Here is a 121,896-nt window from a genome sequence, read left to right on the forward strand (position 1 = left end):
CATTATTTTTTCTTTTATTTAGACATGCCATCATTTTATTTTATTTCAATTAAAGGATTTTATTGACTTCAAATATTAATATACTTTCCAAAATACTGATAAATTCATTGAAACATACATATAACTGTATATTTATAATTTGAATCCCATGGTATTTCATTTTGTCCCATGGGATATTAAAAATCTCATGGGTTAATTAAAGTCCCATGGGAAAACAAAAATCCTATGGGACTATAATTATCACATGGGACCCCAAAAAATTCAATGGGATAACGATCAATCCCATTGAATTTTGCCCTGTCCCATGGGATACTGAAAATCCCATGTGGTTTTTTAAATCAAATTGCAAATTATATATTATAATAACAGCAGAAAAGCTAAGAACTTATTGAATCCCATGTAATTCCGCATATTTTGGTTATATACATGACACTTTAGCTTTAATGAGAGGCGGCCATGGATTTGCAAATGAGTGTTTTGCAAATTAAAAGTGTCCAGTGTAAAGAATGTACAAAATGCACTTAGTTGAATGCTATAAGCATGCTAAGAATGGAGCTAGCGCTATCGACAAGAATGTACCAAATACTAAGCTTAAAATATGTATTCAGTGCTATGTTATAAGAATAAACATATTGTTCTCTACTATAAGAATGTACTAAATGGTATGCTATAATAATGTACTTAATGTTATGCTATAAGAATGGATCTAGCGCTTTGGTATCAGAATGGACCTAGCACTATGCTACAATAATGCACCTAGTGATATACTAATAGAATGTACTTCTAGTGAATGTAATAATAATTTACTTAGTACTCTGCTATGAAAATGTTTCTAGTTCCAGGCTATAATAATGCACCAAGTGCTATGATATATGAATATACCTAATACTATGTAATAAATCATGTATAGTGTAGCGATGTTTTCAGGGTCATAAGATGTAACAAGATCGAAAAAAGATGGTATCCCGTCTATGAGATACAAAAGGTAAATCGTTTTATATATGTTACAGGCATTTTCTTAATTTAGGCATTTTGTAAAATGACTAAAAATTCAGGCAATTTATAAATTGCCTTACCTTGACAGGCATTGTACAAAATTACTAAACATACCTATTCATTTTGTTAAATGAAAAAAAAATAACAAATTACCTGTTCAGTTTCAGGCAATTAGTAGAAGTAAATCATTGTGATGCATATGATAAAAGTAGATTATCATGAATATGACCTACCGAATTAGACTATTTACCGGATTTGTAATCACATAAGCAACACGACGGGTGCCACATGTGGAGCAGGATCTGCTTACCCTTCCGGAGCACCTGAGATCACCCCTAGTTTTTGGTGGGGTTCGTGTTGTTTATTCTTTAGTTTTCTATGTTGTGTAGTGTGTACTATTGTTTTTCTGTTTGTCTTTTTCATTTTTAGCCATGGAGTTGTCAGTTTGTTTTAGATTTATGAGTTTGACTGTCCCTTTGGTATCTTTCGTCCCTCTTTTAAACACAATATCTTGCAACGAAAACAACTAATGATTCGGTAGAATTATTCTTTTCTAAAAAAAAAACAGCTGGGAAGGTTTGTAAGTCATATGATATGTTCTTTATAGTGAAACTACGCTAAGAATGTACTCGTTCTGTATTTCAGATACTAGAAGTAAATTAATGATTATTTTTGTCAAAATGGCAAAAGGACAAATTGTTCTGTCAATAAACAAAATTTACAATTTATTTTTTTTAGAAAATCTAGATTCAAAACCGTAAAGTGAAAAATATGTTGCAGAGAAAAGGAAGTTTGCTTTTGATAAACCGATTGCTGTTTGTTTGCTTGCTTTGAGTAGCACATACATTTTAAGATGTGAACATATGTGTTATTTCGTCAGTGGATTGACCTGGATAAAGGCATTTGCACTGCTGCTTGTATGGAACTCAATACCTGTCTTAGGTGGCATGTTCTATTATATGCTGTTCGTGGATATTTCATTATATTAAGGTGCTTTTTTTATTATGAGAAGGTGCTTTTTTATTATGTGATAGTGCTTTTGTATTATAAGAAGGTGCTTTTGTATTATAAGAAGTTGCTTTTCTATTATGTGATGGTGCTTTTGTATTATAAGAAGGTGCTTTTTTATTATGTGATAGTGCTTTTTTATTATAAAAAGCAACTTCATAAAATGAAATATCGACAGCATATAATAGAATATGCCACATAAGACAGCTATGACGTTCCATATGCTTGCAATTGAAATGAAGGTTTTTTGGATATCCAAACAAATTCCCCTCTAAAGCATACAAGGCCGTGTTTTGTTGTGATGCAAATACGTTAGTATCTAAATTTTCACTGCCTCCAGGGAATTCATTGGTCTTTGACATCTGATGGATGAATGAGATAGTAGTGACTGTGGTAAAAATCTCGACAAAGAAATACAAAAAGTAAAATCACAAAAATACTGAAGTCCGAGGAAAATTCAATCGGAAAGTCCCTAATCACATGGCAAAATCAAATGACAAAACATATCAAATGAATTTAAGAGTGTTTTGACCAGATAAGCGTCTCCAAGTATAGATGCATCGCTCGTCATGGGCAGATCTCAAAAGTTAAGCTAATCATAATAATGTACTTTGATTTTTGTGGGAAAATATGTTAAACAAGATATTCATGTATGACGTATGTGCTTATTGCGAAACCCAATGTTTAAGCATGTTTAGTGTTTATCAGTTAAAGTAATGAAAGACCTAAATATGTGATGATTCAGATTTCACCAAATGTGGTTGAATAATGTATTTTCAAAAAATCAGGTTAAATATTGTGTCACAGTTCTGTCATCCAAACATGCCTAAATTTAGAAAATGCCTGTAACATATATATTTAAATCTTATTTACTTACCATTCAGCAACCAAATGTCTTTCTCTTATGTAAGTTTTGTTGTCTTTTTTCATTATGATCCATTCTGTTTATTTCTATTCCTTCCAAAACAGTGCTGTTTTAATTCCTACAAATAACAAAACATAATATAGATGTCAGGAAATTTTATCATTCAAATGTTCTACCTTACGATTCATTAAAACGTTTGATTGCTGGAAGGATGCTTAATTAATATCATGTAAGAGTCCTTGAAGGAAGAAAGGGGTTTCTAGCAGGCCAACGTATGGACTGATACTTAACGTAATTATTATACTAGGCCGAACCACAAAAAATAAAAAAATTGTCCAATGAACCATGAAATGAGGACAAATTCAGATAATATTGGTTTGCCAGACATGTACATGTACCCTTTACGATCATTCTATATATACACCACATAAAGTTGACCCAATGCTTATAGTATCTGAGAAACGGACAACCTAATCACGTAACTTTAACCTTGATCACTTACACTTGAAAAAAGGTCGAGGTCGGGTGAACACTGTCTGACGATACATGTAGGCATTGCAAGGAACCCATATGAAAGATATATGTAAGATAATACATTGTGTATATAGGATTTATTGTATTTAAGTGTCACATCCATTACAGTATCTATATAAATATACATAAAGTCATAAGAACCTAACATTTAGTAAAAGGATTCCAGCCAAAAACGACTTATGAGACACTATCATTAAAACAAACATCTTATACATACATAGAAGGACAATTTTTTTACACGTAAAAAGTATTTTGTATATAAAACAAAAAATACATATAATTTCTAGATAACAACAACATGTTTTCGTCGGTAAAACATAATAATTAAAGGAACATATAATTAGTATAATAGTTATCTCATTGACAATCATACCAAACTCTCCTTATGTATATCTAGAAAACTTTTAACTCATAATAAGTGAGAAATTCACATTACAAATTTTGTTTCCAAGCAGTCTCTGAACCATGAAAATGAGATTAAGGGGCAATGGACATATGACAGACATAAACTCCGTTACATAAGGCATATGCATATGAGGTATGAAGCATCCATGTTTTCTACCTTCTGAAATATAAAGCTTTGTACAAAACAGTTTACTCTGCCGCCACAGCCGCCGGATAGTAATCTCTATATATATGTCTAGCATACCGCTACAAATTACTGCGACATTTCGTCGTAGGCGAGACAAAACCAGTTCGAAAGAGCTGGACTCTACAGACCGGCACAAACCACAAAAAAATACCAATCTAAAAGACACAAAAAGAATTCATCTAAGAGACTTTGCAGTAGGGAAAGTCAATACTAAGTACAATTACATGTAGTAAAAGCTTTCGTTTGAAGTTAGAAAATAACTGAAAGCTTGTCCAAAGTCAATTGTAATTCCGATGAAAATTATAACTTTTGTTAAAAAAAAAAATATATTCTTTTTGTCTATTATTTTTTTATAAAGAATACTGCTGTATAAGATATCCGTTTTATTTCCAAATCCGATTGCTCGTGTAATCCTTTGAAATTATTTTGTCATGAAAAAGAACAGCCAAAAAAGGTTTTTTTTCTTACAAAGATGAATAACTTTAATAAACAGAATAAGGAGTTTATATATATTTTTCGTTTGTTAGACTTCAAAAATATCAAGATACTTTTTATTGCAAAGCTAATTTGACTGCAGTGACCCAGACTAAAAAAGAGAACACAAGTGCAGTTGTTCGAAAATAGGCTTAATTTTTTTTAAAATAACCTAACAGTATGTTTTTTTTACTTGATCCTTCCATTGTCTAACACTAGCCTGCTTCACGAATTTCATCAGTTGCTACTTTCGAAATTTCAAATACAAATAAATAAGTAAATCAATATTAAAGATAAATATCTCACTGATTTGACCTTGAAATTCAGAATTATTAAGTATCATTTTCCCGATAAGTCTATGTGTTGGAATCGAAAATATAACGTTGGGTAAAAATCTACCTTGTATACAAATAGACTGAGTCCTTCGAACAGTTTCATTACCTTTATGAGACTGTCGAATTAGTAGCATATTTTAAGCTTTTGTCTCACCCTCAATACGCATGAAATATTTGTCACTGGACATTTTCCATTTTTAGTTTGAGGAAAATCAGCCAGCATATTAAAACTGCCCCCTTTTTTCCCTCCTCAATCAGGATCAAAGTAATTTACCGGAACAATAAGCCTTTAATATAAAATTGGCATAATTAAATAGGATTGTATTATATAAGAACCTATTTTTTTAATTTGATTTTTGCAATATTTTAGATAAAAGACATTTTTCAATAACCAGTCTTAGACTCTCTAATTTGTAGAAATCTTTTAATCTGTTCTTGCCAAAAAAGCTACAATACAAAATATTGCTTGTAAATATAAAAAAGTAGATGTGGTATGATTGCCAATGAGACAACTCTCCACAAGAGACCAAATGACACAGAAAATCAAATTAACAACTATAGGTCACCGTACGGCCTTAAACAATGAACAAAGCCCATACCGCATAGTCAGCTATAAAGTCAGCTGTAGGCGTATTACAAGCACAATAACAAATAGGAATATGTCATAACTTCATTTGAATTAAATGTCAGAATGTCTTTATGAGAAAAGAAAAAAAGAAGGTATGGTACGATTGCCAATGAGACAACTCTCCACAAGAGACCAAATGACGCATAAATTAACAAATAAAAGTCTTGGTTTTGTTCCGCCACTTACATAAAAAGGAAAATAATCTGGGAAATATGATGGAATAAATATCTACCTTGTATGTCTTGATTTTCAAACAGTTTCAAATCCAAATCCAATCTTTTACTTCTTTTAAATATGTCCGACGACAAAATTATATAAAAAAAAAACAATGAAAACCCACAATACAAGACACACCCTCGGTTCTAAAACTACTCAGAACGTGCATTTGACCACAGACTTGTTGATCGATTAATTGTTAATCAATTAGAGTAAAATTAGCCTACGGACAAATTTATATAAAAGTGTTGTAATATCGATGACCGTGTGCTTCATAAATTTAAATTCGTGTGCTTCTGTCTACGCCCGATTTTTACATCCCAATAAAATTACAAAAAATGCAACATCCTATATTTAAGAATGTTTGCTCCTCTTGTTTTTGACTTTTTGTCAGATTTTCGGAATCCTCTGATTTTATCCATATATTGCCTTTTAAAAAATTTGCCCGCTGACACCTACTTTTCTTTTCATAATTTTATAACATATAGTTTAATAAGCCAAATTTGAAAATCTTTTAAAATCCATGTTATTTTTTTATAGGTTTTGAAACAAAAAAGCGGCCAATGTAAAAGCAAGAAGAATCTACAGAGAATCAATTCCCGCCAAATTTGCGAAGACTAATATCTTAAAAACAAGCACCCGGTCCCTTCCTTATTTCTGCTTTTAAGTTCCTTTATTTATAAACTATCGTTTTCAATAAGAACAGTTTTTTTTATAAAGCAAGTCATTTTTAAACAGAGTAGCGGACGTCCTCAGATGAAAACGGTTAGTCGTAAATTTTCAGCACATTCGAATGTATAACACAGTAAAACATGTCACACGAACTAAAATCCGCACCATACATTGATATAGAAACTGAATTCGGAAAATACATAAAGGCGATTGTAGCAAGGCTTGTACTTGATGTTGATTATCGGTTTATTTAACATCTTCTTTAGAAACAAATATGGTGAAGTTTGTTTTATATCACTCAAACAACGCGTTTAAAGAAAAAGGTACCATTGGGACATAAACTATGGATTGATTGATTGGTGTTAAACGTCACTTCCAGCACTATTATGATATTTCGTTGCCGGCAGTTTTTATTGGCGGGGGGAGCCCGTTGCTCGAAGAATAACAACTTTCGGTAGGAAAACTGACCATTCAAGTCAAAGTTGTAGTCGACCGCACTTGCCACGTATGGTGGTATTCGAACTTACAACCTCAGTATTGACTGTCTAGTGATACATAAGTTGGGCTTCTTAGACCATTCGGTCACCGATGCCCCTCATGGATAATAGAATATATATTGGTTACACTTCGTTAGATCATCAAACAATTTAGTATTTATGAATCGTTTAACCAATACACTGCAAACGTATGCGGTAGTTCAGTAACTTTATGACGTCTTTATATACACTATATCCATTGGATGTTGGATGCGTACTGGATGATAATTTAGGTCATAGAAGCAAAATTTTTCTTTGGTATTATTTGGCTTTGAACTAGCTGTCAGTAACCGCGAGTTCTCTCAGATCTATACTTAGTGTGACTGTTGTTTGGATATACAAGTACGCGGCCACGTTCACTCTGTGTTTTTGTAAGATTATTTCTATTTGTATCCATCTGAAGAGTAAGCCTTTTTCAAGTGATTTTTATAGTCCGTTTTTTTATTTTGTACTGTTACACCACTGTCGTAGGTTAGGGGATGGTTTGGATCCCGCTTACATGTTTATACCCGCCACATTCTGTATGGGTGTCCCTGTCCCAAGTCAGGATCCTGTAATTCAGTGGTTGTCGTTTGTTGCTGTATTACATACACGTAAAATTGAGAAAGGAAATGGGGAATGTGTCAAAGCGACAACAACCCGACCATAGAGCAGACAACAGTCGAAGGCCACCAATGGGTCTTAAATGTAGCGAGAATTCCCGCACCCGTAGGTGTCCTTCAGCTGGCCCCTTAAAATATGTATACTAGTACAGTGATAATGGACGTCATACTAAACTCCGAATTATACACAAGAAACTAAAATAAAAAAATCATACAAGACTAACAAAGGCCAGAGGCTCCTGACTTGGGACAGGCGCAAAATTGCGGCGGGGTTAAACATGTTTATGAGATCTCAACCCTCCCCCTATACCTCTAGCCAATGTAGAAAAGTAAACACATAACAATACGCACATTACAATTCAGTTCAAGAGAAGTCCGAGTCCGATGTCAAAAGATGTAACAAAAGAAAATAAATAAAATGACAATAATACATAAATAACAACAGACTACTAGCAGTTAACTGACATGCCAGCTCCAGACCTCAATTAAACTGATTGAAAGATTATGTCTTCATCATATGAATATCAGGCACAATCCCTCCCGTTAGGGGTTTAGTATCATACTATCATAAAATATATGAGAAGAACATAACCCGTGTCATGCCAATAACTGTTTTTAAATAAAAATAAATGTGTTTGTTCCGATGCAAAGACGTATTTGTTTTGCGTTCATTTTTATACATAAATTATAATTTAGGCCGTTAGTTTTCTCGTTTGAATTGTTTTACATTTGTCATTTCGTGGCCTTTTATAACTGACTATGCGGTATGGGCTTTGCTCGTTGTTTAAAGTCCATACAGTGACCTACAGTTGCTTAAATTTCTGTGTTATTTGGTCTCTTGTGAAGAGTTGTCTCATTGGCAATCATATCACACCTTCTTTTTTATGTTTAAAATAATATAGAAAAATAAATTTGCTCCGTGTTGAAGACCGTACCTTGACCATTAATGGTTTACTTTTATAAATTATGACTTGGATGGAGAATTGTCTCTTGGCACTCATACCACATATTCCGATATCTAATTAATCAATTTATAAGAGGCCTGGTGCTTTCATGTCAGTAACAGTTAGTAGTCCTTTTTGTTAATTAAAGTATCATAGTCATTTTGCTTATTTTCTTTAGTTACCTATTCGGACAACATACTCAGACTTCTTTTAAACTGTGTTTTACTGTGCGTATTACTGCATGTGTGTTGGGTTATTTAACATTGGCTATAGATATAGGGTGAGGGGGGACATCTCACAAAACATGTTTAATCTCGCCGCATTTTGTGCCCGTCACAAGTCTGGAGCGTCTATCCTTTTCTAGTCTTGCATTTTTTTATTATTTTTTTTTATTATTATTTATAATGTTCATTCTAGTTTATTGTGATGTCCATTTTCGATGAACCAGTACACATGTTTGTTTAGGGGTGAGCTGATGCCTGCCCGCTTCCAAATGTGGGACTTTGTCGCTTTATTGAAGACCCATTGGTGGACTACAGTGCTGTTTTCTGCTCTTTGGTCGTTTTTTTGTTTTTTTGACACATTCCCTTTTCCATGCATTCTCAGTTCTAAGAAATAAAGAATGAAGTAAATTAGGCAATCATATTGAAAGTAGAAGAAAGAATGATGGGGTGCTAAATTGTATAGAATGAAGAATAATGGGTTAAACAAGCAAAGAAAAGAGAAAAATGGTCTAAAATTAAGATTAATGGGTTAAACAACCAAAAAAATAGAGTAAAATGGTCTGAAATTAAGGGAAATGGGTTACATAAGCAAAGAATAGAGAAAAATGGTCTTTAATTAAGAATATTGGTTTCAACAACCAAAGAAAAGAGTAAAATGGTCTAAAATTAAGATTAATGGGTTAAACAACCAAACAAATATAGTAAAATGGTCTAAAATTAAGGAAAATGGGTTACATAAGTAAAGACTAGAGAAAAATGGTCAAAATTAAGAATAATGGGTTAAACAAGCAAAGAAAAGTGAAAAATGGTAAACAAAGAATCTAGCATACACCAACTCTAGTTTACACATGATAGAATGTAGCAAATATTTAGTAAGAACACTGCTTTGTTGCACACCGACACGCGAAATAGATTTTTAACATACTATAATTGATCACGTGACGACGTAATTTTATAAAACTATATATAAGCAAGTGTCAGTATAAAAACAGAATCACCAAAATATTATAGGACTAGTTGTCATCCTATCCTGGTATATTATTGTAATTCTGAGCCCACCAATATTTGCTCTTACTCATACCCCTAAATACCAATGTGTCAAGAGCAGAAAAATGACTTTTTAATCTTTAATTTGACCTTTGTTTAAGGTCGAAACCAAAGAGTCAATTGTGGTGAACAAGCTACAACGAAATAACTGAAACGTTTACATAGAAAGAATAGTTCGTGAAACTTTTATGATTATGATACATCAAAATATAACTCTTAATAACAACAATGTGCGCCAAGCTAGTACAAAATATGTATATCAGTAATTTCATTTTTAATGTTTTGAATGAACATCGACAGGTCTTCGTAGCTTTAAATTATACAGGATTGTCCATTCTATTAAGTTTTTACAGTAAGGGTTGACCTAGAACAGATATCTATTTAGGAATATGTTTTTCTTTTGAGTTATCCCCCTTAGACTTTGCAGTGCAAAGTATCTATCCCACTATTGAACCTTTATCTCTGTACGAGAAATTGAAATTAGAATCAAACATTAATTACGATTTTCAAACTCAGACAAGTTATATAATTATTTCCAGACAACATTACGTCACCTGTTTATTTTTACTTGTAACTTCTGAAACCTTGGAAATAGTATTTAACCAATATCAAAGGGGACGTGAATAATAAATTGACAGAATCAGACGAAATATCCAATGTTCGTCATTGTTGTAATGATCATCTTCTATATATCCAAATATGTCTCTAGTTTATGTAATTAAACTCTCGGACAACTTATTATGCAAAGTATTTTTCATAAAGTTTAATCAAATCAAATCAAATCAAATGTTTTATTGTCATATAAAACTTAACAGTTTGTGACCAACATATATTAACACAATAAACATATATACATACATATCAAACACAATTAAAAAAAAAACAGCATCAAAATTTATAACAACAAACAAGCTGTTAAGAGTCCCCTGCCCTCAGTTCTAATGACTTTTTCAAGCAGGATCCTAACTTATTTGTTTGTAAAGGCGTTGATGGATTTAATAAATAATGATTTTTTTTCTTCTTCATTTAAATTATTAAATTATTATTTTCGGTATATATGTGTTGAAAAAAGACATTTCTTATAGTTTTATTATAATCACAATAGAGTAAAAAATGTTGCTCATCCTCTAGTATTTTACATTTATGACAAAGTCGTTCCTCTTTTGGGATTTTGTGCAGGCAGTTTAGAAAAAATAATTGAATAGAACAGGTGAATAAATGTTTCAATGGTTCGGTGTCTTATTTTTCGAGGTGGTTTTCTTTTGGTCTTGTGGTAAGAAATTCCCGTCCTTGACAAAAACTGGACAAAAAGATGAAAAGGGTTCATAATTTACTGCTATAATGTGGTATCATTTCATGTGGGTTTTTTCACAATTACAAAATAAGTGTATTCATTGTACATGTCGTGAACAATCTGTGGATGTTTGTGGAAGTTTTACACAAGTTTTGGTTTTCTTGTTTAAATGGTTTTACACTTGTAATTTTTTGGGGCCTTTATATCTTGCTGTTCGGTGTAAGACAAAGCTCCGTGTTGAAGGTCGTACCTTGACCTATAATGGTTTACTGTTCAGTATAAATTGTTACTTGGATGGAGAGTAGTCTCATTGGCACTCATACCACATCTTCCTATATCTATTTACAGACGTTTTAGAAATATCCATATTTTGACATAAATCTTCCTTCTCTACTTGATATAAGCTCATCTTTAATAAAAATCAAGCTTTGTATTTCTTACAATTTTGCAAACTTTTACCTAACATTAAGCTCTGTCCTCTTAAGCCTAAAAGATGCAAATGAGTCTATTAGATTGAGTGATTACAAATGTTTGGCTTTTCGCTCAAATAAGATTGCAAGTTCCGAAAATAACTTCTAGTGCCCTTATATAATCTTTGTATCAGTGTTATGTATAAGACATGTAGTCGTATAAACATGGGAATGATAAGCTAAATCATAAACTACGTCCTTGTTATATGTAAATAATAGACAACATAGACGTATTTCATCTAATTTTAGAAGTGGGTTTTTAGCTATAGAGACAGGTCGTTACACCAAGCAAAAAACTCTTCTTTATGACAGAAAATGTAAATATTGAGCAGTTGGTTGTGTAGAAGACGAAAAACATGTTTTAATGCATTGTGAATTTTATTCAGATCTGCGACATGGTCTATTTTACGATTTTAATCATGACGACAAATTTATTTTTCTGATGTCACATGACTGTATACAACCCTTTTCAGCAAAATCTTTATACTTTATGTTTAATCGCAGAAAATATTGTGTATAACAGTATTTTTTATTTTATTTTTTATTTTTAATGTAATGTAAAAGTTTTATTTATTCATTTGTAAATGAATTTTAGAATAAGTTTTAAAGCAAAAGTGTCTCATAAGTCAGTCATGGCTGGATACCGATATTTTAACCTCGATTTAAATATTTATTTGTATTTTTATACTTATATTATGATGTATGATATTGGTCTGTATTGGTATGTGACACTATAATAAAATAGTCTGTCTGTCTGTCTGTCTGTCTGTCTGTCTGTCTGTCTGTCTGTCTGTCTGTCTGTCTGTCTCTTACTGTATGAAAAGGTTCAGACAAAGACTGCACTTTGACCTATAATGGTTTACTTTTTATAAGTTGTGACTTGGATCGAGAGTTGTCCCATTGGCACTCATGCCACGTCTTTTTATTTCGAACATAAACACCGATAAATTGTACCAAACTTATGTAAACATCTCATGAGATTTTGAAAAACACATTTTTAGCATTAATATTAATAAAGTTTTTGAAAAACGAGATACATAAATGAAGCTATTTACGCATAAAGAGGTCGTACGTTGTTATTTATCTTTAATCGAACTCTTCACATTCTTTTAAAGATACCATATTTTCCTAAAAACTATCCTTTTAATTCTCTACAAAAATGTATAAGTTTGTCTTAAAGCAAGTTTCTTTCCCCCAAAAAAACATAAACGTTCGTACGAGTTGAGAAAAGTTTCAAAAGTCGAAATTTGATAATCGTTAATTCTAACGATTTAATCAAAAATAATAAATATTATCTAATAATTAGAATTATATATAAATACAAATCCCTTGTAGAATCAAACAGATTTCAGATTTCCACTGTGAACACGGATCTACGTCCTCCGGTAACATATCACATTTCCAAAGAAAGTCGCCGCGATTATCATTACCCTATGAAATTATCTATAAGAATTTTGATTAGTACATATGTCCCATCTGGAAGTCATTATTCGCTGAGCATTATCCCCTACTGTGCAAAGTGTTTCACAGTTAACTACGAAAACATTGATTGTTCGACAAATTGCAGAACAAGCAGAAGTTTTTGTCACTCTATTCACGTGCAACTGTGAATTTTTGTGCACGCACTGCAATCGTCTGTATATTATACAAATTGTTAAGAAAATATTTCCGCAATTTACCAATTCTTCAAACTGATAGGTGATTATTAGATAAGTTGAATTCATTAGGCGGGAAAACAAGTGTCGTTATTTGATAAACATCGTTTTTTATGAGTGACTTTTGGAATTTACTATTCGCACTGAAGTAAATGTGATATACATATGGTAAGTTGTTATGATAAGTAGTGTTAGAGATAGGTTACTTTGATAACATACATAGTATGCATATACGCCTGTATTCGTCACATATATTTCTTTTTAAACAACATTTTGCTAAAAACGTTTGCAGGATTTCTTGTCGGATTTTAAACAACTTGGTACCCTAGAAAGAGATTTGCTACATGATGTATGCACATGTTCACATTTGGTTATTAGGTAAAAACGTTTCGTTATTTTTCTATTGGTTTTTGTCATGAAATTTGCTTTATATTTAAACGGTAAAAACTGTTAAAATAAATCACAAATTCTTGTTGACTGCCTTTCCGCTCAGCCTTTCCGTCCCCTTGTTTTTTCCCCATCACTGCTATTATTGGATCTTCAAGAGGACCTTCGATAACTAATGAACGTTTCAATAAAGGATAACCTCGAGGATAACAGAGAAACTGAAACACCCTCTCACTCACTTTCATATTTTCCGATTATTATTACATAATACATTTATTGAATTTATTTTTAGAAGACCGCATTATGAGACTGATAAAAAAAAATAAAGGTCTACACATTCACTTGACATAATCATACTAATGTAATGTTTATTAGCATTTATGTGTTTTTGTTCACAATTCATAAAGTATGTCTTAATATGATCGTGATAATGTATCAAAATTGTGACAAAACTAAATTCCATTGTAACCTTTGAGAAACGAAGGTGGTCACCGGTACATAATTTCGCAAAAGGTTAGTTACATAACTCAATAAGTCCTCGAGGATCGGATCTAGTGTTCAAAGAAAGTGGATGTGTAGAATGCTGTTTGTCAATTAAGTAATTTATAACCGAGCGTATTCCTTTACAATTAAATTTCAAAAATGACATTTTACCGATCGCGCCTCTCCTAAAATCGCCTAGCTCTGCTTTATATATAACGTCCCATTTTTTCTAAATTTTTCATATAGCTGGGTCTGATTTTACAAAATAAAGAGTAATGAGCTTGAACTACATAATCCACAAAGAATAACAAAGAAGAGTGAAAAAGGTCGCAAAACATAAAGAATAGATAAAAAGTAGGCCCATACAATGACAAATAGAGAATTATGGTGTACTAATTATAAAGAATAGATAAAAATATAGAAAATAAATGTAAAGAATAGACAAAAAAAAAGAAAAATGACATAAAAACATAAGAAATACATGAATGAAGTACCATTTCTTATACGGGCTCATATTAGAATAATATCAAATAGTTACCTTGTGACCATTCTGTTGATGTTATTATTATTTTCAACTGCTATAAAGAAAAATATTTTTTGACAAAAAAAAAAGATTATGGTATACTTAATATGATTAAAATTCTACATTGTAAATTAACAAGAGTGTACAATGATCAGAAAGAAGATGTTTCATTTGTCAAATTTTGATTTGTCAATTTACAGACACATATTTGTTGAGCTTTTCGACTGAATCGTAAAATTATCTATTTTCTCTACTCAGTGAAATGTACATACATGTATATGGGCGTCGTTTTCTATTGTTTGATTTTATTTATGTTATAAAGAAAGGGATTATTTCTACTTTTATGTTTCCTGTCACATTTGTCAAGAAATGCCCATTGGGTCCATTCAAAAAAGATACATGTAGTATGTGGTCAAAAGATCATCCTTTGAAAAAACTTTTGTCATCATTTGTGTAGTCCGGTTTGATCCATACGACATAAATACCAATGATCTAAGACTTATAAATGTACTTATATAAATAAAAATTTACTTTTAACTGACATATTCGTACATATCCAATGTATCATACGTTTTTGGTTAAAACTTTTTTTTTATTAAACTAAAAGAGATAAAAGGATATAGAAATGTATGCCATGTTATCAAGATATATCTTCCATTTCTAAGATACGATCGTTTTTCCCTTACCGGGCGACAGACGCACACACAAAGGTCCAAAGTTTTTGAAATGTCAGTTCTGATCATTTGACTGCCTAAAATTTGAAAGTCCGCGTTATAATGTCAGTCCAAATGTCTGACACAATCGAGTTATTTTTTCAATAGAACTATACGATTGGACAGGTAAAAAATAAATATTTGGACTTAAAAATTTCAATCAGATTCTATCAAAATGACCTATGAGACAAACTTATTTTTCAGGACTTAATCAGTTAAGTTAAAATATCACATTTAGTATTGAAAGTATGTCGTTCTTGACGTTAAAAGAAAAATAATGTTATAAATACAATAATCGATATGGATATGTTTATACATATTCTTTTATGTAACAGTTGTTACAATATGTCGTGGAAGTGTTTCACACGGATGTAATTATTACGAATCTAAGAACAGCAATATAATTAATATTATCCCTTGCGAGATAAATGCTGCTAGCATGCTTTATAAACTGCAAAGTCCATTAGAACCAACTCCTAAACAAATATATAATTCCCGACTTTGGACCTCTTGAAAACAGACAGACGGTAGCGTAATCGATCTGGAACTTCAATGTTGCAAACATCCAGCCGATCCGCATCACTGCATCTAATCATTTCTACGTTCATTGTGATGTGCAGTTCGATAATTTAATTACGCATCGCTGATAACATTTTTACATGTCTCATATGGTTCGATGATGTCTAAATCAATATGTTGATAGTCTGTTATTATTTTGAATTCTTTATTGATTGTTACACTTTCTCGTTTTAAAGTCACAATTCAAGGACAGGTAGTCTTTATCACAGGTAAGAAATATGTTTGTCAAGTCGCCGGTATCTTATGTAATAAACATGTCATGGCGGACGTCTAGTCTTTTTAAAAAGTGTTTAACAAGCATTTTTAATGATTAATTTTTAAAAGTTCAACCGTCAACAAAGTTTCTGTGTTTACTTTCGTATAGATTCAGAGTTCGTAACTGAAAGTAAAACATCCCGTTTCCCTTTGTCGCCGAGATGCTATTTCAAAGGCATCTGCTACCGTGCATCAAAAACATTCTGCGCGAGAAGGATACAAAACTTCTCTTTAGTTGCAAAATTCGAATTAGGGTTCCATCTAACAGGGTTCAAATCTTATATATTCAAAGACAAGTAATTTTCTATATATAGCCCCAGCATGACTAATCTTTGGTCGGTGGAGTATAAAGTATTGAGCACAGAAACTACTGGACTAAAAATGCATCAAAGTAATCATGACAGTAACCTTAGTCTATAATAAGTACATTCCTCTGCTTAAGACAGTTGTGTTAAGGTAACAAAAAAACAGGTAAGGGTGAAAATGATTATGATGAGTGATGATGAATTAGTGTTTCACGTCCATATTAATGTGATATGATATAAACCCTGTTTTGTACTAGATCGAGACCGGGGGTCGGACACTAGATTTCTCTCAGTCGATTCCAGTGAATTATGAACAACAAGACCAACGACTGTGCGTTAGCGTCTTCTAAACTGGTATGGTGTTTTTTTCATACTGTGTGTTGTCATTTCGAATTTGGAAATTATGATACCGTATTTAGGTGTAATACCATCAAACCATAGCACTTGATATGGATATTATCTCATATGCATTGAAATGATATGTGACATTTTGACTGCAGTACATGTAGTACTGGATAAGATAAAACTTTACTCATGTCAAGATTTTTTTTCTTTGAAACAAGGATAAATTCTGCACAATTTTTTGAAAAGAGAAAATTTAACAGGAAGTCAGTGATGGTATTACACCTTTAGGCCGTAAATATTTGTTCTCATTTAGTGTACAGATCTGTTTTCCCTTTTTTAATTTGGATCTTCTTCTCCATTGTCCAGAAGGGGAAGATTAAGGTGCCCCGATACATGTGTATTTTAGATTATAAAACATGTGCCAGCATAAACTAGAACAGTTTTTCATTTAAGGTCATACTTGCTGTTGATTGATGGGCCAGTGAAAGTTTATTTGAAGTTTAGAGTACATTTTAATGTTAATTATATTTATTTTACATGTGTAATCTACATAGCAAGTCATGTATAAATCCTGCTTACAAGCACAAAAATTCAAATATGCATTTATAATATAAAGCGATTACAGAATGTTTTCTCTTGACAAATGCGTTATAACTTATCATTTAATGATCAACTTTGGACAACAATCCTATTGTATTTACTTTCCAATGTCTCAGTTAATAAATATTCACCTTTTTCTACAGAATTTTGTTCTGAAGTTGTCGACTGGGATTTTTTATCAGTGTTCTCCTTCTTTGATCGAACCCTCTTTTTATACATGACTATGATTATTCCGTCAACAGAGAGAGGGGCGTAAGAAAAGTCTTAAAAAAATAGGCTTTGTGTGACTTTCTGTCTTTTCTTTTTCTGTCCCTTTGGCCAAATATTTCCTCAAGTCTTGAAATATATATAAGCCTTATTTTGCAATCTCAAGGTAAGAGCGCTCCTGTGTGGTAAAGGAAATTCTAGAAAATCGCGTCAGAAGCACAAAATTTATAAAAACGTTACCTTCTTTTTATATGAGCTTCAAGCCAAAATTTGCCTTTTTATAAAGATCTTGAATATGAATGAATGTCAAATCAAAACAAAAATATGGAGCATGATTTATAACATAAATTGACAAAAAACAATGCAATTACATAAATTTGCATAAAAGTTCAAGTTGCTTGTTGTATTTACATTGATACATGTATTTGTTAGTTATTAAATTGAATGAATAATCATACATTTTTGTAATACACCTATAATATCAATCCCAATTTCTTTATAAAATCTTTTATCGTGTCAAATCTTGTGATTTTAATAGACAACGCTGTCATCCTGCGGCGAAAATCAAAGGTTTTTTGTATTACATAAAACTCTAGACAAACAATTACCTTTCAGTGCATATGCATAATACACAACTACCGGCGTTTAGAACAAGGTAAGTCAAAAAATCTATAATTGCACTACTATACGAAATTTATGGGCATTTAAACACCATACCGTGACGGGTTTTTAAACATTTAAAGTCAACCTTCTTTACCATTGAAATTTAAATTTCTTACTGTATTTCGTAGGTTAGACTACTCAGTACAGTATTGAGGAGACGCTAGCGGAACGGAGATATTTTCATTGCTTATCAATGGAGCATAACCCAAGAGGTACGTCCGAACAGTGTTAGTGAGACCCACATTCCTGTTTTGATTGGTAAATACTGATTCATTCATACATAAACTATTGTACAGATTTATTTATTGAGAGATTTAACACTTCTCACTACTGTGTGTATTACAGCATTGTATAGCGTGGGTGACATTTACATTTTAATGTATAATAGAGGACCGGTGCATAAATTTACTTGACAGTAGCCTGGATTTATTGTGTGAAGCTGGATTCATAGGAGACCAGACTGTAGTATAAGAATTTCGGATTAATACCGTCAAGTGCAAACCAATTCAAATAAGAAACCTTGGAGTATATATGTGAAGCTAAAGTTATAGGATACCAGACTGTAGTGTAAGAATTTCGGAATAATACCGTTAAGTGCAAAACAATTCAAATAAGAAACCTTGGAGTACAGTACATATGCAAATTATCTAGTGAATTAAATCAAAGATTTTTACTACTATAAAAGGAAATAAATACTCAATTGGACAACTTGAGGTAACAAAGCCAAAACTTTTGAGATTACGTGATAAGAGAACTAGTTTATTTAATCTTTAGGCTTACACGTAAACATTTAAACTTCATTAAATTTGTTGTTTATGTAAACGATTCGATAGTCTGTAGCGATCTTTTTAATTGATCCCTTGTGAAAGTTTCGTTTGTTTTTGATTATATAATGAAATCCATTTAAATAGAGAAATCCAACAAAACTACATTAATTTTCCAAATATGGGGTTTGTTCCTCTTTATTGTTTATTAGGGACACTGCTTTTTGCAGTCCCTTCCGACTCTTTTGGCATGAACGGTCAGAAAAACTCTTATACTCGATTCCCAAAATGGAATGCGTGTGTCAATGCTTCCATTGCTTTCGAATTCAGAACGGATCAGGCTGACTCCCTTCTCATGTATACGGACGACAAAGGCGACAACGTAACAAATAATTTCTTTATGGTTGTATTAGAAGGGGGGAGTGTGGTATTAACGTACAAAATTGATGATAAGATGGACGGTAGTATCAACATCAAACTCGGACCTGGTCTGAACGACAATCGTTGGCATACTGTGAAAGTTCAGAGGAACCGTCTAGAGACCATTTTGATCGTGGATCAGAATTCCGATAGTAGGATATCTTTAGACGAAGATATTCATTTTGCTCACATTCCTGAAAACAACGATGTATTCTTTGGTGGTCTTCCGCAGGATCATTTCCGAACGAAGCTGAGATACTTGGCACTGCCATCAGTCATGTTTAAAAACGTTTTCCGAGGTGACATCCGAAACGTTCTTTATTACAACTGCACCTGTAAGCCTGTTCGAGGAGAAATGCTTGAAAGCCGAAACGTAGATAATCGTCGACCAGAAGCTTGTGAGGCCAGAAACCCGTGTGGTGAGGCTCTGTGCATTAGCTCTGATAGAGGGTCCCAGTGTAAAGTGGTAGATACCGGATGCGGAAGTGGTGAGTACTGTTTTTTGGTTAGGCGATGTCGGGAGTAGAAGCAACCAATGTCGCCTCTTTGCGAAAAAGAAGTTTTCCTTTTCTTTTCTGTTTCTATTTTTTTATTATTTTCAATATAGACAATTAGTGTTGCGTTAGGAGAAAGCTGAAAAAATTCAGGCTTCAGTAAATACATGTTAATAAACCAAAGACAAGATAGTGTTGACAAACCAAAGAATATTGAATAAAACATAGAGAATATAGGCCCATAATATGACAAATAGACACAAACAAAGAATAGAAAACAAAAGGGGGGGGCTAAAATTCAATGGAAAGAGGTCATAAAACTAAAGAATAGCAACAGAAAAATGGCCCAAAACAATTAAAGATTACAGAACTATGGATCCCACATCAAGATTCTCATAACTTACTGTGGGTACACTACCACACATTAGATTGAAAGTTACTTTGCATTTTATTTAAGACAGTATTTAAAATTGCAGATATTATACATTACTGGGTTGTGTATGAGCTTGGTCCCTCTGGGGATTGTGGTATTCAGAGGTATCAACTTCATGTGCCAGCTTATAACATTCACTTTTTTTGAACAGTTCTGACCAAAGATGTTTGATCTATTCATCTGCACCTTTCAATGATATTTTTGCTCAGATGACAAAAACAAATTTTCACTGTAAATTTATATCCCATTGAGGCTATTATATCACAAACAAGATATTATAGGTAACTGACTCCAACCTCTTAATATTGAATTAACTACTTGTTAAAAAAATTTTAAGCATTGAAATACGAACTTGTTACACAAATCAGTCGACAAAAACAAGTTTAACTGTTCTTTAAACAAGATAGAATAGGTCGGTAGGATCCGCTAATTGACCCTTTTGTAGTGCTTACAATTTGGGTGCTTTATTAAAGACAATTACGTAAGAGCTTTGGAAGTATTGTGAACACGATATCATATAGAATATACAAAATTTTCTCCTTAAAATGATTTATATAAGCCGTCAAATGGTTATACAAGAGCTCAAATATTCGTAATGCATTTTCCATACTACGTAAGGGTATACCAGTGGTGTTCCGTATTTTATTTCTCGAAACTGCACAAACTAGGATCAAACGGGTAGCAGTTCCTGTTACTACAAATACCAGTTCTGCATAATAACCCCAAAAATATACATGGTCATATTTTTTATAGCTCCTACGTGCAGAAATGGAAGATATTTTGTATAATTTGTAAAATGAGAATTTGATGTTCTAAATTTTTAAAACCTAAATGGATAAGTTTTGGGTTAGAAGTAATTCCAATCATGTATCATTCAATCAGAAGCCATACATTATTCTGAGTACCACAGAGTTACACTGATATCATTCACAAACTTCATCCAAGAAGTCATATATTTGTTGTGCTATTGACTCAGTTCCAAAATCATTAACGTCTTGACTGCCAACTGAAAACATTTAATATGTTTCGTTAACTAAACATTATATACATGTTCTTATTTAATAGTAGATAAAATTAATCAAATAAATGTGAAATGCTACATTTTCGCACGTAAATGTAATCTTTTCTGTCAAAATAAACACCTTCCGTCCTTTTTCAAAACAATAGTTAATACATTCTTACACTATGGCGTCATTTGATTCCAAGTTTGTGAATATTTCATTCTAATCCTAAAAAAAAGGTTAAAACCCCTTTTTTATTTAGATATTGAAAGTTTTCATTAGGAATAATATCAAGGTATAATTCAGATAAACCAAATCGGAATAACGTACTAGGAGTATCACTTATATCCTCCGTTCAAAGAACTTACTGTAGCATGAATGATCACTATGCATTACGATCTCTCTCAATTGAAGTGAAAATCAAGCATACTCGAAATTAAAATGAAATATCTGCCACTGGACTTCAGATGTTCAATTAATTAATCTTAAATATAATCATGATCGGTTAATTATTTGCTCATAATTATCTGGTAACGGCTGGTTGTCAATACTAGCTGCAGGTAGGAAGGCGAATAAAAGAGGGGTTAGACCCACCTTTTTTAGCTCACCTGGCCCAAAGGGCCAAGTGAGCTTTTCTCATCACTTGGCGTCCGGCGTCCGGCGTCCGGCGTCCGTCGTCCGTCGTCCGTCGTCCGTCGTCCGTCGTCGTCGTCGTCGTCGTCGTCGTCCGTCGTTAGCTTTTACAAAAATCTTCTCCTCTGAAACTACTGGGCCAATTTTTACCAAACTTGGCCACAATCATTATTAGGGTATCTAGTTTAAAAATTGTGTCCGGTGACCCGGCCAACCAACCAAGATGGCCGCCATGGCTAAAAATAGAACATAGGGGTAAAATGCAGTTTTTGGCTTATAACTCAAAAACCAAAGCATTTAGAGCAAATCTGAAATGGGGTAATATTGTTCATCAGGTCAAGATCTATCTGCCCTGAAATTTTCAAATGAATCGGACATTCCGTTGTTGGGTTACTGCCCCTGAAATGGTAATTTTAAGGAAATTTTGCTGTTTTTGGTTATTATCTTGAATATTATCATAGATAGAGGTAAACTGTAAACAGCAAAAATGTTCAGTAAAGTAAGATCTACAAATAAGTCAACAGGACCAAAATGGTCTGTTGACCCCCTTTAGGAGTTATTGCCCTTTATAGTCATTTTTAACCATTTTTCGTAAATCTTGGTCATCTTTTACAAAAATCTTCTCCTCTGAAACTACTGGGCCAAATTAAACCAAACTTGACCACAATCATCATTGGGGTATTTAGTTAAAAAAATGTGTCCGGTGAACTGGCCAGCCAACCAAGATGGCCGCCATGGCTAAAAATAGAACATAGGGGTAAAATGCAGTTTTTGGCTTATCACTCAAAAACCAAAGCATTTAGAGCAAATCTGTCACCAGGTAAAATTGTTTATCAGGTCAAGATCTATCTGCCCTGAAATTTTGAGATGAATTGGACAACCCGTTGATAGGTTGCTGCCCCTGAATTAGTAATTTTAAGGACATTTTGCTGTTTTTGGTTATTATCTTGAATATTATTATAGATAGAGATAAACTGTAAACAGCAAAAATGTTCAGCAAAGTAAGATCTACAAATAAGTCAACAGGACCAAAATGGTCTGTTGATTTCTTTAGGAGTTATTGCCCTTTATAGTCAATTTTTAACCATTTTGTAAATCTTAGTTATCTTTTACAAAAACCTTCTCCTCTGAAACTACTGGGTCAAATTAAACCAAACTTGGCCACAATCATCATTGGGGTAATTAGTTTAAAAATTGTGTCCCGTGACCTGGCCAACCAACCAAGATGGCGGCCATGGCTAAAAATAGAACATAGGGGTGAAATGTAGATTTTGGCTTATAACTCTGAAACCGCAGCCTTTAGAGCAAATTTGACAGGGGTAAAATTGTTTATCAGGTCAAGATCTATCTGCCCTGAAATTTTCAGATGAATCTGACAACCTGTTGTTGGGTTGCTGCCCCTGAATTGGTAATTTTAAGGAAATTTTGCTGTTTTTGGTTATTATCTTGAATATTATTATAGATAGATTAAACTGTAAACATCAATAATGTTAAGCAAAGTAAGATTTACAAATAAGTCAACATGACGGAAATGGTCAATTGACCCCTAAGGAGTTATTGTCCTTTATAGTCAATTTTTAACAATTTTCATAAAATTTGTAAATTTTAACTAACATTTTCCACTGAAACTACTGGGCCAAGTTCATTATAGATAGAGATAATTGTAAGTAGCAAGAATGTTCAGTAAAGTAAGATGTACAAACACATCACCATCACCAAAACACAATTGTGTCATGAATCTATCTGCTTCCTTTGTTTAATATTCACATAGACCAAGGTGAGCGACATAGGCTCTTTAGAGCCTCTAGTTTTAATGTTCAAGCATTTGAATTTGGACATATATTTAGACCCTCCCTTTATCCTGGGTTGGCCCCCTTTTAAAAATGGCTGGACCCCCCCTCTCCTGGTATTCATTGTAAATATACGAACAAAAGAAAGACGAAAGATACCACAAGGAAAGTCAAAACTCACAATTCGAAAATAACCTAAGAATGCCAAGGCAAAAAAGTTATGAAAAGAGAAAAAATACATTTAAATAGAACAATAAAAACTTAAGACTGGGCAACATAAACTCAACCAAAATTCCAGGGTGATCTGATCCTGCTCCACATCCTGAACATAGAAACACATATGTGAAATTATTATTTTGTTGCCAAAAAACAATTGAATTCGATTTGTGAAACACCAAATTGAAAATCAAGTACATATAACTAACATACGTATACTAAAGGAAACGTTTCTGATTTTAATGATTGTTTTAAACTAATAAAATATCATTTAATCATGTTTAGTGGTGATACTCATTGCATATGAATTTTCACATTTTTTGTGTACTTCCGGTTCTCAATAATAATGTGCTCGCCAAATAACTATTTACAATTAAACCTTTTTATTTTGATTTATATGAAAATTCATATAAACATATTTTAAGTCTATTTAAACCGCAGACATAATTTGTACGCTTAATTTTTCGGTTCAGAGATTATGTTATATAGGCATGATTCAGACTTGTGTAGGTTTTACATAAAATACATGTACTTTTTTACACATCATACATGTAGGTGCAGTTCCAATTGAAAACACACTTAAGAATTGCAGCATATACCTGTGTAGATTTAACATAACATACATGTACATTTTTACACATCATACATGTACAAAAATGTAGGTGTAGTTCGAAATGACAACAAAGGATCACAGCCTACACGTGTATACATGGTATATAAAGAATACTAGGGCAACACCGTTTAACTCGAAGATATTGCCAAATTATAAGTAGTTATCCAAAAAATCATAAGAAAAATTTAAACATGATAAAGGCTTCAATAAAATTGAAACCCAAATCTTCTGTCATATGTAAGCTACCAATCTGAATATATGCATGAGGTCGTGGATGGGGTTTACTGAATAGAAAATAATGGACCAAAAAAATAAGGATATTTAAAAATAATAATACAGTAACGAATCACCCACCTCATGTATTGTCTTCCAGATACAAACACATTTCAGTTCTTTTGATTGCGAAATTTTACAAAGAAAAATTGTTCAACAGTTCTGTAGATACATGTTTATAGTGTAGAACGACATTTTAATTTTTAAGTTTGATGCACCCAAAGTTGTTTTACTTCAACATGTTCAAGTTTAACATGTTTAATAAGAGTAAATACAATGTACATGTATGAGGTCGTGGATAGGGTTATCTGAATAAGGAATAATGGTCAAATACATAAAGAAAAGAAACGTATGGACAAAAACAGTTAATGCACACATTCAGAAATGAATCCCCACATATAAATATATTGCCAATCAGATATATACAAATAATTCTTTTGGATTGCAAAGTTGTACAAAAGAAAAACCTGTGATTTAGTTTTGTTCAACAGTTCAATAAAGATATATGGTATTATAGTGTAAAAAACGACATATCTTTAAGACATAGATGCAAAGTTGTTGAAAATATTTCAAGTTTAATGTAGATTTATCAGTTATCAATTTTCGCATTCGGATTTCGTTGCAAAACGAAGTTTAAGGGAAAGTATCGGGATTATAATTCTCCAAACTGTATTTATCACTTACTACTACTTTGTCAGTTCGTTGTGGCAGTCGAACATGTCAACATGCGATGTGTATCATCATAAATACATTATATTTACATGTTTTATGTATAATTAATGAAGTGTCGAACGGTCACACCTGTTTAATATCTACCTACCTGTAAAATTATCTTTACAAATATTAGGATCAACATAGATTTAGGTCTAGAGACATTAAAGGTCTTTACTTACTGGGTATTTTAAAAGTATGACAAGTAGATTTAGAATGATTAACGTTTAAGCAGTGCCCATCTTCTTTACTATGAATACGGCTTTATTATAAGATGTGTCATCGGCTTTGTTTATTGTTTTGTCATAAGGCTTTTGGTTTTCTCGTTTCACTTTTTGTCTCAAGTCTGTGCCTTTTATAGCTTATAATGCAGTATTTTTTTTTCTTCTCATTGTTGAAGACTGTACTATGACATATACTTGCTTACGTCCATGCACGTCATTTGGACTCTGGTGAATATTTGTCATATCACATCTCCTAATATTATTTTTTTTTTTTGCTTTATGGGAGATCGTCATTTTGAAACAAAATTGGAATGAAAATTATAGAACAAAAACAGCTTATAAAAATGTCCTTACATATTTCCCAAGTATATATTATATATAATGCAAATTCTTGTCTAAAATTGATGAATCAACAATATTGTGCTTCTGAATTATGCATATAAACAGCCTCATCTTTTAAACAAGTCATGCTTATCGAAATTATAAGTAGTAAAACTAGATTTAACAGTAGATCTAAAACTTTATATCACAGTTAAATCTACTGAAGCATATAACCAACAGAGATACGTTGTTATTTATCTGGTATGAAACTTTGTCCGAACTCTATTATATTAGTTAAACAGGTGTAAAATTTTCGCTAAAGTCTGTTATATAAGACCAATAGGTATCAAAAAGGTGGGATTAAAGTGTACTATCATTTTAATCATTTAAACTTGTTTGAACCTTCTTTTGGCCGTGGTCTTTTAGGGATGAAATCATTTAAAGGGGCGTATTCCTTTGCCTCAAATCTATGATTCTTACATTAACATTCGATTGCAATAAAGACCTGCCTCTTGCCTCCTGAATTTTCAAAATTGCGGCCATTAATTTAAAAAAAAAAGAAAAAAGAAAATTTACTTGTACATTTTGACTGGTCATATATTTTATTTCAAACCAGAAGCTATACAGCTTATAGGTATATCATATTAAATATAAACATGGTACGTTAAGTCAGGAATATGCATATACTGTTTGCCACTGGACACTACGCAAGTAACACTTAATAAATCCTTATATCCCTATTTCACATGTTAAGGTCTGTATGGGGTTTACAGAATTCAGAATAATAGGCAAAAGGTGCAGAAAAAAGGTAAAAGTGAAGAAAAGACCAAAAATGGACACACAAAATAAAGAATAGAAAATAATTAGGTGCTGAAATATAAAGAATAAAAGAGTTGTGGTCAAAATAAATAAAGAATATTAAAAAATGGTCTGAACAGTAAAGAAATCAATTACACTCATTCAGACTTTTGCAAGTTCCATGACTCTGTAGAATGTAGAATTCCTTATCATTCACATTTCTGCACTCGTCTTTATATATGAATATTCTGCATCGTTTTTACCTGCATCTTTTGATGATGTTATATATGAACCATGTTATTATCATTAACACTATATGATGATGTAGTAGATAGTTGTATCATAATGACTGGCTGATCTCCCTGATTCATTTGTATGTATCTACATGGTGCCAAATGTAACATGTAACATTGTATTGTACTTAACCCTTTACCACCTACATGTATTTACTTAATTGCATAAAGAAATTACCATGTAACAAAATGGTACAAAAAATGCATGAGGAAATTATGTTTTGGGTCACCTTATTTAATGTTGTTAAAATAGAATTATGTGTTATTGCGGGGTCAAAATCCTCCACTTGTCTCACAGTGTGAGTGTTTTTGTGGAATGTTTTTTATCGATCTTTTCTTATCTTTCTCGTTTCCTTCTTTGACTTATGACTTTTGATTTTACTATATATGCCCTTTGTATCAGCATATATACCAAATTAACACATCTGTGCTGTTTAAATAAGGCCGTTTAAATAATTTTACAAGGGTCAATTGGACATGGCAATACCGCTGAATAAAACAAAAATTTATAGTCAATCTAAAGTGTAATGTTTATGTGAAAAAATATCCTACAACCAGCCAACTTGATTGTACAAATTACATTTATGCAAATAAATATTAGCTTAAATTTTACTTGAAACTTGAACTTTTAATTTCTCAAAGACACACTATGGTATGTAAATATGAACAAATAAAATGCATATAACAAATAATAATGCATGGAGTGTCAAATACAATTAATTTAAGAAAATGACATTATTTATAGGATTTTTACAAAGTGCAATAGTAAAGCAAAATGTACAAAAGTCTCTTGTTATCCAGCTTCTATGTAGAGCGAACGGAAAAGTTAGTTCTCTTTACGGTCCGCATTGGTTTAAGCGATGTTGCTATTTTTTTGTCCTGTTTCTTAAGCTTGTACGAATAAATAAAACATTTCCCGACAAAGTACATGCATATATAACATGTTTACAAAAGAATAGTAGGGATGTTAGTGCATAAAGGGTTGATTGATTGATTGTTGTTACACAAATGATGTGTCGCTGCTAGATATATTAAATGTGTAATGGAATTATGTTTCTATGCCATTTCCAAGCCACATGTACAGTAGAACGAATGCAGACTGAAAACGAATAGAAGTACATTCATCTTTGATAGTTGCCTTTTTGCCAAAAGCTACAGATATTTATTTCCTACATGCAGAAGTTTTTATTACCTTAATGTTTTGTTTCAGATACAATTAGTATCCATCATATAGTACTATAACTTGTACTTTTGTTTTTGCATCTGTTTATCAACCTAATTTCAGAGGCTCAAACATAGTAAAAAGAATACAATTGAAAACTCTTCCCAAAATCACAACAAACTTGAAAGAAAATCAAGTGCTATTGTGGTTTGTGTTTTCTTAATAGGCATTTATACATATTAAAAAAAGCGTATAAAGCCACTATATTAATAAACCAAAAACCATATTTAAGAATTTTCGTTGTTTTTTTTTTTGTGGGAAATAATGAATAAAAATTGGTACAATGCCACCCTAAAGATACGGCCTTCAGAGGCGGATTCAGATAGAGCAATTGACCGGCTCCCCTTTTTGAGCTACACATTTAAAAGAATGGTTTGTTTTTTTTTTGTTTTTTTTTTTATCAAGCCCACTTCTCACGTCCAGATTAGATCTCAGCAAAATATGTAGTTCTACACTAACATTCCAAATAAATTTTATTTTTAAAAGAAAAAGAAAATCACTCAAAAATCTGAAGGTGAAAATTCTTTTTGACCCTTGATTCTAGATTATGTTTCGTCACTATACATCTAAACATTAGCCTTGTCTGAAAACAGTTTTAAGTAGACCATTGTGTCTTTGGCATAATCTCTACTTTTTACCTTGATGTTAGATCTACAAGTATACTATCATATCTTCTCTTTTCTATTAGCTTTAACGATCATTGATTATGTTCAGTGATTAACGTAGCACGCAAAGTCATCATATATTATGATGTTCAAAGTAAATACTTCACACTTTGAAGTTTTAGGTGCTTATGATTTATTCCAATGATTTTAGAAAAAAATGGCTGCCCTCTCCAGTCATGCTTCAATGATTCCCTATATACTCAACCATTTTTTTCCAGAAATAGGGGGCGAGGCTAGCCCCACCCCCTCTTAATCCGCCTCTGCCTATAAGTAAAGGATGATGATGATAATCATTATAAATGGATGACTGATAAACGTCCAGCGGCAAATTAATATGCATATTCTGGAAGAAAATATTGCTTTGTATTATGAATATATTAATTAAGAAAAAGGACATGTGGGGTTAGCGCCTATAAGATATCAATGGACTGCCAGGAATAACAGAAAAACAATGCAAATCGGAGCCTTTAAGAAGAGACAAGTACAAATATTGCCAATTCTAATTCATTTCCAAGGCCTTTAAACCTGTAAATAATGGAACTCAATAAATTACAGATCTGCATGAAATCAACGCCAAATTCTTCAAATAATATACATGCATACAACAGATCTCAGCCAATAATTTTCAGTAAAGATATGAAATAATCAACACATTTTAATCTCTTTATAAAAGATTTCAATTTAATTAAAAAGTAAACACCGATAAGAAGTGAGAAGATGAAGCTGTAATTCCTTGTTCAGACATCTTGCTTTGACTTTGTTTCTTTGATGTATAAATAGTACTAAACATTCTACAAGAAACATAATATACCATTCGTATGGATCGTTACCAGGGGCGGATCCAGCAATTTTAAAAAGGGGGGTTCCCAAATCAGAGAAAAGGGGGTCCAACTATATGCTCCCATTCAAATGCATTGATCGGCCAAAAAAAGGGGGGTTCCAACCCCCGGAACCCCCCCCCCCCCCCTGGATCCGCCAATGGTTACACTGATTGATTGATTTTTAACCTAACTTTCAAAATTATTGTGCTATTTCACGGTGATCAGTTTTTATTGGCGGATGAAGCCACAGTACCCGGAGAGATCCACTGACAAGAGATAAACAGCATGTAGATACCGATGCTCATGCAGCAAAAATGCATTACAACTTAACTACATACTATATAAAAAAAGAAGATGTGGTATGATTGCCAATGAGACAACTATCCACAAAAGACCAAAATGACACAGACATTAACAACTATAGGTCACCGTACGGCCTTCAGCAATGAGCAAAGCCCATACCGCATAGTCAGCTATAAAAGGCCCCGATAAGACAATGTAAAACAATTCAAACGAGAAAACTAACAGCCTTATTTATGTAAAAAAAATGAACGAAAAACAAATATGTAACACATAAACAAACGACAACCACTGAATTACAGGCTCCTGACTTGGGACAGGCACATTTGCTATATATTCTTAAAATATATCAGTTGGCTAATTTAAAAGGTAGTGTTTTGAAGTGTGGTTTACAGACATTGTATTGTAATAAAAATAAATGCACTTTTTTTAAAAGTGAGCAATACAAAATCTAAAGGTCAAAGGCATGACCATAGAAATTAACTTGATGAACAAGTTATTTGTGTCTTTTTGTTTAATATGACAGATGATGATCGTTCATCTCTGGAAACTTAAGTAATATTGATTTCAATGACAGCATAAAAAAACAAGAAGCGAACTAAGCTTCATTGTCCTAATAAATAATTAAAAAATATCGGTTACATAATTTGAAATCAAGACGTTGAGGTAGATTAACCGTGTTGTAAATCTGGCTAGACAGGCAAGAATGATATATATATACACTGGGTAATTGTATCAATATGTCAGAATTATATCAAATCCTTAATTTTTGTCATTTTAGAATTTCACAACGAGAGTTTAAGCTAGCTATAAACCTAGATTTAATCCATTATTTTCTGCATAAGAAGATGAGAAAATGTCCGTACTAAGTCAGGAATTAAAAATTGTTCTCCATTGGATTAATGTGTTTGAGCTTTTGATTTTGCCATTTGATTACGAATTTTCCGTTTTGGGTTTTCTTCGGGGTTCGGTATTTTTGATAATTTACTTTTCAATTTTATTTAAATTTTAAATTTTGATTTAGATCTTCTGTTGAATGTTATGAAATATAATAACAATAACTATTGTAGCTTCCTGACTATCACTTCTTTTATGTAGGTTGAACTAAACCTGAAACCTGGTTTAAGTTTACACTTTCACTTTAATACAATAGTTAGCATGAAAACTTTAAGTGGCAAAAAGCAGAAAACCATAATTTTATGCAGAATATGACGGACGGTGGGACAAAATAAATGATTTCAATATATGTGCCTGTCGTCGTTGTTTATTTGACAGAGGAAACATAAATTGTCAAGGACAAAGACAGTTGAAAATGTGTACCTATATACACTCAAATAAAACAAACCTAGTATTTCTTATATATTTGTAAAACCTTAAGTGTAACAACTACTTGTATGATAAAAACATTTCTTTTTTAGCTTTTCTTTTTGTTATTGCAATTTCCTCAAGCGAACCATTTATTCAGTGTCGTGATGAATGAATAGAAAAAAAAAACAACGTCTTAAGCTTTGTTAAAGCAACCCCAGTACTTATATCTGATATCGTTAAGAAAAGTTTTTCAGAGCGTGCACTGTGTGTGATCTTTCCACTAGGACTATGTTTATCTGCTGTTCGTACTTGATTTTTCGAATCGATAACAACTCTGGTCAATATACAAACTTGTTTTCATTCTTTCCTTTAAAAATGTGGTCTTTTTTTGGGACACACTAGGACCGAAGTGAAACAGACTTACATATACAATTAAGCTAACACTTTCACTCTTGGTTAATCTCATGTTTATAGTAAATTTTATTTATCGAAGGTTTGAGAATTATCCCCATTTATTAAAAATTCAACAACGTATTTTGTGAATTCGCTCACAGTTATTGGTCAAGTTAAAACAAAACCAATCCAATTTGTAATCCAAATGTACAAAATGAAATTGGCATGTTATGTAAACAATATACATATAAACAACTGACAAATTATCTACATATTATGACCATTTAATAACCAATATTACACTACTGTAGGTTTTGCATATTAACTATCGACATCCCGACATATAATTTTGTTTCAAACATTTAAAAGTTTCACAGACATATCTTTGTTCTGTTGTGATGTTTTTCATTTCTTTCAACGGCTTTTTACCAATTTCAATCAGTGTTGTCACGAAAACTTGAGTCAGCTTTCCCACACAGTATCAAAATCATTCACAGTGCATTGACGATTATGCACCCAACGAATCTGTATACCTTTGACGACATTCTTATGGCTAAAACACTTCATTCAATCTTGATTTATCTCAAGTATAGGAAACAACAAATAAGGACTTTATCCGAGATTGTTATTTCCCTCGCATATTTTTCTCATTTAAGAGGTTGAAGTGATTAACCTTTGAAATATTTGCCACTGTATATTAAAAAAACTGTCAATATAAGTGCGATCTGGTAATATGTAAAAGGGTTCCTTATGAAGTTCAACCTGCATGAAAAAGACGTTCCTATCAACGTTTTGTTGATTTCTACTCTATAAAAAGAAAATCGAAATAAAATGATATTCTAACCCCCTTGTAACGCCCCTCTTATAATTGCTTTAAAAATTCAAAATCCTCCATTTTGAAAAGGACCTGTTGTTTAATTCTACTACAGAAGTTTAGTTTTGACTATGTATCCGTGTTTCTAATCATGATAGAATGAAATTCAAAACAGTGTGGCTGTGGCCATTGATTGACACATTAAATTCATCCATTGACTGTGACAATTTACGTGAACTGTGTCTGTAACGACCACTGTTCACGACGTACCTACGATAGACATTTAAACTGTGGGGTCACCAAAGGTTTCTTAACGCCTTTAATTATAAAATAATTCGAAAAATTAATCAGGAATAACCTTTATGTTTTGATTTATACAATTGATATAAATCAAAACATCGTGTTATTCCTGATTAATTTTTCGAATTACTTTATTAAGGTGTTGAGGACCTTTGGTGACCCCATAGTTTAAGGGTCTTTAAAAAGTACACAGTGAGCAATGGTCGTTACATACAAACGTTCACCTAAATTGTCCCAGTCAATGGATGAATTTAATGTGTCAATCAATGGCCACAGCCACACTGTTTTGAATTTCATTCTACTTTATTGAAATAAACAATAATAATAACATAGGATCGAGTAAGACATGTTTTATCCGCTCGCTCTGTAGTTTCTTTCTTCGGAAATAAGTCGGTTGAAAGTGTTTTGGAATAAATAAATCCTGCAATTAACCGATTACATCGTCCTTGTCTACATGTCTTTCAGGTAAAAATTGAGATACATCTTTTGCTGACAGTGCAAGAAAAAAATTATTATGTACGATTTAATTGCAAACTAATGACAAACACTTGGCAGCATTTTGCTATAGACAGACAAAAAACCGTTGTATTGGTATTTAAATCACATACCTATCTGTGCAGCAATCAAGTACACACTGATAAACACGAATTACTAAGGAGATACAAGAAAATAAAACATTTGATTCTAAAATTCCTAAATTTTTCACACATATTAATGAAAAACATTTGGCTGACGTATTTATACAACATAGTTTTACATTAAACATGATTTTGCGCCAAAACTATCAGATTCTCATATTGAGATGTGTCGATTCTAATTGTATCTTGTGCAAATAGACATGATGCAAAAAAATCACTGATATTTCAGGTCCTTAAAAGATTTCTGTATATAAGGTAGCTTGCTGGGCTAAAACGGATAGCTGCGTATATGAAAAGTTTGAACCTATTTCTTCCGTCCGACCAAATGATATGAATTACAAATAGAAACGAAAGATACCAAGGCACACCAAAACTCAATATATAATTCACTACACAATCAAATGAAGTTTTTAAAGAAGGATATGCTAACCACTCGGGAGCAACTGAGATCCCAAGGATTTGATGTGGTTTGTGTTGTTGAGTCTTTAGTTTTTTATCTTTCGTCTTTTGGTACTTTCCTAATTTGGTCAAGGCGTTGTCATTTTGTTTTCAACTGCGAGTATCTTTTTATATCTTCCGTATCTCCTTAATTTTCCATATAATCACTAGCTGAACGTTATACTTCAAAGCATGTTTCTTTTTCTGATTTATATTGTCGGGAGCAAAATGATCAAAGGATGTCTGAGTGTAATTTCTCAGGCTTCGAATGGAATTACATTCTGATTACCCTCGTTACATGTAATTACAAAGTTACATGGAATTGACATGTTTTTTGTCAATTAGGGTAAAATGTTAAAAAATCGATGAACTGCACATAGACATACATGACATATAAATAAGGTATGCATACTAGTCAATTACTGCATTTCAACGATGCATATTATCGACTGCATCTTGCGATTCTAATGATTAGGAACAACAAATTGTTTGCCGATAAGCACTTGCAACTGGTTATTTATGTTCTTCAAATTCCGATGAAAACATGTAAAACACGATTTACATTACATTGTGTATTTGGAGCATAATAAATTGTCACAAACCCAAAACTACTATGTTCTTTTGTCTTCATTTTGAGGAGTTTTATATAAGTTTATTTTCTAAATAAATTGTTATAAGAGACAAACCTAAATAAAAACAATAATGCATGTTTTTTGGTTATGGGTTGTTGCAGAAAAGACTGTTCAGCTCGGAGTCTATAATAATAATGATTGCGTATAGGGTGAGAACTTCTGAAATAACACGATAAAACAAACCAAATCGTGCAGACTTAGGGGACGACCGTTTGATATTCTGGGGGGGGGGGGGGGGAGGAGGATTTTGAAAATAAATAACTCAGCCTTGATAATCACAAAAAATAAATGGTTTGTTATGTGGTAGTTTGTGGTTAACCTGACTTGCAATGTATTGAAAATAAATAACTCAGCAGGTCTAATCAAAAGTATGAGATGGCACCAGATTCTTCATAAATTCATCTTTTTTCCAAAAAAAAAATCGGGAAACACTTCCCAATTTTTTTTTAATAATAATAAAAGTATAAATATTACATGTATTATTTTAATATACTCGAAATGTCTAACAATTGGTTTCATTTAACTTGAGGTATTATACTTTTATTTAAACAGGGCCGTGACTACATTGAGGCAAATGCCAAATGCCTCATGTAGGAAATTTCAAAACCAAACGCTTGTTTCCCTATCAAATTGTGTTCACAGCGAGTGTTTGCAAGAAGCAAATTCTTGTTTACCTCAGACGTAGCCCTGATTTTACGAGATCAATGTTTCTTATTTATTTGTCTTTTGTTCATTGATTGCTCTTCTGTATTCTGTTAGTGAAAACTGTTGCATTCCTTTTGTAATCAAGTAATTTTGTTATGAACTTGATCATGAGTTTAAAAAAAAACAGTAGTCACAGACTTAACTATGTGAATTCCATTTTTACTTTATCATGTACATTGGTCTTTGTATGTTGTTCTTAGAAACTTAAGCTTACACTGAATTTATACATTTTGCTTTGAGACCAAAATATTGTCAAAAAATTATTAAAACAAAACTTGCATTCTCAGATTATAAAAGGGTCTTTGGAACACCCAGAAAGCATGATTTTGCATCATTTGTTCTATAGCTTCTTGGGCCTTCAGTGGCTCCAAGAAATATGTTTGCCAATACTTTTAAAAGAAGCTAGTTACAACCAAACTTTAATACTATGTATGTATGCAATACATGTATATGCAGTTGGTAATATAAAAGATTCATTTTCCAAGAGGAGGAGGATTTATTCTGATTAAATGGTATATAAATATAATGACTTGACTATACATGTATTATTTATAATAAGCAAATCATTTAAAAATTGTATGTTTTCGAATATCATAAATATAGTTGTGAAAATGAATAATCAGTCCCTTGCTTTAATGAAAATGAAAAATATGGCTTCAAAAGTGCAGAAAATGAATAATTTGTCCTCTTAGTTTACAAAAATAAATAACCGATCAAAAACAGTCCTCTTAGTTTACAAAAATAAATAACCGATCAAAAAGAAATCCTCCTGCCCCCCAGAATATCAAATGGTCGTCCCCTTAAGGTGGTCCAGGTGTCTTCCTCCATCTTGGATTTTGAAGATGCAGATACTTTGGTCTAGATATTTGATGAAATGTGAAAATTTTGAGAGTTGTATGTAATTTATGTAAAAGACTTTATATATAAATATATAAAATTGTGTGTTTTATCATAATTACAGCTGTTATTTCTCAAAAACACCTTGTTTGTGTTTGATTAGATTTTTTTCAACTTTACCAAATAAGAGGAGAAAACTCAGATAAAGTAATTTTTATAATAGAAAGCGTTACAAATTTATCTTTTTTGATATGTAGCAAGAAAACAAGTTCGGTGACTCCATTTTTCTTTTTCTTTAATAGTTATCCCACAAGGACTCGGTGTGTCAGTGTAAGATCACCCCGATGGCCGGAGGCCAGAGGGTGATCTAACACTGACACACCAAGTCCGAATGGGATAACTATTTTACATCCCAGCTGTTTTAGATAAGACGGAAAACCATTTACAATTCATAAAATCTAAATTAGAATGCCACACAACCATTATAATATACTTTATATATTAATATATGATGTATACCCTTAATGGCCCTCAAACACGATGAGTAGATATCAAATAATGTCAACTCGCCCCACTTGCCAATCGGCCCACACTATATCGCCACGTTATAAAAAAATCGCCCCACTCTTGTTTACCGACTCGCCCCACTTTTGAAAAAGTGTAAAATCAAATTGGACAATCAGTCACTTATTCATGTTATTAACGAAAAAGGTTTAAACCTCACTAAATAAAGGTTTGACAACTCGCCCCACTTATAAAAAGATCTGTTTTCCTTTAAGTATGTCAAATTACTATTAATTCGTATCCAGTCGTCCTGGTGTAGTGGTATGTGTCGTGGCTTGAAAATCTAAAGGTCTTGAGTTCGAATCCCAGCATATTCACTGCATTTTTTCTACGTGAATTTTGATAGATAGTCTTTTCCGTATAATTGATTATAAGTTTTATAGTGGATTTGACATTCCCGCCAAAATATTACAGAACAAAGTAAAGCATGCATAACAAAGAAACTCAAACTGGGGTGATCTGGTAGGGGTGATCCGGCTCAGATCACCCCAGTTAGAACAAAGGAGCTGGGATGTAATATCTGAAAGCATGTCATAAGAGCAATCTTCTCACATTTTATCTAAAGATCTGATACTACTTTTTCTTTTCATCACACCAAATTTGATTTTCCATGCATAATCTATACAAAATCGGACAATTTTGCGCAACCTGCAGCGTGAAAAAAGTACGGTGACCCATACTTTTTAATATATTTTTGAACAAAAACATGATAAAAACTTCACTTTTACAAGTTATCGAAAAATTCTGTCAATTTTAATTAAGACTTCCTATAGCCACCTTAAAGCGAATCTGCCGTACCATATTATAACCCTTATATCTTTGATAAAAGGGTTATTGGGCTACTGAATCCGAACAGCAATCCATCCACAGTGGCGGATCCAGCCATTTTAAAAAGGGGGGATTCCCAACCCAGAGTAAAGGGGGGGGTTCCAACTGGATCCGCCACTGCATACATATATTGCATTCTGTTAACTTTGTCATAAACCATATCAGATTTTTTTTTACAATAAAGTTTTGAGTTATTAGTAATTTGATTTCATTGTTGTAAATATATTTACATTTTTCACCATATTTCAGATTATGGAGTCTCATTTTACTATCTTCCTATGGACAGCATCAAGAACAACATTCTGCAAAATCCATCTGGTTTAGACTCAACTATCACTGGACAACCACTACTAATAAAAGGCGCCAAAAATAACGCTTTGCAGATAAATGGACAAACACAGTACCTCAAAGTCAGCGGTAGGAGACATCGTAAAGAATGTCTTGGTGACCTTGAGCTGTGCTATGAAGGTGAGAATGAATTTTTAAACGAGTTTTTAGAACCTACAATGCCATAAACACATTTCATAAAAATTCGTGACAGAGGCGGATTTAGGGGGGGGGCAGGGGGCCCGGGCCCCCCCTTTTTGGGAAAAAAATTGGTTGCTTATATAGGGAATCACTGAAGCGTGACTGGAGCGGGCCCCCTCTTAGGTCAGTCAGTGGGCCCCCACTTATGAAAATTTCTGGATCCGCCACTGCGTGAATTGTGTGTAAACTTACTACGTGACGTTTCTTCATACTAGTACCTTTAATTATTTGTTATTAAATTCAAAAATAGCAAGAATAATAACAAAATTCATTTAGATAATCAGTTATATGTTCGTTTACTGAAATTTTGCGATAAATTATCTACCACTAAAAAGGCGAACATTAGACACGTTCAAATTTAAAAAAAAGGTATTTGAAAGTACAATTAACAAAGTTTGAACATTTTTTTGTGTTGTTCATTTTTAGGTTATACCATGGGAATTTGGTTGAAGTTTTCAAACCCAGGACGCAACGAGGGAATTTATCTGTCTAATGGTGGTCATGATGCTATGTCACATGGTATTGCGATGACCTATCACAATGGACGAATCAAATTCATCTTCAGAAGTAAAAACGGAAACTATTGGACAGTATCTGATGACAATGTCTTAGCTGATAAATGGTACCACGTGACTGTGTCCTGGAAACAGAATAGGGGACTACATCTTTATATTAATGGGAATCTTGTTAACAGAATGAACTTGCCACAGAGAAGGTATTTAAACTACCCAGGGGGCTCACCCCCTTTCTGGAAAAAAAATTGTTGATTATATAGGGAATCATTGAAGAATGATCAGAGCGGGACCCCTCTAAAGCAGTCAGTGGGCCCACTACTACATGTAGCATTTTGTGTGATGGAATTTATCAGTTCATTAGTAGTCATGATGCAATGTCACATGATACTGCAAGGACCTACTACATACTTAGTTACAATTACAATATAACATAAATCTAATACCAGTATAACCTACTTTACAATGCGGCATGCTTTTTTAAATTAGATACGAATTCAGAATATATTAACAAAGGCAATGTTGGGGCAATAAAAAAGATTGATAAAAAAAGCAATCAACAGAAAATATATGAAATACATTCATCAGTCCTCAAATAACTACACAGAAAAACCACGAACCCGAACATAATTTATGTGATCTGGAAGGGTTAGCAGTTTCGTAAGACTCGTGCATTTTTCATTTTTCATGTATCTTTTTTTGTTCTCAATTAGAATAGAAATGAGGATTCCAATTCCGTACAAAAGATGGTATTACATGCGACACAATCAATATATGATCATGATTATACAGCTGGCATTAAAAATCTTTATCAAATTTCCGAGTAACAATTGCTTTATTTCAATATGTAGTATTCTCAGGTGTATGGCACTGATATAAATTGATACTCGTATATAAAATATTGTCAAAGCAACTCATCTAGGTCTGACGAATGGACTCATCGACATTATATATCATGATTAAAATTAAAAACTGTGAAAAAAAGTTAAAAAGGCAAAATAAAGTACGAAGTTGAAAAGCATTTAAGAACCACAATTTCGAAAGGTATTGTCAAATACAGTTTAGGTCATCTGTTCCTAAGGGAAAGGCCTTAGTATTTTGAAAAGTTTAAAGTTTTGTAAACCGATAAGTTATAAAAAGACCTTAATTATGGCCATACCAAAGATGATTTATGTCAACACAAAAATGGGTCGTCGGATTTAGCTTAGGTATCCAATATCTTAGTTCAAAGTCTGCTGGTTTGACTTTTTATAATATTTTCAAGTTTTATCCTAGGTATTATGTCTCTCTCATGATTGGTTAAGATATATGAGATGTTCTTTCTGTAACTGTATAGGAATGTGTTTAGGGTCCGCTTTGTCCGTATATTCCTCTGTTATGTTTGGCCCAGGTAACCGATCATGCGTCCTGGCTCTACCAGCATATGGTTTGGTATCCTACATAACCCTTCAAGATACACTCTTTTATGTTTATGTTGGCCTAGGTACCTGATGTGTTCTTTTATTGCCTCTATCTAAAAATAACTTTGATATCTTTCGTGTATTTTCACTGTCTTTACCAGGATTAGCTTTGGAGTCCATTATGTACTTTGATAATGTATATATTTGCTTGGAGTTTGGTATCCAACATGTCCTTTGACTGTCCCAATAGCGTTGGGTAAGGTTTCCGCTGTACTATAAACTCATCATAGATACCAGGATTAAAAATTTAAGCACTAAATACGCGTTTCGTCTTCAAAAGATTCTTCAGTAATGAATAACAAAAGTACGGAGTTGAAGAGCATCGATGACCACAATTTCGAAAGATATTGTCAAATACAGCTGAGGTCATCTGTTCCTAAGAAAAACGCCTTAGTATTTCGAAAAGTTCAAAGTTTTGTAAACCGATAAGTTATAAAAAGACCATAATTATGGCCATACCAAAGATGATTTATGTCAACACAAAATTGCTGACTACATATTACTAGTATTCTTTGTTTATTGAGGGAGTATTCATACTTTTTATCAACTGACTGCAGGCCGGTGTTTTATTTTCAAGTTTATCATCTTTATGTAAGATAAATAACTTTGATAACTTTAAAGGGGATGTTTTATTTTAAAGTTGATCACATTTTTGTAAGATAAATAACTTTGATAACTTTATACATATACATATTTTTGTTTCAAGCTATGTGTCAATCTATGTGAGCATTACAATGAAAATGTTGCTGCTACAAAAAAAATCAGCATTTTTCAAACGAGCAAGATTGAGCATTTTTAAAGAATAAATTGCTGAAAGCGTAAAGCGTAAAATTTACACATACGTCATTAAGCTATATGTCAGTATGGGTGAGTATTACAATGAAAAGGTTACTACCACAAATTAATAAGCATTTTTTTTAGTAATGTACGATTAAGCATTATTTAAGAATACATTGCTTAAAGCTTAAAATTTACACATCAGTCACAAGACCTGTAACATCAATGAACAAGATAATTATTATATACCAGCACCTTTCTTCAATACAATTTGCATCAAATGAAAACCTTTTACTATAGGCTACAGGCTATAAGCTACAAGTTGAATGTCTCTAAATTTCATTTATAAATGGATTAACTAAAGGTTATCGCGATGAAATAGCAATCATTGAGGTTATGGTATCTGAATCTCTTCTACAATAGCAAACAGATGATTGGTCCATGCAGATAACCTTATCATGTTCAAGTCTGGATTACTTCTGGCATCAGATTTGTCCTCGTTTTGGTCGTCGGTTTTGGCTTAGGTATCCAATATCTTAGTTCATAGTCTGCTGGTTTGACTTTTGTATCCGACATGTCCTTTTATAATGTTTCCAAGTTTAATCATAGGTATAATGTTTCTCTCAGCATTGGTTAAGATATGTTTAACTGTATAGGGATGTGTTTAGGGTCCGCTTTCTCCGTATGTTTCACCGTTATGTTTGACCTGGGTATCCGATCATGAGTCCTATCAGGACTTGGTTTGGTATTCTACGTAACCCTTACGTTTTCTTTTATTGTTTCTATCTTAAATAACTTTGGTATCTATCCTTTCTTTTCACTGGTTATCTAAAATAACCGGTATCTTTTATGTCAGTTCACTGTCTTTATCTAAAATAACCGGTATCTTTTATGTCTTTTCGCTGTCTCTATCTAAAATAACCGGTATCTTTTATGTCAGTTCACTGTCTTTATCTAAAATAACCGGTATCTTTTATGTCATTTTACTGTCTCTATCTAAAATAACCGGTATCTTTTATGTCAGTTCACTGTCTTTATCTAAAATAACCGGTATCTTTTATGTCTTTTCGCTGTCTCTATCTAAAATAACCGGTATCTTTTATGTCAGTTCACTGTCTTCATCTAAAATAACCGGTATCTTTTATGTCATTTCACTGTCTCTATCTAAAATAACCGGTATCTTTTATGTCAGTTCACTGTCTTTATCTAAAATAACCGGTATCTTTTATGTCTTTTCACCGTGTGTATCTAAAATAACCCGTATCTTTTATGTCAGTTCACTGTCTTTATCTAAAATAACCGGTATCTTTTATGTCTTTTCGCTGTCTCTATCTAAAATAACCGGTATCTTTTATGTCAGTTCACTGTCTTTATCTAAAATAACCGGTATCTTTTATGTCATTTCACTGTCTCTATCTAAAATAACCGGTATCTTTTATGTCAGTTCACTGTCTTTATCTAAAATAACCGGTATCTTTTATGTCATTTCACTGTCTCTATCTAAAATAACCGGTATCTTTTATGTCTTTTCACTGCCTCCATCTAAAATAACGGGTATCTTTTATGTCTTTTCACCGTGTGTATCTAAAATAACCCGTATCTTTTATGTCTTTTCACTGCCTCCATCTAAAATAACGGGTATCTTTTATGTCTTTTCACCGTGTGCATCTAAAATAACCCGTATCTTTTATGTCTTTTCACTGTCTCTATCTAAAATAACCGGTATCTTTTATGTCTTTTCGCTGTCTCTATCTAAAATAACCGGTATCTTTTATGTCTTTTCACTGCCTCCATCTAAAATAACCCGTATCTTTTATGTCTTTTCACTGTCTCTATCTAAAATAACCGGTATCTTTTATGTCTTTTCACTGTCTCTATCTAAAATAACCGGTATCTTTTATGTCTTTTCACTGCCTCCATCTAAAATAACGGGTATCTTTTATGTCTTTTCACCGTGTGTATCTAAAATAACCCGTATCTTTTATGTCTTTTCACTGCCTCCATCTAAAATAACGGATATCTTTTATGTCTTTTCACCGTGTGCATCTAAAATAACCCGTATCTTTTATGTCTTTTCACTGTCTCTATCTAAAATAACCGGTATCTTTAATGTCTTTTCACTGTCTCTATCTAAAATAACGAATATCTTTTATGTCTTTTCACCGTGTGTATCTAAAATAACCCGTATATTTTATGTCTTTTCACTGTCTCTATCTAAAAAAACCGGTATCTTTTATGTCTTTTTTGCTGTCTCTATCTAAAGTAACCGGTATCTTTTATGTCTTTTCATTGTCTCAAGCAATGGCGGACAAATAGCGATAAGGTGAATGATGATAACAGCTTCGATGACTACTAAGACAAACACATTTAACACATCGAAGACCTCTACGCATAATCCCTAGAGGTCTTCGATGTGTTAAATGTGTGCGTCTTAATTTGTCTATCCCTAAAAAGTAAAATAGACAAAAATACTGAACTCAGAGGAAGATTCAGAACGGATAGTCCTTTATCAAATTGCAAAATCAAAAGCCTAAACACATTAAACTAATGGTTAAAAAAGTTTTGAAAAGACATCTTTGGTTTGAACACATGACTAATTAATATTTTACAGAATTTTAAAATGCAACCATAAAGACCTATATAAGGTAGGCGTTAATTTGTGCTCTGCCACTTTAGTAAGTTAAACTAATCTAAAAAAAATATTATTGATCATATGAACACCATGCATTATTCATATAAACCACTAAAGGAGTGTTTAAATTTTAAAACTTTGAATTGTAAAGTATTAAAAACGACTTTCTATTTAACATGTACATTAAAGTTTAAATATAAGTGGGTGTATCGATAAAAAAAAGTTGAAGATCTGTCGTCTTCGTTCTTTGTAAACAAAACTCACTGCAATATAAAAATTTACAGATGTCTATCTCAAATGAAATATTTTACGATCGCTGTTATGTAACAATTTGAACTGATGTAGACATGGTAGACGAAACGGGAATATGGTGTTATTAATAAATTATAAGCCCAGTATCTAATGCAAATTTTACAACCATCGGTTCGATGCCACTGCTTGTGAACGTATTATATAGCTAGTATCACAAGCCTTTTATTTTGACATACAATATCCTTGGTAATGCCATCTTTTTTAAATTTCCTTTTCATTAAAATTTCTAAAACTACGATTTTTCATCCCCATGCAAGTATATGTGGTCAAAAGCCGTATTTACGCACATTTTTTTTTTATTTTTAGACTTTGAAAGCGCTTCAAAGAATTTGATTTTATTTTTGCTACTTTTGTCTGGTGTTAAATTATATGATTGATATCTGGTGATATTTTACAACCATCGGGTCAATGAAACTGCTGTGAACGTTTCTACCGAGTGTATCACCAGTCCACTAGTCAGCACTTTACCTTGACTTGTTGCATCATGAACGGGTACTGGTAAGATCGTTGCATATTTGGCACAACTGATCATAACTTTTCGAATCGAATGTTTGTCTTGCAATTCTCTTCATTTCATGTTTTATTTTGCATCCGACTTTTATTGCTTTCGAGCTCCTCCGATGGGTCTTGTGTAGACAAAACGCACACCTGGTGTAGCAAATTATGAACCTTGTATGTTTGATAAGTATTGATTATTAACATGTCTAAGAATTTCAAAATTGTTTTAAACCAAAAAATAACTCCGGTTACATATACTGAACAAACCTATAGAGGTTCATTGTTGCTCGTAAGGTAGCGTATGAAATAAAAAAAAAATCTGCATTCAAATTATTGCTGTGTAGTTTATTTTTGAATGATAGTTCTTGAATTTAATCTTTTCCAGAGTTGCAGTAAGGGGAACAGTCAGATATAATGACTTCATCATTGGTAGAGCAAACGACAGACAGGGATTAAGTAACCTGGGACAAATAACAGTTGATGAATTCCGCTTCTGGCCTAAGATGTTGTCACAAAAACAAATACAAGAAAATGGTAGGCTTTAGGTTTTGTATTGATTTCCAATCGATGAATATCGTAAAACAAATGTCTGATACCTTTGACTTCTGAAAACATCTTTTTTTATCAGGTTAAAAAAAAATAAAAAAAGGATTTTCAGTTAAAGCCATTTTTAGTTGCCAAATTCTGTCTTCACTTGTTAAAGTTATGAACTTACTGATTCATAGTAATTGCTTTGCGCATCCCTTTAAAACGCCATATTGTTGTATTATTTAAGGTCCTATGTACAGATACTATCTCAATATGGATGAAGTTGCTGGACAAGAGTTAATTGTAGACAATGCTGAGACCGAAATAGTGGGAGATGTTTCATTGGTTAAAGGGAAAATCGGGAAAGCTGTTGCACTCACCGGTCGTGGTGATTACATCGATATTGGAAACTTACAAGACACGTGTCTTGGGGCTCCAATACGCTGTCTCTATGGTTTTACCATATCATTTTGGATTAAACCAACTACTCTTCCAACCAAAACATACTACTTTTCAAGTAGCTCGACTGGTTTTAATATTTTCTCCGAGCAGTATACAATGTATGCAGAAGTTAGAAGTGACAAAAAAGTTTGGAGAGACAGTTTTTATGGTATGGAAGTTGGAAAATGGCATTATGTAGAATTAACATGGACTCCAGAAAAGGGTACGGAAATGTTCCTGGATTTGAAAAGAGCATCTTTTCAACGCCGTAGTACTTCTGAAAGTCTCCAATCTTCAAATGAGAGAAACTTTTTCATTGGTCGTTCCCATGGCGATAGAAAACGGGAAATAAATCCTTCAGCAGTGATAGACGAAGTAGAAATGTACTATGGAGATCGACAGACTCTCCTGGATTTAGATTTAATTCAGAGAGGTGAGAAGAGTATAAACAATTACTATAGTCTGTGATGGGAATGAGGTCATGTCGAACGAAAACGACATATATACATTACACACTATTTGGGTTTGAAATTTATCTAGAAAACTTTTGAAAAATAACTGTAAATTAAGTGTCATTTAACACTAACCAATAACATGTATAAAGATGAATATTTGCAAAACTATATTTTTTCTGGTAAAAAAATCTCAAGAAAGATACCAAGTGTATAAGAAAAATAAATTGATGATATTACATACACATTTATTTAAGCTTTTTACATATGAATCTGACTCATAAATTTGATTGAAACTTATTTTTCTGAAATAGATACAACCACAGGATCCAATTAAAGATGCATATTAAAAAGATGCTACATCTGCAAAACAAAGTAATTCCACATTATTTTTTTGTGCTTTAGTTCCATCAAATAGATACTAGATTGCATTAGACAATATGAGAGACTCTGATAACACAAAGGAATTATTCCTCTCCTTTCTGTTTTAGGTAAACCAAATAAATACCAATTTGCATTAGACAATATGAGAGGAGATATCATAGACCACCCATCTCTGTTAATCGATACATACAATAAACCTAAAATTGTCCGTGGAAAAATAGGAAAAGCACTGAAGTTAAATGGTCAGTCACAAGTAGTTGATATAGGAGAACAATCTGACAGTTGTTTAGGAAACCTTGACCTTTGTCATCATGGCGCTTTGATGGCATTATGGCTCAAACCAACAAATCTTGGGAATGACATGCACTTTTTATCCAATGGACATAATGGTATTAGTATTTCAAACCAAGGAAACGAATTTATTATAACTGCTGCCACGTCTACACAGAAATGGCAGGTCACGACTGACAAACTGCGCGTCCACAAATGGCGTTTTGTCGAGATTGACTGGGATCCTGAAATTGGATTGAAACTTTACATCGACAATAAGTTAATTGGCGATGACTTAAAATCCGATAAAAGGAATGATCAAATTCCATCAGATCTTGTTGGTAGATCAGTAGCAGATAAGTTTTATTTAGGACGTGGTAATGTTAACATGGAGCGTGGTACCTATGCGAAAGGTGTATTCGATGAACTCGAGTACTGGTATGGTCCACGTGACTATTTGGAGGCATTTGGATATTTAAGTCGAGGCAAGGCTTTAATTTTTAGCAGACATATGGTTATAAATAAAACATTGTATATAAGGGTAAAGATAAATTATTTGAGGTAAAAGAGAAAGAGAATGATATAAGGGTAAAAGGAGAATGAATTTTAAAAAGATTAACCAGGCAGAATATATCTATAGGCAGAATTCTTGTCTGTTCTGTGACTTCTTCAGTAACCATGTAAATTCTTTCCATGCATGTTTTATGCTGCACGACTTTGTGCAATTCCTAATTCTTGTAAATTTTGATGATTTACACTTGGCTCACAGTTATTTTAGGCTCCTCTTGAATATCATCCGCCCAATTTACTACACATTTATATTAATTATCAGATACAAAATGTTCCGACTCCCTCGTGAAAATTTATATCGATAATGTCGGTTCTGGATATTCTTCGTATGTTGGCTTAAATGCCTGTACCAAGTAAAAAATCTAACAGATGTTTTCCAATTGTTTCATGTGCTCGTGCTTTAGATTTGCCATTTTAAAAGGGTCTTTTCGTTTTGAATTTTCCTTGATTTTTTTTTTTTTATTTTACCTTGTTTTGGTATTAACGATTCAAAAGAGTACTAGGTATGTTTGGCCTTTATTATTTTAACAATGTCTTTAGGTATCTATTGCTAATATCTTTTTAAATAGTTTCTAAATATTCTAATACTGTATTATCTTCAGATAAGCCAAAGAGTTACATCATTCCTTTCGAATCAATGGATGGCACAACAATACCTCACTCAAGACTGACTTTAACAACATTCCGTAACCCAATATTAGTCCAGGGACGAATTGGAAATGGACTTTCCCTAAGTGGAAGAGGTCAATATTTAGATCTAGGAGAACACCCAGAGGAATGTATTGGAAACCTTGCCCTTTGTCACAATGGAATCACTGTGTCTACATGGCTGAACTTCCAAAGCCTTCAAGACAACTCGTATATTTTTTCAACTGGAAGTAATGGCATACGTATGTACATAAAAGATGACTATTTGAATGTCAAGGTAAACCAAAATAGGAAAGAATGGCATGTACGTATACCAGAGTTCGACATTTCAACTTGGAATTATGTTGAAGTGTCATGGCACCCTGATTTTGGTCTTGGTTTGTATTTGAACAACTCATTGGTTGCCAAATCCACGCATACAGAAACAACTGTAGCTCCACTGCTACACACAAGACCGCGTGTGCTACTAGGCAAGGCTAACACAGGTGATTCAACAGAATCCACCCAGGATGCAAACATGGTTGTTGACGAGATGGAAATTTGGTATGGTAGGAGGGAGGAACTTATGGCATTCAACTACATTCTCAGAGGTAAATATCAAGTATACAGAAGAAAATTTAACTTTTCAATACTGTTTCTAAAGAAATTAAAGAAAAACAAAACTAAACAGAAAAAAAAAGTCATCTTTTGTCATGCAGCAAGGGGTGCGGTTAAGTATTCTAATTTAGATAAATATGGATAGATTTACAGTGCAGCAAATGTTTACTTATCATCTGTTTTTCAAAACTAGTTTTTAAGATGGGAAAGCACACTGGTGCCAAGCATATCTAAATTATGCTCTAAACGTGGTAAAGCAACAAACAATATTTAAATTTGGCTGCAACACGCCATTACCAAAGAAAAAATCTGTAATATTCAACTTGAAAAACATAAATATTCACTGCATAATTAAGACGATGGCAATTTTCCACTGTATAGCAAAAGTTACAGTATCGTTTTCTTTTTCTTTCAAATCGATTTTGTTCAATTATATTTCTCGTATATGTTTTGAATAAGAATATGTTTTATCATATATTTGATTCTTTCATAAACGTTTCATTCGTTGTTTTTAATTTTTTATTAGTAAGAAATGTTGTTATTTAACATTTATTTTATAAGTTTGAACTTTAATTGTATTTCATAACTTCATTATATTTGCCTACTTATGTATAGATAGTGGGTTTTACGTTTTTAACAAAACTTGCACACCTCTCCAAAAGTAGATAGTAGACGCTTATAATTATTAAATCATATGGAAGCTTGTAGCATGCTTAATCAGTTCTGTGCTAATGATATAAAGGAGGAACATAATATGTTAAAACAAAATGAGTGAAAGTAAAAAATCATGAAAAGCATTTGCAAAGTTAATACTCCCATTATTAAGGCTTATTTTTAATAGTATGAGATTGGAATTACTTCATTAAATTTAACCTATAAGATCACAAGAACTCCGATGAAAATTCAAAACGGAAAGTTCCTTAACAAATGGAAAAACCAAAAGCTTAAACACATCAAACGGATGAATAACAACTGTCATATTCCTGACTTTGTAAAGGCGTTTTCTAATGCAGAGGGTGATTAAAAATGATCAAAACATTCTTTCGAATGATACGAAGTTTTTCGTTAATAAAATATTTTGTTTGTAATTTATCAAAACTTTGAATGCTTATTCATTGCTTTAGTTTTTAGAGAGAAAAAAATAACCCAACTGTTGTGTTCCTCCATACCATATGAAGGACAAAACACTACTATGCATTTATCTTGTCCTAATTATATTTCTGTTGTACCAAAGCGCATGCTTTTTATGTTTATAACTTCAAGCCAGAGATGCGAATGTACCAAGAAGGATAACTCTAACTATAAAAAAATAGTTTGCAAGTCTTTATTAACGATATCATCAGTCGATTCTTTATCGTTAGTTTGAACAGAGAAATGTTTATAATAAACGTTAGACGCATTCGTCTGCCATTAGTTTACCGCTAAATTGACAAAAAAAACCTTTCTGACTTGAACTTATTTTCTAATATACAAGATAGAACTGTTTCTTTAGTAACAAGTATTATCTACGTTGCTCACTTTGTGGTTTAGACACATGACATGCTAAAATCTTTTCTACGTTTGTTGTTTCTGTGTTTTAGTAAAATTAGTCTGTACTTTCGATTTAACAAAAGGTTGACTTTGGTCAGCGCACATGTGGTCAAGTGTTAAATCAGCATGGTCATGTCTCTCTTTTGATTTTTGTAGTCTATTAAGAGGTTATAGTTTGAGATGTTTCTACTACTTTAAAATGTATGCTTGTTTTCTTTCTACTATTTAATAAGTAAGTTTGGCAAAGGCATGTGCACTCTATATGTAGTATTTTATCTCGTAAAACAGTTGTATCTAGATGGAATCATAACTTATATAACCATATTCTAAAGTATGTTAGCTATTTATCAGAATAAGGTGTTAGTATTTAGAATGGCTGAAAATTTTAATGTCAAGATTACGTCGTATATTAAACATACTTTTCTTAAGTTTTCTCTAACACGTTCAAAGTCAAATTTATGTTATCATCGCAAGTATCAGTTTACTTTATAATTTAAGGTTGTTTGTTATATGTCGAAATCTGTAAATGATGCCCTTACATCACAATTATTAGAAAAAGGAAGAACCGTAAATTTGCGGTTTAAATAAATTTATTTGAAAAGTTATGTTATTCTCTCAAAATATAAGGTGTTCTATTTACATTTCATTGAAAGATTTAAAGAAAGGGAAAAACATCAATTGAAACAACTTGAAACTCTTTCCTGTGTAACATTGACCTGTCTGTGTGTATCTTCACGTCAGAATTAGTGTGCATGCTCCATATTCCCACAATTTGCATGCAGACTAAGAAACATATTATAATTCTGTAGATGAAGTTATCAATTATAATTTTGATTATTGTATATGTGGAACAATTTCAGACACCGTGTGAGAAAGTCTTTCAGTCGAATGTCTGTATATACACGCACATGCGTATCAGATAGCACACTTATCTACTTCCGATACATTGCTGTAACCATGGCAGGTTGCTAAGGAGGATTTCAATCAAAGGTTTTATTGTAGTCTTCAATGGATTTGTATTCGTTTTCTGGTGTTCAGATTTATTTTTGTATTTTATATTCCGCTTTTACGCTTTCCTTCATTTTTAAACAGTAATTCCAGAAAGTTCATGATTTTGTAGTATTAACGTTATCCCAAAACCAAAAATAAGCAAAATTTATTATGAGGTGGTAATTAACACTAAAGGGAGATAACTATGTAAAAATCAGCTAAATGTTTTATAACGTTGTATTGTTGAGGAAATATTAAGCTTCTCAATGATCCAAACTGGTGTTCTGTCAAACTGCTGTATAAAAAATGATTTTTTTTTCTGATAAAGTGATAAGTTAAAATTTTAGAAATTTTTATATTTTTGTCAGGGTCAAAGTAAACATTTTGTCAAAATTAATCGAGCCAAATTGATATAAGTCCATGTGTTGGGTACCACCTTAAATTATATTTCACATTGAAACGTCCTGCACATTCTTTCTGGTTTTATTGTTGTTTGGATTTGCAGTGTTTTATCCTTTTCAGCTTCTCATCCATGCTAGACAATTGCTTTCTTTTAACACCAAGGCAGATATTTAAACTTAATACTAACTATTTGATAGGCCTATACGTATATATTCTGCTACTTTGAGATGTTCATATTTTACAATGTGTATGAACATTTTCATGTATTATTTAGTTTCTAAAGTAAATTTAGAATACATTAGTGATTTACCTTCCGCAAAGGTTGTTTAAGAATTTTGTATATAACATTTTATTACATATGAATTCGATGTTCGGCTTAATGTTAATGCAAAAAAATGTTAAATAAGAAGGCTTCCAGAGTTTTCGAAATCTATTTTCCTGTTGATCCTAGAAGAAAATCCGCTAATTTTCACTATTATTTCGACTGCTAAATACCCCAATAGTGTGTCCACCACCTTTCGGTTACTCTGGCATAGGTTTCAGACATATATCAGTGTGTTTCCTGGACACCAAATACTGATGATGATATATATTTTCTGTCGAATTTAACGTCTTTTTAATATGTTTAAGTGGTAAAAAAAAGTGTTCGTGTTTTTAGGGAAACAACAGTTTGTAGTTCATAGAAATTATTTTAAGTTTGGGCATAGATGGATAAGCTGTTAACAACTATAAGATGAAATATTACAACAATGATAAGGAAATATTACCCATCAGAATTTCAGATTTCAAAGAATCTAAAAAGTAACATCAATATCACATTGTAGTATTTTAAAAGCATATGTTATGTCTAGCTTTAGTATAAATTTTATTTAGTTTATGTATATCCTACACAAATATAGTATGACTTACAATAGTATGTTATCATTCAGTTATCATTTGCCTAGAAAACATCGTATGATACTAGTAAAATCGTAAAATATACTTTCTCGAAGATGAATATATACTTTAATGTCTTTGTTAATATAACATGTGCAATAATTGCCATAATCACTTAACAGGTTTTTGCCTTCTCTTTATCTCCTTCCAGTATTCGAAGAACTTAATCTGAAATTGAATATTAAATATAACTATATGAAATGTCTGAATGTACGCTCAGTGAAGATTCTAAGCTACTTGTCTGATATTTCGTTAAAGTGCATTTGAAAATGTCTAAAATTGCTCTTGTGGTAAGACAACCTCATCTTAGTAAATTTTCGGTCAATTCTATATTATAGTGATATGCTAGCTAATCTACAAACTGGAAAATAACTGGACAGACATTTGTTGATGACGTATTTGAATATTTTTAAATATAACACTTTGATACTGTCTGAAATGTAACTGAATGACATAACCTATTATTAGACTATCATTTTAGAATATTGGTTTTCAATGCTCTTTAACTTCCTCATCGATTGTCCGTCAGCTGTTTTATTCCATCTTCACTAGCTAATAGTTACGATCCACTTCCGCTCTCTTCACCCTTCCGAAGAGAGCGGGAGTGGTGGATTGTAACCCTTGGCTAGCGAAGATGGTTTTATTCCAGCACGAATCTTGTGAAGCCGATACGTCCTTCTGACTATTAAAAAAACACCAAAGATGCCATGTGTACAATTGTTTATGCTTGACGTTTCGCTCGTAATAAGCTCATCAATGACGCTGGAATCAAAAGATTTAAAAGGCCAAATTAAATTGAGGACCAACAATTCCGTAAAAGCTTTGCCAAATACAGCAAAAATCATCTTTTCTGTGGTAGAAAATTCGTAGTATTTCAACATTTTAACTTTTAAGGAATGACTGTAATATTTTTTCTGTCTATGAAGAAATAACATAAAAAATTTGGTGCACACTGAATAACGCGCGTAGCGGGTTATTTAACTGTGTGCACAACATTTTTTATGTTATTTCGAATAGACAGAAAAAATATTACAGTCATTTCTTATAATTTAATTCTAAATTCTATTTTAAACCGTAGAAAACCACGAAAAACGTTGATGACGTCACGGTCACATGACTAAATTATGTCTATGGGCTGATAACAAAATAACGTCAGCCAATCAGAAGACGCGTTACATCCAAAATTAAAATTATTTAAAAAGAGGCTGAAGATACCACAATAACATTCAAACACATTAGTTGAAAATATTATCCTACAACATCGTGGCATCAACACAGTTAATTTATAAGTATCATAATAATCTTGGTATCTTTGATAAAGATCTTTAAACATATAGTTATTTATCCCTATTGATTGATACAGGTCAAATGGTCGTTTCAGATCAAAAGTCTATAAACATGACAACGAAAACTAAAGACACAATTTACAAGCCTTAGAAATTTGGGCTAAAATCCTTTCAAATGTTTCAAGTTAATGTATCCTTCATATATGTATAAGAAATTGATTCATTATGTGTAAACTTTCTACTACCGGCTACTGGTACTGAAATACAATAAGTAACTCATATCTGTTTTTAACGATTGCAAAACTCATTGTATCGTAATGCCACTCGGGACAGCAGACAAACATCTGCTGTTCATGATAGCAAAGACGATAATTTTGAATGGCAATCGAATACACTTTCCTATCTGCCGTAATGATAGCCGGTTAAAGAATGTAATGTATAATATTTCAAATCTATATAAGTATATCAGCCTTTGTTGTTTTCCCTTCTATCTATTTTTGACTCAAGACTTACCTCTTATTTTTATGCTCTGCTATTCTTAAGTTCTTCTTTTGCATGTGTTATATTAACTGTCCTGTAATGACAAAAGACAAGACTAGTGTATTATGGGAAAATTTATATCTGTGAAACCATTGGTCAGATTAGTTTTCCTACAATTCATATGTTTTGTCACGTCATAACGGATACATGAGATAGACCTTGCAAAGTTTATTTTTTATACATTCTAATTTTATTTAACTTCCACAAAGCATGTTTCCTTTTTGTTTGAACTCTTTTTTCTAATTTCATTGTATTGTGGTCATTAAATACAACAGCGATAATTAGTAGTGAGTTCTATTGTACCTGTTTCCAAAGGTGTCTTTTTAATTATGATTTTGTTTCTGTTTAAGGACGTACGTAGGAAACTGGTCTTTTGCCTGTTTTTGTATCGAGTACTGTTGTATTTTCTGATTTCATATGAATTGTAGTCCGTTGGTACCAATTTAATCTGTTCTCCATCATTTCTGCTGTTTTATAGGCATATTAAACAAACAATTATAATAGATGATCATGTCCTCTCAATCATACTTAAGATAAAATTCAACAAAAGAACAGTAAAAGACCTCAAATGTTTAAAAAAGTAAAATTACATTGCCGACTTGATGATTAATAACTTTTTTTTCTCTGTGGCTAAGTTCAAAGGGGATGAAATTGGTATCAACTTATACCCTATACCTTGTACCCAATGTGTACCTCATTCATGCATGACATGCCATTGAAGACTTTTATTTCATTTTTTCAATTCCAACAGACAACATTCGACACGAGATTTTCTCCATGGAAACGCAAACAAATGACATAGTTGATCATCCAAAATTTACTGTTACTCTAGAAAATGGCGCTCGTCTAGTTCAGGGAAAGATCGGAAATGCAGTTTCACTTAATGGATATGGACAGTTTGTTGATATCGGCTCCCACAATGATAAATGCTTAGCTAACCTTGAAAAGTGTAAGCACGGTCTTACAGTTTCTATGTGGCTGAAAGCCCGTCGCTTAGAAGATAATACATACTTTCTATCAACTCCATCATATTCACTCTTCTATCGTGATGGTCGCCTGCAAGGAAAATTTAATCGCGGAGGTAAGATATGGGAGGTATTTACACCTAACTTCAAACCGGATCATTGGCACAACGTTGATCTGAGTTGGACACCGGAAACTGGACTTCGTCTATATATAGACGGCAACTTGGAAGCAGTAACAAAACGATTCAGAGAGCAAATGCAAGGAGATCAGCCAGCATCCAATTCGGTAAAGATCGGGAGGTCTGACAGAGCTTCTACCACAGCTGCAGCAGACATTGACGAAGTACAGTTCTGGTATGGACCACGTGATCAAGTAATGGCTTCCGGTCAGTTGGGAGGTGTGTAAATTATTATAGTAAAAACATTATATTTTTTCATTGCTAAAACTTAAAATATGTATATGTAATTTGAAGTGATTTTAATGAAAAACGATCATTCCATTGGTCTATTTTGTTTACTTAAGGATATTCGCTAATGTGCATCAAAATAACAAGCGTTTTGAAAGACCGTTATAAATTGAAAGTTTATATGAATAAAAAAACTAAAAAAACAGAAAAAAAATCAGGGTCTTGTTCTCAAGTAGCCTTCAAAATATAGACAGGAACTGATTCTCTCTAGATTTTTCATAACATTGACATCATTTTTCTTTAAAAATCTATGAAAAATAACCAGGTATTTATAACATTTTCAAATATTGCTTTTTAAACTATATGTTATAAAAATAGAAACGAAAATTAAGGATTTGCAGGCAAAAAATTTTAATGGCACTACATTGACCAAACCATAGGATTTTGAATATCTGACAAAAATCAAAAACAAGAAAAATGAACATCCTTTAACCATAAGGTAATGGAATGTGTTAAGAATACTTGTAATACTATGCTCAGACGTCTGTCCATTCTTATATTTTCTCAAAAACCTAGTCGTATACATATTCAAATTTGACTGTCTATACAAATCATTAGTTGTTTATATTGAAACGGATGACTTTTTTATATTCTTGAAGTTAATAGGCATAGCAATATATAGCAATGGAAATGCATGGCACACGAATGAAAAAAAAGGACATGATTTATACTGGAGTTGATTTCACCATTGGACTTCAAAATTAAAACGATTCTTGTTTAACCTCTGTCTTGGTACAAATTTCATATGAAATAACATCAAACTTGTCCTTATTCGGGTTTCATTTCTTTAATTGTGATATTTTCTCTCATGCAGGATCCGTAAACCATCGACCAGTACTATTTGATCGAACTCCAAGACAATACGGCAATGGAACAGCAGCCATTGTGGGTCCATCTGGAACAATTTACCTCATCAACGGACCATCACGTGCCCAAGGTGATCAACATCCGGCCATCAGAGTCAATGGCAAATCACAGTACATCTATGTAGGTGATGATGTTATATGTACTGGTAACCTTGACAACTGTCCACAGGGATTCACACTGCGCATGGCAATGAAACCAGAAAACCTTCTGAATAATATGTACTTCCTGGATAGCTTCCCTTTGTCGATTTACTACAGAGACGGGAAGTTGTTTGCCACTGCCAGAACTCCCACTAAAGCATGGACAGTATCCACTCCTGGTATCAGACAAAACGAGTGGCAAGATATTGAAATTACCTGGCATCCACAAGCAGGTAATAATTTTTGGAGCATCATTCACCTTTGATGCCACATTTATGGCCATATTGTGTTCTGGTCTGTGTGTCCGTTCGTCTGTCCGTCCGTCCTTCTGTCCCGCTTCATGTTAAAGTTTTTGCTCAAGGTAGATTTTGTTGAAGTTGAATTCCAATCAACTTGAAACTTAGTACACATGTTCCCTGTGATATGATCTTTCTAATTTTAATGCCAAATTACAGTTTTGGCCACATTTTCACGGTCAACTGAACATAAAAAAAATGATAGTGCGAGTGGGGCATCTGTGTACGATGGACATATTCCTATTTTTCTTTATTCCATTGCACATCTATGAATCCTGTATGGTTGATGACATACAATCAACAACAAGAACGAAATACTAATAGAATGAAATCCAAAAGGATTTGGATAACATATTTTACAAACGGAATGAAACACAATATAAATCTAGAATGAAATACAATATAAATACAATGAAATACAATATATAAATGCCACAATTTCACACATGTTATAATTTTTCAACTGTGTTAATCTTTTGTTCAAATTTGTTTAAAAAACGCCAAAATTCAAGTAATTGACTTTCAGGTCTGACAATGACACTGAATGGGGCTGATGCTGCTCATCAGACGTTTGGTACACCCCAGGATGAGGTTCGTGATTGGAGCAGCAAACTGTACTTGGGGAGATCTTTATCGGATATGGTAAGGGAAAGATATGCTGATGCTGTTTTTGAACGTCTTGATATCTGGAATGCTAGAAAAGAGTATCTGGTAACTCACAAAATCATTCGCACAGTAATAAATGGTGGAGGACCCAGACCACCTGTTGTTGTACAGCCACAACCACCTGTTGTTATTCGACCACAACCACCCATTGTTATTCGGCCACAACCACCAGTTGTTATTCGGCCACAACCTCCAGTTGTTATTCGGCCACAACCACCTATTGTTATTCAGCCACAACCTTCACCACAACCTCCAGTGATTATAGATCGTGGTTCAATTAATGTTATTGGTGGGCCTAATGGATTTTACTTGGTAAATGGTTCTTTTGGAATTCTTCCTACACGACAGACGACACCAAGACCAGGTAAGTTTACGCATATGTGTAGGACTTCAATCTATGGTGAGTTCCAGATCGATGGCAAATTCCCAATCTGTGGTATATATGACATTATGCCATCCCAAATCTATGGTAAATATGACATGATGCCATGCCAAATTCATGGTAAATATGACGCTATGCCATGCCACATCTATGGTAAAGATGACGTTATGTCATCTCAAATCTATGGTAGATATGACGTTTTGGCATCTCAAATCTATGATTAATATGACGTTATGCCATTTCAGATATATGGTAAATATGACGTTATGCCATCCCAAATCTATGGAAAATTGTTTACAATCCTAATCTACAATGTATAACAAATTTTCGTTTCCTAATCTATGGCGGATTGCTAGTTTCCAAACCTATGGCAGATTTTCTGCAAATATTGTACCATTCTGTACATATCTGTCCAATGATTTTAAAGTTGACTCACAAAAGTAAAAAAATTCGAAGGTATCGAAAAAGCTGTTTTGAAGTAAAAGCCAGTAAAATAAAAATAAATAAGGAGTACAACTAAAAAGCATATCCATAACCATTTGTAAAATGAACATTGACTGAAGAAGTGTAATGATGTGCCCCAAAAGATTAAGCATCTCCTACTCTGTGATATGAGTTCTATATAGGTTACAACCAAATTTAAACATATAATATAATTCAACCACAATCAGTGAAATATGCGAGAGATGTCAGCGTATGCACTCTTGTGTTATATGGAAGTCTGTTTAGTTATTGTATCCATGTATATCCAATATTGGTAAAACCTAACGCCTGTTGAATAAAATATGATCCTGTTAGACGATACAGCCTCAAATGCTGCAAATTTTAATCCACTTTTCCGCTTTATATTATTCTCCTACAAAAATGAATAAAAGTATATTAATTGTATATCAGATGCACATGTGCAACTTATTAATACTCCACATAAGAAACATTAAACTTAGGAAAAGATCAATCGGGAAGACTTCCTTAACTTGCACTTAAAAAGAGGTTCAATATTCTCGAATGTATTTATAAGAGACCGGTAAACAAGGGAGACAATCAAAATTGGTTTTATCAAACTTGAAATGAACTGTTTTAGAACAAAACAGTCGTCATTTGAATTCTGGATCTGTTGAGGTCTCAATTAGTTACATCTTGGTGGAGATTCGTTGTTAAATCCCAGCTCCTTTGTTCTAACAGGGGTGATCTGAGCCGGATCACCCCTACCAGATCACCCCAGTTTGAGTTTCTTTGGTATGCATGCTTTCCTTTGTTCCGTAACATTTTGGAGGGAATGCCAAATCCACTATAAAACTTACAATTAATTATACGGAAAAGACTATCTATCAATATTCACGTAGAAAAAAATCCAATGCATATGCTGGGATTCGAACTCAAGACCTTTAGCATAATAAGCCACGACACTTTCCACCTCACTAGGACGACTGGATACGAACTAATAGTAATTTAACATGCTTAAATGAAGCAAGATATTTTTATAAGTGGGGCGAGTTGGCAGACCTGTATTCAGTGGAGATTAAACCCTTTTCGTTAATAAGGGAGTTGTTAGACTGATTGTTCAATTTGATTTTACACTTTTTTCAAATTTGGGGGAGTCGGTAAACAAGAGTGGGGCATTTTTTTTTTTTTAATAGTGTTGGCCGATTGGCCAGTGGGGCGAGTAAACATTATTTGATATCTACTCATCGTGTTCGGGGTCATTAAGGGTATACATCATATATTAATATATAAAGTATATTATAATGGTTGTGTGGCGTTCTAAACTAGATTTTATGAATTTTAAATGGTTTTTCGTCTTATCTAAAACAGCTGGGAGGTAAAATAGTTATCCCATTCGGACTTGGTGTGTCAGTGTTAGATCACCCTCTGGCCTCCGGTCATCGGGTTGATCTTACACTGACACACCGCGTCCTCGTGGGATAACTATTAATGATTGTCGATAGAAGACTGCATTGACAGACAAATATTCATTAAAAGTGTTCACGCGTTTCAGTTAAAACCTTAAATTGGCCGGACACCAAAAAATCTGGCGATAAAGAATTTTTATTTTCCATCACTGATATATCGTAGGTCACCCTGTATAACCCCGATACAGATGAAACCGGACGTTGACGCGTTCGAATCGAACACTCCGTGTAACACTGAGTTCAGACAGTAAGGAATTAATACTTTTAAGAAAATCCAATATCTATTCTTCGGATATTTTGCTCCAATATATTCTTTGCCATAATACTCATTAGTTACTAAAAGGTTTTTCAAATGTGTGACATTTTTATATACAAATATAAAAAAACGCACGACGATATCAATGATAAAACGTGCTTGGTATTTTTAAATATTCAAAACTTAATGTTTCTCGTACCTCATAGTTTTTAACACATACATTTTTGAATTTTTCATAGTATAAATTAACAAACTTATATGATCGTTTGTTTATGTTGTATCTAGAAACAAAAAAAAATACACGTTTTAAAGTGTCTTTATTTTTATGTTGTGTACGCTTCGTTGACACAATATTGTGTTTGTCAATGAATAATGCATGTATTAAATTATGCTTTGGTATGATTATAACCAATATGCATGTATGAAAATAATAATTTCCCACCATAACATGCAGACAGCAACCCATAATATCCGTTATATTGTCGAAACACTCTTGGATGAAATTTGTACATGTAAAAAAATCCTTATGTATACGAAAGTGTAAATTGGTAGGAATAGTTATCAAAGGTAGGAAAATACAATAACTCGACAGATGCAAATATGGCTAAGCATACAGATACACACGTCCGATTTCTAATTTGATAGCATTTTTGAAAGTTTTTACCATACAACATTTAATGTACGGTTAGGTGGTGGGTTGGGTGCCCACTAACATGTTTAATCCCGCTATATTCTGTATGTGCCTGTCCAAAGCCAGGAGCGTGTAATTCAGTGGTTATATATATTTTTTTGTTCACTGTTTTGTGCATAAATTCGGCCGGTAGTTTTCTCGTATGAATTGTTTTACATTTGTCATTTCGGTGTGTTTTATAGCTGACTATGCGGTATGGGCTTTGTTCATTGTTGAAGGCCGTACGGTGACCTATAGTTGTTCATTTTTGTTCCGTTTGGTCTCTTGCGAAGAGTTGTTTCAATACCACATTTTTTTTTATATAGACAGCAATCAAAAACAATCAATGGATTATAGGTTAAGCCTTTTGGCCTGAATCTCAGAGGCGGGTCCAAGGGGTCATAGATTACAATAGAGATACATTAAAGGGAAACTTCGCAAAAAAATCAAAAATTGATATTATGTCCATTCTGTATAAAAATGCTCAAATTTATAAATATTACAGTTTTATTCCGCTAGATAAGAGATCACCATCGATTTTAAATTTTGAGTATCAGTTCTCTGCGTTCCGCCATTTTGTTATCGTGTACGAATAAAAATCACGATATGTCTATAAACCACAAAGAAACAAAACTACAGTAACCGATGTAGTCGTAATTAGGTGTCGATATCTTGTCAATCGTACGGTTGTTTTATCTGACTAACTAACTTTAATAATACGGAAAATGTTCTTATTTTGTTTTTAATAACCATATAGTCATGGTCATGTTTATTTTTAAACTGTTGATATTGGAATTAGTTAAAAAGTCAAAGTCATAAATAAATGTTCCGTGAAAATTGTTTTCGAAAATCTAATTCGTTCATAATTCTTTAAAGTAATACACTTAATTAAAAAAAAATAGGATCTTCGCTCCACTGATCACCCGCATGGCTAAAGGTATTACTCCCAAAGGTATTGTGAGGGGTGTAAGGTGACACGTCCAGGTATTCAAGCGATTTCCTATATGGCTTGCAAGTTCATGCCGGCTCGTTCATGCATCGTTTCACTTCTGTAGGTGTTGATCAGTGTACACGGCCGATAACTTATAACTTTCCATTTTGAACTATCAGGTGCATGTGTAATATACATCTCTGTCTTGCGTGTCCGAAAGTGATATAATATACTAGTCATGTAAATGTAATATATACTCATTGTCAAAAGTGAAGGACAGATTGGAACATACCAGAAAGATTGATTTAAAAAAATGTACGCACTTGCCCACGATTCGTTTATACGACTGGATAGAAAGTTACGGAACTATAGCGCAATTTAAAATATATACATGTATACATTGAACATAAGAAAAAAACATAATTTTATATTTTGAATAAATAGGGGTAAAAGTTAAATAGACTAGTCCACGTATGCCAACAGTATGTAATCATCGAATGTCGATAGACTATTGTATACCAGAAGAAGAAGAGAACCAATTTGATTTAAATACAGGTCGATGTATAACTTTTGCTTTGGTTCATTGAAGTTGTGGACATAGTAAAATCACAGATTTATATTTCAATAAGATTGTTCTCGAACAAAGGAAGGAATTCGTCATCACAATTGTTATATATGCCACTGGACGAACATTAATTATCCCGAAGGGATGTGAATATTTTGCTGGGAAACTTTTGAGTATCAAAGTTTCAAATTAATTTCGGAATTATTTTTTTCTTTCTTGGTATTCAATAACAGAAAAAAGAATACATTACTTGTCCGCTAAATAGGGATATTCTTGTCAGATGAAAGACTTTTAGTTATATTTAAAAAATAGGGAAATATGACATTAAATTGGTTCTGCCTTTTTTTAAACATCGTTAAAAAGATGTGTGTCTAGGGTGAACACCACAAGAACCCTGTAATACTAGTACGAGAGTATAGCATGTAAACATTCCTTCTCAATAATATGGTGTTATTGGAAATCTTTTCATACAGATTGACAACTCATTGTCCGATATGCATGTAATATTTGCCACATGACGCCCATAGTTCTTTCTACCATCATTATCTTATTCTTTGATATTGCTGTCAACATCGATGGTTCACACCCAAACAAAATGGGAGTAATGGACCTTCAGAGCTTCTCCGTGTTATACACTTGTGAAATATATAGACGAAATTTCTGTATTGAAATGAATATACATCTCACAAACATGATTTTCAAATAACGATTTTGAGTAATTACATTACAAACCAATATAAACGTATGGCAAGATATAACCATGAAGGAATTTAGTTTTTGTCAGACACAAGAAGTCATCACTATCATAAACGTATACGTATATATGCATACAATTTCAAATATCAAGAACAAGCGGTCGATGTCGATAGTCCGTTTTCTAACTGTTCGAGTTAGACATGTCACTTGTTCATTCTTGAAAGCCTTCATATTCCCCGTCTAACGATGGGAACTGTTTCTGATTGTGTTGACTATAAATGCTTGTATGGTAATTCAGTCGTTTATCTGTACAAGCGGTTGCATTTCCTCTCCTTTCCCAACAAACAAACGAACGAAACGCTACTAGTCTGCTTTCTCTGGAGCTCATCCTGAATGGCTCTTATACGTCAGGAAACTTACATGTATACTAATAATGATTGTTTCAAGAACAACGATGTATGGACGAACTATTCCAAATTCGTCAATATCAGTTATGCATGACTAAAATATAACTTTTATTACAACTACTGTATGACTTATTTGGATTAATGACGGCTATCATGTTCAACATTGCACAAATATTATCATAGAATTAAAAAAAAATCCTCAAAAATCATGAAAAAAAAATAATGCCTTAGCTTAGATAGTTGGTATTTTTTCACAAAAAGTTCGTGTAAATGATTGTCAAATGAATTTAATTATGTAAGAATAAAATGTTAAAAAGAAACTAAAAAAAACCAAACATGTATGTTGTATTTTTTTGTCAATTAAAAACTTTAAAATTGCAATAGTTTTATTAGCATTTAAACACAGCCAGTTTGAATACAAGTTAAGAAGTTCAGGTAAAGTCAATGATACCAAACAGATGAACAATGGTATATCAAATAGGGTAATATTGCATTTAGTTTTTATTAAAGATTAAAACTACTATTTTTTACTTCATATTTGAATCTTTACGCCAATTGCCGCTAAAAAAAAGTAATTAAAAATTGTTTCCTTTTATTTTTATACATTTTCGGATTTACGAATCTGAATTTTATTTTCAATTAATTTACACAATTTAATTATTGAATCTTTATTCTCATCGTGTATTAAATCTTAGTGTATTAACATCGTGACATCATACTCTTTCTAATCTTTTCTGTTTATCCTTTCCAAATAACAACATTTATACCTGTGTACGCTTGAACTCACACCTGCGGCTAAATAGCTACAAGGTAAACGAATTGACCTCAAGCCGAGAAATATACAGTGACCTTTACAAAATAATATATACACTCTGCTCACACATTAGTTGCATTGAAATGATTATCAAAACAATAACGGTAAATAGAACTGAAATATTTTCAGTTCAATATCAGTAAAAATGTTCAATAAATATTTTATGAATAAAATCTCAACAATAATTAATTAAATTTATTCAAAAACATTTAATAGAGATAATTTTATAGGAGTTTAATTCAATCAATACAAAACGGTATATGCACATTCATTTTCGTTCATTATTATATTGTGGTTAATAACTACGACCATTCGTCAGCTGTGCGCTTTTAATTACGTATATTGTCGTTAAGCTATAAGAGTTAAACAGATTTTATTTTTTCCCAGAATTCAATAAATCGGGCTAATACGTCACGACCCACTCGAGAATTCAACCAAAAAAGTTACAGATACTTGATTTTCTCCGTTATTAGAAGGAATATAAATTTAAAACTTTGCAAATGTGTTTTTTATGTTAAGATGAACATAATTAGATGATAAGTAAAAAATCGCGGAATTTCCCTTTAAGGCTAAAGAATATGTGTATACAATAAACATGTAACTGATAGCCATAAATAGTAATACAGTTACTTTTATGTGAAGATATAAAGATGACGAGATAATTCTTAATTATAACTGGTTTGCTTTTTCAATTTTGTTTTTTTTGTTTGTTTAATTCTTAAGGTATAAAGATTATGCTTAATTTCCTCGAATATAACGTCTTTCTACTTTGGTGCCAAAATCTAAATGATTGGTCATTCTGGTTATTATAAGCACCTTAAAGTCTATACCCATCCATATGCATTTCATTCAAATTTTTACTTATTTCGGAGAAGACCAAAGGGACCATATTTATATTCCCCAGTAACCCTTGGCGTCATGGGTAAATTATTCATATGACCAAAGCATCAATCATCAACCTAACCTAAGACATTTGCTGTGTTTCTTCTTTCATGTCTTAATAGTTATCAATAAAAAATGAAACGTTTCGCAGTTGGTACTGAACAATTTCTGAACCCTTTTATTTGTTTATGACACGCTTACGTAATGGCTGATTGTTAGTTGCTTAACGTTCACTTGCAAATATGTCATGCATGTTCAGGAGTAGCAACACATACTACATGTAGGTCCTGGAAGAAGGCCCTCCGGAATTACGTTAGGGAAGTTTGCACTGCCACTGGATAAATTGAGGTATATTGAATAAGGACACAAATATTGCCTTTCAACAGGTCATTTATGGACCTCTCACAAAGTTTTTGCAGGGGTTCGTACAGTGTAGTTAGCGTAGTACTCTCTTTACACAAGACATTGGATCTTATATTCCCATTCGGACTGGACGTGACTGCGTACTTTTACATCCCACAACAATAAACGGGGGGCCAACTTCGGTCAGGTTTTACTGCCGGTCGGAAAAAAACCAAAGTGACCATATCTAATAGTATATTTCCCAGTCATCCTATACCAAATTCTTTCATGAATAAAAAAAATTTGGCTACAATATAGAAAGTTATGCTGTACCGGTTAATCACTTAACATTATTACAATATATGCACACTTCTGAGAACGAACTCATTATACCGTACATCCTCTCGATACTGTTTATATTTGGCATTGCACAAGTCCATGCGTTTTATTACGTCTTTACCTAAAAGCGTTGGATATATACTGATAAATACTTTAGATACATGATTTACCTCTTAGTTGTAATTCGCTTTGAAATAAATATCAGTTACTAAAATTACTCCTTTGTCGATATTGTATATATTTTTTCTGCCTTGTAACGACATTTTGAGTTGAGCCAATTGCAACTGTACAGGTTTTTTTTATCATGTTATGCTGTTACACCAGTGTCCCAGGTTAAGGAGAGGGTTTGGGGCTCACGTGTTTAATCCCGCCGCAATTTTTTTGTGTCGGTCCAACGTCAGTAGCCTGTAGTACATTGGTTATATATATCTGTCAATTTTACTTCTTCTTTGATACATAATTCATAAACTGCTTTATACACCCACTTCATTTAAATTTTGGTGGAAAGTTGTCTCACTGGCCACCACATCACATCTACAAAGCTTTATATATAAAAAAAAATAAAAAAATAAAGCAGTTGGAATGCCATCTATGGCATTCGGCAAATTAAGTTCAACGAGTTCCTATGTCTGCTTTCGTCTAGGCGAATTCGGACCAACATCGGCATTTTGAATTGTGAAAAGTAAGTCATTAAAGTTTTATTGACTGTACTATACTTTTTGAAACTTTATTTCTACTGGAATATATTTATTAACTGTTCATTTCATCTGGAATAACGTTGAAAGTCCAATTTTCAATAGAAGCATTCCTATCAGATGTCTATAGCTGGTTAAATATTGCAATTTTGGCTTTGTATGACAGATATTTTAAGTTAAACTACTTTGACTAAGTTAACAGATAAACATTTACAATAAAATACAGAAAAAGAGTCGCCGACACCATCTCGAATACCTTGACAAGAAAGTGATTTGTGACGGTTTTTGTCAACGAACTGTACAGTGATTATTTAAAAACGCACAACGAACGCGACAGTAAGAGAAAATTTATTTAGTATGATATTGCGTTTATTCTAAGTTCTAGGGAACATTTGAAGACACGTAGTAATTCAACGTATAGTTATTTATTATTGCTTAAGGTATTAATATGCAAAGGTGTATGCACGAAAAGATATTCATCATTGTTTACCTCCTAAAACGTATGAAATTGCACCATGTCTTTGCGTTTTGCATCTCGCAGTTTTATCAAACGTTCTATGCAATATCTAAAACTTACAACAACTGTATAATTGAATAAATAAACTAACATGCACATTGACATATTTATATATACTCAAATAAGTTCTAAAGATTCATTCGAAGTTGTTGTCATACCAAATGTTGTCCTGATTATCGCTTCGAACGCGTCAACGTCCGGATTCATTTGTATCGGGGCTATACGGGGTGTAGGTATTGATCCACAAATTACATCCATATAATCGGTATGTTGTGGTAAATAACAAGTGTTGTATTTCTTTAAGTTTCGAATTCACTGCATCACTTTTAACTTTTTTTGGATTCGAGCGTCAATGATGAGTCTTTGGTAGACGAAACGCGCGTCTGGCGTAATTACAAAATTTATCGTGGTATCTATGATGAGTTTATTTACTGCTTCTTCGCATATAACACGGTATTTAGGAGTTAAAGCAAAGACGGTTCGTATCATTGTCTGTTAGTAATGTGTCTAGGTATGATCACATGGCGATATCCTAATGAAATAAGTTTTAAAGGGTTTTATTATTTTATTCAGATTAAACCATTAAGATACGACCATTTGATTGAATGAACGGGAGGAGGACTTGGGTTTTTTTTTTTTTTTTTTTTTTTTTTTTTTTTTTGCAGATGCGGATCTTTATTTCCACCTGCTGCTAATACATGTTATTCATTATCACTCTTGTACACAATTATTAACCCCCTTTACCCGAAGAGCAACTAAGGAATATAGATATAGTCACTTTGATATTCTTCCACCCGATAGTTACACCCATTCCAAAATTCGACGTCCGTTCGGCTGTGCTGGATTTACAAGTACGCAGTTAGGTGTGGTCAGAATGGGGACGTTAAGTCCGATGACACGCTTTCTACAAGTGTGACCTTTTGTATGGCAAAATTTCTGTCCCTATCCAATTTACCCAAATGTCCAGTGACAGTCAATATTCCCGCCCAGACTAAAAGTTTCATCTCAGACGTCAACTTTTACCGGACCTATACCTATTGTGTATATTGTTAATTTGTACTCGTCATGAACGTTAAATATTTGCCACTGGACATTAAGCAAATCAATAGTAATAAATCACTCACAGCTATCATTTGCACTGTCCTGTATTTGGTTAGGCAGAATATTTATTTTCATCATGTTTTGTTCAAATATTTTTTTTAAATTTTCAATTGCTTATAGATCATAATATCAATTTCCTAAATATTGTACCCTCCCACTTTTAGAATATTCATTGTCCAAAATCACCCCTTCCTCTTCCCATAATTTCACATGGTCACCCCTTGGTATGCATGCCTTCATAAAACATCATATACTAGTACTTGGTTCCACTAGAACTTCTACTTTCAAGCTGCAACCTCATCGTTCAATTCAATCATCATCAGTTGTACCCCACTACGTTACAATCCCACCGGAACCTTATATTATCCGTTTTTCATCCCACCGGAGCCTTTTATATTGACTGCACCTGTTTGCTGCACAGTAATATAACTATGTGTACTACTACCTGTATAAATAACAGGTGATTCATGCTATTATCTGTAAGATTAATTTCTGAAGTCATATTCCTTTCTCCCCGGAGACACAAAAGAAACAGTTTTCCCCTCCCATGGAGCGTGTAGTATAAATGTTAATATATAAAAAGGAAAGAGGCACCTTTTTTAGTCACACACAAACGTAAATATTTTTTTTACGGATGGCATCATGCTTATTTAAAATCATTTAGCATCTTATCATTGGGGTACCTTTCAGCCATAAATCTTAAATATGTTTGCTTCAAGGTGGCTTATTTACGCCTTTTACCTACTAATCATTTGCAATGGTTTTCTGCGCTGGACATTTTTATTCATCGTTAATTTATAATGTATTAGATTTATTAGCTTCTGATCTCTTCCCTTACATGAAAAATTAACTTCAAATTATTATTTTTATTTATTCTTTCTGTGTCATCTCCTTGATTGGTGATTAATCGGTTTGTTGGTTTTCGGAGTTTAAATTTCAGCGGCAAATATTTGATGTGCAAATAGAATGGTATACAATTGGGTAATGATATTTACCTGCTATTCGAAAAATAAAGAGAGTTCGGCTTGCATCTTTAACCTTTTAAGTGGCAAGGCAACGCAGGATAAATGATATCTCATGATAACATAACTTTATCTCATGATGCTTTTACATGTGAGTGTGTCGCTTATGTTTTTTTAGACAGTATTCATCTATAGACATAAATGCATTTAAATTAAATGTGTGTATAAAGGTAGTTTGAAATTAAAAAGGAATTTGTAAATTATCAGAATTACGTATTTCCCTACAAACCAAAGTGCGAATTAAACTATGATGTCCAAATGTTCGTTCTTGATTTAAATAATTGAAAATAATTAAGCGAGTTTAGTTAAATTATTACTCTTCACGGTTCACATCTCAAAATCATTTAAAAAAAATCATCAATGATTATGATAACTTTAAATGATAAAACCTCTTTTAAAATCACCCAACTGTGGGAATAAATTACTTATAAGTTTACGACAGGTGTAAATATAAAATAGTTCTAAATTTACCTTTTTTCTTCAATTATAACTTATCAATTATAATCTTATAACTTTCTGTGTAATGAATAGGCCAATTGTTTAAATGGATATAAATATAAATAATTAAAATACAAATACATACATGGTAATTAAATTGAAATAAATCGAGAAAAAATCTTAATGTAGAAAATAATTGAAAACATATTGATCTATCCCACTTTATACCTCTGAAATCAATGAATGAATGAGCATTAAGAAATTTAACTGACTATTTTTGGCTACCAGCAATGTATTTAACAGTAGCTAAGACTTTTTCATCACCTCTAGATTGCCGGGGGCCAAAAGGAGGGGTGTCATTTTTATATACAAACCATTAATTATATACAAGTAAAATGCCTTTAAGTCAGATCGGAGTGATCGCCTTTGATTAACTAAGGGATGAAAAACATTAACCACCATACCAATGAACTTAGACACACTTTCCATAGCAACATTGGTTTAGTGTACTGGGGATGAGTATAGATAGCATCTATATCATATTTCGTTTCGTAGAGAGGCTAGCTGAGGGGAAGTGACGTCATTATACAGCTTCTGTATCTTTGGTGCAACACTTATCTTTTATATACCAAGTGGACTTATCTAAAAAGAATTTATAATTGAAGTGTAACGGAAATATTTGAAATATTAGTGACATAATTTGAGAAATAGTTTAGTGAACTGAGAGAAGTAAAGAAAAGTGTTTAAAGCGACTGAAGTATGAATGTATAACATTATAAACATGAAGATTTTAATAGAAATACTTGTTAGCGTTGCCTTACTGATAGGTAAGTGAACTTTAAATATATTTGTTGTGATATATTTTACTTTAAAAACACTGCTCGACTGTACTATTATAAAATTTTATGAATGTAAAAAAGATAGCTGAAATGTGTGCATTGTAAAGTATCTGAAAAATATTTAACGAATTTTTACAATCAACTGCAGTCAACGAAATATAACGACACCACCCTTAATCTTTTAGCCTAATTTTAGATTCTAGACACCTTAAATCCAATAAAGAACAATTTTTTTATGAAATCAAAATGTAAACAAACAGGAAAAAAACTTTCACAATCGTTTTCCCCTCCCCCTTTTTCAATGATCTATCCCATACAGAATAAGTAAGACCGCCAAAAAAGTAAATTTTCCCACTATTGTGTTGATAGAAACAAAAATTGAAAACTGTATCCATATATCCATATATCCAGCATTTGTAATATTTAAGGAGTAAAGACAGAAATATTTTCATGTCCTTTGTTTTTAAGACGTTGTGTAAACATAACCCTAGCTGTCTATATTTAAACAGCAAGCAAGACATGTATTTTTTTTAAAACATCAGTAACTGCATTTATTTACAGATTCTATTTCATTGAATTTTATTCGAACTAAGACTGTCCATGGAATTCTGCTCGCTGTGGTAGGCTCAGGTGGTAGGCCGTCTTATCTTGATTAAAACTGACCGTTACACGGATTATCTACGTAGTTTTGAGATAACAGATTAATAATTAGAAACAGACAACAATGTAATTAAAATCAACATCCTCCCCTGCATCAACCATGAGCATTAAAATAGATTGACTAAAACCAGTCCTTCCTTTTAGTCAGGATATCTGTAGCAGCCCAAGGGTTGGAATAAAGGTCAACTGGACGAATGTCTCCCCTGTAAGGCAATTGAAATAATACATGTAACATAGGCGGATCCAGGGGGGGGGGCGCTGGGGGCCCGCCCCCCCCTTTTCGTGGGAAAAATTTGGTTGATTATATAGGGAATCACTGAAGCATGACTGGAGTGGGCGCCCCCTCCCCCTTTAGGTCAGTCAGCGCCCCCCCCCCCCTTATGAAAAGTTCTGGGCCCGCCACTGATGTAATACTTGAATTTACAGTTAATCTACTGTAAGAATTTCTGAAATTATGAAGTTAACCCTTCTGGAAGTCCAGAGATTTTTCCAGTACCTTAAACTTTTAGATAATAGAGGCATGTAGACCAATCTTCCAAAATACATATTTTATGTGATTGGTTATTATAATTTTACCCGTTTTTTTTAATACATTTATATGCCTCAAAACGGATTTGAAGCAATTGAAATTATTAAACCTTGTCCTGACTATATGCTTGAAGTATTTGTCACTGGACTATAGCGACAATTACCAAACTGATTACAAGTATACACACTACAATCCCATTACAGCTGATGCGATGATGATTTCTGTTTGATCTGATACAGAATGTTTTTTAGATGAGTAATGCTTCTGACAGATAGGAGATTGGGTAATCTTCTTTCTAATAATAACAAACCGTCTGTTTTTGTCTGTATTAATTACTTCTGCACCTTTAGAGGGGGTACACAAGGAGGATACTTTTTAATGTTTGTGTGAACTAAAGATTAAAAACCTTAGAACGAAGAAATAAAAAAAAGGAAAATTTCCGGCTTGATTTATTTTTATTGAAAGCAGATTTGAAAAAGGGAAAACGTTTGCCTGGCGCCTTTTTATTTATTTTTTTGGAAAAATAATTATGAATTGGAATAATTTTTAATTTGTTCAGCCTGCTTACAAATAACACTGTGAGCGCTGACCACGGCTCCAAGGAGGGTGCCGGGATCCAGGGATCGAGAAAAAGGGGTTTTGTTTTCTAAAATGGTAAAGTTACTGCCAATTTTATTGTCGAGCCTGCAACTTTTGTTGCAGAAAGCTCGACATAGGGATAGTGATCCGGCGGCGGCGGCTACGGCGGCGGCGGCGGCGGCGGCGGCGGTGTTAGCTAACTTCTTAAAAGCTTTATATTTTAGAAGGTGGAAGAACTGGATGCTTCATACTTTGTATATAGATGCCTCATGTTACGAAGTTTCCGTCAGTCACATGTCCAATGTCCTTGACCTCATTTTCATGGTTCAGTGACCACTTGAAAAAAAAGTTCAGATTTTTTGTAATGTTGAATTCTCTCTTATTATAAGTAATAGGATAACTATATTTGATATGTGCGTACCTTGAAAGGTCCTCATGTCTGTCAGACAGTTTTCACTTGACCTCGACCTCATTTCATGGATCAGTGAACAAGGTTAAGTTTTGGTGGTCAAGTCCATATCTCAGATACTACAAGCAATAGGGCTAGTATATTTGGTTTATGGAAGGACTGTAAGGTGTACATGTCCAACTGGCAGGTGTCATCTGACCTTGACCTCATTTTCATGGTTCAGTGGTTATAGTTAAATTTTTGTGTTTTGGTCTGTTTTTCTCATACTATATGCAATAGGTCTACTATATTTGTTGTATGGAATGATTGTAAGGTGTACCTATCTAGCGGGCAGATGTCATGTGACCTTGACCTCATTTTCATGGTTCAGTGGTCAAAGTTAAGTTTTTGAGTTTTGGTCTTTTTATCTAATACTATATGCCATAGGTCATCTATATTTGGTGTATGGAAATATTTTATGATCTTTATGTCAGTCGCGCAGGTTTTATTTTACCGTGACCTCATTTTCAGGGTTCATTGCACAGTGTTAAGTTTTTGTGTTTTGGTCTATTTTTCTTAAACTATAAGTAATAGGTCAACTATATATGTTGTATAGAAGCATTGTTAGCTGTACATGTCTGCCTGGCATGGTTCATCTGACCTTGACCTCATTTTCAAGGTTCATTGGTCTTTGTTTAGTTATCTTGGACTTGGTTAATGTTAAGTTTATGTGACAGTTGTATTAAAGCTTAGCTTTATACTTAGGACTATCAACATAATATTAATGATTAATATAGAAGGCGAGACATTTCAGCGTGTGCACTCTTGTTCCAAAGAGTGGTATCTTTAAGTTTCAATCAAAAGGAGGGTATGCTTTCCACAGCCCTAAATTCACAACAGGTGAACTGCTCAAAGTATCACTCATCAGCACCGTAGTCACGCTTTGCCGGCTAGCAGGAATAAAACATTGCAACATCGTGTCACTCCCCTTCCGTGTTATGTTCTTGTGAGAGATAAGAGGATAACATGAAGAAGCACTCTCTGCAGTTGACTTTTTTTAACTGTTCGATATTTGTCCAGTTTTGATATTCTGGGTTGTTTTTATATCCCACTTAATTAGGATCATAGTGTGTTTCGGTCTGTGAGGTCCGTCCGTCTGTACCGTTTCAGGTTACAGTTTTTGGTCAATGTAGTTTTTGATGAAGTTGAGTCCAATCAACTTGTAACTTTGTACACAAGTTCCCTATGATAATTATGATCTTTCTAATGTTTCTGCAAATTCACGGTCCACTGAAACTAGAAAATATTAGTGTGATGCTGATCCGTGTATTATGGACACATTTTTATTTATGGAAGAAGAGAAAACATGTAATGTGGTGTTCGTCTTGGGAAAGACTATTTCCCCTAAAAGGACCTGACCTGGACTTTATATATTAAAGGGACTTAGGCTTAAGTACTGTAATTACCTCTTACACGGGCGTTGTAAATCTGTGTCTTCGTAAGTCACGTCTAATGTCGTTGACCATTAGCTGAAGAGGGCGCTGCAGGCGTGCGCAGGCTCCGACATCCGCTGTATCCATCCAGAGGCCCATTGGTGTCTATTGTCTACTCCTAGCAGGGAGAACCCGGGGCTTAGGGTAAAGATACAACACCTGCATGATATAAATTGAAATGTATGCAAAGTCTTATAAAAAATTATTTACATCTTAAATACATGTATTTAACCAGAATCTTATGATTCAAAGATTTTTTTTGATAAATGTAAATAGTTTTTAATCAGGTGCAAGTTTCACTCAATAAAAGACAACTAAATGATGAACATCACTAGTAGCATTGTGTCTAAATTCAAAAACCATTACCCAATGTCCTCCCTTTAGAGAAAAATTACATTGACAAGTATTTTATTGTATATCTATGGACCCACAGGGTGTGCATTTGACATCACTGACAATCTTGTTTGATCTACATATTTGTTTGTGTGTGTTAGGAACACTGTTAAGTATATATGTCACTCAGTCTGAGCATGGAAGTATTATATTGAATCAATTTAATACTTCCGTGGTCTGAGTGTGTGAATGGAATAATTCTGTTCCAGTTGACCATTTAATGAACATTAAAGTTTTTTCTTAATTTTATTTTGCTCAAATTTTACCTGAAGATAATCAGGGCCAGATCAAGGGGTTTAGGAAAAGGGGATATAATTGTTTTTAGTGGTAATAAAAGTGACAGGCAAAATAGGCTGTTGTATATTATTTCTTGATCAAAAGAGGAGCTAATACCTCTACCTAAATCTTTCTGTACATAATTAGGAACTGGAAGACTTATACGTTACCATGGTAACATTCAATACAAACAAAATACTAGTCAAAATTTGAAGATCATATGGTAGGAAAATCCTAATTCAAATATGATTAAAAAAAAATGTGGGGTATACGACTTTGAGAAAAGGACTTACATTTAGAGGTCACAATACCGACCAACTATTTTTCTCATTTTAAACCTTAAATATTTTTTTATTGACTTTTCAGCCCAGGCAACAACCCAGAGGACAGTTATTAACCCTGGAATTAATGTGGGTTCAGGATCTAGAACATACTTCAGCGGCTACGATGTCACAGACTTCGACAAGTACTTCTCAAATATTGTCCGTTTCTATGGCAATGCATATATCCATTATGATTTTGACAAAGTTGGATTCGAACAGCAGGATATCCTGGCCAGGGTCCAGAATGAGACCTTCACCTTCCAGTTTATTACCAGTGAGCAAAATGGACTGATTTGGTTGGATGATAGACAGGAGGAAGATTTGAGAATGTACTTGGCAGTTAAGGTGAGGTTATAAATAGTAGATCATATTTAAAATATCCCAACCTGAAACAAGAAGTTCAAAAAGTATGAAATTCAAGCATACATTGTTTGTATCTGATATATTCTTTTACACATGGAAAGAAGATGTTGCTTGCATTGAATCTGAAACTAAGAAATGATGAATAAGTTATCAGTCTGTGCCAAACTGCTTTAGGGTTTGTCTGACAAAAAAAAGAATTTGGAACTTTCCTGCTATATATTCAAATTATTCCAACAAATAGCCTAAAAGTTCTGTATGACCGAATAATTTTTTTGTCTGACATTTTGTCGGTCAGACAGAGTTTGGGATACACTAGATAATTAACAAATGTCTTTGTTTTTCAATTTTTTTCCCAATACTTTTTTTAATTTTATGAAATTTAGAGAACACAGAACCAAGATTGGAGAATATTTCCTGCAGCATGAAGAAGTTATTTTAATATTTGTCTGAAATATAACATATGTATGATCAAGATTATTGAAACATGTGGTTTATAGATACATTTTTATACATGCAGTACCCTTACCAAGAAGCAAGAAATTCACAAATAATCTTGATTGTAATACATCAATATAACAAAATTCTGTTTGTTTTATACTGAAAATGTTTTCATTAGTTGAGTTGAAGAAAACAGGATTAATACAGTACAATAGACCACTTTCGAGTTCATCCGTCACCCGTAAAAACTCGTCAATTATACGCGCCTTTATGACGTCATTTACCAGATTGAGGGGGTCGCCTGTATCCCTGCACTATTTACGTTCATCAAGCGTCTTGGTGATCGTCATTGTGTAGGATAAACTAGAAATAATGGTTGTTTTGTAGGTACTTAATGAAAATTCCCTAATGACAGCAGTGCCGATTTTCAATTTTGAGAATTCAATTTGCCGAATAATTTGTACAATATAAAATTATAAATTTCCAACCACTCACTCAACATTGGAATGGATGTGATGACGCCCCTAAACGCACAAATGACGTTCACTAAAACCAGAGTTTTTGACGGAAATGCATCGAACTCGAAAGTTGTCTATTGAAATGGATTTTGCTATTTCAACCTGCCAACATGGGATGCCCACTCAAATTTCAATACTTTTTTAGACCCTGATTATTGATACTTTTCCTTATTTTCCAATTTCATAATCAATTCTTAGGATTAAAAAAAGAAATGCCACTTGAACGGGAGACCATGTTATTGACAGGATGGACCAAAACTTCATACATTCCCTTATAAAAAGACTAATTTGGTAAAGAATATTGTATTATACCATTTTTCAACAATAAGGGAGGTTTGATTAAGCACTCACAAGTATGTTTTGAATCTTTTCAAATTTGATAATAAGTTTACTATATTCTATATATATCTGTTTTGCTCAATGTTGAAGGCAGGACAGTGCCCTGTAGCATTTACATCAGAGATAGATATGATTAGTATTTTAAAAATTCATAAGGGTTCCACGGAACCCAGTGTCTCGCCTACGTTTGCTGTTAATCGCAGACTCAACAAAAATGAGGAAAAACATCAATAAAAATTTCCCTCTCGATACTGTCTTTTGATTGAAAGAAGCTTCCAAGTTTGGTAAAAAATCCAGGATAGTTTATGAATCTAATAAATGTTTTATAAACTTTAACTGCAGACTGTATGTAATGTTAACTGGAAGAAAAACTAAGTCCATTTATAAGTAAAATACAGAAAAAGTGAATTTTTTTTTTACAAAATTTACTTCTGAATAATATCTTATGATCAGAAACAAGCTTTTGTCTAAGTTTGGTAGAAATCCAGGATAGTTTAAGAACATTATAAAAATTTTAAAAAACTTAAACCACAAAGTGAATGTCTTGTATCTGGCAAAAAAACTAAGTCCATTTATAAGTAAAATACGGAAAAGTGGAAATTTATTTTTACAAAATTTTCTTCTTGATACTATCTTATGATCATAAACAAGCTTCTGTCCAAGTTTGGTACAAATCAAGGATAGTTTATAAAAGTTATTAAAATTTTAAAAACTTGAACCACAGAGTGAATGTAATGTTTCCTCGCAGAAAAACTAAGTCCATTTATAAGTAAAATACGGAAAAAATGGAATTTTATTTTTACAAAATTTACTTCTGGATACTTTCTTATGATCATAAACAAGCTTCTGTTCAAGTTTGGTAGAAATTCAGTATAGTTTAAGAAAGTTATTAAAATTTCAAAAACTTTAACCACAGAGTGAATATTTGTGGACGCCGCAGACGACGGAATGTAGGATCGCTTAGTATCGCTTTTTCGACTAAAGTCGAAGGCTCGACAAAAATGAATACAAAGAACAGCTAAGTCAAAAAGACAACACCCTTAAAACAAATACCAAGAGAAATCTAGAGGGCAACATGCAATCTTCAACAATAAATGGATGCATTTATACAAAATTTCAAACCAGTTTTGGTTTTGGTTATTTTTTCATTTTTTTTAAATTATTTTTGACACTGATTTGATTTTTCCTGAGTACTCATAGTATATATATTGTTACTAATCAAGTTTTTGATTTATCAAATAGAATATAATTGACAAAAAAGAATGTGTAAGTACAAAAGTCAAGGACAAACTGAAGGTGAAGGTCAATGGGCATGATGAATATAAAAGTAGAAAATTATTTATTTTCAGTGAGGCAAAGTGACAAGCTGGATGAGGAGGCATGTTGTAATAGTTCAAACTTATATGTATATTTTTATTATAGCTGATCTGCACATAATGAATATACATGTATTATATATACATTTAAGGCCACTATTACATATGAATATGTTCTTGTTATAGTCAGAGCCTTTAAGCCATATAAATGATTTATTTTTATTTTCTTTATGGTCCAAAAGTTTGTTTGAAATTTTTTTATTTGTAAATCTGAAAAAGAATTTGTTTGTCTGCAATGGAATATTAAACTGTCTGATAATTTGATAACCTAAGAGAGATAACTCTAAAATATTTTATGGAATTTACTTTTTTTTCATAATAAAAAATAAGTCAGTTAAAAAAGAAAATATGTGTTCATATAAACCATATTTTTGTTCTTTCAATAAATTTAAGTTAATATTGATTTATCACAATTCAGACTGGGTGTATATAGGTTAATTTATGTGTATCAATAGACATGGGTAAAATATGACTTATTAATATCTACAGAATATAGATCATGGGAAGGAATGTGTAAGTCCAAACATGTATTGCATGTGTTTGTCAAAATCTGTTTCTTTTCTCATGAAATAGGGATAGAATTTACAGAAATAGAGAGAAAATTGACGAGAAGAGGTCTTCAAACACAGTTGGACAAAAATCGTAGTAAGCTTGGGAATCCACTAGATTTTTTAATAAAATTTTAACTAAAAAAATGAAACACAATCTAAATATGGTTAAGTATTGAAGCCTGCTTCTATTTAGGTTTGGCTGTTTGTGATTTAATAATTAGAACATTTGAGAAAAGAAACACCTTTTTTGACTGATATTTGTAGTGTTATGAATATTCATACTCATATACTTATCTTTTTTTCAGAATGTTAAGATTAAAACATAGAATGAAAATCTTTCTGGAAAAATCTGAAACTCAAGGGAGATAACTACAATGTATATACAAAAACTGTCTAAAATTAATGACAAACAGCATTTTTTTCTAAATCAACTATAATTGGTCTAGATGAAAATAAATATATCCACTGTCAGTGTAGAGTATTTTGCGGTCATAGATTGTGAATAACCAGTAATTAGTCCAGATTTTAACTGAATTATCAAATTTTAAACAAATCTATGAATGAATGCCAAAATGAGCATGTTTTCTAGAAAGATTTTCATGAATTTGTATTCTTCTGATTGCAGTTAGAAACAGTACATGTAGATGCTTTTGATGAATGATTCCTTTTATCACATGATCTTATCACATGACCTTGTCACATGATATGTTATCATTCATCATTGATTTCATACATGTTCCACTGCTTGAATCATATCATAGATTTTAAGTGTCATCATGGTACTGGAATGTAATCCAAAGTCTTAATAGCATCTGGTTTCACCCAGTCAGAGAGAAAACTCTTGTTCAAGGTGGGAACCAGTAGAGTGATAAAACAATGAGAGAAGGATTTACGGCTTAGCATCCTCAATGACATGCTGCTGCTGCATTGAGGGAACATATCTCATTTTTTATGAATTAATTTAAATATGATCAGTGTTCAAGTTTAACAGGCAACATTTCAGGGCCAGAAAAAAATATTTGATGTTGTCAAATATTATATGAATAGGTTGAATTTGAACACACAAAGATTTTTCTTGGTTTTATTTCTTGTAAAGTTTTTGTTTTTAATTAACTAGATTAATTATGCAACCCATTGCTTTTTTTATTTGATATTTTTCGCACATCCCATTGTCTATTTTATTCTGCCTAAAAATATACATTTTTGTTGCCTATTTTTGTTACAAGGTTTTTACATTTTTAGTTATCATACCAAATTCATTTGTATTGTTTTGTTTTGTTTTATTTATTAATTGTTCCATGTTAAATCACAGTGTCTTTCATTGCATTAGCTTGCATTGTTTGAATACATGTCCTGCTTTTGTTGTGTGCTTTTAAAAAATCCAATATCAACCTCTCTTTTTTCTTTCCTCTCTCTACAATTTTGTTTTGATATTCTTTTTGATTTGATATATTATCTGTTTAATTACTGGTAGTGAATGCATCAGTTGTATCACACAAACTAACCAAAGAAAATATTCATTTTATATGTTCATTTTATGTTTTGTTGGCCTGGAAAAAAATGTTTAAATAAGAGTTATTTCCCCTTGTCCAAAGGTTTAGGTATTTTTTGACAGAATAAAGTCGGAACCCACATCTGAGTGAATATAATTATCCTGATTTAGAGTAATTTCTCGCAATTTGATTGGCTGATATTGTCCTAATAAATTTCAGTACTATAGGGTTATTGCATGAATATTGGGGAATATTGTCCCGAGTAGAATTTTATATTGCACGAGCTTGCGAGTGCAATATATGTTCTACAAGGGACAATATTCCCCAATATTCATGCAATAACCCTTTTATTGTATAGCAATATAATATTTGAAAGTAAAAATTGGTTTAAACTAAGATTTTGTCATTGATGATGTCATAAATTTTGAAGATTTATTGCACTAGTGCAATATTAGAATTTATTGCACGCTAACTTTTGGTTACTTTCTGTTGGAAATATTATATTGCTATACAATAAAATTTTTTATTACGTCAATTGGAATTATCTCCCTTATACCACTGACCTAATAAAAAAATAAAATTTGAGTTGCTTTATAATTCTATAATTTTTCACAGTTTTAGATTCAATATCTAAAATATATTTGGTTGATTTTTTCCATATATTGAATTTGAATATAATAAGTATAGATTATAACATGCCCTTTTCCATATTGGCCCTGGTATCATCCCGAGACTCCCATATCGGCCTCGAGGCTTTAGCCGAGGGCCGATATGGGTCGAGGGATGATACCCGGGCCAATATGGAAAAGACATGTTATAATCTTTTTATCACATGTTTAAGTGCTGCAGAAAAGAGAAAAAAAGGTCAATTATAACAATTTAATGATACATAAAAGGTAAAATCTTAAGCAATTTACCACAAACGTGTCGTTAAGGAGGCAATGACGTCACGTCATTAGGAACAGGGCACAATATCAATATCTCTTTTTTGCCCCGGGCAATTTTGAGGTTATTGCATATGCAAAACCTAAGGTATTCATAACAAATATGTGATAATATGTAATATAATAAAATCAGGATAAATTCGTTACACAGTGTTCATTTGTCCTAATACAGAATTTATCGGGTCAATAAAATTCATATCGGGGTTTGGCTTCGCCTCACTCTATTTAAATTTTGTTGACCCGATAAATTTTCGTATTAGGACAATTGAACACTGTGTAACTAATAATATATTCTTCTGATTTTGGAAGCCAAATTATGGTGCAGGTATTTGTATCCAGTAAATGACTTGAATGTAAGCAGGGATGATAATCTTGACATTAAATATTTTCAATCAGTTTATTTTTGTTTTAAATCCATGTAAATTGTAATAGTCTTTCCCTGTCCACAATAGATACATTTGAAAAGTGCAACTTCTACTCGTTCATATTCATGTAATTGGCCGTTTCAGAATCTAAAGCATCATGGGTAATTTCATTGTTCATACCCCGAAATGAAAATAACGTCACGTCATTGGTTAAAATTCCATTGTTTATGACATTTTTAACCAATCGGAACGTTTTGGTGTACACTTTTGAAAAATTACCCAGCATGCATTAGATTCTTAAACGGCCAATTGATATGTTGTCATCATATTTCAAAGCTGCTTATAACATTGAGAGAAAACATATTCAGCTTGAAAAGAAAATTACGATTCTAGAAAAGTTTTGAATATATTAAGTTACAAAATATAATACGAAATATAATAATAAAATATATCTTTTATTAGAATTAGATAAAAGTTATTGCTATAAAAGCATGTATTTAATATATTACGAATCTTAGTTATTGTAGGACAATGTATATAACTATGTATATTAATTAGCCTTTGGTATTATAATATTTGATTTTTTACTGACAGTAAAATTCACTTAACAAAAGTTAATGCTTTTGTATTTGTATTGTTTATTAATAATTGTTATATGTTTTTGCTATTTGTTACTTTAACATTACATTTTTTATCTCCAGCTGAACATTATAAAAAAAAATTGGTGTTTAGTTAAAGGTGAAAAAAAAACATTTTGTGCTTAATTTTGTATGATAAGTGATTTTGGGAAAGGAGCTGGCATTTTGGTTTAGTAGGGGTTGGGGAGGGATGAGGTAAGAATTAAGGAAAGGAATTTGGACAGTCCATATGATTTGAAATCGGGAGAGATATAGGAGGTTGAGAGAAGTGGAGAAGGGATTCATAATTACTAATACCACCCTTTTGTATAACCCTTAATTTGTACAAGATAACAATTCGATGTATTTTTTATATCCGTATCCAATGTATTTAAATATTTCTTATAGTTTCAACTTCTCAGTGGTTATGGAAGATACATTGTAATATGTTGTTATAACTTAGAATAAACAATGATGTCTAAAGGTCACATGTACTTTTATCCATAGGATGGGTACCTGTTGTTCCATATTGATGAAGGAAATGGCCGTATCCAGGAAATAAAGCTGACGTCCAGAAAAATCAAAGAATTAAATGACTGGGATTGGCATACCTTTAGAGTGGACAGGGTTGGACGAGAGGTAACTGTTTGAACCATTTACATGCCATTTAATTTTGCATTATATTGATATTAATATACCTAGTTTAAAAAAAAGGGGGGGGGGTTGCCATTTGTTAAAAAATATTTTATTATTTTTGTACATGTATTCCATTGTAGCTTGTCAGAGGGAAAGTTAGCATGTGTCTAAACTACAACTATTTTCAGTTCTAACTGGGAAAAGGGGGAAAATTTGACTATAACACTGTAACACATGACATTGGACATTGTTATTTTTTCATGATAACACTCAGTATCAGAAGTTGTTCTTAATATTTCATATATATGTTATCTCAAAATTCTAAGGCTAACTGGTTCTCTTCATGTGGCATGAAATATTTGCCAATGGAAATGCAGCTCACTATCATTCAATTGATCAGATTTTGTTCATCCTTTATTTCATTCATGTACATGTTCAATTCTGTTTCAATTTCGAGATAATAGGCAAAAATACTAAATTATATCAGCATTTAATAGATCTATCATCTATAGTTAATTGTTTTTTCTCTTTTCTTTTGTTTTTATTTCAAATGCACAAAATTTATAATGTTATATCTATTTTTCAGCTGAAATTCTATATTGACGAAGAATATATTGGAACTATAACTACTGTAAGAGAGATTCAGCTGATTGGACGAGGAGATGTTTACCTCGGTGGTACACCAATAGATTATACTGATTCTGTTGTTACCCAGGGCTATAGTGGTGGAATAACAAAGGTAAGTCTTTGGAAAGTTGTAACATGTATTTCTTAAAGAGCATGGGCAGAATCAGGAGGAAAAAAATTTGTTTGATTATACAAGGAATCACTGAAGCAAGACTGAAGCGCCCCTTATGTCAGTCAGTGCCCCACCCCCCCCCCCTAAAAAATGTTCTAGATCATCCACAGCAAGTGACCACATAAGTTTATTTAGAAACAAACTGACAAGTGCTTTTTAGAGATTCTTTCCTTTTAAGACCATGAATGCAGCAGAAACAACATTGATGATAAACTAAATTTTGTAAAAAAAAAAAAAATTGTGAAATTATGAATATTATCATATAACCCTTAGATTTTTCCTACCTTATAAGATAATATAAAGGTAATTGATATACTACATGACATCTAATTAATACTTTTTCAGATATTATATGTGAAGAATTTACCAAATTTACTTCTCCGTGTCAGCTTGATGCAGTATATAACCCAAATGCATAGTGGGAATGGTGGGAATGGTCATAATGGTATTGATATCATAGTACCCGGACAAGCAATTACACCAAGACCGAGACCAAGAACTACGCCAAGACCGTATACACCAAGACCAAGACCAAGAACTACGCCAAGACCAAGACCGACCAGACCGGTTGAACCATTAAGGCCAACAACTATCACTCTTCTCAATACCATATCCTTCCTTAAATCTTTCATTTTACATATCAATGAGAACGCATATGTGGATGTAAGATCAGGCGGAACAATTACATTCAGATTTAGAACACTAGAGTCAAAAGGTGTCTTATTTTTTACTCGTCGTAAAGGTTCTTCTAATCAGTTATTTTTAGCTTTTGAGATATACGATGGTAAATTATACTTCATTTCTGACCTTGGCGCAAGAACTCGACGAATTTTGGTTTCCGATGTTATTGTCAATGACGGAACATGGCAGAACATTAAACTTGAAATTCAGGACTCAAGATTATTTATTTCACTCAACGGAATTCAGAAAACTTTGGACCTGACTACAGAAGAGAGAACACAAGCATATTTCAATGATGGTATATATATAGGTGGTTTTCCAAAAGATTTCAAGTCGTGGTATATCTGGGGTTCATCTAACAGTAAATTCCTTGGCTGTTTCAGTGATTTAAAGCTCATAAACACGAGTAAGTATTGTTTTAGAACTCACTACTGTAAATTCAGAAAATAATGCTTGCATTTATTATGGCGATATTGTCATTTTAGACTTAAATGCGATTTTAATTTTTACGATATTGAGAAAAATCCTGTTTAATTCATATAAAATAAATTAGATATCCACCAAGATGCAATTTTTCCTCAAACCACGAAAATTGGTACCCATGAAAAATAAATGAATCCACAGTAATTAAAACATCACATGAACTTCCGAATTTAAAGCACCTCACCTTTATGAATTTCTGTTTTACTTTTTCAGACACAAATATGAATGGACCTATTAGATATAATCCCCTTGATAAATTTCTGTTTTACTTTTTCAGACACCAATATGAATGGACCTGTGAGGAATATACCAAGTGATAATTTCATAAGTCTTGGCTGTATGGATATGAACAAACAGTGTACGTCTACCAACCCATGTAATAATGGAATATGCTATGATGGAGTTAGACAATATTACTGCGATTGTGCAGGCACTGGATGGGCTGGTACAAGATGTAATGAATGTAAGTTGTCACATGATTAAGTCACATGATATTGCTCAAGTGTAAGTTGTCACATGACAATATTACTGCAATTGTGCAGGCACTGGATGGGCCGGTACAAGATGTAATGAATGTAAGTTGTCACATGATTAAGTCACATGATATTGCTCAAGTGTAAGTTGTCACAGACAATATACCTGTCATTGTGCAGGCACTCAGGATGGGCTGGTACAAGATGTAATGAATGTAAGTGATTGTGCTGGCACAGGATAGGCTGGTACAAGATGTAATGAATGTAAGTGATTGTGCTGGCACAGGATAGGCTGGTACAATATGTCACATGATAATTCTCAAGTGTAAGTTGTCACATGACATTATAACTGTGATTGTGCAGGCACATGGTAGTCTGGTACAAGATATCACATGAAAATGCTCAAGTGAAACTAGTTGTCACATGACATTAGTGTGCAGGTATTGGATTGGCTGGTACAAAATATAATGATTGTAAGATGTCACATGATTATGTCACATGAAAGTGTAAGTGCAAGTTGTCACATGACATCATCAGAGTCTCAAAGGCCATTAGTTATTTACAGTATCATACCAAAAGAAATTTATTTTTAATTTATTGATATTTTTAAATACTCCAAAAATAGACACAAATTAATGGAATATATTTAAGCAGAAAAAAGAAACATTTGTCGAAAGACAAATACAGTATCACATTTAGATATCAAAGCAGTTTTTCATTTTATTAGCTAAATGTAATGTTTTCAAGGTAATGCATCTGTGATTTTTCTTTTTAGTTGCAATGATTGGTGGTTTCCAAGGAAACGACTACCTTACATACTTTTACAGCACTAGACAGGAATCTCATACTAATGATATATCTCTCCGATTCAAATCTTTCTTACGAAATGCTTTCCTCTTCCAAACAATATCCAGCATTAGTGATGATTATCTTCGTGCTGAACTTGATAATGGAAGGGTCAAGGTCACCTTCAAAGTTGAAGGTCAATCTCCTCAGGTAAGGATTCTGATAAAATGTATTTTTTATAATAAGTATTGTAGCTTTAGTTAGATTAACTTAGCAAATAGTTTCTAATATAAATGTACAGATATATACAGATATCCGGTGCTTTGCTTTTGCGCCAATTGGCATTTCATTTGCGCCACAAGTGATATTTCATTTGCGCCAAAAATAAAACCTTTCATTTGCGCCTTTTTACAGGTAAATACAGGTATATAGTCAAGGAAGCATTTATAAAGTCATTTCATGAAAAAACCCTTTGTTTAAAATATGTTTCGATGCATTACAAGGGATACACAAAGAGGACAATTGAAGATTTGTATGTGTTTGCTATAAAAATTAAAAAAAACAACATTAAAATCAATTTAAAAATATGTGGTATGATTGCCAAAAAAATTGAAACAACTCTCCACAAGAGACAAAATGGCATAGAAATTAACAAATATAGGTCATTGTATGGCCTTCAACCAATACCGCATAGTCAGATACTAAAGGCCCCGAAATGACAAATGTAAAACAATTCGAATGAGAACTTTTCCTTTATACATTACCTGTAAAATGGCGCAAATGAAGTTTTTATTTTGTGGCGCAAATGAAATATAACCTTGTGGCGCAAATGAAAGATCGAATTTTTTAAAAATTGGCGCAAATGCAATATGCCCCAGATATCAGTAGTTTATAATTTGGAAGGTAAAGTTTTTATTAGTTAAAGGGCATAAGATACAGTTTCTTCTCCCATGATGAATGTTATTTGAAAATTTGCATAAAATCTTTTTTTCACCTCAGCAATTCAAATATGTAATACCTAATCAAATATAATGTCATTTTAAAAAGAGGGGTCCATGTACTCATTTAAAAAAGAGGGGTCCATGTACTCATTTAAAAAAGAGGGGTCCATGTACTCATTTTAAAAAAGAGGGGTCCATGTACTCATTTAAAAAAGAGGGGTCCATGTACTCATTTAAAAAAGAGGGGTCCATGTACTCATTTTAAAAAAGAGGGGTCCATGTACTCATTTTAAAAAAGAGGGGTCCATGTACTCATTTTAAAAAAGAGGGGTCCATGTACTCATTTTCAAGTTAAATCTGTTTAAATCATAAAGAAACAGTTAAAAATGTGTCTTTTCCCGATATGTCATACAGTGTTTTACTTTGCGAATATAACATTGTACATTAGCAACATCTGTAACTGTATCTTATGCCCTAAACTAAGAAAATATTTTCTTAAATAGATGTACAAATATATACAAATATCAGTAGTTTATAATTTAGAAGATAAAAGCGTTGATTAGTTTAACCAAAAGTATTTTCCAATACTAATATACATATAGATACATGTTTTTTTTCTGAGACATCAAAAACAAAAATTAAATTGAAAAAGAATGTCATATATAGTGCTTCTGAAAGATATGTCAATGAAGAAAATCTGCAAAACTTAAATCAAGGGTTCAGATATGATTTAAAATGTAAAACCATACAAAAGGAAAAGATATTTAGTATCTATAAAACTTGGCCCATTTTTCACCTGCAGCTTTTATTTTTTCTTTGTTGTACAGCTGCCAATTAAGGTAAGAAAAAGTTAATCTAGGTAAAAAATATTTACATTTCAAATCTGGCGAATGTTGAACAAACACTTTTTGTTCCAAGGGGAACATGGTTTCTGATGATTATCGCATGTAAATTTAAAAAAGAAAAAAAAATGAAAAATCCCTATTATATTATATATGTGCATGATGGTGAAATGTTTAATCCATCAATTATATAAATTTCTAAATATAGACTGAAAAAGTTTATGCCTTTTGTATTTCAGATTTTATCGTATACATGCAACATTATAGCTTTATTTACTATCTTTTTGAATCCTTTTTCACATATCTTTTTTTTAAATACTAGATAACTCTTTTGGAGAGTAGTGCTTTTATTTAATTTGATCAATTTAAAAAAATATTTTATAAGAGATTTTTTTACATATTTGGTTGAGGTTTTTTCAGTCTTAGAATCATAATATTCTTAGATATATATGTTAAATTATTAAGAAATTGTACTTTAAAGGCATTTGCTGTCAAATTCATATTCACTGACTTTTTTCATATTTTTTTTATATTTTGTAGCTAATGCCCCTTTAATAATGACATTTATAGCTTCATATCATATAATCTGTATTATAAAATATTTTATATTTCTTATTAATGCAATCAGAGGATTATTAAGAGGGCAGAACCTCTTTATTACATGTATTACATTAGTGTGAGTATACCAATCTCTGAAAGTTTATAACCATGACCAGGGGAGATAATTCTTAACATTCATCTCATGAATATTCATGTATTACAGTTGTTTGTCACTAATGAGATAAATTTCTAGTATTGATGTATATATATATATAATTACCCAGTTTACCCATGGCCAGGGGAGATAACTATCTCTAAAGAATTTGATCTCATGAATATTACCGTAATTTGCCAATAAAGGGATGAGTTTTTTGTATTGATTTGAAATCAAAACAAGAATTTGGAGCCCTAAATTACAGCTTGCTGTTAGGTGTGAACCACGGGCCATATGGAAGACCGTACTTTGACCTATAATGGTTTACTATTACTAATTGTGACTTGGATGGAGAGTTGTTTCCATTGGCACTCATACCACATCTTCCTATATCTATGTATCTATCCATCACCAGAAAGATAATGTCTCTTAATGATTTTATCTCATGAATATTCAAGTATTATGGTAATTTTCTACTAAAGAGATAAACTTTCTAGTATTAATTTTGAAATGTAAAATTGACAGTTGACAGTTGTGAACAAAATTTACAAGATTGGCACATTAAAGAAAATGGCTTCCAAGGTATTGAATTGAATACAGCAAAAATGGTGTGTAATAGAATACAGCAAAAATGGTGTGTAATATATTTAACAATCATTATTTGGTTTTTTTTTTCTCAATATGCCACCTTTTATACTTTCTGGTATAATTTCAGGTATTTTATGTTGGATCTAACTTGGATGACAATAGATGGCATAATTTGTTTATCAAACGACGAGGCAGCTATCTTGAATTATTTGTGGATTCAGAACAACCAGTCATGAGTGAGTATAAACAATGTTGACTGGCAGCTTATTGATCAATAGAATGTCACATAGAATTAAGTTGATATACTGGAGGTATAGGGGGAGTGTTGAGATCTCACAAAACATGTTTATACCTGCACATTTTTTGGCCTGTCCCAAGTCAGGACTTTGTTATCTTTGTATGATTTTTAGTTTTAGTGCATTTATATGTTTTATAGTTTAGTGTGACGTCCATTTTCACTGAACTAGTACACAATTTTATTTAGGGGCCAGCTGAGGACCACCTCCGGATTTTCTTGCTGCATTTGAATGAAATCAGCCAAGCACCTCCACCGCCTTCTTAAGATGAAACTTTAACTTAGTGATGCCTTTCAATTATAGTGAAATGCATCGAATTTTCATGAATTTGCCGCTTTTCCAGATTTTGCAATTCAAGATTTTTCTCCCCCTTCTTAAAATGAAAAAAAAGAGTGCTATAGAATATAAAAATAGGAAATCGGATTTTAGTATGACTATGAAATTATTGTTTAATTTGTTTGCTTATTTCAAGAATTGGGTTTTGAACTTTTCGTTTTAAATGGAAAAGGTTAGTGATGCCTTTCATTTGTATTAAAATCCATTGAAATTTCATGAATTCGCTGCTTTTCCAGAATTTGCCATTTTTGCCACTCGATATATTCCTATCAGCAATTCTAAATTTTTCCCTGATTTTGGCACATTCCATACTTTCACCAATGTATTGATCATGTTGATCCGTATATTTAAAAAAAGATTCCGTACTTTTACTTATAAAGTATAAAAATTGACAGAAATATATGTATCCTCATAATCAACTAGACATTATATTTTTTTGTAGAAACCATCCAGGGTGAAAATTTCTATCTACGATACGACAAGATTTACTTTGGTGGAGTTGGCGACTCCGGAGTTTCTGTAGAAAACCATCCAAATTATCTGGGTCTGATGCAGAATGTTTACTGGGATAGGTTAGACTTGTTCAGTGAACTTAGGGGCAGGTTACCAGATTCCGCTTTCAAAATTGTATGGATCTCAAACGAAGGACAATTGAATAAATTTATATATCGTCCAATCACATTCGCCACCCGAGAAGTCCATTCTGTGCTTGACCAAATGCATATGGGTCTTAGCTTTAGAATGATGTTTAATTTCAAAACAAAAGACGATTCCGGTGTCATCTTATACAGCCAGGGACCCCAAGGTCGATTTGTTGCTGTTGAATTAGTCGATGGATTTTTAAACTTCCACTTTAATAACGGTTTGTCCAAACAGTCAGTTGTCATCCGAACTCCGGAAAAAGTTAACAACAACCAGTGGCACATGTTTGAAGTAAGACAATTCGTCCAAGGCGGACAGCAATACTACAGAGTGACCGTGGACGGGACGACTCGGGACATACAAATTCCAGGGAACCAGAATCTTCAGCTAACTGGTAACATGTATATCGGTGGATTACCAACGACCTACTTTAAGGATAGCGCTATAACGTCTAGTATTGTTTCTCGTCATGGATTTATGGGATGTCTGTCCTCAGTAGATCTAAATGGATTTTCACCGAACTTGTTTAATTTTGCAAGTGATAAAGCAGCAGTTATGTCTGCATGTACAGGTATGTATATTAATGTTGAAGATGATGAGCAAATTCATACCTACCAACACACCAGTTCTAGTAAGGGGACTCCCCTTTTTTTTCTTTAAAAGTTTGAAATCTTACATTTGAACCAGCCCTTAAGGGAGATAAAAAAGATCCCCCTAATTTTACCCTTGCTCATCATTTGAGTTGTTTAGTGTATTTTCTGTGATTGATGTCTCTGTTAAGGTAAAGGAAAAAATTAAGTGCATTGAATTTCTTTTAAATCCATATTTTGCAAACAAACCTCATAGATAAATTACTGACAACTTATATTATACTCCTTAGGAATTTAAAATCTGAGTTGAAAACACAAAACTTCTGGTACATTTTTCTCAATTATTAAAATTTCCCTATATAATTTCTTGATTGACAGTACCTAATCAATAATACAGTTCTATTTAATGAATTTCAGATATAAAAGCCTGTGCTGCTGATTACTGTTCTAATGGTGGAATATGTATTCCTGGTATTGCTTCCTCACGTTGTATGTGTGATCTGACAGGATATTATGGACCTACATGTCAGGATTGTAAGTAACCAACCAATCAGAAACAAAAATAGTACATGACACACCCACTTTTGTTTAACAAACTTTTAATAGAACATACTGACACTTTTTTTATTTGGAGCAAGTTTTAAGAACTTTGGATAGGTTATTAAAACATAAAAATAATTTGGGTCAAGACCAGATAACATCAACATGAAAATTTCTATCTCTAAAATAACAATAGACTTGACAAATGTTTTTTAATACAAGACCATTTTTTTATTTTATATTTTACTTTCGAATATTATGGCTTAACCTTCAGATATTTTTTATCAGAATTTAAATATATATATATTGTGCACAAGGGACATTATACTTATAAAAAGAATCACATTTAATTCCAGACCCAGTTGGTGTTTATTTCAACAAATACCTTGAAAATAAACAATATGGTGTAATTAAATTTGACCTAATTAATCCACAAAATTCACGAGAAGACAAACTTGCATTTGGGTTCATGACGGAAGAAAAAGACGGCATTATTATGAGGATTGATAGTGGCGGTGCAAACGAGTACATTGAACTCAGACTGGAAAATGGTTACTTGGTTGCCCAGTACAATACAGGAAATGGCGAGCAGACAATAACCTTTGATCAGAATAGATTGAATGATGGGAAATATCATGTGGTACAGTTTACACGTACTGCTGACGGTGGATTTTTAATTGTTGATAATGTGCAAAAAACTCTTGCACATCAAGGTATGAATTTTAACTTATTCAAAATATTATTTCATGACAAAACTTATTTCAGATCGAATGTTTTACTGTTGTGAAAAAGTGATTGGCCTATAATTCTCTAATATGAAATATTTAAAAACCTTAATAACAAATGAAAAGAAAGGATTCCAGCAGATGTATCAAGAAACCTTACTAAATTTGCAGTTAAAACATACCCTGTGTTTAAGAAATAATACAAAATTAAATTATTCTTATACAATGACCTGGATGGGGTTTATAAAATAATAATAGACCAAAAAAAATAAAGGAACTGATATAGAAAATAGAGGAATCAAATACAAAGAAAATTTGTTTAAAGTTAAGATAAAAAAGAAATATAGAGAAGTTGCCTAGAAAATAAAGGAATGGAGTCTCCACCCATCAAGATCTTCCTATTTTGTTCTGTGATTAACATTCTTAATTATGAAGTATTCTTTGTTACTGTTCCATTGGATAGTTCACTTTACTGGAGGTAAGGTTATACAAATCTACTGAAGTTGAAGGTCATTGGGATTTTTTTTATTTGTGATGAGCACTGGTGAAATTTCAAAATTGATAAATGTTCAATTGTATTTAAATCTATGTGACTGTTGTGTATTTCTATATGTTGCCAATTTCTAGCTTGGATTATTGGTAAGTGGGTATTGGTGGTATATTTTGCCAGATACTGTTTCGTGTTCAAAAAAAGAACTGAAAAAATTTCTCAACAATTTCTCACAAATATATGTCAATTAAGCATAAGTAATCTTAAGCAATGATAGAAAAGGTGAAATTTGTTTACTTATTTATATATTTTCTTCACAATATTTTAGTCGAATAGTTATTATTAAAGAAAAAGTTGAAAAGCAACATGCTCCATATATTTTCACCAGGGGCGGATCCAGCCATTTTAAAAAGGGGGGGTTTCAACTATATGTCCCCATTCAAATGCATTGAGCGGCCCAAAAAAAGGGGGGTTCCAACCCCCGAAACCCCCCTGGATCCGCCAATGTTCACAATAACTTAGTTGAATAGTTACAGAAAAAGAAAGAAAAACTGTTCAAACAAGTTTCTTTTATTGTTTTGGTTTTAGTCAATTTTACATTGCAAGAATAAGAAGTTTTTCAGTTCTTTTTATGTACAATATCATATCTTGATCTATACAACTGAATTGTAATGTCATGATTTGCTTTATTACTTCATATTTCATTAAATTATCTCCCCTGACACAATTTATAATAAATTTGGCCAAATTAGTATCTAAAATAATGATAAACAAAATGAAAATTTGATTTTATAGAAAATATTGGATAAACTTGAATTTACTTTAAAACAAAGCTAATCATCATTGAATTAGTGTATTAAAAAACATTACTCAATGTATTATAAGGGGAGATAACTTAACTTTACTGAATGTTTTATAAGGGGAGATAACTGATGACTACAAAGGTTAAGCTATGTATTACAGGAAGATGTATTCTTAAGTCTTTCATCTTATATGTATCAGACATTCATTTTCATAATCAAGAATGTCCAAGGCTGATCAGTTTTATGATGAACTTTGCCTTTCTATAAACATTTATAGCATTATATGCAGACAAACTTAAGTTATTGAAATACAATGCATGCCTAGCATAAATATTTTCATAAATATGATTAAATGTAGAATGAGGGATGAGTTGATTAAAATTTCTTCGATAGTATGTAAATAGCATTTCTTCAATAGTATGTAAATAGCATGAATGCAACTATTATTTTTCGATTTTTATGACACTGAACAAATATACCAAAAAAGAGCATTGTTGGTGAGCTAGGTGTATGGTTTCAAAACAACAAAATCAATACCAATACTTCCTAAAGGAGGATTTATTTTCTTATTTTGAAATTTCGAAAAGTTGAATTGGAAGAACTTTGATCGAAGGAAATTATTTTCACATTTCGTTTATAAATAAACATATTTAATTTTGAAATAGATTATATTAGTTGTACATGTACAAGAAATGATTATTAATCTCCGAACTTTAATGATTATTTTTTTTTTAAATGGACCACAAGGCAGACCTTGAGTAGATAAGGGGAGGTCTTTCATACTAAATAGTGTTTCTATTTAGCCCAAACTGTGTTTATATTTCAGTGTGTTACTTTAAAGATAATTGACTGAGTACATTACAATGTATTTTGAGTCGTGAGTAAGTCTATGTATTTTGAGTCGTGTATTCATATCTTGATTGAGTAAGTCTATGTATTTTGAGTCGTGAGTAAGTCTATGTATCTTGAGTCGTGTATTCATGTCTTGATTGAGTAAGTCTATGTATTTTGAGTCGTGTATTCATGTCTTGATTGAGTAAGTCTATGTATTTTGAGTCGTGTATTCATGTCTTGATTGAGTAAGTCTATGTATCTTGAGTCGTGTATTCATGTCTTGATTGAGTAAGTCTATGTATTTTGAGTCGTGTATTCATGTCTTGATTGAGTAAGTCTATGTATTTTGAGTCATGTATTCATGTCTTGATTGAGTAAGTCTATGTATTTTGAGCCGTGTATTCATATCTTGATTGTGTAAGTCTATGTATTTTGAGTCGTATATTTGTATTTTCAGTGAGCCACTCTGTATTTGATGAAGTAAAGTATGTCTATATTGGAGGCAGATTGGACGCTAGCGGTAATGTGATGAATCCATTTACTGGTATCATTGGAGGTATGAAAGAGTTCTGTTTTCTCAGATAAAAGTTGCATGCACACTATTGTTACAATCTTGATAGCCTGATCTTATGTACCTTTAAATGCACATACAACCAATAAGAGCAGTGAAGTGAACATAATTTAGATCCTTGACATTTCAAACAATTTATAAATGATGTGTTTATGGACAAACTATACTAGACAAGAGAACTATTTTATGGAAACTATTTCATAACTTGTGCATGATTTAAAGATCTATCTGTTCTAAAAACATTTTCAACTACAAACTATATTTATGGATAAAGAAAGATAATTAAAAAAAAAAATGTCTAACCTTTACAAATATGAAACTGGAAAAAATAAGTTGCCATAAAAAGAGGCAGAACATATACCAAAGGAACAATCAAAAGCAAAAACTGGACAGCTGTGGTCAAATTGACAGCGAATAAAAGACTAAATCAACAGTCCACAAAATACTACATAGAAATGTAAAGACAGAACAACATGAATTCCTCAAACTATGACTATCTTGTGTTAGTGCCAAATGTTATGTGGCTTGTGGTGTGGCGAGTAAAAATTCAGAGAAAGTTTAATTAATTTTAAATCGAGGAAGAGATGACGGGATTGTATCAATAAAGGGACATCATAATGTTACTAAAAGAGGCAAAACACAAATATAAAGTTTTGGTAAAAACAGTGTTTACGGTATTTCAAAATTTGCAGTGGGAATTATGTGATACTGTGGATTCATTATTATTCGTTGGATACCAATTTTCGTAGTTTTCGTGGGTACAGGTGAACCACGAATTCAAATGTTCAACGAATACACTTATTAAATAGGTTTTGTATACAGAGATTGGCAAAACCACGAAATTAAATAGCCACGAATATGCAAAATTTCAGCAATCCACGAAAATTGATACCCACGAAAATAAATGAATCCACAGTATAATATTTTTCTTTTTTTCGTAGGTGCTTTTTACAAGAACTACAGGTTTATAGATCTTGGTGAATCAGCAACTGGTGCCAACTGGAAGGGTACTTATTATGTCATCACCAATGGAAGACCAGGATACGTTCTTGTCAGCACACCGTAAGTTTTGGTGCGAGGTACAGGATGAAATGTCCTGTCATTGTATGTACTGTCTATTCATTGTTTTCTGTGGGTACCCCAATTCATAAGATGATATGATTCAACTAACCAACATACATGTATGAAATACATTTTAAGATAAATTCATTTCATGGGTTGAATTTCAAGGTGTTTATACTGCAATTTTTAATAATTGAGTTGTGAGAATCTGTAATATTTAAGATGACAAAAACAGACTTCTAAAATTCAACAATTCCTGAAATTGCAAAAATTAATCTAACATTGTGTCAAATTTTAAACCATCTTAATAATAAATGCATTTACAAATTTTTGAATTTAAAGTAAATAGTCAATTAAATAAACAAATGTTATTTACAGGAGACCTACAGCTCCCCCAAGAGTCCCACTTCCTCCTAAAACTGGACCGTACCCAATTCCAGGAGATCTAGGAGGAGGAGGAGTTGTTGCACCAGGAGCCTCAGGTGGTGGTCCTGGAGGAGGAGGTAATGTTGGTGTTGGTAATCCAGGATCTATTTCTGTCGGAGGTGGTTCAGGAGGTGTGGGTCCATCAGGAAGTGGAGGACCTATAACTGGTGCCCTGACAGGAGGTGGTGCTGGTCCCGTACCACTTTCAGGAGGTGGAGCTGCAGGTGGAGCTAGAGCTGGTGCTGTTATGGGAGCAATTTTAGGAACTATGGCATTTTTGGCTAGTCTGATGTGGGCTTTCTGGGGTTTGAAACCAGGAGTGATTCCATTAGGAGGAGGAGGAGGTGGTGGAGGGGGACCACCCTCAATGTCAATTTCACCACCTACTGCAACCAATCTACCAGTTGCCCAAGCTTTAGGAGGAGGAGCCGGAGGTGGCGGAGCAGGAGGAGCCAAGGTAATTACTAACTGTTATATGGTTTACATTTGATGATAGCATTTTAATACCTTAAAAAGCTGTATATAGTACACAGTTGTGTATGATACACACCTGATTATAAATTAAAAGTAGCTGTAAGACTGCCACAAAAAAGTGACGAGGAAAAAGGTTATTTAGTTAAAGTATAAGACAAATAAAATTTAAAAAAAGAAAAAAATGTATCACTTTGAACTTTAATTTGTATGAATTTTTTTTTTCTGAATTGTTGAATGTATGTTGTATGCATAGTTGCTAATAAGATTTTGTTATAATTAATACCAATCATTTTATTTTTCCCTGCTGCTTAATTAGCTCGATGAAGAAGTAAGTCATTTTTGTGGTTTATTTATCATTTAAATCATTTTTATACATTTTAATTTTTGTATAATTTGGAATTTTTATTATGTTTTCTGTTGGATGCTAAAATATTGCAGATTTTGCTTGTGAATTTGACATTTTATTGATATTATTGTTTTGAGAAGTTTGTTTGAGTGATTACATATGTAAAGATTCTACCACTGCACTTGCCAAAATTTCATGAAATTTAAAAGTTCAATGAAGTACATATTTTATTATCTCTTTTATTAGTATGCAGACATTGGCAAAACCACAAATCAATTATCCATTAAAAATACAATGTTTCCTTTATCAATGAAATTAGTGTAGACGAAAATAAATGAATCCACCGTATACATGTTCTTTAGGATCAAACCACAACTTTCAATTTTAAGATTGTATTGTAAATACTGAAATGAGTGTAATTGAAAAGAAGGCATGTGGTGTATTTCACCAAATCCCTGCCGGCAAATCAAAATACATTTTTTTTCATTTACCATTAAGGCTATTTATCATGATTGATGTTTTAATTAATGAGATAAAATGTGACAGTTGTTTTTTAACCTTTTATTAATTCTATTAAATATCAATATTTTCATATCATTTTCAAATTCTGGCATGAAAAGATGCATGCATAATTTTTATTTACATTATTCATACATTTATTTTGGACTTTTGTTTTATGAATTTTTATCCAAAATCTTTTAATTTTGATGCATGTTATGTTCGGCTTTTTTTTCACTAGTCATTCAACTTCTTTCAATACCCAGAGGTATGTGTTTTCTGTACTCTTTGTACTAGAATTTCAAGGAACACTGCATACACTAATGGAACAAACAAATTTTGCTGCTTTGTAACACTAACAGGAAGTAATATTTACACATAATTTCACATTTGTCGTTACGGGTAAAGCAACTATCAACATGATCATGTTATCGGTCATATTTAGTTCCAGCATTTTTACACAACTTGTTGATTTTAAGGCCTATTAAAGGTTATTTGAAGATTTTCATTGGCAAATGAGGATATTATTCATTTTTGCATTTTTTTTATAAAAATTCGCATTTCTCAGTCAATTTTGGCACATACACATTTTTTCAAGTACGGGATTGGTAATTCTTTTATATTGCCTGGGATGGATATTGTTGATTTCATTATGACCCAGAATCATTGTGTGCATTTAGTTCAGCCATTCAATCCCTATCAGTGGTGGCAATAACACTTTTGGGAGTTTGGTCGTGTGGTATCTCTGTAGTCTAAACTGATTGTGAAATTAAATTGATTGAAGGATAAGACCTGCCAACTTTCCACATTTATGACCCGAGCATTGAAATATTCAGTCATAGAAACTAGATACATAAAAAAGGCATTCAAAGGAGTTAAAAATATATTTGAGGCATATATACACATGCAATACAATTCTCAATTTTGTTCAAAACCATAGAATATTAGATTTAAAACTAGGTTTTGGTTTTTGCTCTAAATGTTAATTAAGTACAAAGTTGATGAAAGATGAATTATAATTTTATATTAATGTACTCTATTATTCAGTTTAGCATTTTGAAATAAGTCTGGCCCCTTAATTAACAGAAAGCTTCTTACTGATATTCTGTTCTTCTAAATAATCACTCGGCTAATGTTGGTATTTGTACTTAAAACATATCTTACATGGGGCTTTGAACTTATTTTGTAGTTTGTGGCCTAACTAAAATTACTGTATGAAACCTTGCTGGCCCTATTTTAATAACTAAACACATTTAACACTTATGTAACCAAGGTAAAATTACAGGGTTCAAATAAGCGTAATTATTGACTTGTAAGTCAATAATACATCAGTAATGTTTTTAAGCTATTTTTGAAAAAATTGTGACAGCCAATGGCAAAATATTATTCAAAATGCCACTTTTATAAATTTTTTGCGCTTCTGTGAGTGGGGAAGGATTAAATTGCAGTTTGTTACGTTATGGCAAATATTTTCAGCTTTTCTTTATTTTTCGTTTGTTTTGGGGTTTTTTATGTTAAAGAATGACTGAGTAGCACCATATTCCTATGCAGTGAAATTTGTCCACAAGACTGATCAAATGCATATAATGCCTCAAATGAACATTTGACTCATACCATGAGAACCACTAACGTCACATAATGACAGATTTTATATTTTTTAAAATTTAAGAAATTGATTAATTAAAAAAACTGTTGGTTCTGAAAAAGGAAAGAACACCAAGATGAAAACTGGAAATTTAACATGTTTACAGATCAGAATTTCGCTGAAAAAACAATACTAGAAAATTAAGATATTTATCTTATCCTTGGAAACTATCTGATAAAAAGGATGACATTTCTTAATACATGTACACGTACTGTTTTTCTTTTTCTCTATAGGTAACAGTCGTGAATGGGGGTGGTGGCGGAGCTGGCGGGGGTATGGGAGGAGGTGCAGGCGGAGGATCAGCATTCTCATCATATTATACAAGTAACGCAGCAACAGCAGGTGGCGGTGGCGGAGCTGGAGGCGGTTATGGTGTGGCTGGCGGTGAAGGATATGGAGGAGGAGGAGGTTATGGCGGTGCCGGTGGTGGTGGTTATGGCGTGACGACCGGCGAATACTCAACCACAACTACACGAACCATTGGCGGCAGCGGTGGTGGTGGCGGTTACGGAACAGGAACTCTTACTGGCGGTGGTGGAAGTGCAGGATATGGTACTGGAGCTAGCAGCTACTCAGCATCTAAAATGTACAGTTCTAACACAATGGGTGGTCAGTCTCTTGGTGGTCACTCAACTATGGATGCTGGTGAATCTACGACAGCTGATTATGACTTAGCCTCTGGAACAGGAACAATGATGGGTGGTGGCGGCGGTGGTGGCTCTAATACTATGAACAAATACAGCACTATGCAGTCTTCTTATCAGGTAATGTGGTGGGGGATGTAATACAATGAAAAAATACAGCAGGATGCAGTCTTCTGGTGGAGAATCAGATGAATTATATAATAACTGATCTAAATATAAAAACGTTGCAGAAATATTTGAATGACTTATTCAGAACATTGACAGTGTTAATTAATCAAAAATTGGCAATGGTGCTGAAAATAGCATTAAATACCAAACAAAATATATATCAACTGATCAAAAGTTGAATATTTGTTACAATTACTTGTAATGTTAAGTAGAAAAAGAAGGAACTTAATCATTTCTATGTTTTCTCACTTTGTTTTGATGCAATGTCATTGACCATGGCCAATATCATGTATTATCATTGTATGATGCAATGTCATTGACCATGGCCAATATCATGTATTATCATTGTATGATGCAATGTCATTGACCATGGCCAATATCATGTATTATCATTGTATGATGCAATGTCATTGACCATGGCCAATATCATGTATTATCATTGTATGATGCAATGTCATTGACCATGGCCAATATCATGTATTATCATTGTATGATGCAATGTCATTGACCATGGCCAATATCATGTATTATCATTGTATGATGCAATGTCATTGACCATGGCCAATATCATGTATTATCATTGTATGATGCAATGTCATTGACCATGGCCAATATCATGTATTATCATTGTATGATGCAATGTCATTGACCATGGCCAATATCATGTATTATCATTGTATGATGCAATGTCATTGACCATGGCCAATATCATGTATTATCATTGTATGATGCAATGTCATTGACCATGGCCAATATCATGTATTATCATTGTATGATACAATGTCATTGACCATGGCCAATATCATGTATCATCATTGTATGATGCAATGTCATTGACCATGGCCAATATCATGTATCATCGTTGTATGATGCAATGTCATTGACCATGGCCAATATCATGTATCATCGTTGTATGATGCAATGTCATTGACCATGGCCAATATCATGTATCATCGTTGTATGATGCAATGTCATTGACCATGGCCAATATCATGTATCATCATTGTATGATGCAATGTCATTGACCATGGCCAATATCATGTATCATCGTTGTATGATGCAATGTCATTGACCATGGCCAATATCATGTATTATCATTGTATGATGCAATGTCATTGACCATGGCCAATATCATGTATCATCATTGTTTGATGCAATGTCATTGACCATGGCCAATATCATGTATCATCATTGTATGATGCAATGTCATTGACCATGGCCAATATCATGTATCATCATTGTATGATACAGTTATTACATCAAATGTGAAATACATGTGAAATAAAGTTTTTTGATTGACTTGAAAGTATTTCAATGCAACAGATGTAATCATAGAAGTTTTAGTGTAGCGGTATTCTGTGAAACTATAAACATGTCATTCCATTTTAAAATCAATATTTTCATTTATTTTTTTTAAGGTTCAGAATGTGAGAACAGTACTGATCAACAACCAAGGAACACAACAACTAGTAACATATCATTCTGCCAGTGGTGCCGTGACCCCAGGAGCTGCTGGTGATGAAGTACGTGTAGACTGTTGTCTGATGAATGAAGATGGCCGTACAGTAGTAACAGGATCAACACTAGGACCACCACAAGTGTGGAACATGCAGGTAGGTCTCAATATGCCATGAGTATGAAATGTAGGCGTGTCTTTATACTGACACTGGGTATTTAAGATTCATTGACTTTTCTCCTATACTATTTGTTTCACCAAAGATAGTATAGAATAACTATATATATAAATATATATATATTTATACAGATAAGATGTATGATCCACAAGAGCCCAAACGACAAAGATGTTACAAACTAAAGGTCACCTAATGGCCTTCTACCATGTTACAAACCCATATTACATAGTCTTTTTTAAAAGATCTCAAAATGTCAAATGTAAAACAATTCAAACAAGAAAACTAAAGTCCTGATTCATGTAATAAAAAGCAGAAATTTTCGTGAAGGATTTAATTTCCTTTATTTCGTGGAAAGAATATATCAACGAAATTAAAAAAAACCACGGAAATTTAATTTTCATATAATATCACTTCCATTTATTAGAAACCACGAAAATAATTCCCAATGTAATCTTATATAAACAAAACGTGACTAAATGTTAACCCCAAGAAAATAAATGTTTCTACAGTATATATATATATTGTCGAAATCCGGATCTGGTGTACTAAAAAAATATTTACACCGTATGTTTGTGGCATAACATCGTGGCCACAAGTTAATTTTTTTTTCTGTTTAGTATTAAATTTATATTAAGATCCATTTTGTTACATCTTGTGATCAATTTTATTTGGCAATCGCCAATGGCAGTCAGCAGGGTTAAAGAACATCAGTTGTTCGACCAGTTAGTCAAATGCGTTTTGTTTAAATATACTTTTTCAATTTTTGGTCTTTTGGAAAATGTTGTTTGTGCTGTTTTTAGACCCTTCTACAAAGAAATTTTTTTTACATGCACACGTATAAAAATTGTGGTTTTTATCCAACATAGGTTTGAAGTTCAAACCTTTAACGTAGTTTTCAATTTAGACTCATATATATATATATATATATATATATATATGAATGCTATATAAATCTTTGGTTGCACTGAACTTGAAATATTTAAAAGCATAAAAAATGTTTTCATTGTGTATATGTACTTTTTTATCTTTAGACAGGAGAGTTACTCAGAATAATGAAAGGAGACACCGTGGGATCAACCAATTTACATCTGGCTTGTAATGAGCGTTTGTTAGTGGGAGCAGTCCATGCTGATTTAGAAATTAATGAATTTTCTGCAAGAAAAGGTGTAACAGTTAAAAAATTACAGGTATGTTTCTGGCTTCAATTTAAAAAAGGAAGGGAAAAGGAGTAGATTAAGTTTTTGGCATGAAGTATATCTGGAGTATGCACAGAATATATTTTGAAATCAAATTATGCAGATCTCTAAATGTTTCAGGAGGTCCTTAATAATTTATAGATATCCTGAATTTGAGTGATGGAGATCCTGAAATATTTCAGTAGCTCCTTGAATACTAAATTTTGACTTAATCTGTGCCTCATTGAATGTTAATATTAGGGTACAGCCTATCAACAAAATCTTTAATATACTGCATGAAAAATCTCTTAATTTGATAAAAAAAAAAACTGTAACTTTTTTTTAATAATTATTCAAGAGTTCCAATTAATATACAAATATGTTTTATGGTATATTTATAATTGAATATTCAAATACTTTCAAGATAAACATAACCTGCAACATTAACAGTAATTTTGTATAAGCTATTGGTAGTAATGCACCAAAATTACATAACCGAGACAGTTTCTTACTTTAATTGTATAAATTCCATATTATGAATTTGTTGCGCGAGTTACTCAGTGATATTAATGTAATTTTCTAATTTCAGATCTGGGACTTTGTAACAGGAAAGCCATTAGATATGGGAGTAGAAGAAACATGCTCTGCTTTATGTGTAATGTCAGACCCTGACAAAGTCGTATTTGGACGTTCAGACAAATTCGGCAACGCTTCAAGTATTGTAGTGTGGGACTTATTAGGTAATCAACCAATCAAAGAAATGCGATATGATGCTCCTGTAGGAAACAATGACTATATAAATTTCTTAGCTTTATCACAGAATGACCGCTACTGTGTGGCGGGATTCACAAACTCTTTCGACAATTACGCAGAATTCGTAGTGTTTGATATGACATTGACAAGTTATAATATAAACGATGCTAGTATTTTACGATTAGATGCTAATCCTGAGTGTACCGCCATATTACCACACGAAGAAGCATGTACAGGGTTACGTAATGGTGATCTCGTTATTTGGAAATTACGTTCAGGTCAAGCTGATCGTCAGTTGTTATCATCTGGCGGCCATGCCCACAGTAAAGAGGTTAAAGCCGTTTCATTATCACAGGACAATAAATTCTTAGTCTCTTGTTCAGCTGACAACACAATGAAATTATGGGATTTGACAACAGAAAAGCCAGTACAGACAATGTCAGGACATACAGATGAGGTTAGTTTATAACTTATAATGTAACATTTTTTACCAAAACCACTAGCACATTTTATCTGCATTCCACTCCATTGAACCCCAGATTTTGTAAAAATTATACAAATGCTCAACATATTTCATGTTTTGGTTTTGCCAGATGAGTGGAAAGGTCAAAATTTACCTGAGCAGCAAGTTGCAAGAATTAATAATAAACTTTGATGCTTGCCATTTTGTCAATGATTATCTCTCCTGGTTTTTAAAAAAAAAAATGAAAATCAGATTTCATTAAAATAAATGCATTATTAAATTGAAGATAATTTGAAGAGTATAGGAAATTATGAAATAAAATTAAGTTTATGCATATTGATATTAAATAGAAAGTGCCTTCAAAGTAATTTGGTTATCTATTTGAATTTTTAGTGGTAACTAAACAAAAATATTATCTCCCCTTGGTATCTATACTATTAAACAAGAAGACCTCATTTTGTGTGTTGCTTCTCTTCCTTCCACAATAAATCGATCATCATGCCTCTGTGTCCTATAGGTAACATGCATAGTTGCATTTGTCATCCATTCTTATGATTATTCAGATTGAGTTATTTTGGGAGAAAAACGACAAAAAAAGGAGTCCGGATATGATTCCTTCATCAGACTAAATTTTAGTCATAGATAAGACTTCCGGTTTGAAAAATGCACAAATATAACCAATCGTATGATAGATAACAACAATGAAATATAAATAAGCCAATCAGAGCATTCTCAATATCATGGTGTTTAGATCGCAAGAACCACAACTATTATACCTCCTTATAGAGGACAATTATTTTTGGCGTTTATCTACATGTAAACTACAATTATACTACTACAATATATAGAGACTCTCTGTATTCTGTCTACTGTTTGTTTTCTTTGAAATGTTAACGTTTACTATCTAAGGGGTCATACCCAGTTGCATATATATTAAAATAAGTAAAACATGTGACACAAGTACAACCAATTGTATGATAGATAACAAAAATGAAAAATAAATAAGCCATTCAGAGCGTTCTCCATATCATGGTGTTTAAATCGCAAAACTCACAACTATTATACCTCCTTGGAGAGGACAATTATTTTTCGCGTTTCATATATGATATCATGGTGTTTAGATTGCAAGAACCACAATTATTATACCTCCTTAGAGAGGAGAATTATTTTCCGCGTTTATCTACATGTAAAGTACGATTATACTACTTTAATATATAGAGACTCTGTATTCTGTCAGGGACTTTCTATGTTAGTATAGAAAGTCCCTGATTCTGTCTACTGTTTTCTTTGAAATATTTACTATGTAAGGGGTCATACCACTTGCATACATATTAATAAGTAAAACATGCTCAACTTCATCTAAAAATACCTCGACCAAAAACTTTAACCTGAGGCGGGACAGATGGACGGACAGACGGATGACCGAACGAACGAACGCAGGGATGCACAGACTAGAAAACATAATGCCCATAAATGGGGCATAAAAAATTATGGTTGAAAGCGAAAATAGTGATTTGGCAAAAATGAAAGTAAGGTAAAGATTAGAGGGAGGCAGGACCTTTTTCAAGGGGTCGGGATCAGGTGTTTTTAAGCTCGGGATTTGGGGATTGATCCTTACGGAATCCGGGAATATATTTTTCAATTTCGGGATTTCGGGATATGAATCTCTTTAAATTCTGCATCTCGGTATTTCATGATTTTAAGCCCGGGATTTCGGGATCAGGACCCCTCTGACCACCCCTCAAATTAGCCTAAGTCGGTCTTAGTCATTTATACATGATTCATATCCTACCATTGGTATGTTAATAAGGCTCTCAAAAGAAAATGGCACTGATGGATTGTCCTAGAAGCATATTTTATTAGACTAAGAATGGTCTATATGTAAGCAGTTACATTTATTTCAGGTTTGAAACGGTGCAAATTTTTAATTTGATTTGACTTTTACCAAAAGAAGCATTGTAGCAAAAAAGAAGAATAATTGTGGTCTGAGGCCAGAAACTCGAAAATAATTGAATTTAACAGAAAGGAAACAAATATCGGGCTTTTGATACCTTTTATGAAATTCTCCATTCATAATATCTTTTACAAAAAATCATCCTACAACAGTTCACAAGCTGTATATGCCCCCGATTTCGCGGGTGTGTTCTAGTAAGTTAATAAAATAGAAGATAGAACACATGATTTTATAAGTTGAATTATCATCTTGAAGAAAGCCTCATGGCATGAGTAAAGGAAAAAATGTAAAGGATCAAGTTTTATGGAGAATGAGATTTGATAAAGTTATATTTACAATGAGACATTTTAGTGGTAACAAAGAAAAATGATGATTATTTCCCCTGGTTTGTATTCTGTAAAAAAAAAAAGGAACCCAAAATTCAATTAGTTGAGTTTCATTTTGGAGAAAGGATCAAGGGAAACAATATATGACATAGAATTTTATGCAGATTGTGATTTAATAAAAATTGCTTTGCAAGTTCAAACCATCCATCCCACAGTATAATTCACTTTTAAAGCATATTCATCTTAAATTGGTTTGTTTTCTAACTATCTTTTCTTTTCTATTTTTAGGTTTGGTGTTCTGCCATATCTGTTGATAACGAGATCATTGTATCAGGTTCTAAAGACGGTACCATTCGTCTCTGGCGTACCAAAAATGGAAGTGAGATTTGTGCCTTCAATACCGGTGTCGATGTCTTTAATGTAACCATGAGTCAGGACAAAGGAACAATTGTTGCCCTGGGAGACAAGTTTGGAGCTCGTAAACTTATTATGTTACAAGTTGTTAGAACCAAGATCCGTCGGCAGACAACATCGTAATTCTTCAAAAACCTACGCCATTTCAAAGAACAATGCATACAACACTTCTCTCAAATTAGTTTATTAGCAAAGTCTGCCTGACTATGAATTTTTTTTAAAATTTTGTTTGCTTTATGATATATTTTTTTTTATACAAGCTGATGTTTTGGTCAATGTTCATTTTGATATAATTTAGCTTTAAATATTTTGTTGCTTTAAAAAGAGCTTTACCTGTAATGAATGGTGTTTTTTTTTTTTTACATATTTCTGTCACAAATTTCTAACCAATGTTTAAGAAAACACAAAATTATAAAAATATGATGTCTTGCCAGATCACAAATTCTTATATATTTTTTCACATATCTTATATATAACAAGTTAAATTTATTATCTCCAAATATTTTTATATATATGCCCTATGATTTTTTTCTTTTTTAGAAAATATCTTCTAAAACAACGAAAATAGAAAGAAATTTAATAATGTTTTTTATTTGCTCTGAAATTAATATGGAATTAGAACCTATAAACTTTTTTATAACTATGGCCTTTTGCTATATAAGAAGAACTTTTAGAAAAGAAACCATGAAATAAATTTCCTTTAAATGTGAGGACTAAATTTTTTTTGATTAGAAATGTTAAAACATTGAAATAAAATGAATAATTGTTTTACTTCTTTGAGGTAGTATTGGGGACTTCAACCATCTTGAATGATGATGGATCACAAAGTAGCAAGAAAACTAATTCTCTAGAACTTTAATTATATAAGGAAATATAAGCACAATGAAAACTACATTTTAGCTAAGTATGAAAAAGCATATGATATTTTTGTATACCCAAATACTACCATAATATTTGTTTTTCATGATGTTGCATGATTTTCATGTAATTAAATAATGTTTAGATGTCTTCCAGACATACAGCTGTTTGTAATGTCAGTATGTATGCAGTTGTACATGACCTAATACGGTAACACAACAGGGTTGTCAGTTTATATTTATAACAAATGTTGAAGAATACTCTTTTGTTTAAGATTTGATAAGATTTTTATGAATTATTTATTGAATATTATTGCTTTAATAAATGTTTATGCCTACATGTTCTTTTTTTTCTCTGAATTTCATTTATTTGCCTACCACAGAGCCATGGATGAGATGAAAAGCAGTGGCGGATCCAGCCATTTCAAAAAGGGGGGTTCCCAACCCAGAGTAAAGGTGGGGTTCCAACTATATGCTCCCATTCAAATGCATTGATCGGCCCAAAAAAAGGGGGGTTCCAACCACTGGAGCCCCCCCCCTGGATCCGCCAATGAAAAGTAACAATCAAACAAAACCTTGTAAACAATAAGGAAATGAAATTCAAGATATTCAGACTCAGAGGTTCAGAAAAACAGAAATCTTAAACGAATTTTATCAAGTCACATAATGCCAAAATCCTTTCATCTGATACTTCGAGGCATCATTGAGATCTAGTCTTGCATCCAAACTTCATAAGATCCTATCCATTGCTTGTCAATATATGTGCTTAGTATTTAATATTTAAGTCACGGTGTACATTGATGTAGTTGATTAAAGCTTCTAAGCCTAGCATCCAGTTTCATTGAATATCATGTAGTTAAAAAAAAAGGAACAGAAGATAGATCTACCAAATGGAGTAATTGGCTTAAATTGTCAGTTTTTGGAAAGATTGGAACTTGTTCTAAATCTTTCCTTAGGCACTGGCCTCCCCAACAACACAACAGGTTAGCTACTATTACTGCATGTATTCACACTGAAATATAGTTCCCTGTAGTTCTCATGTGTGTGCACATAATACACATATAAACTGTGAAAAATGAGTATATTTTTGAAGCAGTTCATTCAAGAATGTATGTAATTAAGGTGTGTTGATGTGCAGGCTTTTTTAAAAGCATTTTGATTAGGTAATTGAGTATAGATACAATAATAGTATGATTGACAACTGTCATTATCACCAAACAATCAGGGACCTTAAATCAAAATGCCCCACCTCCTAAACTGTCAATCAAATTGACCACATTACTTATCAACATCAGTGTTACATAATTATACAGACCCACTATACATTTCAATGCACAAATATTTGACCTCATAATTGAATACACAAATGTACATATTAGATGTTTGATATATAAGGATGATAGATTTATTTATTGCCTATTACTTTTGATCTACATTACATAAATTGATTCTATAAATTATGTCTGAAAGATAAATGATTAATTAAGGATTAACACCATCTTTAAAAGAAAATGAATTATAAATATGAATACTGTGGAATCATTATTATCCGTTGGATACCAATTTTCGTGGATTTCGTGGGTAAAGCTGAACCACGAAATTAAATGTTTAACGAATGACAAATTTTCTATAGGCGTGTATGCAGACTTTTGCAAAACCACGCAATCAGATATCCACGAACATAAATGAATCCATAGTATATAAAAGGTATTCAAGTAAGGCCTATATTATATATAGTATAATTTACTTGATAAATTTCCAATAATTCAACAATTTATGATGGTTCACTTTTTTTATTATCAGAAATTGGCTTGAAACAGTTTTTAAATTTTAAAACTTTTAATTATAATCAACCATTTTTTATTAATTATTCCCCATCAATCATCATGTCTATTTCAGTCCTTTGAATTTTTATAAGAAGTGAATATATATGTTTGCTATCAAGAAAAATCTGCATTTCAATAAAATAAGTTTTTTAATTTGTTTACCATGAAAAAGTAAATTTTCAATGCCCTGTGCTGAATAAATACTTTATAACTTGATCAAAATGCACTCTACAACTCTTAATTTTCAATGTCATATATTATAACCTATGTTTCAACTAACAAAATGCCCCAAAACAACAGTTTTAGATTATTTTTGTTGACACTTTAAAGTTCTTAGCTGTTTCTCTAGAACTTATGTCTTACAAGGAATTGGTAACATTTACTAGAAGAATTTTTGATTTGCAATTTTTTTTTTTTATTTTTTTAAACGTGTTCAATGCAGGCAACAATATTTGGATAAGATATAAGCTGCAGTTTGAATAAAATTGTGAAAATTAAGAGACCCATATTATTTAATTTGAGCTCATTTTATCTTCATACTGGAAAAGCACTTTTATTCCTGCTAGAGACCTGCTGTTTATGCAATTTTCAGCAATACTGTTTTTTTAATGTTCTTTTGTCTCCACCATACCTTAATATGAAATTATTCAAACTGCTCTTCCAATCTTTCTACAGGTGCTATCCAGCACTTTGATTCTATCAAAGGGTTGTGGTTCCATCTGGGGACTCTGGATTCCTCCACCAGTAAAAACTAACAGCCACCAAAAAGCTCAATAGTGCTGATTGTGGCATTAAGCACCAATCAATTACGGAATAAGAGCAGAGAATAGCCAGTCTTGACCAAGAAAAATTGTTCAGTTAGGGTTACTTATATACCAGCAGATTGTAAATTTCTTACCTTGTTAACCACTGTTTTAAATTTGGATCAGCTTGGTAGTGTATTAAAAAGTTGATTTTAAACTCAACTAATATGCATGTAATATTCGCCATTGGTCGTTGAAAAAACAAGTCAGGCTAGCATGCATTTTTAAGTTTTCGCTTGCTATATATCTATAATACTTAAATAACGAGGTCCAATTTGTCAGCCGTTATCGGGTAAAAACGACAAATCAAAGAATCAGAATCAGAATTCGTTAGCCGGCATGACGTAAAACAGCGAATCAAAGAATTCAACTTTATTTATAACTAATATAGAACGTTTACACATTAAAATTGTGACTTTGATGGAGAGTTGTCTTTGGCAATCATACTGCATCTTATATTTATGTAATTATGCTAGCCTATTCCTCTTTAGAGACAAAAGTTACATGTCCAACTCCACCACTGGCTATTTCTACGTGTTCAAAGCCAAGAGCCTGCATGTGTCATGCTAATAGTTGTCGTTGTCGGGTTGCTGTGTGCCACTTTGTTTTACTTGAGTTATGTCTTGTAGCATAAATTGTTTTCTCTATTTGATTGTTTCATAAGTTGGTTTCATTACAAATATAGAAATATATTATGTAATTATGATTCTATACTGCAAGCAATGCGTGTTATACATTTACAAATCAATAGTTACAGTATAATCAATTTTCCAAAACAAATATAATCATTCACAAAACAAATATTACTTCATTCACAAAACATACGATGTCAATATAATACAGAAAGTAAAATTGAGAATGGAAATTGTGAATGTTTAAAAAAGGCAGTGGCTATTTTGCCGGCTCTGATTAAATTGTATCTCACTGGAATATAAATGTAAGAATAATAATTAAATATCAGTTTTTTTTAATTTAGAATCTTTTGTTACTGTTGCTCACATAAACACTTCTTATCAATAAATATGAAAAAAACTATGTTGCGTACACATTGAAAATTTGACAAAATTAAAAATATGGTGAATCTATTAAGAATAGAAGTGAAGTAATAAGATAAATTAAAAAGTAAAATACAAATATGACTTTGTAGCTATACTACATTCCGGAAACTATATAGTATACTCTTTTCATTTACGGAATTAGCATTGTGATAGTGTTGCCGATGCAATGGCAGAATGGTCTCTCAGTACCACGAGAAAACTTGAGAGATGTACAATTATAATCAACCGATTATCTGGCTTGGTCTTTTGAACACAAACCGTGAAAAAATAAAAATTTCATCAAACACATTTTTTGTTCAGTTTAAGAAAGGAAAGGAAATGGTCCTTGCTTTTTAGAATTATATTTGAGAATTAAAAGTTGAAAAAAGTCTAAAACATAGAGAAATGTAATTGTATTTATTTCACATCATTTTGGCATAGCTACACCCCTGGCTATTTAGAGCGTATATAAAGAGAAGAAAGGGAACCCTATCTACATATCGTCGCTGGGCTTCTAAAATGTTGTAAATTACAAATTTTTCAAAAAAAAAATTTCTCACAAACAGGCTTTGAAAATTTTGGCAAAATGCATGCTTCCAAAATGTCGTACTGTGAACTTGAACATTTTTGTAAATAGCAGTGAAATAAGAACGTTGATATTTCTGGATTATCCAAGAACTTAAATTATTTTCACAGAAATAAAGAAATGTACAATTATTTTTTCCCCAAAGCCATTCTACAACGATTTTCAAGTTTTCATACAACATTTTGGAAGCAAACTTTACAAACAACTGACATTGGCAATTTTGTAATATGTCCTATTTCACACATTTTGATTGGTCTAACTGTATGCTATTTTGTGATACCAAAGATTTCCTCCCGCCCAGACCATTGGTGTCAAAAAGTATTTTTAGCCCAAAAAGTCATATACGACATTTTAGAAGCCCAGCGACGATATGTAACATATGCACAAATAATGTAGATTCAAAGGAAGCCAGGGTAATGAGTATTTCCTGGAGTTGAAGTGGCAACATTTATCTTGTGCTAGACTAAGACAACTTCCAAAGGCAAAGAATTGGTTTTGTAACAATTGGCTTGCAAAATTAATGTTAAATCATGTGTTCATAGCAAAGAACTATTAATATTGTCTGGCATGTCTGTTTTATGATATAGTTTTGCATAACACTATTTTTATCACTGGCAGGATATTTAAACCATAGATTTTACACTGATTTGAAAATCAACTTTTTAGCTCACGTGGCCCGAAGGGTCAAAGTGAGCTTATGCCATCACTTGGCGTCCGTCGTCGTCCGTCGTCTGTCGTCGTCTGTCGTCGTCTGTCGTCATAACACTATTTTTATCACTGGCAGGATATTTAAACCATAGATTTTACACTGATTTGAAAATCAACTTTTTAGCTCACGTGGCCCGAAGGGTCAAAGTGAGCTTATGCCATCACTTGGCGTCCGTCGTCGTCCGTCGTCTGTCGTCGTCTGTCGTCGTAAACTATTTCAAGAATCTTCTCCTCTGAAACTACTAGGCCAAATACTTCCAAACTTTAACTGAATGTTCCTTAGGGTATCTAGTTTATAAATTGTATCCGAAGTTTTGATCTATCAACAAACATGGTCGCCGTTGCTAAAAATAGAACATAGGGGTCAATTGCTAAAAATAGAACATAGGTGTCAAATGCAGTTTTTGGCTTATAACTCAAAAACCGAAGCATTTAGAGCAAATCTGATATGGGGGTAAAATTGATAATCAGGTCAAGATCTATCTGCCCTGAAATTTTCAGATGAATCGGACAACCCGTTGTTGGGTTGCTGCACCTGAATTGGAAATTTTAAGGAAATTTTGCTGTTTTTGGTTATTATCATGAATATTATTATAGGTAGAGATAAACTGTAAACAGCAAAAATGATCAGCAAAGTGAGACCTAAAAATAAGTCAACATGACTGAAATGGTCAGTTGACCCCTTTAGGAGTTATTGCCCTTTATAGTCAATTTTTAACCATTTTTCATAAATCTTAGTTATCTTTTACAAAAATCTTCTCCTCTGAAACTACTGGGCCAAATTGAACTAAACTTGGCCACAACCATCATTGGGGTATCTAGTTTGAAAATTGTGTCCGGTGACCTGGCCAACCAACCAAAATGGCCGCCATGGCTAAAAATAGAACTTAGGGGTAAAATGCAGTTTTTGGCTTATAACTCAAAAACCAAAGCATTTAGAGCAAAATCTGACAGGGGTAAATTGTTTATCAGGTCAAGATCTATCTGCCCTGAACTTTTCAGATGACTTGGACAACCCATTGTTGGGTTGCTGCCCCTGAATTGGTAATTTTAAGGAAATTGCTGTTTTGGTTATTATCTTGAATATTATTATAGATAGAGATAAACTGTAAACAGCAATAATGTTCAGCAAAGTTAGATTTACAAATAAGTTAACATGACCGGAATGGTCAGTTGACCCCTTTAGGAGTTATTGCCCTTTATGTTCAATTTTTAACCATTTTTCGTAAATCTTAGTAATCTTTTACAAAAATCTTCTCCTCTGAAACTACTGGGCCAAATTAATCCAAACTTGGCCACAATCATCTTTTCGGTATCTAGTTTAAAAAATGTGTCGGATGACCCGGCCATCCAAACAAGATGGCTGCCACAGCTAAAAGTAGAACATAGGGGTAAAATGTCAAAAACCAAAGCATTTATTACACTTGTATTATATGTCTCTGAATAAACACTGCATAAAAAAAACACAAATAGACCAAAGAGCAAAAAATATGGGTTTTCAGAAAGAAACTCAAGAATAGACGAATAGTCTAAAATCAGTACAAAAATATTTTATTTTAGATTATACAGTCGAGCATACAATACAGATGTACGATTTTTTTATTACCGGGAAACTTTTACTGCATGGTATATGCTAATCTACATCGGATGACTTCCAAAACAAAGCTGTACTTGAATGAAATGGAATGCTTTACTTGAAAATTCCAACAGTTGCTCAATAGACTTGTGCAAAAACATCGCTTATAGATACTACTAAGTAACTTAATATCAGACCATTAATCTGACTTTTCAGGGGACGACTCTGAGGGACGACTGAATCCAAATGGATAACATGCACTCTCTTGCATGACACTTTTATGTACTAACTTATATAATATTATGAATAAAGGAAGATCTTTTATTGGCCTAAAAAGAACCATGCGATCGACGCAAACAATACCCAGATCTGATGAATAAACACATCATAGGTACTAAACGATTATAAATTTTGTATTTGCGCCAGACACGCGTTTCGTCTACAAAGACTCATCCGTGACGCTCGAATCAAAATAAAGTTAAAAGGCCAAATAAAGTACGAAGTTGAAGAGCATTGGGAACCAAACTTTCCTTAAAGTTTCCCAAATACAGCTTGTATAATTTTGTCCGATTTAACAATGTACGTTAGCTTTTCAAAGGTAGTATATAATTCACGAAAAAGTAAAAAATAGCCAACTGGCATTGCTTTTTTCTTCAGATACGCGCATACAATTGTGTTTTATAGTCCCAGATATTATGTATACCATGGCAACAGTTGTGAAAAAAATGCAAGTTCATTGAACAAATGAAGTGAAAATGGTAAAATCTTATAAATACTCATTGTAGCGAAAGAAAGGGTGTTCTCATGTATATATAAACGGGCGTTTTCCGTGTTATAATGATTCAAAGACGGAATACCAATACTTTAAACTTTATAAGCAAGGTCCGGACAGTGCCAGACATAAGACCTAACCTGACTACAAAATAACATACAAAAGCATATATAAAAAACAGTTATCGTATAGAAAAGGATTAGTGTCCAACGGATTAACTTGTCATGGTCAGAGTGATTTCCATCACGACAAACATATATTGAACAATAGAACTAATTAGACACAAAAAAATGTTTTAAGGTTTGATAAACGGATTAATAAATTGTTTCTATAGCACTTAAAATATATTGTCTGCCGGAGCTGGATTTATTTCTAATCGCAAATAGTCCAAATCTTCCTGGTTATATATATATAATGCTTATCGCTTGCCAATTTGTTATGTCATGCAAAATTAAAAATCTGATTTGTTTTTTTTCATTCTGACAATGGATAATTATAACAATACGTATATACATTGTTTTCAAAATTATATATGTTTAAAGTTTCCCAACCTATCAATACCCCGTTTATTGGTTTTTGGGTCAATTATTCCAATTTTCCCGATTTTTTTGTGAGAATAAAATAAGATGACCTAGCTATACCTTTAATTTACTAAGAGTATAAGCGTTTGTATTCATTAAATCGATTTAAGGGTAAACACTGATTTATTGATAAATTATGCAACATTGGCCCATTTATTTACACAATTTAATATAAAGTGACGTTAAAATCTACTTCATGACTTAAGGGCATCATATAATCATCGGGTATTAAAGGGGGAATGGATCATTAATATAATTTCATGTGATTTTAAAACGTTGAAAGTGACCCCCCAAAAAAATTTAAGTTTTAATTTATAAAAGGCAAAAACTTATTTCTTCTTTTTTGGGCGAACTGGAGACAGCAAGCCTTATCAAAATATACACTGACTACACCGTTTGAACTTTAATCAGAAAATAGCAGACTGCACACTTCATGAAAATAGGTCAACAACATTTAAACTTGACTTACTTATCTTAACCTTAATCATTAAAACAATTGCAGTGCTATACTTTTATGAGTATACATGCACCTACTCAAAGCAAATATTAACATTCAGGTCTCAAATCTATCTTGACTAGCATTTTTGTCTATATAATAAGCATAAGCCATATTTGTGTTAAAAAGAAAAAGAAAACTTTGTTTTTATGGAATTTTCAATTTCAAAAAGCTCGTTATTTGAAAGTTTCTTAATTATGCCATAGTGGTATATATTTGCTGTTTCTTAGATGGTTAAAAATGTGGTATATATAAGAGTAAAACTAATGTCTATTAGAGCAAAGATAAGTTTGTTTGGAGCAAAAATCAAATTTTCGGGTAGTCTAAACATGCTAAATGTGGCGTGTTACCTTGAGAACTATATAGCATGCTTGAACTATACTGCTCAGTGTGTCGGGCTAGTACAAAACATGTTGTCTGCTCTTTGGTTGGGTTGTTGTCTCTTTGACATATTCCCCATGCATTTCTATTCTCAATTTTACTCATAATCATATAATTTGACGTTTTCTATAGTCCCGATATGTATGTATTATTTGCAACTGAACGTAAAACATCTCTCCTTTATTTTCATCATGCTCTTTTTTTCTGTTGAAACCCCTTAATGAAACATATGCTGACTGTTTTATTTATTTGTTTTGTATTTAACTTTGATAAATAAAAAAGAAGATGGTGTTTGATTGCCAATGAGACAACTCTCCATAAGAGACCAAATGACAGAAATAAACAGCTCAGTATTTGCCACCGTACGGCCTTCGGCAGCAATGAGCAAAGCCCATACCATATTTTCAGCTATAAAAGGCCCGGGCCGAAATCAATTGAGTTGGTTAACCTTCTATCGCTGAATGTATAAGCTATGGAAGAAGTCTGCAGTTTTATATAGGCCTATACTTTAGGCCTATACTTGTATATGAACAATCAAGTTGTCAAAACTTATGTAGATGTAAATGTCACTCAAGCATATATATAACCAGAAAAAAAGTGACTTTAGGAACTTTTACAATAATTAGCAAAGTGCTTATATGAACACCCATTTTAGATTGAATATTTATATGAACTCTCGTTTAAGATTGCAGTGGCGGATCCGGGGGGGGGGGGTTCCGGGGGTTGGAACCCCCTTTTTTTGGCCGATCAATGCATTTGAATGGGAGCATATAGTTGGAACCCCCTTTTTTTGGCCGATCAATGCATTTGAATGGGAGCATATAGTTGGAACCCCCCCTTTACTCTGGGTTGGGAACCCCCTTTTTAAAATGGCTGGATCCGCCACTGGATTGGATATTTCAATGAACTCTCCTTTTTGTTTTAAATTGAATATTTCTATTTTAGTTTTAGCTGAATATTTCTTGTTTTATTCTTAAATATAATGTTTCTTATTTCAAATACCCAAAGAGATTTTACAACTTAATCCGATGGCTGTCAAAAGTGCGAGATAATACATGTATCTAACACTCGAACTACAAACGCAGTTATCGCTATTTTGCAAAGTTTAGCCGGAGCTAGGACAATAATCCTATTATTATTATTACATAACATTGGACAATTATATTTATATTTTATAAGAACCTTTTGTAATGTTTTAATACCCTTATCTTTGAATTAATTTGTGTTTTGTAAACTGTTGCTGAGAGCGTCTTTCTTTCTTTCTTTCTTGTGTATGAGCTTCCTATCTAAGGAACACCCCGTACTGGGTAATCAGGAGTATTTACAGGAGTGGGTAAATCAAAGATTTATTTTATATTTTTAAAAGTTAATTAAAGTATGGGTTAAAAAAAAAAAAAAAAAAGACAAAGATAAAAATAATAAAATAGTGTAAAAAAAGGTCCAGTAGACGTGCTCTGTACATATGGTGGAAAGGTTCGAACTCTAAACTTGTGTTAATAAATTTATATATATTTTTATACGGTCTTGCGTTTAAAGCAGCCATAGTGTCAATTATAGACCTACCGACTTAAATGTAACCCGTGCCGTAATTCACGGAGTGATACCGGAAATTCAGGGTTATATATATATATATATATTTCTCCAATTTTTATGGCGTATATATCTTGTTTTATCGATCATTTTAACAATTTTACACTTTTTACCTTGCTACTCTAGGTTTGTGGTGCTAGTCATGAATTTAGGCACCAACTTCTGCATGATTTGTTAGTGACATATAGATTAATTTTACTTCAGGTCAGGCCATTTAAAAGATTTTTAGACCAATCTCTAATTGATATAAACAGCTGTTATGTACCCAATTCTGAATTCATAAAATAGCTTAGAGCTGTAGCTTCCAGTCTTGCCCATTTATGAAATGAGTAAAATATATATATCAGGATCCTCTCAATTTTATTTTTGTTGTTATCTTGTTACCCTCATTGATAAAATTGGGAGTGGAAATTAATGTATTATATACCCTATAACTTATGACCATATCTACTATCTGCACAATAAACTTTTGCAGTCACAGGCAACTCAGCTTTTGGAAAATTGTGTATGGATTCTTTTGGTCCGTAAAGGCCTCGGGTCCACATGCATGTTTATATACCACAATGTTGAAGATGTACCACAATCTGGAAGATAATTTTCTTCCAAGTTTACACTTCAAACTTTCTTAAAATCTGCCCAAAGAACCAATTATTAGACTACTTTATTTGATTCTTATAATGAATGACAACAACTTTCATGTCCACTGACTCCAATCTAAAAGCATGATTACAGGAACCATCTGGACCTTTTGCCAACTTTCATCAAGAACAAAACAATGCCCATTGAAGTGTACTTTCCATTATATGCTGTATTATATAGTAAGATAATACAATGAACAATTGATTGTTGGTGGTTTAACATCCAGTGACCAATATTTCACGCATATTCAGGATTTTTTTTCCCCCAAGTCTTGAAGCCCCTTGATAGTTAGATTTACATGTTGTTTATAGAAACATGCACACTTCTCTATTGTTGAAGAGTCTACGTTTTCCACAAAGTTTTGATTGATTGATTGACTTTTTGCGGTACAACACCACTTTCAGCACTATTTAGTATTGGATATTTCATTGCAGCCAATTATCTTGGTGGAGGAAGTTGGAATGCCCAGAGAGAACCACAACCTTTGAAAACTGACAATCCTAGTAGTAATAGACAACTTTCGAGTTTGCCCTTCACCGAAAAAAACTTGTCAATTATGTGCGCCTTTATGACGTCATTTACCAGATTGAGGGGATTGCCTGTATCCCTGTACATTCATCAAGTGTCTTAGTGCAGGATAAACTAGAAATTATGTTTGTTTTGTATGTACTTAAATCACAATTCCTCAATGACAGCAGTGCTGATTGTCAATTATGAGAATTTGATTTAAACTTGAAACCTTTTAAACTATTGAATGTTCATTGTGAGCCAAGGCTCTGTGTTTGACCTAAAATGGTTTTACTTTTACAAACTGCAACTTGGATAGAGAGTTGTCACATTGGCACTCATATCTATTAAGATATCTTGGGCACAAAACCTGTTTGTTTCTCACAAGATGTTTTTTTTTTATTTTGTCAATTTTTCTCAAGTTGTACCCCACACAACCTTTTATTGGTATACATGTAACTTTGTCTAGGTATCTGATTTCTGACCTTAGACTTCATTACCAAATCTTTTTAAGATCTTAGATGTTTCTATCATAAATGTGTGACAATTGTTTTTTTTTACAAACAGTTTACATTAAAATATTGGCCATTGATTGGAAAACTAAAAATAATCCTTTTGTACATGATGAAGACTGTGCTTAGTTTGATATAATGAATCCAACCTGGAAATTGTTAACATCTGTTGACCTTCAGTACTATAAAGAAACAAACTTGCTGTTCAACAATATACCAAATATATTAACAAAGTTTCAACTTCATTGATGAGAAACTTTGTAAGAATGAATTGATCATTCAATGTGAGATTAAGACACATTTTTAACAACTAACTTGGGTCAAGGTGTTTCATCCCTGTGAAATTTACAATACCAACATTAAACAAGATGTAGCAAGCTGTTACTACTATTGTTGTCAATTCAATATTAGGATCAATTTACAACAAAGTGGGAAATCAAGTGTCAGTCTTAATAATGGGCTTTGACAAAAATATATTTTACATGAATGCAACAGGAAACTTTTTCTATACTGTGAAAAGATCGATGGATGAAAAAAGGTTTTAGAAACCATTTAAAAATTTATTAGCTGACAGTAGTTTTACCAACCATTTATCAGTAACAATAACATGGACATTTCCACATGTACATGTATTTATGCAATTTAAAAAATTTAAAAATAAACTCCGATTAATGTATTATATATTTTAATTTCATCAACAGTTTTTTACTTTAATATATATATATATATATATACACACGAGTAAACACTAGACTAGAATTGCTATTAAAATTCATGCTAAACTTTTATATAACTATTTTTTATTTTTGTAGACTTTAAAAATAATTTTCTATTTCTGATACATTGAACATGTATGTAGCTTAAAAATGAAGGCAAGGTAAAGAGATCTTTAAATTAAGAAAATATTTTGATTCGTAAAATGAACAATATTAGCATTATTTATTCATGCAGTTTAGTTTGGCACAGACATAAATAAGGTCATTTAAAGCACCATACACAAAATTATAAGCATTTATCAATTTTACTTCACACATTATTTAAAATGTTCTTTCATGCATAAAAAGTATCTAACTGAAAATACACTAAAAACAAAAAATAATATGCTGTTTGAAAAAGCTAACATTAAAAATATAAAATAAGCAATTAAAAGTGATTTTTTTTTTTTTTTTTTAGCAAACTACTATAAACACGATCTTTGATGGTAATAAATGTGTGTCTTATAAAATTTAAAATGACAAGAGTTACTGTAAAAACAAGTGCTTCAACAAAGTGAATTCTCTAGACAGCAAGTATGTTAAAATATACATTAAAATGGCGGTTTTTTGGCAAGAAACACAAAATAACTTTTAAAACAAATTGACATGTAAAAAACACAATACAACCTTTTCTTAACAAAAATATTACAACCAACAAAAGTTCACAGGCTGAAAATGATGAAGAAATGTTAGGCACAGTTTTAAAATGATAATGCTGCTGAACAAAGATAATGTCAAGCTGTAGTATACACAAGATGTTTCCCCAAGGCAATACACAGTTCATTTTCCACACAACGCATCATTCATGACGATCCGCCATTGATGGAACGCAACAGGTCGTCTGCTAAAGTAGAATACTTGGTCAATACGCTATCTCCTGGTCGATAATCATAAACTAACGGGAAAGTTATATGTTACAAATTATTTAAATTTAAAATGTAATAAAGTTTCCAACATTTTTTCTAACTAAGAATATTTATTCCCGCTCGATTGCCATCCCGCCGACGCGGATATCCTGAACTTCTTGAGCCTCTTGGACCAATGCACAAATTCCACAAAAACACCAAGTTAGTAAGTCACCAACACAGCCTCCTTCTATTCCCTTTGAATCTCTAATCTTTCCTCTCAGTGTAATTGCAAGATAAATGTCCAACAAGGGAACAAACAGCCCAATTCCATAAAGTAAACAGCTCTCTCCCATTGCTTCGGCATTTTTTCCAAACTGGTAGCAAGGCACAAAATAGGAGATAATGCATAATCCTAAGTTATCAAAGCATCCAAAAAGTCCATGTTGCCATTGTCCTCCTGCCATTTTGACGATAAAATTACTGGGTTAACAAACTTTACGCTCAAAAACTGCAAAAAATATTACGATTATCTGCCACGCCTTTCTACCTCCACACATAAGCAGCCGATGATGCTCCTAGGTCATGCGCAAACTGTCAGTGATATAGTGGGCACCCTAAGGGGCAAAATATGACACGCAATCAGATAGACGTTACACAATAGAGAACGAAATACTATCGTGGCCGGATCGAATTGTTCTCGTTAACCCTAGGGCTTGTTAATAGATAAAGGAAGAAAGAGATAAGCAATGATCAAATAACATTGAGTGTGTAATTAAGTTCTTAAATGAACAATTATTACTTATCAGTTGACTATTGTAGCAAGTGTCAGAAGTTCCTGGAGCGAGAAATAAAAATCAATGTTTGTATTTTTGCAATTGCTCATTCGTTTTTATTACTGTCGCTATAAATGCATTTAATTATTTGGAATTTACAAATTTGAAATA

At 32.5% G+C, this 121,896-nt stretch overlaps 1 protein-coding gene across 8 annotated transcripts; it reads left to right on the forward strand.

Moving 5' to 3' along the window:
• The first annotated feature begins 18,280 nt into the window (after positions 1-18,280).
• LOC143059690 (uncharacterized) lies at positions 18,281-107,673 on the forward strand. Of its 8 annotated transcripts, none has more exons than XM_076233230.1 (32): positions 18,281-19,824; positions 37,851-38,069; positions 38,556-38,844; positions 44,706-44,854; positions 45,096-45,722; positions 46,233-46,880; positions 47,568-48,203; positions 54,646-55,257; positions 56,141-56,566; positions 57,156-57,659; positions 74,786-75,087; positions 77,643-77,666; positions 82,254-82,385; positions 82,969-83,121; positions 83,527-84,268; positions 84,623-84,808; positions 85,594-85,814; positions 87,373-87,384; positions 88,797-88,905; positions 89,744-90,514; positions 90,951-91,067; positions 91,430-91,786; positions 92,262-92,276; positions 94,383-94,481; positions 95,438-95,558; positions 95,937-96,441; positions 96,775-96,786; positions 99,181-99,711; positions 101,178-101,372; positions 102,425-102,580; positions 103,158-103,778; positions 106,353-107,673. In XM_076233230.1, exons 1-32 carry the CDS (start codon positions 19,098-19,100, stop codon positions 106,599-106,601), a joined length of 10,467 nt encoding a protein of 3,488 aa, XP_076089345.1. In that variant the 5' UTR covers positions 18,281-19,097; the 3' UTR covers positions 106,602-107,673. The 8 variants fall into 8 exon arrangements, with proteins under 8 accessions (XP_076089345.1, XP_076089346.1, XP_076089352.1 ...); XM_076233231.1 differs by lacking the exon at positions 77,643-77,666 and adding an exon at positions 78,266-78,289; XM_076233237.1 differs by having other exon boundaries at positions 54,727-55,257.
• Positions 107,674-121,896: the final 14,223 nt, after the last annotated feature.

Source organism: Mytilus galloprovincialis, chromosome 14 (genome assembly GCF_965363235.1).
Source record: "Mytilus galloprovincialis chromosome 14, xbMytGall1.hap1.1, whole genome shotgun sequence".
Taxonomy (NCBI): Eukaryota; Metazoa; Mollusca; class Bivalvia; order Mytilida; family Mytilidae; genus Mytilus; species Mytilus galloprovincialis.

Excerpts from the sequence above, each read along its gene's own strand:
- LOC143059690 (XM_076233230.1), top strand. The coding sequence starts at position 19,098 with ATGGGGTTTGTTCCTCTTTATTGTTTATTAGGGACACTGCTTTTTGCA. Across the intron at positions 45,723-46,232 it reads TTTAGATTTAATTCAGAGAG|GTAAACCAAATAAATACCAA; the intron begins GTGAGAAGAGTA and ends TTTCTGTTTTAG. Across the intron at positions 83,122-83,526 it reads ATAGTGGTGGAATAACAAAG|ATATTATATGTGAAGAATTT; the intron begins GTAAGTCTTTGG and ends ATACTTTTTCAG.